We start from the raw sequence: 144,179 nt of genomic DNA, 5'->3' as shown, positions 1-144,179 counted from the left end.
AAATATTCATTTGGAGGCTTACGGGAATGTGAGAGTGGTTCACACCCGTGCTGGTCACACTCTATTTTGGGGCGTGACACTCTGATTTTTTTATAAGACATTTTCAACCGTTTCACACATCTTAAGAAAAGTTAGTTTTTTTTAAATCATAAAAAAATGATTTGTACTCTCATTTTTACCCTTGACTTTGAATAATGATACAATTATATTAAATATCTTCACCTTAATTAAAAAAGATAAAATTAAAAAATGTAGTTTAATTATTACAAAGTACATTATATTTTGAATTAAAAATTTCTTCTAGAATATATCCCATAAATAGGACCCAATAGAGTATTTTTTTTTTAAATAATCAAAAAGTGAAAAAAAATAACTTTAGACATGAATTATATATTTTATATACATTAAAAAACAATAAACTATCTTGAACCTAACCCCAAACCTGACTTTGGAGCACAGGATCATAGGAAAGGCACCCTGAAATATAAATTACAGCAAACCTAAAAATGAACACGTGATATTTTCTCATAGCATTAAACCCTATATATATATATATATATAATTATTAAAAAATACACATCAGCTTTTCTTTTCTTTTTCCCCAGAAAAAATGCACATAAGCCATTAACTGACACATCACCATATAATTAACGATGTTATTGTCTATATTAGCATAATTAACACTGTTAATGCCTACATCAGCACCCCTCTGAAAGTGTTTAAACCTAAAGTATAAACAAAGAAAATTGTAGAAATTTAAGAACACCAAAAATAAAAAGTAAAACCAATAACAAATCACGTGCAAAATATAGGGGTTCCCTTCTTTTTAAAAAAAAAAGTATAATGAGAATATTTTAGTAATTATACATAAAATTTATTAATAAAGAATGAATTTGAAACTTAAAGGTAATTTATTGCATATTTCATGGAACCTCAGTAATTAAAATTCCTGTGAAAGACTTATTTTCCCATTAATATTCAGAATTTGAGATATTTAAAGAGTGTCGATTTTCTGTTGTCAGCAGAAGAGCAATATTTAGAATTTGGAGAAATATTTTTAAAAGAGAATATTAATAAATCTCCGACCAAGAATAATCATTCCACCGGGATAAGGAATGAAAAAGATAGATACATCTGACAGTCAAATTTTAGAGGAGTCCAAGTACCAAAGCTCCTTTTACAATATTAATATCCCTCATTCATAGTCCCTTTATGCCTCTTCATAAATAACAGAAGAGAACAGCATTAAAAAGAAGATTATAAAACATTAAAATTCCCACCTACATATCATTTTCTACATTATTAATATCATGATATATATGATGCCACGTCTGGTAAAAGATGCCTCACAGCTAGACAGTCCTCTGTCACTTCCCTCTAATGTCATCAAAACTTGGGCCATCTCTCACTTCTCTGTGATCATGAAATAAAGAAAAGATGCAACGGTCCACGCGCTATCCTCCTTTCAAAATGCCAACATGCTAACGGACAAAGATGCCCCATTCAAATTACCCAAACCTCTGAACCCACCACAAACACAAACCTCGCGTCCTTTCCTTTCCTTTCCTTTCCTTCTGATATCTCTCAAGTTCTAAACTTTATTAGCTCACAGTTGATAAGTTCACCATATGCCTAATTGAGATATTTTTATATTTAAATGTAAATAAGAGCATATAAAATACACTACAGAGAGATGGGGATGAGAAGAGTCACATGGACATTAAGAATCCAGTTTGGAATCCAACACAGCACAACACAACTTACACAAGAAGCCAATTAAAAAAAGAACTCATCAAAATTGGAGTGTACCCTCCATAACACCTAACTGAGTTTTCATTGGCTCACTCTAGTTCTTGGTGCTTAACCATGCAACCCCCGTCTCTTCATTTTCTTTACTTGTCCCTTCATATGATTAAACCTAATTTACAAGTCTTCATCTGCAGACTGACCCTACCTAATCACCTCTAGCCACTTGCAGAGAAACAATGGCTTCTCGTGTCTCTCCAGTTGGCCACTAACCTTTGCTTCATGGAAGGTTCCCTCTTTTTAACCTTTGGTTGGGACCGTGAGAGGTAAACTTGGCACTGTATAACAGTCTTACCAATCTTGAAACCTGGTACTACTGTGAAAGCCACTTGTGGGTATGATTCCACCGTCTGGTCCGTCTCCGATGAGACGAAAATTTCTTCATTTACACTTTCCATGTACACATCAGAGAACCTGCATCCCTTCCTCAGTTGAAAGATTGAAGCTTGCGGCTCGAAAGAGAAGGCCAGGCAATGTAAGAGCCATACCCTCTTTGCCATCTCAGCAAATGACGAAAAGAAGCTGCTGCTGGGAAACTCTCCTGTATTCAGAAGGTTTCTCTGGTTCAGATCACCGAATATCGATGATTCCATCTTCGGATGAATAAGTCGCAAGTACTTGACCCGACAAAACTTTGCAAATGGAGATTTTGGTTTCTCGGCGAGATATTCTTTTGCTTTAATGGATTTCAGTTCGTTGAATCTCAGGAAGAACACTTGACGTAGATTGTTTCTATCTGGTAAAGACTCGTTCGGAAGGGAAAAATAGGGAACTGAAAAGAGTCAAACATTTCCCTGCAAACAAATGACTCAATTGCATAACACTTGTGATCCTCTTTCAAGTACACTACATTCTTTTCAATAGCATCCACTGCAGCATCAATGTCCCAACCAGCAGATCTCATCTCATCTACAATCAACCGAACAAAGTTCCGAATAGACCTGACCGTCTGGCGAAGGACTGTAATAAAATGGCCAGGATTTAGTCCTGATATATGAAGATTATCAAGCATAGATAACGACCCACTTTGGTTCAATCTCTTCTCCATTGACCTGTTCTGCTTAATAGCTTCCTGCAACTTGTCCTTAAGAAACACAACCTCGGATTCCTTGAGCTGAACCTGAGACTCTAACTTCTTCCCCATGATGCCATAAGTCTTAATAACACTATGAAGCTCCTTCAATTCGGCCTCCAGTATAGCTGTCTCTGGTGAAGAATCAAATTGCTTTTTCAAATAACACTGCTTTAGCTCAGACAAGTTCTTCAACTCAGAGACTAGCAATTGATCTGCGGCTTGAACGCCTTCAGGCTCATAAGGCGACTGAGCATACTGAAGTTGAGCATATGCAGCTTTAACAGATGAAATGCTAGCAAACAGTTTAGCAAGCAGAGCTTCCATGGCTGCTCTTTCCTGAAACTCATCTTTTTCATCAAAAGACTGAGACCAGTTCATAACCTTATCCACATTTCCTTCATCTTGGAGATCTCTATCTGTTTTAACATTCTTCAGTCCATCAACTGGAGCAATTCCAGTCAGAGTTCGAATATGAAGAATTTTGGCGATAGTTCGAGCCAGTTTCTTCTTGCTCGGTATCACAGCCAATGGCTGGACCGACTCCATCAGCAGAAAATTAACCAAGAATGCGAATCAACAAGGCAATTGTGAAATGGGTCTTCTTGTGCCTGAATTTGAAAAGATTGACAAGAGAACAATAATAAAGTTAGAAGATAATGGTGATCTTCATAATGAACATGCCCCAGAAAAGAAAAAAGCAACATGCTTTAATGCTTAGATCGAGGCCACTGATGAAGGACTGGAATTTCCTATTGTTCTTCATCTATTAAAGTTGAGTCTGCCCGCTTTCCACAGGGTATAAAGTCTCTCCGACAGCGGATTTAGAAGACAAGGAAGCTAAAATAACATATAAATGCATCAGAAGTTCAAAAGTTCAATGTTCATTTCAGGGCTATTAATCATCTTTCCCAAAATGACACGTTTTAGCAAAAAATTTAAATCATAAACAAGAATTTAACATCAAGCAAGGTATAGGAAAAGAAGATTCAGCGAATGAATCAAGTTAACAACTGTGATAAAAATGAGATCTTCAAAAAACAAAAAAGGAATAGCTCAAAACAGTGTAAACACAGTAACAAGCACAACGTTACTTTTTCCTGCTTTGACATGTTGGTCAGCTGTTGATGAGTATGCTAAAGTTTCGCTTCAGATAGCATAATCAAAACCCTTTTCTAATATTTTAATTCAATTTAATTGAACTGGAAATTAGTTTTATTTTCTTTGGCATAAATCATTCTGAAAGTAATCATGACTAAAGACAATGATTATCAATAACAATCCTATTTATCTCTCCCCCATAATAACAAGAAGGCAAGCACCACCACCAGATCTATAACTTCAGAAACGGTAAAAATACAGAAAAGAAATATTGAGAGGTCAAAAATCAAACGGTTTCAATTGCAATTATAACAAGTACAGATTACGATAAGAAATCTTATTTAACAAAGAAAACAAGTCTTGTGGGTATGATTTATAACTCTTAGGATTCCCTGACGTCCTGATTCAAGATCTAGAAAGATCTGGCTTTAGCAGCCTGAGTGTACAGGGGGACCTACCAAAGTGAATATCTGACATCAAATAATGCCTTCATAACATTTCATGCTTCATTATCCTATACAATGCCCAAATGTTTCATAGGTTCTAGCATGAGAGATGTGAGTAGTTAGTAACAAGTTGCTTTATTCTTTTGATATCACTTCTAGCTTTGCTTGGGTTAAGAGTGTATAAAATAACTATTCCTGTTCGTACTAGAAAGAAAATTTTGTCCTGTTAGCATAATTATGTTTTTCACGTGACTAAGATCACCACCTCATAAAGCACCCAAGGCTTCTGCAACTGTATACAAACATGTGAGCATCATCTTTTTAACCCGCCTTGACATTTTACTCACAGATTAACATAAACAGCCGTCATAACATATCAAATTAGTTTCATAAATTACTGTAATTTCAGAATCAACAAGGACAGACATCCAAATGACTATGGTTGAGAGTCGAGAGAGAGATGAAAGACCTTAAAAAAGCACACTAATGGAAGATGGAGCCTCAGAAACATGAACCAAATTCAGCTTAAGCCTAGACTAGAAAGTGAAGTAGCTGATTTAGTAAATAACCGATTTTACTAGAAAGGTGCTAAATACTGTGTTCATACTGCAAGAAAGATATTCTACCTAGAAGGCCAGAGATTATAAAAAAATCACAGGAAAAATGAATGATCAACAGAAGATTAGAAGAAAAAAGCCATTGATTTAGAATACCCCGATAAAAACATGCGACCACTTGAGAAATATCCCGAGAAATCGGACAATGAATGTATCAACTTCTTATTATTGTAAAGCGTGACTCTCAAGTAAACAGAGTCAAAACTGCGACCTTTTTTTTAAAAGCAAAATACTGCGACCTTGAAAAACCATGTAATTAAAGACATGCTGTGGTAAGAAAAACACCAAGAACAAGCCCCAGAAAACAGAAAATGATCCCCTTTTCCCCCAAAACGCTAAAAAGCAACACAACAAGACCTTAAAGCCAACGCAATGAGCACTCCAACCAGCTCACGGAAATGAACAAGAACCCCACAAAAAAAAAAAAGTTGAAGCAGATGACTGAGATCGAAGAAGAGCGATATGAAAAGCTCGTCGTTAGAAAGATATCAAAAACACGTACACGATCTTTTCATCTTCGAACTAGAATCCAACACAGCGGCTTCCGATTTCGATCCCCAAAAAAATAGGGGTGCGAAAAAGATGAAAGAAACGAACAATGAGAGGCGAAATGATGACAGAAACTAATGGAAATGGAAATGGGGTTTGCTAACCTCGCTATGAAACTAGTTTCTTTGAGTACCTTGATGCTTCAATTTCTTCAGTGCATCCTCAGACCAATGCTCGGCTTCGTTTTGCTTTTTCTTATTTCCCTGCCGTTCTGAAACGCAAGGTCCCTACTGATTACTGAAGGTACCACAGGCCTATAGTACCCCTTGAGAGAGACAGAGGGACACAGCTGGAAGAGAGAGAGAAGCAGAGCTGAAGGGAAGCAGAGCAGAGAGAGGAAAACAGAGGACCGGACGGGGAGGAGAGAGAAAACATTTGAAAAGACGAAAATGGGCAGAGCATTGGGAATAGGGAATATCACAGACACAATTGGTCTAGTCGCTTTCCCTGACCTATTGATACTATTTCTAGCTAGCCTTCCTCCACCACGTTACGACGGAAAAGACATTAGACAATTTTTTTTCTCCAATAGGTTTTTTTATATATACAGGGGCACATGAATTTTTTTTATATTTTAATTTTTTAAAACATATAAATTTGAAAGAATGACATTTTAGTCCCAAAAGAGTAATTTAATGTCAGTAAAGTCCCAAGAAATTGAAAAATGTTGACAAAATCCCACGGTACATCGATTGAAAATGAAAAGACGAAATCACCCCCTCTCTATATGGCAACAGGTGACGTAATGGTTTCAAAATCATTTCTCCACGCTCATCAATTACCCTCAAAAGTCAAAACTCTATATTGCCCTTTCTCCCTTTCCCAAACAAAATCCAAAATTCTAACATCTGATCTTTAAACAAAATTCTTAAAGAAATAAAAATAAGCAAAATTTATGACAGAAATTTTTATTAATTACAATGATTACATTTTATTAAAAAAAAATATTTCACAGGTTATAACTTATAAGTTTTATTATAATGTAACAAATAAATTACTAATAAATTTGCACCGAAATTTTTATTCAAATTACTAATAAATGTATTATATTAAAATTATTAGGTTAAATTAATAGTATAATATTAACAACTTAAATTTTTTTATTTTAATATATTTTGATTTTATAATTATATTTTTCATTTTTATATAGAAATAATCACTAATACATGTTTTATATTAAAATTCGTAGGTTAAATTACATTTTTTTAAATGACAAATTACTTGCAGCAGTAGCTGGATTTCCATAAAATTTATTTTGATTTGTTATATTATATTAAAATGCTTTCCTTCCATACCACAATATAAGTTATTATTAATTAATTTATATTTTAAAAATTTTAAAATATTAAATTTTTAAAAATTTACATATTTACATTTATACTCTTGAGTGTAACAAATATAACTTTTGAATTGTTCAAAATATTCTCATTAATTATTTAATAAAGTAAAGATGTACACCCTCCATTAAAAGTATAAATTATTTTTAATTGAATCTCACTTTTTAATAAAGTAATTATCTATTTTTAAATTAATATTATGTTTTATATTTACCTTTATTTAATAAAAAATTTTGGCCAAAATTCAATATCATGTTTCACTTTAAAATAAATATAAGTAATTTATTTATTAAGAATATTTTGAAAAATGCACAATAATTACGTTTTGAAATACTTAAAATACCTTATATTTTTTAACATTCAACTATTTAAAAAATATTTTACATTTTTTAATGAAAGAGTAATTAAAATATATATATATATATATATATATAAAACTTCTGCCAATTATGTTATATTTTGGACCAAATTAAACTTTTAGAAAAAGATTTATATTGTACTCCAATATAAGTTATATCTTGTAAAATATTTTTTTAAGAAAGTGTTTGTCATTATAGTTGATAAGAATTTCTGTTCATAAATTTTGTTTATTTTCTATTTTTGAAGAATTTTATTCAGAAATTAGAAGTTAAAATTTTGGATTTTGTTTGGGAACGAGTGAGAGGGAGATAGGGTTTTGAGTATCATCGTTATACAAGGAGAAATGATTTTTCAGAGTCACGTCACCTGCCGCTTTACAGAGAGAGGGGGATGATTTCGTCTTTTCATTTTTGATCAATGTACTTTGGGACTTTATCAACATTTTCCAATTTCTTGAGACTTTACTGATATTAAATTAGTTTTTTGGGTTACAATGTCACTCTGCCTATAAATTTTTTTAAATATATTCAAAAAAAATTTTAAAAATAAATTTTAAAAACAGTTAAAATTAGTAAATTATTCATTATTCAATTCATATATTTACCGCATTCATATCTCTTTTTCACATTTGAGCACACTTTCCAAGAATTTTGTATACTTTGTGCCGTGTATGTTTGTGCACCCATGGGCTCCCCGTTTTTGACCTGAATTAATGCCTTGGATCTAGTCTAATTTTAATTCTAAAACTGAATTAAAAATATATAATAATATTTTCTTGATCAAAAAAATATCTAATATTTGATTTTTTTATTGTTTCACCCGTTATTTATTTGTACAATATTTGCATTAAGCCAGTAATTCATGGTGATTGAGATAAATTTGGACTGAACTAATAATACTTGAATATGTCAAAAATTTAGTATTTAATTAAATCCCACCCTAACACATTAGGTTTACTCGGGCCAATATGAATACCTAAATTATTAAAAAAAATTGGCCAATTTTTAATTTTTTTTGTGATCAATTTCAATGTTTACCTTGAAAAGTTAAGATTTTTCAGACAATAAAACTCTAAAATACATTTTTCTGCTTGCTAATTTAAGATTAAGTATTGAAAGAGTAATCATGAAAGCATATGAATTAATATCTAATGTTTGTTTTTCTTTAATAATTTTTAAAAAATATTTAAAAGTCATTATTGAAAAATTAAAATTTTATTTAGCAGTGAAAACTGTAGGAAATAACTTGAAAGGGGTTTATGAATGCTTTATTTATTACTCTCTTCATTGTAAATTATAAAACACTTTTAAATAAAATTTTACATATTAATAAACTTTATTAAATAGACTAAACTACGTTGTTTTTTTAAATAAAAATATAAAATTTTAAAATATCCTTCAATTAATAGTCTAGAATTTACACTTAATTAGTATTAAATAGAGAGAGAGAGGGTAATATCAGAATAAGTTTATTTAATAAAATCTTAATTTTCTCAAGGTGTCTTATATTTTGAGAAAATAAATCTCTCTCAAAAATATTTTATAATTTGAGATGGAGTGAGTATATTTTATACTCCTTCTATCCTAAATTATAAGGCACTTTTGAAGGAGTTTTTCAGTCTCAAAATATAAGACATTTTAAGTAAATTAAGGTTTCATTAAATACATTAATTTTAATATTACCCTTTCTCTTTTTATGATTAATTTTTTCAATCTCTTCTCTCTTGAATATATTAAATGATAAGTATTTTTAAAAGTTTATATTTTTTTGAAAAGATAAGATTGTTAAGTGTATTTAATAAAATTTATTGATATATAAAATTTTATTTAAAAGTGTCTTATAATTTAAGATAGATGAAGTATTAGTTTTGATTGACAACAAATTTGAGAAAAGGAGACATCAAAAATGGATAATTTTATATCTACCTATGTAAAGGCAAGCACGGATCTATGAATAGGAAATGTTGTGTGAGTATCCACAGAAGCTAAATTATCAATAGGTTCTCCAAATACTTCAGCATTACTGATGAAATCAATTATTGTTCTTTGTTATATTTTAAATATTTCTCTAATCCTGTTTATAGTGTAGAAAGAGAAAAAAAAAATTTACTCTTATTTATAGGGTAGTTGTCAATTATTAATAATTCTCTTTAAATTTATGCCCTTATTAAATGCTTTCAATAAAAATACCAATAATAAAATTTAAGAATATTTATTATGAGTAAAGGTGAAAATTTGTTAAATTTTAAGATAAGGTTAATAAAAGTTGAGTTTTTTCTTCACTTCAATAAAACACACTCCCTCAGTTTAAAATATAAAGTATTTTTTAAAGAGTTAGATGTTTAAAAATATAAGGCATTTTTAATCTCTTGAGGTGTAATTATTGTCTTTTTTTTAAAGTGCCCTTAGTGATAATAATTTTATATTTATTATAGGGTGTTTAATAGGGGTAAATATGAAAAGATAAAGTTAGTTAAAAAATAAAAAACTATTTTTATTGAAGGGTTAAATTTAACTAAAAATATTTTATATTTTTAAATAAAAAATATTAAAATAATTTATAAATAAAATTCGGAAGGATACGTTTAAACATAAAAAGTATTGATATGATCAAATTCCATATAACCTAAATTTTGAATTTGTGTTAAAAGGAGCGTTCATAGTTGACGTCCAACGGTGGATCTATCAAGCTTATCTTGGATAAAATAATACCTGCACAAACAAACAAACAAAAAAAGGACTAACCATCCAAAGAACTAAAACACCGTTTCAAATTTCAAAACTTATAAACAAGGTTTAAAACGCTTATAAAAATTTACATTGATAATAAATGTATAACTTGTTTAATTATAATGTTATTTATTATTTACATATTTCACACAAATTACTTTAAAATTTATTGTCCTGTATATATATTAAAATTTTAAATAATATAATTTATTTCAGAATTTATTATCTTTTGCAATATGTTCTTTAAAATTATTTTAATAACAATTTTTTGTATTTTACAATTGTCAATTGGTTACTTATATATATATATATATATATATAAGCAACAATTTATTACTGAAAATACAAAAGCGACAAATATTTTATTTAAAAAATAGTTAGTATATGTATAGAAAGTTCAAAACAGCAGTAAATTTATTACTTGTCCAATAATTTAGAAATATTTTTAAAGAATTTTTCATACCTAGAAGATCTATACCACTCAAAATTTAGGATTTGCATTTGCTGCCGGCTTCTAGTATTTATTTAGGGTTGCTGGAGTTGAACTTGCCTCTTTATAGAAAAAAAACAATTAAACTGGCAAAAAAGGAATTGCTAAGTAAAATTAATACTACATATCTAATGTTTTAAAAGATAAGCCGGATGTGAGGTCAGAAATGTCAGCCCACCCTGATTTTTATTGTCAACTTGTTAAACTAAAGATAAAATTGACGGTATAAAAATTAAATAAAAATAATATTAACATAATATATATATATATAAGAAATGAATTCACATTCACAATATTTTTAGTTGTTAATAAAATAACGCACATTGACCAGAAATCAATGATATGATAATTTGTAATTTTAAAATTTATTAAATAAAGATAGATTTTGGTTAAGTTAGCTATAAACAAGTTCAAAAAATTTCTATATTTACATCAATATCCTCTTACAAATGGTTCAAACTCATTATATTACATGTGAAGAGTTTAAAATATCAATGGCTCTTACAAGGATGGCATCTCCAAATACAGAGGCGTGATACGGGTGGGTTGTTGGCTTTTATTCAAATATGGTTAGTTTTTCCCTGCAATTATTGAGGTTACTGGTATTTTTCAAGATGTCAACTTATGCTGTCATATGAACATTCAACATAACTTGGTCATGTTTTCACGGACTGTGCCAGGACGATTAATTTGCTTACCAAGAATGATATGAGTCGCCACCCTTTTGGATACATCATTGATTATGCCAAAACTTGTTTGAATCATTCTAGCTTTCTTTCCTTGCATTTTTTTGTACTGTGAGGCAATCCTTTGTGCCAAATTACGTGCGCAGAATGCTTTAGATTTTGTTGGTAGTTTATTTGGTTTTAATCAATCATTACCATTTTGCTAAGAATTGGTGGATGATGAAAAGATTAGATGTCACTTGTAAGTTCACTTAGCTTGTATGCATTTTTTCTTTTTTTGGATCAATAGATGTTTGTGTTATTAAAAAAAAGTTTAAAATAAAGTTAGCTTTTATTATAGTTTAATTTTTGAATTGTTCTGTGTTTGAAAAGAAAACATTAGCCTTTTTTCATGTTGTTGTTGTTATTATTATTATTATTTGTGGCCGGATCCTTTTTTTTTTTCATTTTAGGTGGAGACGTATTCAATTTTCTAAAGATCACTCCAATTTTCTACTTAAATCTGGGTTTTAACTCAACCACGGCCCAACTCCATTACAACCCAATTTAATCTAAAAAATTTTAATTTAAATGAAGTGGTTAATGGGTCCTATCAAAGTGTGATCGTTTGACTGTTTCTTGAAATAATGTTCTGTAGCAGGAAAGTTGACAAGAATGAGATAAGATGGGGACACTTTTATCGGGTGTTACGTTTTAAAAAATAATTTAAATTTTTATTTTATACCCTTTTCTGTAAGAAATTAAAATTAAATTAAAATGTCTCACTATCCTGATAAATTAAATAATATTAAAAAAATTTAAATAATTATAATTATAATTTTAAATTATATAATTATTAAGTTTAAAATTAAAATAATATAAATATATAAATTACAATAATTTAAAGTCAATTATTAAATTAAAATTAATGTACATTTTTGCCCTTTAAGTATTTTTTTAAAAGTGCCCAACATTCAAACATTTTTATTGGAGCAATTTTTTCATCAAAGTTATTAAAACGGAGCATTTTTACCTTTTCAATCAAAATTCCAACATTAACATCAAACATTGACTGTTACAAAAGTTAATCGAAAGGGTAAAACTATTTCGTTTTAATAACTTTAATGGCAAAATTATTCTAACAAAAATGTTAGGATATTAAGTGTTTCTCTGAAAATATTTTAAATATAAAATGCACCTTTACCCATTAAATTATGTAAATCACAACTATAAATATATACCACATTATGATAGTAATTATAATGATATTTAAGTCATAAGAGCAAGAACAACAGAAAAGTTAATCACAATATCAAATTATTATTCTTCTACTTCAATTGAAATGTGTTAAGCTAATTACTTTTTAAAAAATAAAATAAAAAATATAATTTAAAAAATTATTAAATAAATATAAAAATAAATTGTATTAATAAAATTAATATATTAAAAGAAAGATATTATTTTTTTTTACTTGATGTTATTAAAAATTAACATAAAAATATAATTTTAAATAAAAATTGTACCTATTAAAATTATAATTAATATATTTAATATATATTTTTAAAATAAAAAATAATATATATATATATATATATATAATATTTAAGACCGGATGAGATAACTCAATACTCCATACTGTACCTGATCACTTTTCATCCCGTTCCAATCTTTTTCGGCTGGGGATGATAATCGAAATGCGCACAAGCTAAAGACCCTATTTTGTCGTTTGTAGAATGTAAATGCTCACCCTTGAGGCAGGCATCAGCCGTTTAATCAATTGCCACGTGTATTGATATTTCTTATTTATGGGGTCCTCCTCTTAAGATTTTGATGCGACCTGACGTAACTAGCCTTGATGATTTGACCAGTTGTATTTTATTGACTCTATCTTTATTATTTTTTTTGACCTGGATTTGACTCTATCTACTTACTCCATTATTTCAATGACATGCGTACGAGTTAAAAATTTATGACTCTCTTAAGTTAAAAATATAAAATATTTTTAATTAAATTTTATTTTAATAAACTAATTATTTATTTTAAATTAATTATACATTTTTATATTTATTTTATTTAATAAAATATTTATTTTATTTTATAAAATAATTTATTTAACATAGATAGTTTAAAAAAATAATGATTATATTTTAAAAAACTCCCAATATATTTCATTTTTTTAACATTTAAGTCATGAATAAATATCTTAAATTTGTTAACGGATTGAGTACTTAATTAAAATCATATAAAATTACAATAATTTTTTTAGTTTTATTTCAATTAATATCATAATTAATATGGTCAATACAATGCATAATTAATATTTTCTCTGTTTCTAAAATAAGGATAAAATCATATAATTATTAAAAAATATCATAATATAGCTAATATTTAAAGACGAAATAAAATTTTTTGGAACACATTACTTTTGATCTTTATATTTTGCTAAAATTTTGGCATATATCCTTGTACTTTTTTTAGTGTTATAAGTCCTTATATTTTTTTTATCTGTAATGTTGATTTCTATATTTTCATAAGAATATTGATGTGACACAAATAATGTTAATAATGCTGATATATCAATTAACACTATTAATTTTGTGCTTACGTGTTAAATTGACACTAACATGTAGGGCCGTATAAAGGACTAGCCCGACAGGACTTTGACCTAATCTGAAATCCGATCCTTTTCATGAAAAGGATTGAATTAAGCAGCTATGGTTCAGTTCGATCCTAGTATAATCTAAAGCTGAACGAACAAGTTCGGGAGGACTAGGAGACTGATCTTATCCAGTATCTCACTCTGTTTTTTTTTATCTATGAGACGTAACAATTTTTTCAATATAATAAACTCCATTAACATAATAAAATTACTTGTATTCATATAAAATTTATCACAATAATAATTATAAATCCACTGCAATCTCCAATAACAAAAAGTATTTCAATTACAATACAAATGATTCAAATTAAAACAACATTGAATATGTCTAAAGTCCATTATACCAAATTAATAATAAATTTCACCAATAAAAGAAGAAGACTGAGATTGATCAATGGTAAAATTTTGCTCAATATTCATAACTTTACAAGTATAAAGCACAAAAAATACTAATTATTGTTATAAATTAGCTTATTGTAATAGTAATAAATAAATTAATTATAATTATATTAAATAAATTAATAAGACTAGACCGGATTAAGTGGCGTAGATGCTTGATCTTTTGTCCAGTCTCACTCAAAGAAAGAGTCTAATTTTTTTAATTTTTTGGGTCTTGAAAAACTAATTTTTATCTAGAACAAACCGGACTAAAGAATTTTTGTATAGCTTTACTAACACGAATTTCTAATGAGCAAAATTTTTTTTAAAAAAGAACAAGAAGCTTACAATAGATGAAATAAAGATACCAACATAAATTTTTTAATAGGCAAAAATTTTAAAAAAGCCTGTATGCTGACAGAGATTTTAAAAGGTACTGACACAAATTTTTTAATAAGCAAAAATTTTAAAAATCCAAGTCCAACTTTTTATTTTATTTAATGTGGGTTTTTTTTTTTTGCTCATTACAAAAATTCATGTTAGTATCAGTTTGAGATGTAAGTACAAAATTAACAATGTTAATTAACATATCAATATAATTAACACCATTTATGGTACATCAACATCCTTTTAAGAATGAAAGAACTAATGTTGTAAATAGAAAAAATGTAGGAACTTAAAACATAAAAAAAAAGTGTAAAAATCTATAGCCAAAACTTAAACAAATTGCAAGGATTAAAAGCAGTATTTTCTCTAAATTTTTTAAAAATATATCATATATAGAGATGAAGGGACTCACACACTCACCTTATCCCTCTGTTCTTCTTGGGCTCTGTATATTTTTTTAAAGTACTGAATATTTAGTTAACCCAATTGATTAAATTGATAAATAGCTATATGTTGAATGATTTAATGAAATGTTTTTGTTAAAGATTCATCTGGTCATGATTCGGTAATACTTTTGATTATTAATTCTTGAATCAATTTTTGATTAATTCAATTATCGGTTTAATTTTCAGTTCCTTAACTTTTAAAGATCTATCATACTTTCTTTGAACTATAATATAGGATATTAGTAATTGATTTAACAAAAATTAGTTGAAACATTAATTTTTGAAAAAATTAAATCATTATAATTTTATCCTCATTAAAAATTCCATAAATTTTTTTTTGTGTGAAAACCCTATAAAATTACTTTGAAAATGATGATTAAAATTTCAATGTATTGTTTTTAAAAATAATAATAAATAAAGTAAAGGTATAGTTGAAAAAATAATTATAAAAATTACTCAATATCTGCTATTTTGAACCAAGTAAGACTTTTAAAAGATATCTTATATTATAATTTAAAAGGAGCATACTTTTAAGTAACAAAAATATTGAAATTATTATTCACTTAAATTTTTCTTTGTTATCAATTTGAATCTTTAAATTTAATTTTTTATTGATTTAACTAAAGCTGTCAATTAAGATCGAGCCCATTGGGCAAGCCTTTTTAAGCCCAAGGACCGAGCCGTTATTTTGAAAGAAAAAAATAATAATTCAAGCTTAAAAGGGCTGCCTTTTTAAGACCCAGAAATAAAAGGGCCAGTCCTTTAGAGCCTAGTTCGGCCCTTTTAAGCCCTTTTATTATTTTTTAAAAAAATTATACTATAAAAAATTAAATATATAATTTAAAAAAATGAATATATTAAATGCATTCATCCATCCCTCATTTATTTATTAAAATTTAGTTGATAACATTAGTTAAGTCTAATTTTTATTGGTATTAACTTTGATATTGTTATTTGATATTAGACCTAAATGTTTTAGTTTTCTTTATTGTTATGGCGTAAATTAATTTAAATTTATTTTTTAAACTTAATTTTATGTATAATAACTTTTTTTATAATTATAAATATATTTTTTATAGTTTTAAATTGAAAAAATAATTTTAAAAAAAATAGGGCTAAGGCCCTGAGGGCCTGCTCTTTAGCCTTGAGGGGTAGGGCCAGGCCTTATAAAAGAGAACTCTAACATATAATTGGACTTATTAGGACCAATTTATTTAGACCCTGATCCTTTAAGGATTAGTTCTAATTGACAGCTCTAGATTTAACACTGTGATAAAGATTGTAAGGACTATTAATTTACAATGCACCAACTTTCTTGTAAAATTTATACGTGATAATGAATAAATTCATAAATATATATTCATTTATAATTGGTTTTTTATTAATTTATCAGTAATATTTTTTTAAAATTTGCAATTAATTTGTTTGTTTGAATTCAAGATTTTCGCATGCTATTTCAATAATTATTTATTTTGTTTTCATGTCATTTAAATAATTTGACGTATTTCATTATCATTATTGTCTCTAGTTTGACAATTGCTCCTCCTTTAATCCTATTTTCAAGGTAGAGTTAAAAATTTTATTATCCTATTTATAAATTATTTTATTATATTTTTTTACCCTCATGTAAATATTGAAAAAAAGAAAACACATCATTAATATATATATATATATATATATATTAATAAGAATAAAATTAATAATTTATTAAATTTTAAGATAGAGTTAATAATTTTAAATTTTTTTATTCTAGTGAATTATGTTAAATTAATTTATAAATAAGATTAAAAAATTATTTTTTAAATTAAGAATACATTCTTTGACTTTTTTCCCAAATGGTATACTTGTTTTATTTTAGCCTAATTTATTTTAATTCAAGTAGTTTGTGGGAGAAAATCAAATGAACGCAAGTTGACGGTGAAACTTGTGTCCTTTTGTTAGTTTAATAAGTATACTTTTTAAAGACAATCTCATCATCATTAATGATGGGGTAAAAACATGAGAGGAGAGAAAATATGAAGAAAAAAAAATAAGAGATAAAATAATTTTTTTTCTATTTGTATTGAAAAAAAAGTGAAAGTAGAGAAAGTTGGAGAAAAAAATGAGATGTGAGATCAATCATATTTTCTTCTTACATTTTTTCTCTACATATAGAGAAATTTTGAAAGAAAAAAAAATTATTCCATGTTTATCCTCGTCCTTCCTGCTGCTCTGTATTTGCATTATTCGATACAGGAGTCAGCTTTTGCTTCATCATCTTTTACTCTTCAAGCTTTGCCTCAAGCCCCCAATTCTCAAATTGTTCTATTCCAACACTATGCATGTTTTCATCTTTTCTGCATTTAAAAATGTGTGCCTTTCATATTTTTATAATATTATGTATATATAATTTATTTTTTTATATTCTAGAACGATATGTTTGCTACTAAGTTGAACTCATGACTATAGGTGAAAGTAAAATGCTCTCATTAATAGGCCAAGAGTTGAATTGGATTTATTTTTATATTATTATGTTTGATTTTTTAAAAAATATCTACTTTTAATTTTTAAATTAAAAATAACATTTTTACAAAATTATTGAATTTTAAAATATAATAACATGAAAGTATTTTCTACCAACTAATTTCATTTTAAACTATTTTAATGATTTTTTATATAATTTTTACTTTCAATATATTTTTATAAAGATAATTAAATTAAACATATATATTTTGATATAATGATTTTATACTCATTGTGATATTTGTTTATTTTTTTCCTCTCTGTTTTTTTCTGTTTATTCAAATATCAGGAGTGATAATAGTTTTTTTTAGTTTTCTCTTTTCTTCATTTTCTTGTCTTTCAGTTTTTTTTCTCTCAATTTTTCTTTCAAGGCATGCGGAAGGTAAATGTCAAACCAAATCAAATTATCATTTTCAAAAGAGCCCTATTTTGCACTATGATTTTTGTTTTGATCGAGAAACTGATATCCATGATTCTTTGTTTGTCTATTAATGTATTTTATGCTTAATTCATCTATCTTGACAATATTCGAGAATAATTTTGGTTCAATGGCAAGTCTTAATCATAGTACATGTCCCCTTCAGAAAAAACGCACCTAATAAAATATAAATCAAAACCGACCTTTCCATTATGCCAAGTAAATATTCATATTTTGTCTAAAAAAGAGGGCAAATATTCATAAAATATTAACTTTTATTGACCAAAGAAAATGATTAATTTTTTTGTCCCAATTTCCAACTATCAACATCGAATTTAGATTTAAAGTGAAATATTATCTTATTGCCTGATAAAGCAATTCTTAAAACTGAATATAACTGTTTAAAGTTGTTTTGCGCTTTGTGCCAAATCACCGGAATATAAAATCATTATCATATTTGATGTAAGAGATAATTTTTTCTGCATTGAAATTTGCACGAACTGGAACCTCTCATATTAATGAGTTTAAGTGGTCAAACTCATAATTCTTTTTACTAGAACCAACATATATCAATAATAAAAAACTTAAAATTTACTGTAAGTGCACAATTTTATTTTAATTCTTATTCATGGTCTAAACAATTACTAGGTGTGCCAAAAACATAAAGTTTCAAATGCCAACAAATGATCTACAGATTCTCTTACTTCAGTTTACTTGGATGTGAAAATGTAGAGATAATTGTGAAAATACAATTTAATTATTGAAACTAAGTTACAAGTATTGCAAAAATCTAGTTATAACTTGAAAAGCAATTCATAAAAGACAATAAGTTATTCTCAGCTCCTATGTTTATCAACTTGTCCACAATAGGCATTACGTACACATCTTTAAACGTAACCATGTTTAAATTTCAAAAATCCTCATATACTTTTAGCTTCTCATTTTTCTTTATTATTGTCACCACATTAGAAAGTCATTGAGCATACTTGTAGGATCGTATGAATCCGATGCGAAGAAGGCATTTAATTTCCTCTTTCACTTTAAGCTTGACCTTGGTAGACATCCTTTGAGTAGATTATTGATGCAGTTTGAAGTTCAGCTTGATAGGAAGCCGATTCTCAACCAATTATCTTGATAGCCTAGGCATTTGGTTATAGTCCTGCGCAAAGTAAATCTTAAATTCTTCAAACACCTAGATTAATGCTTTTTTTTTATTCAAGCATTAATAATGAGCTACTATAAGTGACTCTCAACCCCTTCAGGGGATTTGAATTTACCTCTTCCGATATGTCATATACCTCTAGTCGATTAGTTGTGTTATCTTTTTAGTCTTATCTTTATACATGACTTTAGCCTTGAATGTCTCAAATCCAAAGTCCTCCACATGCCCTATCAATGTATGCAACCCTAACTTTTGAATGGTTACTACTGCTATGACGTGGCCCTTTCAAGGTCAATCATCCATAAGCTTGATAATAGGCTCCTATCTCTTGGATGGTAGAGGCACAACAGTGTTTTTTTTGTGTCAGATGAAGAGAACTTTTTGGGGGTCCTATGTCAGTTGACTCCATAAAAGCTAAATAGACCCAAATCAGCATCGTAGTAACGTGCATCAATGCATTTAGTTGTGGGTGCAAAAGGCTTATCTTTTGCCCATACTACCTCGACTTCCTCCTCTTTCCACATTACCATCATTTGATGTAGGATAGAAGGGACGCACTTGATAGCTTGTACCTAGTCTCATCTTAGCAAAGCTTGGTATTGGGCCTTTGAGCTGACTAGGAAGAAGGCCGTCTAGGATGTCCTTGACCTAACTAAGTGTGGAACAAAAAGTAGATTTGAATAAAAGGATGGGAGCTTGTGTATCATGAGCTTGTTGCCGCTTTCTTTTCTATCTGGAGCTCTATTTATAACATTGGTCTGAGGCCGTTATGTCCACACAATAAGGAGCTCAGTTGTTTTGTGCTAAAATATCCACTTTTGCTAGGCATGTCCAATTAATGGTCTCACATTCAAATAATGATCTTCCTAGCTTAGTCTCTCCAAGAGTACTCTAAGTCTTAAGAGTCACGTTTCTTTTGCGACTTTGCGCTTACTTAGCCATAAATGTTTATTTTAAAATGAAATGGGCTTTTTTGCTCCAAAAAAAAAATGAAATGGGCTTTGTCTTATTGGATGGCTTATTGTGCCTAACATTTTCTCCCTCTGTTTTTTTTTTTTGAGCTTGTCTCAATTGATGCTTCATTTTAAACCCTAATGATTCTATTATTTTTTTCCAAATTTTTGTGGGATTGAAAATTTTATGTAGTATTTAATATCTAGTGTGATAAGATCAAAATTGCAGGTTTAGCTCTTTCAAATATAATTTTTACACTAAATTCAAGTATTATAATTTTTAGGACACAAATAAGGGTGACTCTCATGAACGTACTTCTGGTACCCACACTAATTTCTTCTTTCATTAAGATCCTAACTGTGATTAATTATGGAAAGTTGTATCATTCACAAGAACTATGAACACTAAAATAAAATAAAATAATCTTATTCAAATTATAAAAATTTAATTGATTGACGCGGGTTTAAAAAATTATTAAGAATAATAGCCAGAACTAATTTATCAAAATATTTTATAAATAAAATTTATAGAAAAGATTGCCTAGTTTTAGAATTATAATAATACAAATTAATTTTTAAAATTTTTAACTTTGCACAAAAGTTGTATTATTATACGACCCTTTTTTTAAAAAAGTACCATGTTTAAAAATATAAACTATTTTTAATATTTTAATATGTAATTAATATGATTTTTTTAACAATACTCTTAGTAAGGATGAATTAATAAAAAATTTTAATTGAAACAAATTATTCAGTAAGGATAAATATAAAAATAATACATAATTTTAAATGTTATTAACTAATTTATTAAAAGATATAAATTAATTAAAAATAAATTATAATATTAAATGAAATGAGTACGTAACAACATTAGTTATGTTTAGCATTAGATACCTTTAGAAAAGATGGCAAAAGAACACCGACTTTTTAATATGATAGAGAGCTCGAATTCTTCTTGATGTAGGCTTTTTGTGCTTTCCCTGTCTGTCCTTTCAAGTTGCTCATAAATCCAGCTATACTTGTTTTTTGCGGCATATAACTATCAAATAATTTTTTAAAAAATTACATTTAAGTCTCACATAAGAGAAATTATTATTAAAAAATTTTGTAAAATTTATAAAATATTCTCAAATTTTAAATCCCACTCATTTATAATATAACAAAGGGCATTTACAATTTAACAACACTTCTCCATTTGCTAAATTGTAATTGTGCAAGATTTGAGGCTTTTGAGTATTTTGTGAATTTGATGAAACTTTTTAATAATAAATTTTTTTATGCGGGACTTAGGTGTAACTGTTCCTTATTAATAATTAATCAGAGAAATATATACTAAAGGTAGTTGATAAATCAATTAATAATATTGATCACAAAACAAATTTTGCTTTTATTTCTTTTTTTATTGTTTGTGAATGTCCTCATATGAAAGGCAATGCTATTCACCACACAATCGAACATTAAATCTAGACACCTCTTTAAATGAGTATCATTTGAACTTTGATTGTAAGGGTTAGTTTCTTTCACTAGATCCAAATCCCTATTGATTTTGCTTTTTATTTCTTAATTCCAATGCATGTCCTCCTCCTTAATTATGTTAGTTATTTTCTTTTCTATATTCGAGATAAAACAAATTTGTCATTGTGAGTGTGAGCTACACTTTAACCATTCGTTTAATTTATTTTATTGTACGATGTATATATTCTCAATAATTGTGTGACATTATAGTGTTGGTCCTTGATGCATTATTACTTTATTAGCACCCAAAGTTTCTTGGAGTGGAATATATATTTAATTAATGTGGGGAGAATGGAATATAAAGTTGTTGAGAGGGTTTAACTTCTTTTATATCATTAAATAATTAAGTGTTGGTGGTTTATTTTTTTCAGCCATCATTAACTATTGTTGGTTGGTTAAACATTTAGAGGCAAGCATGCAAATTGCCTTCGCTAGACCAGTTTGGAAGGTAATAATTAATAAATACTTGGTAATTACTAGTATTAATTATTCATGGTTCGCTATGAGACTTTGTAGAAGATATTCTTTGTGTTTTATCTTTTTCCCTTGTAGGCACAAAAAGAAAACGGTCCCTCCGATTAATTAATAAAAATTATTTCATATTACATGCCATTTTAGATTTCTAAAACAATTGATAACATTTTTTTTTTCTCCATGTCATTCCATTTTCATTGAATGTCCTCGAAAGGACTTAATAACATTTTTTTTTCTCATTTTACACATAGAGCAATATTCTACTAGTCCCTCCATAATTTTAGTGGCATTAAAGCATGAAATAAATTAGTAGCAATTTTTGCAAAATATGTCATGTTTTTATAATTTTAATCTGCATGCAATAACCTTAAAGTAGCATTTGGATTAATGGATTTGAATATAATTTTAGATTTAAAATTTCATATTAAAAATCTATGTATTTAAAATTTCTTGTTTGAATAATGTAAAAAAATTTAAAAATAAAAGATAGATAAGCTAAGATTTAAAACAGAAACACATGATTGTAAATGATGAGTTTGCCTATATTTAATTTTCATTCAGTGAGAGACGAAAATGACAAATGAGACAAGTTACAAGACTAGCAAAGGTACCAATAGTACAAATCTAAAGAAAATGAGAAAGTATATATGGATAGGTAAAATTTCAAATACCTATAGTTTAAAAAGAATTTGAAATTAGTATGCAAATAAGTTATAATAAAACATGAATTTGAATCAGGATCAACTTCAAATGCAAAGACTTTTATATATTTAAATGGAGGATTTGATTTAAATATAAATCCTAATGCAATCAAACGCACCATAAATGAAGTATAGAATAATGAAAGGGAGAGAGTGTTTTAAGGTTAATTAATTTGTTGAATAAATAATGGATCAATTGAATTTTACCTTTTTTTTAATCAAAGGGATGCAAAGTCTTCACCCTCATTCCACAACATCATTATTAAAATTTTGAAGGGGCAAGAATGAAAAACCAATAGGTTTTTATGTAATACCTTATATATATTTGGACAAAGAAAATTTTCTAGAAGGCAGCCTATGTAAAAGATCGGGGGAGTATGTATAAAATCAATGCTCATTACTTCAAGTAAAATTAAAGAGATTAAAGGAAACTAGTTATTAATGAACCAAAAACGAAAATAATTTGTGTCAATGATTGAGGAATTTATGTTGACCTGATTATGAAAATTGTTTTGCAAAATTAGAGAGAGAGAGATGTGAGGCACATGTGGTTGTTTGAAGCTATGAGGTAAAATGAGGAAGAAATTGCATGCAAGTGTCTCACTGACAGGCAACAAGACAATATTGCATGTTCCATGCACTTCAACGCACAGCAATGAGCATGTGCATCGCATAAAGTAAACATCAATATTCATTTAATAAGATCTCAAACTCTAAAATTTGTTGCTGTTAGGAAAAAAAAAAAACTCAAAAACGTGTCCTTTTTTGTTTTCCTAGTTAAAAAAATGTGAAATATGTTTTTTAAAGTTGAGTTATGCTTAAGGCCATCTCCATGCTGCTCCAAAGTCCAATAGCCCAATTGAGAATTTTGCCTCTTCATGACCTGCACCTGCTTACTCTCCTTTTCTTTCGTTTTCCCTTCGTCATTATGTGATCAAAATTGTCAACGGATCTGATTTTTTTTAAAATTAAGGCATAATTTTATTCTTAAATTATTCTTAGACAATTAATGTTACCCTTAAATTATTTATTATAGCAGTGTTGCTCAAAAACTAATTAAATTGGAGCAATGTTACCTTTGCCGTTGAAACGTTTGTTACTGTAGTAGTGAGACCCATTTTTTATGATTTAAAGTGCAATTTTACTCTTAAAGTATTCTCAAAAGAGCAATGTTGCTCTCACAGTTTAAAAATTATAAAATAAAATAAAAATAAAATAATAATAATATTATATAAAAATAATATTACAATAATATTAAATAAAAATAATATTAAATGCATGTATAAAATAAAAAAATAAAAAATATAAACTACAATTTTAAAACTTGTCAAATATAACTAGATCTTAGTTAAATTAGTTATGAGTAGTCAAAAATATTTACATTTACACTTATAACTATTGACATCTTTATAAAAAAAAGTCTCAAATTATATTTTATATATGTGAATTATTCAAAAATAAAGTTGTCTTTTAATAGGATCTAAGTTTTAAATTTTTTATTTTTTAAAAAAATTTAAGTTTTTATTAATATTATATTTAAAACTGTCTAGTTTTTTAAAAACTGCTTCAGTTTTTAATTCAACTTTGATTTTTGACTTAATAGCAGCGTAACTCTTGTCTAATCCAGCTTAATTATGGAAATGATTTTTGTCCAAATTGAGTCATTAATGATGGATCTAGTCGATAGTTATAGGTGCAAATATAAATATTTGACTCTACTTATATATATAATTTAATCAAAATTTACTTATATTTAATAAGTTATAAAGTTATAATTTATTAAGAATTTATAATATTCTTAATTTACAATATTTTATTAACATACTATAAATTTTTTTATATATATATTTAATATTATTTTTATTTAATATTATTATAATTTTTTATTTAATTTTATTATTTTAATAATGAGAGTAACATTGTTCATTTGAGAATAATTTAGGATAAAATATACTTTAACTCATGAAACGTGAATCTTACTAATTACACTAATAGATATTTTAATAGTAGAGGTAATATTACTTGAATTTGATTAAGCTAGGGATAATATTGCTATGATGAACAGTTTAGAGATAATATTAGTTTAATGATAAAATTGCACATTAATCTTTTTTTTTATTTAGACTAATACCAAATCATAATCATTGAGGATTTTGATCCAAGAATGGCGAAGGAAAATTTGAACGAAAAAAAAAAAAAAAAACAGAGAGAATCAGAGAAAAAGCAAGAGATTCTCCCTTCACGTGCTCTAACCCAATCTTACGTGGCAGCTTTTTCTTCATCTTTTTCTCTTCTTTTTATGTTTTTCATTTTTTTGGGGGATATGGGGCCTAATCCTTTCATCAAAAGCTTGAATTTTGACTCATCATGCTGTTAAAAAAAAAAAAGAAAAGCGATAAACTCAAATCCTTTTTAAAAAAACTCTTATATTTATAACCATCACATTTAGTATTTTTATCAATAATTGATGAAATAGACGAGGAGAATTGTTCGAGATCAAAATATATCTTTTTCTTTTTTTGACGACCAAAAATATATCTGCTTTTAGTTTCATGCTTTCATCATACCCATATAAATACTCCAGATCTATACAGAACTACAAAACCACATACCTAATTATTTAAATAAAAAATCACATGCAAAAAGAAATTTAATTACACAAAAGGAAATTTAATTCATCGATAAAGTATTTAAAATATATTAGATTATTCATCATAATTAATTATTATCTTCATCCCAAATTATAAAATAGTTTTGAAAGTATTCATTATCCCAAAATATAAGATCATTTAATAAAAATAAAATTTTATTAACGATATTTTTTAATATTACTATTTAAGAAATGAATTCTTTGTTTGAAGAATTAATTTTATAAAGTGTCATTATTGAGATTTAATAATGTGCTTAATCTTATCTTAAATTGTTTTACAATTTCGGAGGGGTACTTGTTAGCATTAAAAAATTATATATTTGAGATTAAGTTATTATTTCTATACTCAAATCCTGTGTTTTATAAAATTAAATTCACAAAAACTAAAAAATGAAAATATTATGAATATGTGCCCAACAAAATTATCTTGCAAATATAAAATTTTGATTACTCCAATTAAGAGATTGACATGTCACTATAAAAATTATTAAAAAAACAAATATTATTTGAGAGAATGATATAGAGGTCCCCTTCAAATTAGATTCTAAATGGCAAACTCTAGAAATTTATAAGTTTGAATCTTAATTTTATAATTTTATTGTGATCAATTTATAAATTGTATTTTAAATTTTAACAGTAAAAATACATTTATTTCATTATTCAATTATGCGAAAATTTTAAAAATAAGTTTTAAATTCATTACAATAACATTATGAAAAACAAACTTGTAAATTTTTAGGGTGTGATACTTGAAGCCATTAATTAATCCTTTTGGACCATACTATTTTTTTGTCAGTGGCAGGGTCAACGCTCTCTTGTCACATTTTTGTAAATAACTCTCAAATCTTTTTGAAAACTATTAGTATTAGTAATAAACTAATTAATATGCTTGCATGAGACTTGTAAGAATTAAAATTAATTTTTTTCATGGGTCATGGGAATTTTTTGAACCAAGTACTATAATTTTTATACATTATCGGAATCTTTTGTTTTGCTTTCACCAAAATCCATATTCAACAAATTTTTAGAAATCACTATTAGTTTGTCACAATCGCAGCTTTTTTTTTTAATCAACACGACTTTTTGAAATATTTCGAGCCTCCGTACGTTTTTTTAATGGAGCTTTATATTCATTTTTACTAAATTTCAATTAATTACTTCATTTATGGCTTATAATCCTAATTACAAACTACACCATGTGGAGATGAATATAAGTATATAACACAATTTTTTCTGCTGGTAAAGTCCAATGTTGTTATTTTTTTTCCAGCAGATTTTATGAAATCTCTGAAACATATTAATCTATCAACATCATTCTGGCCAAAAAATAATCTATCAACATAATTTTAATTACGATAGAGCATGACAACACAGTTGGATATAGCTTCTTTTATTTTCTTTAAAGAGAGTTATTTTCTTCTTCTTGATAGAGCAATTTTGTAAACATAAATTATAAATAATCAACCATCAACATAATTTCAAATAGAACTAATAATTTGAATTTCATAAATAATAATGTTTAACACATAAAAAAATCATAATGAAAAAACAAATAAAAAAACTACTCTGGGCAAATGTTTGGTAAAAAAAAAAAAACTTCTCAATGCAAATGAACAACTAGCTAGCGCCTAATGCCTAAATTTATTTATTTAAAGGAATAAAAAATTAAAAACATTTTCACTTTCTCCTAGATTACTTTGGCAAATCAAAAGCTGTAATTGAATTTGCTGGAAGTGTAACAAGCATCTCCTTGCTGGGATTATCAAGAGGACTCATTGTTGGCACAATCTGCAGAAACAAATATTTAATTTGCAATGAAATTTAATTTTCACATTAATTTTCTTGAAAGGAAAAAAAGAGAGAAAGAAATCAGGTTTTACCTTTCGAGGCTCATTGAAGCTATTCTCATCCATGACATTAGCCGAAGTAAGTTCTATCTTTGTTGAGCCAGTGAAATCAACATCCCCATCCAAACCATTGATTTTAATATTAAGAGATGTTGAGTTATTATTAAAGTTCACAACCTAAAAAAAAAACATTTTGTGGGTCAAATTAATGAAACAACTAGGTTAATTTGGTAATTAATTATTAATTAATTAACTACTTAAGCATATGGATGACCATCTAAGCATTTACCTTGATTCTCAAATAATCCTTCTTAGTCTCTTCATCTTGCCAGCTAATTGCAGATGCAACAACTGATGATGGAGCTTCAAGCACTGAGTCAAGATATATTGCTCCACTTGACTTGACAAATAAATGTTGCAGCCAATAGCTAGGAATGCCATAATTTCTATAAGAATCGAATACAATTGCATCTGGTAGCCACCTGTACATCCATAAAAATTTACAATAATTTTAATATCTCTCTCACATGCATGCACGTAATAAGATAAAAAAGATATAATAAGAATATATTACCTCTTCTCATTAGCATGGTCATTAGCATTTATGAATAGTGGTGCATAACTAACCATTTCAACTAGATCACTGCATATTAGAGAAAAGAAAAATATTAATAAAAATTTCATCTTTGTATTAATGAAGAACAATAAATTGACAAATAATTCAGAGTTAAAATAATAACAAACCTGTTCTTCTCTAGACCCATTAGGAAAGCAGCTTCACCTAAAGCTGACAAAAGGGTTCCATTGCCAGCATCTTCTTGCCAAACTGCGTATTCACTAACAAAAGCCTTTGGACCAGTACGATTTTGATGATCAAACATGTTATACTTGGAGAAAATATCCTTGGAATTTGTATAAATGTGGAAGTCATAAAAATCAGCTGGCATTTCCAAGGTTTTTTAGTAGCATCACAGTTTGAGATGGTTTTTATATCTGGATAGTGTTGCTTGATGGCCTCATAAAACTTGAGATAATTTCCCAAATAGTTGTATTTGTCACAATCCTCGTTTCCAATAGCCACATAACGTAAATCAAAAGGCTCAGGATGCCCAAGCTTGGCTCTTAACTTGCCCCACTTTGATGAGACAGAACCTCTTGCAAACTCAATTCCATCTAAAGCTTCCTAAAAAATTAATAACAAAATATGTTATTTAACACAATAAGAGATAAAAATATTTGTTAAAAAAGTCATAAAAATTTAGAGTTATATACTTGCACAAAAGGAGCAATGTCAGACGTATTGACTTGATCATGATGACTTATACCATTGTTGAACACCCATATTGGGAGTGCATTAAGATCCTCTGCAAGCTGTTTAAGAGTAATAAAGTATAATATTAATATATATAAGAATATAATAAAATATAAATAAAAAATTAAAAAATACATACTTGCAAAAATTCTAAATAGCCAAAGCCATCATCAGTCCAATAACCCCACATATCATTGAAGTGACCGGGTCTTTTCTCCCATGGTCCAACAGAATCCTTCCACCTAAATGCATTTCTGAAATAATCTCCTTCAACATAACAACCACCTAATGTATTGGAAGAAAAAAGTATAATTTTAATAAAAGATCATAACAATAGATTATTTTGAACAATATCATATTTATATAAAATGCTTTATTTTTGTATACCTGGAAACCTAAGAAATCTAGGTTTCAAATCTGCAATCATTTGATAAAGATCCTTCCGAAAACCATGACCCTATAAAAAAGAGAGAACAAAATGGTCACATAAAAGAAAAATGAAGTGAAAAGAATAAATAATGGTGTAATTTTCACATGGCAATAAAACCAAAAATTTCAAACCTTGTATGTGTCTACAGGCATAGCTGAGACTTGATCTAACCAAAATGTTCCCTGCCTTCTTGTTGTTATCTGAAGACTTGAATTGAAATCTGATGCCTTGGCTTCAAGAACAAACTCTACCTTCCTCCACTTTGGAACATATTTCCTATATATATATATATATATATATATAAGAAAGCAAAAGTAAATGGTTAAATTATATATAATTTATATTTATATTAAATTAATAAGAATGATAAATAAATGTAATTCACCTAATGTTTTGAGAAGCCAGTTCTCTTCCATCTGCTCCCACGAATGCAACATTCAGATCAATTGGTTTTGGTGATCGCACATAGAAAGCCACTTTATATTTTTTCCCCTCCTCAATATTCTAAAGAGATAACATATATAAAAGCAATAAAATGTCAACTTAATGAGTGATATATTATAAGGAGAAAACTGTCTATTTAATTAAATAATTAAAAAATAATAGTCTCACCATGCCCCAAAAACCAGGGTTGGAAATACCAACAGGTACTGAGGTACTATTGAAAACGTCTAATTTCACAGCAATTTTATTGCGAGGAAAAGGAGATGAACGCTCAGTAGCCACGAGAATAGCTGATTCATCTCCAATAACAGACCATGGAAATATGGTTGAAGGAACTTGAGAACCTCCAGCTTCAAAACCTTTATTGATTCATATATGCAAATTAAAATTCATGATGAATTATATTCATGAAAAGAAAGTATTAAAAAAAATAGAGAAACAACTTGGAGAAATTAAAGTTGAATAATTAATTACCTCTATTGTCAACAAGCTCAGCCCATAATCCTCCAGCTCCAGCATGGTTAATTTCCTATATAAGATTAGGAGAAGAATTAGTCGTTTTGTTTAAATAATTCATGACAAAAAATATTAATCATGCAAGATCTGAATTTACCTCAAAAAATATCCCAAAGAAAGTCTCTGGAATTTTTCTTCCAAACTTGGCATTCACGACCAGTGAAGGGGTGGGACTTTGAAAATCATCGCCAGAAGCTTGAAAAGCAATGCAAAACAAAGAGATCAAAAGAGCTGTAAATAGAACTTTAAAAGACGCCATTGCTATGTACTCCTCTTGTCACTTGTGCTTCTTCCTGAATGTTGGTAGGCTGTTATTTATAATAGAGAAGAGTTTGAGTTAGAAAGGCTAAATCTGTACAAAATCTCTAAGTTTTTTTTGATAATAATATGATAACATATTAGATAGATCAGATTATATTGATAAATTGGAGATGGAATAATATACTAAAATATAAGAATTTTTTTATACATAATCTAAAATAATATAAAATCTTTAGAAATAAAAATTTTAAAATGATTCTCGAAAAATTTTGAAAAAGAAAGTCGATTAACATGATCTGCAATATTTTATATTTAAAATACAAAATTTGAAACTAGAAATATTTGTTAGGAAAAGACAAGAAGATTTAAAAGTTGAGACGTAAAAAAGACGAGTTAAGTTATTCATATAAAAGAACACACATGCTACAAATTTTATGATGTGTGATGACTTCAATAGATGGAGAAAAATCAGCCAGATCAGAGGTGGAATATTCTACGAGGATATTATGTTTTTTAAACACAATTAAAAATTAATTAAAAAATATTTTAATTTTTATTCACATAATTAATATATAGGGGATATAAACTTGTATGTGTGTGTATTTCAGTGTTTCAAATTATAAGAAATATTTATATATGATGAGATTTTTGGAAATAAAAAATTTAAAATGAATCAAAACATGAATAAAAAAGTGGATTAAAGTGCTCTGCAATTTAAAAGATATTCAAATGCAAAATTTAAAATTTGAATCTAGAAATATTTGTTAGCCAACATGAAGAAGATTTAGAATGTGAAACCAAAAAAAAAAAAAGGTTAATCAAATTATTAGATACTGTAAAATAAGATCTGATTCAAATAAATTGACATAAAAAAGTTAGGAAAAAAAGGAAGATATGTTCTCCGTACAGGAAAAGAAATCTATTTTACCACTTAATATTGAAATATTGATTATCATCGACGACTCTAATATTTCATAATGTGTGATAACTTTTATATTTTGTTTATGATAACATTATTTCTATATTAGAGTATATATTGGATCAATTTGTAGTTAATATTAAAAAACTGGTAGATAATAAACTTATATATTTAAGGTATATTTTCCCCTTGTTATAATTTGAATGGAATATGGAAATTATGCATAAAATTAAAGTAGGATGAAGATAATAATTCACTGTTCAAACCCTCGTTACAAATTTAAAATACTTTATAAAAAATTTAAAATTTCAAATCACAAGTTTGAGAAAAAAATTGATATTAAGGGGTTTAGCCTTTTACGAAAATCTTTTTATTTTTAAAGTTATCTATCTGCCATCTATATGTATGTATGTACGTATAAAATCAGAGTCAAATTTGCTTTGGCTTCAGCCACATGATATAGGATATCCTTTGGCTGGGCAACGTGCTGCTTCTCATTGAATCATGTCATCTGTGGGTGATATAGTAGTTTTTAATAAATTTACTTTAAGATCAAATGCTTCAGATTTCAAAATCAAAAAATTTTTATTTTAAAATTATTCTGATTAGTTTAATTTCTATATATTATTTCCGTTTCTGGAAAATGAAAATTGATATCATATCTTTCAAATGTTAATTATAAATTTTCAAAACTCCCTCATTATGTCCCTCCTAGCTTCTTCTATATGACTACATCTCCTCTTTCATTTTAATCTTAATTTTCAAATTTTTTAAATATAAATTATCAATAGTAGTAAAAAAAAAAGTCATGATAAGATGTTAAATTTAAGTTTGTTTGGATATATAGAAAATGTTTTTAAGATAGCTACCTCAATTAAGCCCAACAAATATTCAAATATGACACAATCATATGGCTATATAGAAAAAAAAAAAAGTACTTTTCAATAGTAATATATCCATAATTATAAGTCATAGCAATTTTTGCATTTGGGAAAAAAAATGCTAAAGTTAGTGAAAGAGGATAGGATTTTTGTTGGGTCTTTTGTTTTCCTTTCTGCTGTTTTTGGATTCTTTGTTGCTTTTGTTCTTGATTGATTTACAGTTTGAATTTAAAAAAAAATAAAAATAAAATGCTGAAGTAGTTTCCGCACACATTTTGTTCGCGGACAAAAGCTCCTTACGTCCTCGGCACGCTCAATTCCGTGCATGTTTTTATATACGCCCAAAACATAGAACCAGGCCCAAATCTTGGCTTAAGTCCAAGTAGTTAGCCCATTAGGCCCATTCATAGAATCCTTAGAAAAGCCCATCTTATGGCTCAAGGTAGTAAGAGTCTAACAGACCCATTCTTGTTTCCATGTTCCATCATGGCTTGGACTTGGGGTGAAGTCCAAGCTAGCCTTCGTATGAGTCTCCGTGCTTGTTTTGTTTTTTCAAATTTTATATTTTTAATTTCTGCCGTGGTTCGTGTGTTCGAATTCGTGAAGCTCGTCCCTGGTCCGTCGTGGTGGTTCGTCTTCGTGCCGTGCCTTTGTGAGCTCGAGTTCCGTCCGACGTCGGTGGTGTGCGCATCATCTTCAGGTAACTGGCGTATTCTTCCTCTTTCCCTACCTGAAATTTCTTTTATTTCTTAGAATACCGTAAATCTGTATAGAAGGAGGCAAGCAAAGCGCTCATGTGCATTAACCTTTTATGCATATATCTTAATCGGTTAATGTTGGCTCTTATTTGTTTCTGTAAATTAAAAAAAAGCACAATCACTGAAGAACCTAAAATTTCCTTACACAATAGGAAATGCATGATCATAATTTGCTTCCGCTACGAGCCTTACGGATTTATTTTTATTTTTGTATGAAAAAGCTTTGCAGTTTTTTATTTTTTTAAAATTTAAAAATAAATTCAGTGGCTGATTCAATAAATTACGGTTCTATTTCACTCTCAATTTCTCGTCAACAGAAAACCTAAAATTAGAAGTGAGTCTCGGGAAGATGTCGATCTTCGAGTACAATGGAAGTGCCCTAGTGGCTATGGTGGGTAAGAACTGCTTCGCCATCGCCAGCGATCGGAGGCTGGGTGTTCAGCTTCAGACTATCGCCACTGATTTCCAGAGGATATCCAAGATTCACGACAAGCTTTTCATTGGTCTTTCTGGCCTCGCCACTGATGCCCAGACATTGTAGGAATAGTATCTACCCCTCTCAATTTCGCCTCTTGTTCTGGTTTTGTTTATTTATTTTTAATTTCTTATTGCTGTTCGCTCATACTCGAAGGTATCAACGGCTCGTCTTCCGGCACAAATTATACCAGCTTCGGGAAGAGAGGGATATGAAGCCCGAGACATTTGCTAGCTTAGTCTCTGCTATTCTGTACGAGAAAAGGTAGTCAGATTTCATCATATCTTATTGGATCAGAATTTTGCACATTAACTTACTTAATTGCTGCCTTGTCTTTGTGGGAACTTGTGATCTTCACAATGATTCTAAAAATAGGAAGTTCATATCGAAATTCAAATCATGCCAGTTTGAAATGTTAATGCTTCTTTTGCTATCCAGGTTTGGCCCATACTTTTGCCAGCCTGTAATTGCTGGATTAGGAGATGACGATAAGCCCTTTATTTGCACCATGGATTCAATTGGAGCAAAGTAAGTTGACTCTTCTTATAATCCATGTCCATTTTTGAAAGCGAATTTGTAATTAGCTCAAACTTGTAATTGCATGTTGGCTCTTCTTATAAAGTGTATTCATATTTCTTGTTGAAAAATTCTGTGCATGTTAGAGTTGAAATTATTTGTAGAACTACGTCAGAAGCACATTTAAACTCTGAGAAATTAAGATATATGCATGGACAGCAATACTACAAGGAAATGTAGACTGCACTCCCTCCCTTCTTATGCCCAACCATCGGTTCCGATATATATGAATAATGATAAGAATGCATGTTGTTTTCAATTTTCCTTTCCTTCCCACCTATTCCGCCTCTTAGTTGTTAGAATAATACGTAAGTTATATACCTTATTATGAGTATGTTTGTGATAATAATATCTTTGTATTTTTCTTGTATGCAGGGAGCTTGCAAAAGATTTTGTTGTTGCAGGCACTGCATCTGAGTCTCTTTATGGTGCTTGTGAGTCAATGTTTAAGCCTGACATGGTCTGTCGCTAAATTTAACTTGATTTAATTTTTATATGACTAGTTCTCTTCGTGTTTTTGAAAATTGGTGCTGTCATGTATATTTTCTTCCATGTGTCACTACTTGCAAGTAAATGAATGCTGAGTGAGCATCTTTCAACTGAGATGTGCAGTAACTACCAAACCTTAATTTGGATGGATCGTTCCTGACATTAGATTCAGACTATTATCCCTTTTTTTTTGTCATGCAAGATATTTCTTCATATTATTGAAATAGTCTTAAACTCTAGTTGTTTTGGTTTTTTTGGCCTATGATTGTTACACTATTGATGACGGATGAAGGGAAGATTCCACTTAAAGGTCACAGCATAATGACACTAAAGGATCTCAAAAATTAAAATTCCTCTAAAAACAAAGGAATAAGTTACCTCTCATATGCATTAAAACTACAACTTAATCTTCCCAATGATACGAGAGTATTTAATAGCAAGTCCAGAACACTTTTTTTTTTTTTTAGTGTCACTTTTACCCATTTATGGCTCTTGAGGGGGATTTTCCCAAGATGAAATTGTAGGTTTTAAGGTTCTATACAGATTGGCTTGTTCTTTTCCTCTTAATGGAGGTGGACAAGACAAGGTTTTGTGTGTTTGATCAACACAATATTGACGTCTGGAATGCATCTGAGGACGCACTTTTTTGTTGAGGACATGTCATGACTTACTGAATGTCACTATGCAAGTATGCTTCTGATGGACATTTAATTATTGAAGATATTATATCATTGAGTCGAACATCACTTCAAAAATTGATCATATTATCCTCACTCTTCCCTGGGAGAGAAGTGGCATAAACTCACCAATGTCCTTTCTTGTGTTCGTATATTTGATATTAAGAAATTGGTCCTTGCTCATCAATAGAAGTTAGTTTGGTGGATATTCCTCTCCAAAGAGATTAAGCTCATTTCTTTTCCCATGATTTCTCGTGTCTCAGGAACCAGAGGAATTATTTGAGACCATCTCCCAAGCACTGCTTTCATCTGTTGATCGTGACTGTTTAAGTGGCTGGGGTGGACATGTCTATGTTGCGTGAGTTTGTGATTCTTTTTTTTCTCTTAGTAGCTGGCAATATTCCTTTATGTTGCCAAAGTGCTTGTCCTATTGCTTTTATGCTCTTACACATTCTACAGCCAATTGGTTGGATGGTAATTGGTGTGCCCCTTTACATGTTTTAGGGGAAAATATGTTGCCATAGTACCTCGTGACTGTGTAATGATAAATGCTCAATCAGGGTGGAAGTTAAACACTTTTTGCTGCTTGGATCCACCTTGGATAAAATGTCACTGAAACATCGTGATGGAAAATTCCAAGGATAAATAAGGGAAACTTATTTTTGGGAGAATTATAATTAAGGATTATTTTATAATAAAATTTGCAAGAAATGTGCTGTGCACTATTATATTTTATATTGGTGTTAATTAATATATTGAGTTTTTGTCCCCAATTTTATTTTGGGGATTTTTTCCCCAAGAAGAGGAGGCTGGTTGTGCTCAAGTTATATGTTTCGATATTCTTACCTCCGGGTTACATATTTCTGAATTTTTTCCCCCTTCTTCAACTTGAAACTGGGGCTTTTAGATCCTCCTTAAATTTATATCACATTCTAGTTGTGTTTCTGTGCCCTTTCTTGATATATTTATGTGGTAGAGGCTGATTTGTCTATTGATTGACACTTGCAGTACGCCCACAGAAGTAAAGGAAAGGATCTTGAAGGGACGAATGGATTGAATTTCAAGCCACCCAATGACCCATTTCATATCATCATGTTGTCTGCTTAGTTCAGGAGCTGTATGGAGGAGATCATTTACGGCCCCTTTATGTCAATGGGTACCTTTTTATTGTGGCACTTTAAAAGGAGGCTCGGGATCGTTTAGCCTGGTCTCGCATGTTATGAATGAAATTATCAAGTGTTCAGATTTGTTTTAGTGGGTACCCTTTGTCCTTATTAGATGTGTCATCAAAATGATGAGATTGAGACCCTCTAAATTTAGCTTCGATTATTCTGATTTATAAGTGTTTAATCTGTAATTTTTTTTTTTTGTTTACATGATCAATTTGTTTTGTTTGTCAAACGACAGTTATACAATCTTTTTTTTGTTTATTAGATTTTACGTCTATTAAAATGAAGTTATTTAAAAATATGAAAGTTAAATTAAACTAAATACGGACCATCCAAATTCAATCTAAGCAGTTCATATTGATGAAGAGTACCTTTTGATGAGCAAGGAGAGGAACTGGTTCTGATGTACTTATCAACCATGCTCTCGACCAGATTCCACAGGAACTTTAAAATTACTCATCATAGAGGCTTTTAAAGCCCCATGCCCTTCTATGTTATCTCTTCGTTTGTTTAAAGACGTTTTACGATGGAAATTCAAGAAAAATGGCGTTCTCTTTGAAATCTGCCTAATCTTTCCCTTGACAGGTATGCACAGGCTCGTCTTTGGAAGATAAAGATGCGCCAAAGATGCCAGACTTCTCTCTGGTTGGCTTTGCATGATCGCCTCATTACCATCATCGAAGTAAAAAGAGAGGCCTTCGATTAAATTTTTTTAAAGGGTAGGGAAGAATTATCAAGCCGGCAAGAACGAAAACAATGGTGAAACAAAAAGGTAAAATGAAATCTGAAATGTTGAATCTTATTTTCTAGTGGACTCTCAAACCGTATTTACATGACCAGTTGAACAAATGCCTGTCGTAATTGGACACCATCTCCGCTTGTCATTTCGCACATTAGATACCTTTTACCTGAAAGCACAAGTATATCTAATTTCTTAAGCAGCCTAGCATCCAGAACTACTCTATCATGCTGGACTTTTGAGTTTGGTCCATCATTTTGACAACTATTGGATTGTAAACAACTACACACATGGGAGTTCAATCTATCAGTTGCATCAAGAATACGCAAGGAAACCATACACATCTTGTTACGACTAGAAAATAAAGGTACGTTATCCCGCTTTCAGGTTCCAGTGAAACTAGCAACCAAAACAGAAACAGATCTGAAGACTGCAAAACCCTCACAATCATGAAGAGACTTGCATAGAGAATGGTCCTGCCGAAAGGACAGTCTCTTCATCATGATGATTCTCCAAAACTTTCAAACTTTTTTGAAGAATGAAAGAATATTGCCTTGTTTAGGATCCTTCGGGTTTCCTAATTTCTTGTTTCCTCCTTTTCCAGTAGGATTAGGAGTGGCATTTGCTGATGACTTTTTAGCTGCCGGAACCCTGGAATTTCAGACCCAATGAATGAATTCATACATTCTTAATAAGTTGGATCATGGCAGTAAAGCATTACACAAGAAGAGATGTTAATAATATAAGCCAAGAAACCAGTTGAAGCATGAAGGGAGTCTCAAGCTATAGAATTCTCGCTGTAGAAGTTGTCAAAGACGGAGAACTGATAGGTGACATGAGTGGCAAGCTATGTATACACTTAAATTGTTCACATAAGAGGGAAATCATAATTTAAGCGGTTCTTTTTACATTACAAATATGTTTCACTTCTTATATAAAAAAACTTTTAAGTAAATATAGAGTTGTTTTCTCAAGACTAACTGACCTTAAATGGCTGAGTAACTTGGCTTTTCTTGTTTAAAAACTGACAGAAATAATTCACACAGTTTCTGGCAAAATGAATGCATATTTAAATTAAACAAATAGATGACAAACATGGCAAACAAAACATTCCAAAACTCATGGAATCTTCCTCCTAGTTCATCCAGGAGGCAAGGTGCTATTGACTCCAAGAAATCAGTGTCTGTACCAGTTAAATCAATGACAAAGATTTACATTATCTTACAATGAATAAACAAAAAGAACGAACTCTAACCTGTTGACAGTAGTGGTAGATGCATCCTTGTCATCTTTCTTTGTGGTAGCATTATCAGCTTTCTTTGCTTCTGTTTCCTCCCCCTCCCAGACAACTTCCGTTACTGGAGAAAAGATTAGCATGCAAACAAGATACAGATAAGATAATAAAACAGGATCCTTGCTACAATAGGACTGGAATAACACTCGAATTACTGATACTGATAAAATGAAACAGAAATTAATCCCTGGACAGGTGCTTTAACGCCCAAGTTACACCAATATCACAAAAGTGGCAACAAGAATCACTTAAGTACAAGCGCAGAAAAACATACACAACATACCCAACAAACAAAAGAAACAAGTCATTCACTAGCTTTCAAGAGGCCAATTCTCTTTACTTTGTTTACAGAATTCTTCATCACCCTTTCTCAGTACCCTTCAAATACCCTTTCCAGCCACTCCCCAAATGTCAACTCGAAAAGAAAAAAACGAAAGAAAATCATCATTATCTCCCACCTCCTTCCCCTCTCACTCCCATTTATTACCTTCTGTATGTTTGGGTTGCTTGAGTGGGTTGAGTCCATTCAAATATAGTAATAATCAACTTATGGATAATGAAATTCGTTTGGGATTTTAATATGAACAACCCCCAAAGCATGCAAAAAGTGCAGGCATTAAGTCCGCATTAAAAAACTAGAAAATTGTCTTCTAATTTGAAAAGGGAGAAAATACAAGCTACTCTATCACATTCACACATACTTACAGCCCATATTCTGAGGCAATAATGAAGCTGTATTGTTGAAATATTGAATCTATGCATACAAGTACCTTCTCTCCCGCGTTCATCAATCCTTGTTTTCAACACTTTTCTCCTCTTAGGTGAACAAGGAGCAGTATTGTCTAGATTATCCTTCTTATTTACACCAACTTCAGGAGCATACTTTTGAGTTTTATCAGCAGATGACTTCCCAATACTAGTGCACTTGCTGATAACTGAACTATCTTCCCTCGGTGATTGGTTTGTGCTCTCTTCCTTGACCTTACACTTATTGTCAATTTGCAAGTTGTTTGAAGTGCCATTCTCTGATGAACCTTTATCATCATGTTTGTGGTCCTGTGATGTCAGTCCTTTTGGTAATTCAGGTGATGCTAGACTAATAACATCTTCCTCATCTTCATCTGAGAAATCAAGGACAACCCTCCTTTTCCTGGAACGTTCACTAGCGGATGATTTCCTCAAGGTAAAATCTTGACTATCATTATCACTGCTGCCAACATCTCCTCCTTCACGAGCACTGATTTGGGCTTCTGCACTAGCAACTGTAAGGGGGGGGGGACAGAACTTTAGTAATAATGATTATACTGAAGATGCTTTGTATATGTTGCTGTTACTATCACCCAAAAAAATTGATGATCTGGAACAAACCAAAGGGAATAAACTGCAATGAAAACCAACCGATAGAATTTGACACTGCATTACTATTTTCTACAGGCACAGATGAAGGCTTGGATTTTGCAGCTGCACGACCCCATAGATTTGCCAGTGAACCTCCAGAAGCAGAGCTTTTATCAGCTTGCACTTTCTTTTTTACTGTGGGCAAGGGGAAGGACTTTTCTTTATCTTCAGGCTTATTGACATGCTCAGACATTCTTGCATTGACTGTACTGTTGCTTTCACTTTTGACATCTTTCAGCACATTATGTGATTTTGGAGCAACTTTGGGAATGGACTCCGGTACACCCAGGTCTGCTGCAGGTTTTGCCTGTTGAGCAGCAGGAAATGATTGTGGGCTGTCCGCATTCCGTCGAACAAAAGAATTTGAAATCCCACAGAACCTAATAAATATAGAAGTCAGCACCCAGAGAGCCCCAAAATGTCTCCAAGTTGTAAGGGAAAAAATAAGGACATCATATCTAATGCAAGGACTGATATATGACGCATGTGCACAGGAAGAACACTAAGTAATGGGCGGAGAGAGATTTGATAACTAGAGCTTCAATTGGGTGCATTCTACATTGAAATGTAGGGACGTTAAGATCTGAAACTGGAAGTAACCAGTCACTATAACGCGTCCCCAGAAGATTGAGAATTGATATCTTAAAATTGGGACTGATTATTAAATGTTGATCCAAATAATTTTGGATGGCATAAACTAATTTTAATATGTCATAGCAATTCTTCAATTTTAAAGCTGTCTCTTCTAGTTGATCTAAATACAAGGTAAATTTTCAGAAACATTTTCCCAAATTTTTAAAGGAAAAGAATATTTGAATCTCATTGGTCTCATAAGTATTGCACCTATCCCATCAATCAAATTGCTTCTTTGAGAAAAACAATTGTCACAAGACAAGGCACCCACCTGTTATCTCTCAAACAATTGTCTACTGAGGAAGGCTGCTTGAAGAGCTCCTCTGCTTGAACGAATTCTGCATTCCATAGCACAGCTGGATCCTTTGGAATGCTAGCTTGCACACTATAAACCTGAACTGAGCAATTACCATCAAATTCCTTTTGTACTTCTGCATAAACGATAAAGCAAGTAATTCCACATCATTCTTAGTCCTAATTGTCTGCGACCCACTCCATATTAGAAGTAAAATGAATAAGCTTAATTAAGCTGTTCATGTCAAATGACGAGAGTAATAAGAATCTAATCCAGATTTACTAAACTAATCCAGGTTTTGCAGAATCAGTTACCAAGTGACACCATAACCTCAATTGGAAAATGGAAGAGTAATTAATCATTAGTGGAGTTAAAAAAAAAAATATGACGCCATAATATATGAGATGAGTTAATTTTGTGGCGCTTTTAATTAGAGTTTACCAATATAAGCAGAGAATCCATTTCAACCCAAACATTTGTGGAGTTAATTTGAGTAGAATTTCGAAGTATGATTTAGTTCAGGCGTGCATCTTAAAATGTAGGCCAGTATAGGGCTTATTTGTTTAAGATTAACCAAAAAAAAGAAGTGATTTTGATTAAGCTACATGGGGAAGTTGTTGGGATAATTTTAAGCTAAGCATGAGGGGTTGTTGGAAGAAATTTGTTTTCAGCTTATTTTGATAAGATAATTGAAGCTAAAAATAGATTTTCTTCCGACAATTTCTCATGTTTAGCTTAAGGTTCCCTCAAAAACTCCCTCATTTAGCTTACCCAAAATCACTTTTTTTTTTTTGTTAATATTAAACACACAGCCCAATAATCAGGTGGATGTGATATACAGTTATAAACTGGAATCAATCCCACCTGACCAGGATGTATAACGGTATACTCTAATGCCCATAGACACAATCAAAGTGAAACAATCTGAACAACCAGTGTTTTCTGTCATTTTCTCTGTAGTTGTCAAATTAGACTTGCACTCGACCACATTATTGCTAATCTGAAAATATTTTGGAGGTGGAATTGCATCATAATCTAGAACAACCAGTGTTTTTAAGGATTGCAGAATGATCATACCTGCAAGCTTTGGCCCAGCAACAAGCCTTACATGGTAACTTGGAGAATCATTCTTTAACCAGCCAGACAACTTGTATATCACTTCAAATCCAGTTCCATGCTTTTGAACAAACTCCTGAAGTAACCTATACATATATATATATAAAGCTTTCAACTACTTGTAAAATCACACATGGGGAACATGAATGGCAGTTCCGCCAATATATTGTTTTTAAACAAGAAAAAGAAAAGCTTACTTCTTTGCAGCATCAGATGACACCATATAATTGCGACTTAGCCATTTGTAAGATACCTGAAAGATGTCATACAGTAAACTTACCAAATAAATTGTTGCATAAAGAGTGATCATAATAATGGAAAAACCATTGCCTAAACTACTTTTACAGAATACAGATAAGGGAGATAACCAGAAGAAAATCACAAGGGATTGCAAAGTAAGAGAGCAAAACAGAGACATTGGAAATTAGCAGATAGCAGTGGGCAAGTGAAGCATTTTATAGCATAATTTTCAGATAGGCTTAGACATGGACATTCAGCCATCTTAATAAAGACCCAATTCCCTTTATAATGATATAATCTCATATACAAGTTCTCCGACAAGAACGCAAAGCTAAGCAATTGCTTATCCATCAAGTTGCAATCTAGAATTCCATCTCATGTACCTTCATTCCTTTCCATAAAAGGTCTTCCAGAAAGATTTGTTGTTCTTATTCATAAAACGTTTTGCAAAATCTAGGCAGTAATTAATTTGTTTTTCCAAAAAACGCCCTTGAAAAATTGTCTGAACTAAAATGTGAATCCCATGCTTTGCTCAGATAGTGATTGATCATGACTCCATATAGATCTCATATGATACATAATTTCCCAAAAGTACAACTTCCTCAAAGCAATTTCTACAAAGGTTGTTACAATTTCAAATGCACGCCTAAATGTTCCGTTTATCTAGAATTTCAAGTAGTATAGGATGGTTAAGGGGTTGGAGAGTCCATGGTTCATATAAACCCCACGTTAGGATCACAATTCCAAGGTTCGCATACCTTACAATCGGACCATTCGCTCTCAGTATCATATTCCAACACCCAGGAGACTCACATTTCTACTAAATAAGAGAAATTAGACGACAGAGGGAAACCTTAACGAAACCCTCCAAAATGCAAACCCAAGAAAATAATTTAAACCCAAAAGTATTAAGTTGCAAGAAATATCGTGAATGTAAAATTGTTGAAGTAGTTATAGAATCTTAGTAAATCCGCGCAAAACTGGAAGATCAACGGAGGGGGAGATAGGAAGCGTTACCACTTGGAGCTTATCCGAGACGAGGGACTCAATATCTTCGAGTATACCTAGGGTTTCTGTCTGCGCCATTACCGTAAAGCCTATCAAGACGACGACTATGGTACAAACAATCGAAGCGAACAATTCCTCTGCATTCTGATTCTGATACAAAGTTGCATTTTCCGTCCGCAAAGGGCTCTCATTTTCCCGCCAACCCCTGCAATTCCGGGTCGCCTTCTAACTGACCTCGAGGTCCATGACTGGAACTCGCGGGTTCGGTCCCCATACCATAGAGAAAATACCTTTATTTTGCGTGTGGGCTGGACCAAGTCCAAATAACAAACTCACTCCAATTTTTTAAAATGAACTAGATTTTTACGCAGTACGATGCATGGGTGAGAGAGAGATGGTAGAATTTGGTAAACATTATACATTAAGTTTTAATTTTAAAAATTAATGAATATTTATTCAAATTTAATGATGGGTCAAAATTATCTCAATTTTAATTATTTAAAATTTAAAATGTGTTTTTTAAAATTTTAAGATTCAAATCACCCTTAAACCAAAAGTTTAAGGTTCAAATTACATGTTAACCTTGTTAAAAAATTATTTTAATATCCTTAAAATAAAATATATTACTTTTTTATTTATTTTAAATTAATTATAAATATTTTTTATTTTTAAAATATATATAAATTTCTCTTAAAATTAATAGTTAAGAGTTACAAAATACAAATATGTCTTCCATTTTTAAATTTTTATTTTCACCCATTCAATTATTAGTTGATAGTTAAATCATATATATTGAACTAAAATATCATTCTTGATTTATGCTTTTAAATTTTTATTTATAAGTTAAATTTATCGGTCATACAAACTAATCTATTTAGTATTTTTTAAAAAATTAAATATAAAAAAAACTAAATACATACTCCATGTTTTAAAAAATATAAAATATTTTTAATCGAATCTTGCTTCAATAAAGTATATATTTGTCTTTAAAATAACACTATTTTTTCATATTTACTATTTAATTGAGTGTTTCACTCTAAATATAAATATAAAATATAATTAAAGTTTAAGTTTTAAAAATAAAGAGGTCTTTATAACTTTGACAAAACAAAAGGGATGTCAATAGATTTCACTCTATGATTTATTAATTTGTGAAAATTAATAAATTAAAACCCTTTTCTGTATTTCCACAGTCGGCAAATATGAGACTAAAATTTTAATGGGATGATGCCTGTAAGAAACGGCTTTTATTTTACAATGTACTATTCTTATATATGTATATATAACAATAGCATTGTTTTTTTTTATTTCTCACTTCTTGCAATTTGAAATATATTCTCATTTTTGTATATCTAACACATATTATTTTACTAAGAATCTTATATTCACCATTAATTTTTAATATGAATCCTACATAATCTCTCAAAATATAAAAATCTTATTAGCCTGTACAACTTGTTTAAATTTTTAGAATTTATAAGTATAGACCTCACTTATATTTTTTAATGGTAGGTTCCATACACCACTTTTTTAAACCACACTACTCTATTTTTAAAAAAATAAAGTTCACTAAAATCTTACATTCCATCTATTACCTGTAGAGTCTCAAATATCTGAACATATAAAAAAAATTATAACTAAGCCTAACTTTTGACACCTTTAATTTTCAAGTTTCTTCAAGTTGGTTTAACTACCCTAATTTTTAAAAATTATTTTATTTTATTTTTTTCTTTATTGAGTCTTTAAATTGTGTCTTTGAATATATTTTTATATATTTAATTTTAAAAAAGTTACGAGATCAATTCATTTAAATAACAAAAAATTTAAATAAAAATTATTTTAAAAATTTAAATAATTTTTAAACAACATTTATATTTAAATAAGGGTATTTTAATCCAACATACATGATTTAACTTCTTCTTGTTTCTTAAGGTATCTCCACAATTAACAAATATGAGACTAAAATTTTAATAGGATGATACCTGTAAAGAACGGCTTTTATTTTACAATGTACTACTTATATATACAGCATTGTTTTATAAAATTTCTCAGTTCCTACAATTTAAAATACAATAAAACTTATTCTTTTTCAAAATGTGTTACCTCATATATCACCTTAAGGAAAACAAAACATATATTATAATGAATTGTACTACAATTTATGTCATATTATTATTTATAAATCATAATTACAATAGTTGTAACTCAAGCAAATAATATAATTCATGTTATAATATCATTCATCAATTATATGTACAATCATTAAAAGTAACAAAATGATTATTGAGAAAAGATCATGTGTGTAGTGAAAGATAAATTCATTAATATCATATAATTAACTTAAATTCATTAATATCATATAATAACTTATAGCTCATAATTTTGTTAGCTCAGACTTGAGACAGATAACTACATCAATATTTTTCATAGGTGTTCAAATCATAATCAACTTTTGTATATAAATAATAAAATAATATATTTTTATACCTTACACAGGAGGTTGCCACAAGTTTTGGGACTACGGCCAAAACTTTTATATCCAAAAAATATGGATCAAATTTTTAAAACTTTGAGAGTATGACTTGTTAACATTGATATACAAGAAGTTTATTATTAATATATAATAAGTTTATCATTTAAAATTTAAAATTTACAAGAAATTTATCATTTATATATAATGGTATGTCATTGACAAATATAATAAACTGGCTATAATGCAAAATATAACAAATATTAGGCTATTTGTTTAGTTTAATCCTATAATATTAGTTATAGCTACAAAAACTCTACAATAATAAATATATAGAATTTTTTTTTTTGTATATCTAATGACTATCATGTTAATAAAAATCTTATGTTTACTATAGATTTTTACTATGAATCCTACATAATCTTTTAAAATATAAAAATCTTGTCATTTTAAAATTTTGACTATGAATCCCACCATATTTTTTAATGGTAGATCCCACACACCACTTTTTTAAACTACACTACTCCAAATTTTTAAAAAATTAAGTTTATTAAAATCGTTCATTCACTTCATTACCCTTAAAATCTCAATTCATACCAAATTTAAAATATTTAAATATATAAAAAATTTATAGTTAAGCTTGACTCTTGAGACATTTAACTTTTAAGTTTTTTTCAGGTTGGTTTGACTATTTCAAATTATTAAAAATTATTTTACTTTATTTTTCCCTTCATTAAGTCCATAAACTGTGTCGTTGAATATTTTTTTAACTAATTTATATATTTAATTTTTTAAAAAAGTTACAAGATAAATATATTTAAATAATAAAAATTTAAATAATAAAAAAATTATTTTTTAGTCATTTAAATAATTTTTAGACAATATTTATATTTAAATGAGGGTATTTTAGATGAACATACATGACTTAACATTCAACTAATGGCTGGGTGGATGAAAATAAAATCTTAAAAATAAAAGGGAGGCTTGCATTTTATAACTATTTATACTAAAAAATGTTCATATAGATTTTAAAAAAATAGAAGAGAGATATCATTAATTAAGATAAAAATAGACAAAATATTTTACTCATTTTCAACTATAAATTTCATATTAAAAATTTATTTTTGTAAGTCCCACATGTCCCTCTTTTACCACAGGGGCCATGCTATTCGTAACTTTTTTATTATATCATGTTAAAAAAATTAAAAATGAAAAAGCAAAAAAAAAAAAAAGCAACGCTGCATATCAAACAATTAAAAAGTAAAAAAAATATAAAAAGCCAGATGGGTATTGCAGATCTACAATACCCATCGACGGCATTTACAACAGATTATAGATTTAGTAGTAGATTGGATTGTTAAGGATTTTTTAAAAGAATTGTGTCCTTCTAATTGGGTTGTTAGACTCCCTACTTACTCTATAATGCTTGTTAGAAAATGGTCACCTTAAACCAACAGGTGCTTGTCTTAATAGTTAGGGACTTGGACGGCTTAATTTGAGATTTCAAGTTTGAATTTCAGGATATGTAGTAGCGCATTTGAACATATAAAGCATGTCTTGTCAATGATACCCACAAAATCCTCTAAAAGAGGGCCCCACCTAAGCGGGGATTAAGATTAGTCTAAAATGAATTGGGCAGACAATGAACCCAGTATATCCAAGTACTTTAGGATGTCAGGTGCGAAAGCAAAAAAAAACAAAAAGATCACCCTGAAATTCTAGATTCTAGATAGGTTTTTAGTCATTTGTTCCTTTGTCTTTTAGACTTTTTTTGTGTTGGTCATATTTGAACTCGTTTGGATGATTTCATGAAATCTCGTTTTTATTCATAAAAAAATTATTCAATTAGGTTTGAAAACATTTGAATTTGATCTCAGATAGTTCTATACAAAAATACTCAATCTTTTTTGGCCTAAATTTAAAACTACACAACCTCATTAAAAATACTTTGAATTTGAATTTTTTTCTTCAACTATCCTCATTCAATAAAGATCATTACTTTTTCAGGCCAACAAAAAAATAATGATCATTACTTTAATGTACATTTATTTTCTTTATATATAAGGAGAATTTTAGGTAAAAATTATTAATGATTTATAAATTTTTTAAAGCGTATCAAAAAGACCCCATAGACGGCGATTCTAATATTTCACTTAAGAAATTTCTCTTAAAAAATAAAAAAAAACTTTAAAACTTAAAATGAGGTCAACCACATTATCTATATTTGACAAAAATTTTAACATTAGATAATATAGCATGAAGTACTTGAATTCATTTGCAAGTCTCGATCCAGGTACTGACTCACCGTGGCCACTGACTTCAATATTCAACTCTCTCCCAAAGACTAAAGGTTTAAATCTAGATCCATGGAGTTGAATAGCAACTAGAAGCTACCATGGCTGCCCTTCATCATAACTCCATGAGTTCGGTGCCTTGATTGATTTACAGAAAACCAGATCAGGTGTAACTTTAAGAGAGGTACTACTCTTAGAATTCCTCTCAAAAATATTATACATCATTTGTAAAATAATTCGCATGGTTGATCATTTGTGAATATTCCAGCTTGTGGTTTATCAATGTATTCTTAATTTCTTAGTAAAACAATCCCCTTGCAATAATGGGGTCGACAAATTAATAAAAAAAAGTGTAGTATAGAATATAAACATTCATAAGAAAATGTTTATTTATTTAGTTTTTATATCATAAATATTTCAAATTGTGATTATTAATAAATATTAATGGTGAAAATCTTAAAATAATATAATGTCTTTAGAAACCAAAAAAATCAAAACAATAACAAATTTTAAGAAATAAGAACACAGTGCACAGCATTACCCATATTCTATCCAATAAAAAATATGAGAAAAGACAATAAATTAAGTAAGCATTCTATTCCAAAATAAAGTAATTAAAGATAATGAAACATGATATTTCATTTGATTAAGCTAGTAAACTTTTTTGGATAGAACATTGATGACGTGATACATTAGATTCATATAAAAATTTCTCTAACAATTAATGCAGAAATTAACCAGTGGTTTATTAAGATTTGCCATCATTAAAACAGGTGAATTCAAACATACGCACACATTGAAAGTGCACTATTAGAATGCACAAACCTAACACTTCCTTCCTCATTTACAAGATACATTTAAATAGCCTAGATAAATAAAAAAGTTTGTTAAAATCAGTTCATCGTTTAAAAGATATCTCATTTTTTCTACAAAAATCTAGACCTTCATGTCCTTTCATTTTAATCCTACACGTTTTATATATTTTAACTTAAAAAAAAATTCAACATAACTCCTAACTACTGTTCTATCTGATAAGTCCTTATAGCTCTAGTCGTATTATTTAGCAAAGGGGGTTCATATTTAGTTTAACAAACAATCATCAAAGTCCTTCTTAATTCGCTTTCTTAAATATAATAGGTATATTTTGGCCTTTTTTAGTAGTGTTAATCATCACTCTTAATTTCTAATTTTGCTAGAATCACTCAACAAAAGTTTCATATATTCTACAAAAAATGATTTATAAATATAGTAGCATAAAAAAGCTAATACAGAAGATTACTTAAGACTAGAAATGTAGATAATACAATGAAATCTGGCGATGAAAATGACTGATCTAAGGATGATTAGCAGTGTATACCATTTTGGGAACAGTGGAAGGGAGGAAGAAGACGAAGGGAATATTGGGAGAGAGAGAGAGGAATACGCATAAAATGACGACATTTGCAGTGTACTTCTCTGAATATTCTTCCTGCCCTCCTTCTCCAAGCATGTTTCCCTCATCAGTCCCTGTTTTCTCATCCCAGTTATATTTTTTAAGCGCTCGTTTTCTTTGAAAATTATTATATCAAATCCCTAATACATGGTTATGTTTTTGTTTCGTTCTAGCGATGTACGTCACACACACACACACAAGACAGTGACCTGTAGTACGATTGTTTCTTCTTCTGTATCGCAAAATATTGTAACCTTTTCTTTTTTGGAAAATTGCCAAAAAATATATTTCAATGTGTTTTAAATTATCGAGGCATTGAAAATGACACAATCACTTAATTAATTAAGATATTGATTCAAGGATTAATAAAACCGTTGTGAAATAGTAGTGATTAGGGACAACTCTAACTAGAAGCTAATGAATGGGGGCCAAATTGAAAATAAAACATGGAATGGGGGCCAAAATTTACTTTAAAAACTTTTGCGAACGAAACTTCTAAATGTTTGCCGTAAGAGCATTTAAGAGTGTTGGGGGAAGCGGGAAGCACCCTTTGTCCCCTTTGAATTCATCTCTGATCATGATATTAGTTATGAATAGAATATTATTTATTGAACCAGTCAAGATTAGATATTCTTCATTGAGATTTCTATGAAAACAGAGAACAAGTTAGGAGTTTTTACAGCTTTACGTTATTTAAACGTGTAAGCTAAAACTTAAACAAATTTTCTTACCGTTAGCTAGTATAAGGGAAAGGGCATGTATACGAAGAAGCATCTTGTACGTGCGTGGATTTTCTATTTGTGTGTGTGTGTGTGTGTGTGTTTTTTTTTTTTTCCCAGATTAGCTTTTGCCAATTTGAATGGACTCACAACACACACACACACACACACACACACTACTTGTTTGGTTTGAAAAGGAATCGGATGCTTCTAGCTTTAGCTGTTTCGGAAAGGGAATCAAAACTGCGTCTCTCGCCTTTTGTGGCAACTTTTAGACCTTTCAGTCAAAAGCTTCAATGGCACTGGAAATAGCTTATCATCAAAAATCCAAATACATGTTGATTTCTTTTTACTCTTTGCAAAGCCAGATGTATATATATAATAAATTACAAGTTCACGATCAAAAATCATATTTAAGAGAACGAGAAATTAGGTCAAGTACGTTAGTATCGCAAAGGCTGTGCATATAGTTCGATATTGATATGTAACAATAAGCTGCGAGTATATATGGTTAAGATATATAATATTATTATCTACCAAAGTTCTTAAACAAACACAGCGACTCTTTATACAAGTAACTCATTCCTTAAACAAAACATACAGTATTTCACATACTGGTGGTAGGGTGTATATGAATTATATCTGTGGGGCTTCTAATATTAAATAGATAGCTCATGATTTGGTTGGACCACATCGTTTGGAAATCAAAAGTTGTGTAGCGCCCACATGCACCCACACACGGAAAGAGCCAAAGCCAAAAGTGAATTAAGATGAGATCACTCGCATTATATCTATTAACCTGAGACACAACGCGAGCACGTGATTTTATCTTAAAAGGAGAGTGTGGCCATATTTCCTCCATATTCACCTTCCTCCTCTATTTCCCTTCAACTTCATGATGAGCACACAAAAGCCTGCATAGAACATATATATATATATATATATCAGAATTTAAAAAAAAAAGTAATACGGTGATTTGATCGATCTATAAATAAAAAATTAAACTTATTTCAAAATATTAAAATTATTACTTTACTGATGAGATTTTTTAAAATTGCCGCCTATATATATAAATTGAATCAAATTTATACCCTCACTCACATGGTGATGCAATATAATCTCAAAAAACGATCACTAACAAGTCGAATACTACAAGTTGACCAAAAAAAAAAAAAGTCGATTGCTACAAGATTGCTTAAGAAATCAACTGTTGCATAGAGTCTTATCATATATGGAAAGAGGTAAGGGCCTACGTTCTTTCGAATTGATCTCTGAATTATTAAAATATATTTTTAGATTCTGTGAGTAAAATCAAGTGTACTTGATCAGTTGATTGATTTAATCTGTTCAAATCCGGCATAAACCACTTGGTAGGTCAGAAACTGTTTTACCTAAAGAATGTATTAAGTGAGTTGATAATATATAACGGCGATGAAGAAGGAGATGAAGGTGAAGATCGATGAAGACAAATTCTAAAAGAGCAACGAAAAGAAGGAAAGAAGAATACACGTACACAGTAATGTCAAAGCAAACTAGGCGTCTCTTCTTCCAAACACTCTTGGCTTTCTTGACTTTTCTGAAGAGTTGGTCGTCGGAGTAGATGATGTTGCCGGCTGGCGAGGCCAAGTACACACTTCGTCGGACGGGAGGGGACCACAACCCACTCTTCTCGTATTCGAAATCGAACTGAGACGCATCGAAGAACTTCCCCAGAAGCCTTTCCGACACCGATTTTGACACCATCTGAGTTCTTCGGTGGCTTGCTGTTGCTGTGCATATGAGCGTCGGCGTCATGTTGGTTTCTTCGGGCGGCGGCCGCTGTGGCGATGATATTGAAGGAGAAGAATGAGAAGAGGAGGGTTCCAACAGAGACATTGATGCGAAGGGAATTGTTAGGACCCCAGAGAGACAATAATAATGATAACTGATATGATGTTTTGGTCTGATATAGCAACACGTCAGGAATTTGATGCTGTTTACGATGTTTGGTATCAAAAAGAGTAGTAATAAAGTTCTTATTATAAGAAAAAATAAAAAGGATACAAAGAAGTTGGTGTGCACTTAATTACTTTTCTAAATAAAAGGCCATGAAAAAAAACTAGTCACAAACTATATTATGTTTTTAGTTGTGTTGGATTTGAGGGGAGGAGGGCATCGAGGGGATGCATGGGAGGAGGAGAGAGTTTTAATATTAATTTATTTAATTTTGTTGGAGGAGAGGAGAAGGGGTGATTTTTAATAATTTTTTATTTGATTTAATAGGGGAGGTATTAACTAATTTACAATTATATTTTTATATCTAAGTTTTATATTTTTTAATTATTCCTTATGTAAATTAATCGTGTACCTTAACCCAAATTGCAAAGTTTATATGATTTTACATTTTAAAACTTTGTCAATAATGATGTCAAATCTACACAAGTTTTTTTAAAAAAATTAGAACTGAATTATTTTATTTGTTAATTCTCAAATTAATTTTAATATTTCTTAAAATATAAGGGGAAAGTTGTAACACACCAAAATTTTTTTAAAATAATTTAACTTAATCATAGTTGGGTTACAGCCACCCACACATTTTTATATCAATAATTTGAATATAAAATATTTTATAATTGGCTTCAACTCACATAATATAACATTTCAGATAAATTTTTACCTCCCACATGCCATTAGGTTAAATCACATTTGTCCATCCTTATACTCCCAACAAGTAAACTAAATCACGTTTGTTCATCCTTATACTCTCAACAAGTAAAATAAGCAATTTAGTCAATTTTCAACACAAACCAGTTATTTGTCTTTATAATCATGCCATTTTAACCAATACAAAGTAAACCAAATATTAAAATTACAGTCATCCAAATTGTACCAAAAATAGAAATAGTTTAAAAGACATGATTAAATTTATATATTCATATAATTGATAATAAATAAAAAGCCCTAATATTGATAATATAACACATTTTAAATTATAAATCAAATACCCAAAAGAGACAGTGGATCTATGCCACTAAGCCTCTGGGACTCCTCCACGTGTCACTCGTGGCTCTTCTCCTAAAAATTTTTTAACCACATAATGAGACTCAAAAGTCCCAGTAACCAAAGCCAATTTATGATAGTGTATACAAATAGTTAAGTGTGTGCTTATTAAGTGAAAATTAAAAATAATATAATTTCAACAATTATAAAAAATATTACAATACATACAAACAACCATCCTTATATCCCTCCATTAACCTCGAGCCATAGCTCTCACTCGGTGCTAAATTACTCGGCCAAAAGTAAATTAGCCCAAGCCCTTACAAGCCACCTATTAAGCTCCAATAAGGGTGTACCACGTGGCACAAAAATATAACAACAATAGCAAGTCTCCCAACACCTCCCACAATAATCAAATAAATTCATAATAATATTGCATAATTATACAATATTACAAAATTCATAATTTTCTCAATAATCACCCAATTAACATGAAGTAACACTAATCACAAATTAAAAGCATGGTTACCTTGTGGCTTTTTCAATAAATTATTCCTTACAATTTCTCTCCCACTACAATCTTCACCAATAATACAATCTACAAATAACATATTATTTATAAATATTAGTTTCAATTTTTGAAACTAATAAAATAATTCTAATAATAGAATTAAAAATATAACATAATTTCTAATCTCAATCTTAATACAAATCTAGAGTTAATACTATTAAGTAAAATTTTTAACTCCTCTTTTACTCATCAATAAACATTAATAATCTAAAAATCAAATTTTAAACTAATTTCTATTATCAAAATTTTCTTTTTATTTTATAAATTCACACCTAAAATACCCAAAAATTTAAAATTAAGTCTCTAGCTTAGAATCATAATCCTATAGCCATAGTAATTCATTTTTCATCCCAAATAATCATCTAAACGTCAATAAATCAATATATATTTCCAGATCTAGTCTAGAATTTGATCCATAAGCCACAAATTCAAAGATCATCAACAAATTTATACTCTAGAATATTTATTATACTACTAACAACCTCATAAACCATATTTATTCAATATAAATTCATCCCTTTTCCAGATCCTAAATTTTCTACCACCACAAAATTAAAAATTAAAGAGAAAGGATTACTAAAAAAAATTTTAGAACACATACTTAGTTTTGAAAAGCTTGAAATCACACCCTAAATATCCTATCAAAAACTCTTACCTTAAAAATTCAGATCTTTTGCACCGGCGACCTGACTCACAGACGCTCTCTCTGATCGCACACGAAAGAAAAGAGAATGAAGGAAAAATGAGAAGAGAACGGTGGTTTTAAAAAAAAATGAATGTGGGTCCCACAAATTTTTTTTATTATTTTCCTCTTTCCTCTCTCTTCTTTCTTTTTTATTATTATTATTATTATTATTATTATATAAATATAATGATTACACCCGCATGCCGAAAGTTTTCTTGTTCTTCTCGTTTTGTTTGTTTTTTTTTTACCTTTTTTCTTTTTTTTATAATAATAATAATAATTTAATAATTTTTTTTAATTTTAATTTATAATTATATCTTAAGTTAGATTTACTAAACATCTCCTACTAATTTGCTTACCTCTAAATATTTTTTAAAATTTTTATTAACCCAAATTGACTATTAAAATTTAAATTGAGATGTTACAAAAGTGATTCATTTAGATATTCACACATGTCACTGTGCCAGTCTCTCCCCTTCAGGCCTTCACCGTCAAACGCAAGAAAGAGGGGGCTTTGGATGATCTCTGGCTCTATGCATCGACCCTGTGCGTAGGAAAGTGAGGTCCATGGACCATGATGATGATGCCGATCGTAAGACTGATAGCTTGGGTGAGTCAACCTGTAAGAAGAAGGATGTCGCTAGCTTGGGTGACTCAATCTGGAGGAAGAAGGCTCTCACAAGTGCAGGACCAATTTTGGTACTTGGACATTCTTGAAATATCAATAATAAATTAAGGGTGGATTAATCATAAATTTTGACTCCCCTCCAAAAAACTTAATTTGGAGGGAGCCAAAATAAGGGGGAGGGGAAATTTTAGCTCCCCTCACCTCCACTATGTTTTTCTTAAAGATTTGAGATTTGAGCAAGATAAATATTAACAAAAAAATTGTGCTAAAATGAGTGTGAGTGTTTTTGGAGAGTTTTAACAAACTTTTATTTTAGTGAATTCGTCATTCCAACAAATATTGAGATCTTTAAAAATATTCATAAGTTTCATATATAGCAATATCAGAATGATAATCAAGGTAGACATTTAATTTGGAGAAATCTTTTTTTAATATATCCAATTATCTTTGGGAGAGGATCCTCTCCTTTTCCTTTCCATCCTCTCTCCTCCTCCTCCTCCTAATTTTTAATTATTTGATTTTAATTTGAATGGTTTAGATTTAATCTCTTATAATATATTTCATTTTATTTTTTTACTGTATTTTTTTATTATTTATATTCAATTTTACTAGTTTGATTTTTATTATTTATACTTTTTTATAATATAATATTTTAATAATAATTTTATAAGAGATCAAATTTGAACCATTCAAACCTTGATCTAATGCTTGTAAGGTAAAAGAAGGTAAGAGAATGCGAAGGGAAAAAGGAGAGAATCCTCTCCCATTATCTTTGGTATAATGAGTGGAAAGTTTGGTACCATCTACCAATAATTTTTTTTTTATAACATACTACAACAAGTTTAGAAAGTTATACTAAACTCTAATTAATTGAATTAAGTCAAGTACAAATCAAATGAGTGGAAAGGTTTTTTAGCAGTACATGAAGCCTAAATGATGCATTTATATGTATTCTTATAATTTGCTCTTCATTGTTGGCGCCGATCTTATCTCCAAGCACAACATAATCACAAGCATATGGTGGTGGGGACTGAGATCGACTGTCGCTGGAAATGGAACTTTATGATACAGCCGACGTTTCTGTCGCTGTTTGGTGCTTGTGGCTGCCATCTAAATAATTAATGTCTCAGGAAGATGCCTTTTATATTCTTTATTATTATTATTATTACTATTTCATTCCTTTTATATTCTAACAAGGAAAAGGAAAAACAAGTGGTTGTAGAACTTACTAAAATAGAATCATTTATTATTGATATTCTCCCTTTAAACAGTTTAATAATACCTTAAAGCTCAACAATAGTGTTGGTATGTCACGTAGCCTAGGCCTTTTGTTTTAGAAAGCCCTTAATATTCAAATTTCATGATCATCCTATAAAAGGTGATCTCTAATTGAAGTATCAATCTAAAGGATTCGGAGCCCATTTGGGGTGGATATTCATTTGGTTAACGTTCATCTCAACTCGTAGCTTGACGTTATGATTACTTACTTTCTGAGCGCAAATGAAGGCAATATTTTCATTCAAGTATATTTAAATGATAATGAATCTTTTAATTTTTCAACTTGTCTTGATCATCAATTTGTTTCCTCAAATTTACATTTTATTGATTTGGTTTCTTAAATTTGTTTTAGTTATTAATTTAATTTCTTAAATTTATCTCACTTATTGATTCTGTGCTTGTTATTTACAGATAAGGGAACACTGTTAAAATTTGTTGCTGACAAAGGTAACAAAATTTTGATTGAAACCATGTAAATTAATGAAAAAGAAATACAATTATTTTGGTAAAAAAATAAACTTTGGAATTTTAAAAAACAAAAGAAACAAAATGAAGTGTAAGGGACTAGGTTGATAAAATTAAAATTAAACTGTTTGCACCTATCTACATGTATATGTAACTCATCAACATATTAATTTGAGAGTTAGTCTATGTTTTAAAATTTGAAAGACTAGTATAATAATTTAAAAAAATTTAAGGGATTACATAAAAATAAATTTTAAAAAAATCAAATTAATAACTGAAACAAGTTTAAATAACTAAAATTTATATATAATTTATCTACAACAGTACAGCTAACTTTTCATACATACTAACAAACATGTGCAAGTAGGCTTTTTCATAGTGTTCTACCATTCACACTTCCAATACTTGGTGCTTAGCATTTCATATAAACTCAATCTTGCAAGAGTGAAGAAAAGAAGCTATTGAATTTAGAATTTCTAACCAATTTTAACCAAATTTCTCTATTCTAGCTAGTACATCCGCAAGGAATGCAAACAGATATATTTATAGAGTCGTAACCAAAGAGAAATCATTTTGGTCAACACCAATTCACATTTGTTTCTATTAATATTAACTTGCTGGTGGTTCCAAACTATTTTTAAAAGAAAACATTTAATTACATCATATTCAAGTCACTTTCCCATAGTTGCCTAATAAACCAAAGAGATAGTCGTAGCATTGATATTTCATATCTTCTCTAATTTAAGGAGTAAGGACTAACGACCTAAAGTTTCAAGTAGGATTAAAATTGAGACATTTCACTTATTAAAGAATTTATATGTTACTGAGTTATGAGGCTGTTGGCAATATTTCATGTTTAATTTAACCTCTTGATGACTTTGTAGGCATAATTTTGATTGAAAATTTCTCATCTTTTTGGACTAGAATATGATTTTTGAACCAAGCCCAAATCAACCTTCTAAAAGAAGTTTAAATAATTTAGGTTAAAATATAGTTTTTAACCCAAGTTTACTTCAAACTCAGCTTCTAGAAGGGAGAAAGTTGAGAGAGAAGGACTAGGGTTGAAAGCGGAGAAACTTTGAAAATAATTACAGCTAATAATCTTAAAACTTTGAATGTGGAGTTATAAGAAAACTGTCACTTTTTACCTATAAGAGAAAGTAATCAAGTCATAACACATAAAGCTCTCCCTAATTCCAATCAACTCAACAAATCAATCAGCATCTAGACTTAGTACAGGTCCTTTCGTTTGTAGCAAATTTAGACATAACTCCCTTACATTAGCACATATCCATGACAGAGCAGTAAGTTCCCTGCACCTAGTAGAGTGACAGCACTCGAAGAAACAACACAATCAATCCGGCAATCTCCTATTTTTTTTGTATTACAATTTCTGTAATTTATTTCAAAACAGCAATAGTGATATTTGCTTTCGTTCTACCATACTTGCACGTACTTTACTTCATCTCATCTTCTTTACTTTCAATCGCTTGCGATTATGACAATGGATCTTGGAACGCATCGTTTGATTGGGAATTCAAGTATATCGCACTAGCTGAGGACATCCTTCTGGCAAGCCCGCCCGACAAAAGAAAACTAAGCCCCCTCCAATATTGCCTGCTTGCGCCCAAAACATAGAAAGGGGACAAATTCAATTAATATGTCCTACTATGACCTGTGTGTGACTAGTTGACTCCCAAATTAGCCAAACAGCACAACCTGGGCATATGGTCAACACCAGCACGGTAAATTTAAAAGATACACTCCTATATACTTCCTTTATTAAAAAATGAAAGGTAATTTTTAATAAATTGAATGTTAAAAAATATAAAGTATTTTAAATTTTTAAAGTATAATTATTATTTTTTTTTCAAAAGTGCCTCTATTAATGAATGACTTTATATTTATTGTAGGTTGTTTAATCGAAGTAAATATGAAAAGATAGAATTAGTTTAAGAGTAGATAACTGCTTTATTGATGATAAAATTTAATTAAAAATATTTTATATTTTTTAACGGAAGAAGTATTTTTACACATACATACACGTTTTACATGTGCATGTATACATTGAATGCATCAATATAATGATGCACAAATATTTGTTGAGTTCTAGTAGATCATAATAAATACTTATTTTTATTCTAAATATAAGAGTTGGATAATTAATTTATAGAGATTAAAGAAATTAATAAGTTGGTTATTTTTAAAGAAGATGTGCGTTGATTTTCTTTTTTTTAAAAAAAGAATTCTATTTTAATATCTGAAATCAATTTGAAGATAATTTTAAAAATATATAATTTTCAGAGACAAAATAGATTAAAATTTTACATTTAAGTTAAAAATAAGCCTAGCTCTTAAGAGAGAGCCCTTGATCATCTTCATTATTCAATGACAAACTCTGTGCAACACACACACGCACACATTAAAAAAAGCTGTTTCAATGATTTGCTAAAGTAGGATACTTCTCCTTTACAGTTGAGGAGTAATGAAATATTTTTCACATATAAATACTATGAGTTGTTATAAATTTGATATTTTATATTTATATATAATGATATTGATAATGATGTTGTAATAATTGATGACGGGATGAAATCGATGAAGGCAACGTTGCTGATTATTATTATATTTACTAAAAAAGGTTGCAGATCATGTATTGCCTAATAATCAAATACGAGTGAGGATCAGGGTAAATAAGATAGAGATCACCGTTGAGAAGCAGAGTTTCATCTTTCACACGAGTTCTGGCGCTTTTTTAAACGTTTTCACGCTTCCGGCTTCACACACTACACCGAACCACAGCCACTGTCTGCAAATCTCCTTCCTCGCTTTTCTTCCTTCTCTCTCGCTTGAAGAGAAGAAGAGAACTAAACAACTGCATAACAATGGCTGGCTATAGAGCGGAGGACGACTACGATTACCTCTTTAAGGTAGTCCTGATCGGCGATTCGGGAGTGGGCAAGTCCAATCTTCTCTCCAGGTTCACCAAGAACGAGTTCAACCTCGAGTCCAAGTCCACTATTGGGGTTGAGTTCGCTACTCGCTCCTTGAATGTTGATGGTAAAGTCATCAAAGCTCAGATCTGGGACACTGCTGGCCAAGAGAGGTTTTATTTCTTATTCAACTGTGCCTTCTCGTTCCTCTTTTTCCTCATCTGGTGTCTCTCTTACTTCTTTATTTGATTTGAGCTAGCAAGGATGTTGTATGGGCGTGTTTGAGGTTTTGAAGTCATTTGCTAAACTTGGTCATAGTTGCTTGCTCTACTTGCTGGAATGATATTGATATATGGCTCTTGAAGTTTGAACTGATTAAAAGGTTGATGAATTTGGTCCTAGGTTTTGCTTCAAATTGAAATTACAGTGGCTATAACGAAAAGACGTGTTCTAGAAGTTTAATTTGATCTCAGGATCTATTTTTCTTTGTTCTCAAGCTACTGATAGTTACGCGGATTTGCATCTCTTATTTGTCTTTTTCTTTTTGAAGTTTAATGGGAAAGATCTTGATATTGTGACTCTTTGTCTGTTTTTGTCTCGTTCTCATTTTCTTTAATTTTCATCATAAATATCTAGTTGAATAATTGGGTTTTAGGTTTATAAAGATCCTTGTATCTATCAAGTTCAAACTAACAGTGTTGAAATTATCAAAATGGTTCCTCATATCCATGACGGCATATAATCGTAGTTAACATCACCTGCAATTAACTTGTTAAATTGCCAACGGGATTGGGCCAATTATAAGGCTGTCAAACATTCTAGATTAGTCTCATAAAAATAATCTGTTTCATGAAGGTATTTCATTTTCTAGTCATGTGTAACTTGAGGTTTTGGCTATGGTTTCACATAGAATTTCACACAACACTCAGAAGTCATAGTTGCAACTGATGATTGGAAAATCATTAGTTTTGGTAGTACTGTGAATGCATCAAATAGGTAGGCACCAAACTTAATCATGGATGTGTTAAAAAGTGAAACCTTGTTCAGTTGAATTCAGTAGATCTCTAACTTTTAGTTATACTTGAATTTAATTTTAGAGAATTATGTATTTATTTTCACCTGTGCTCCCTCTTTCTTATTATTTTTTCTTCTTTAGAACAAGCTATACTGTTCAGTAAATGTGATAAATTTAATATGTATTGACTTTATAACTGTGTTATAGAAATGGTAATTGTCATAGGGCATATTTATTAATTATTTATTTCTCTTTATGAATATTTTTTTATTACCTTAGATATATAGCATGAAACTATGAATCACTTGGTTCTTGAGCTCAATCCCAAGTATAAGCCTAATGTTGAACTGTTTCTTTTTCAAATCTATGCCAAAGATTTGGAGGGATTTTGTTGAGTTCAGTGGTAGGCTTAATCCCCTGATAATTGGGCTGATGGATGGCCTGATTTTATAAGCAAAACAGAAAACAAAGGCATGAGGACCTGATTTTTGGGAAATTATAGTTACCGATTCAACAAGTTTGAACTAACCATTCCATGCCTTGAGCATTTAGCTGTGGAAGCATATTATTATCCTCTTGATGAAGGAGTGGGGGATTCTGGTAAAATGGGGAAATGTTCATTTTGCCAGAAGGTTGAAGGGATTGTTTTCTTTCTCCGATCATTAACTTGTAGAGAAGTTGTGACCTCATACTCCTTTAATAAATTTTTGAGTTGCAATTGATTATTTTCCTTGGGGCTTGGGATTTTCTTTTTAATTCTGTATTCAGCGTAGTTTGTGTAGGCTCTCTGTGCTTCTTATAAACAAGTGGAATAAGTTTCGGCTCTGGAAATTGTTATGTAGAAAATGTGTTCAGCAAGTGTGATTTGTTTGTTAAAATATTGTTAGAGATGTACTGGAAAATTAGTACTCTGGCTGAATCTGGCCCTCTTGGAAAAATTGATATTGGTAATAGAAAGACCGAGATCACACAACTATAGTGGATCTGTAGTTGTAGTCTTCCAGACTAGGATGGTGGTTGAAAGTTGAAACCAGGTTCTCTAGCGACTTCATTGAGTACCATATTTATTGAGCATCATATTTATTTCAATAGAACCAGATATTAATGCAAACCTTCTAGGATGTGTTAATGAAGTCCTGTAATTTGCTAATTAAGCACGGGCAGAGCAGAATGGTTCCTGGATTAGGAACAGGGCAGATGATGAAATATATTTGGAAAGCATCAAATCTTTGCAACTTTAGCATAATGTGATTCTCTACTGTTTTTTTTTTTTTTAATCAAGGCGGTTGTTTGTCCCCCCACCCTAATGGCGATGTATTCAACAGATTATGATTTATGGCTAGAAGATCTAGATTAGTTGGAGAAAGAGAAAATTGTTTGAGCTTAAGTAATAATGAAAAGTGCAATATCATCACAGCAGAAATCTTGAAATCTTATATACACAAATCTAATCTCACTGCCATGCCCCAATGACTTCATATTGCCTCAAATATTATTTTCAAATATATAACTGCGGAATGTGGAATTGTTGTCCCATTCATGATATGTGGCCAAACTGCTTGATTTGATCTTGATTTTGATCATCCTCTCTCGTGACAGCAGTACTCTTGCCAATTCATCTTTGTAGTAGGTTATTTTTCTATGACTAATACTGGCAAGTAGCTCAAGTATATATTTTACTCGCTCACCACATATATTTGTGTTATACAAATTGATGGTTTTGTTCCTTGCAGGTACCGTGCCATCACCAGCGCATACTATCGGGGGGCCGTAGGTGCACTTCTTGTGTATGACGTCACACGCCATGCAACATTCGAGAATGTCGACAGATGGCTTAAAGAACTGCGAAACCACACAGATTCCAACATTGTTGTGATGCTTGTTGGGAACAAATCTGATCTTCGTCACCTGTAGCTGTTTTCAACTGAAGATGGGAAATCTTATGCTGAGAAGGAATCATTGTACTTCATAGAAACCTCAGCTCTTGAGTCCACGAATGTGGAGAATGCATTTGCTGAAGTTCTGACTCAAATCTACCGAATTGTTAGCAGGAAGGCGGTTGAGACTGCAGAAAATGGAACCACTACTGTGCCACCCAAGGGAGAAAAAGTAGATCTTAAAAATGATGTGTCTGCCTTGAAGAAAGTTGGTTGTTGCTCTAGCTAGCCAGCCTGGGAAGACAGAATTCTGTTTTCTTGGTTGTTGTTGGTTCCCTTGTACGTTTAGTATTATAGTATAAAGACAATGTTTCATGTTCAATACGTGCTAGGGAAGCAAGTTTGATTGTCATTGTTTTTTTTTAAATTAGTTATTAGTTATTAATTTATTAATATTATCATTGTTTCTGAGATGTTAACACTAGCTAAATTTCAAGCTTGGAATGAATTGAATATAGAGTTGGCAAAAGACAAAAATATCTACAAAATTGTCTCTGACAGTACCCAACAACATAAAATGGAAAAAGGGATAAAAATACTTTTGACGTTATTTTAGCAAGTATAATAATAATCAATTCTTCAAATTCTTATGTCTATTATTTTGTGGTGTTAAATGCTTGATTGATTTGCCACTTGTTAGACTTACCTATGTTCAACTTATACCATGCATACACCATAGCACTGCCGACACACGTCTATTGCAAAGTAACCCCCCACCACACCAAAGATGGCACTGCCATCACCATTGGAAGCGGGACCTATCGACCCACCCTCTGAGGGCTCATATCCCTCACCAAGGGCTACCACAGTGAACGTGAAGAATTTGTAACACAGCTTCAAGCAATGCTGTGGTAAGGCGGAGAAGCCCTTAACACCTTGAATCACCATGTTTTTGTACATGAGAGCATATAGTGCTTTGTATTCTCTGCTAAAATTTCCCACATCGAAGACCTTGCAAAACAGGAAGAAACATAGAGGAGCCACCACACACTTGATCAATGTGCCTATGGCTTGTGTTAGGAGCATTGATCGAGGACACGTGAAGGTAAGGTGTCCAGTTTTGAAGTTGTGCATTAGATCTAATGATATGGAGACCATTGATTGATGAGGTAGCACTTGATGAGTCTAGTGACAATAGTGTCATTTTTGCTAGACATGGTGGCGAGGATGAAGAGATCCACCTTGCCATAGTTGTAGGTCATGTTGATGTCGGTTAAGCCAGCATCGTAAGAGTTGTAGAAGCCGAGGGCATGGGCGAGGATGTGGGCGACAATGAAGAATATGTATGTTGTGCAGGCCATGGTGGAGATAACAACGAAGAATATGTATGTTGACTAGTCTTATAAGAGGGATGATTTTCTTTTTTTTCTTTTACTTTTTGGCCAACGATTGGACGATGTTCTAAATGCAAGAGAAGTAATTTGAGAGAGCTGAGCGGGGCGATCATGATTTTTAATACTTTTGTAGTCAAAGTAAGTTTAGACAATCACCAAACACAGCCATAGGATGATTTGAATGAAATGTTCTGTTCTTAAGAGAAAGCATTCCAATATGGGTGGCCTGCACAACATACATATTCTTCGTTGTTATCTCCACCATCGCTGTCCCTCCCACGTTCCCTTAATAGGTGGCAAACTAACTAAACATTTAACACCACAAATTAATAGATGTTTCATGGATTTAACAGATCAGTTACTGTTTTGTTAGAGGTATTTTTGCTATTTTGCTCACTTTAAGTCATTGAGTGTTTTTTGTAGATGATTTTGTAAGTATTTTTATCCTTTTATCCTATAAAATTCATCAAAGTAGTTCCTCACTGTCGTGGTGGACGTGGTTGAGCTGGGCTAGACAATTAGCGTGTTCATAACCATGCTTGGATGCTCAAAATGCCGTTTACTCAAAAATCACTTGAAAGGCTCTTCTGCCTTAAAAAAAAAAACAGAGACTGAAAGACCAGCTACCACTTTTCCAAACACACCAACCTAATATTTGGAATAAAAATAAATCTATTATATTTTTTGAAGTGCATTTTTTCATTTTTTAGAAGATATTTTTTCGGGTAACAAACAGGCATTAAATGTTGTATTTTTTAAACCGTGGCATCCCAAATATTCTCATCTTGTAGATCTCCTTTTAGCCATTCCTTTTTTTTTTTTAATGGGACTAATCTAATCGTGAAAACGATTTGACTATAGAATCCATATTTTTTTTTTGATAAGACTATAGAATCCATAATTACTTCCCTCAATTTCTTCTGGTCATCCACTTGACCATTCCCCGTTTTAGAAGATGGAAGTATACTTTAAAAACTAGGCATATTTCTCCATGTATTTCATAAATTTTAATACATAAGTTGAACTATTTATGTTGGTAAAAAAAAAAGTTGAACTATTTATAACTTGTAAAACTTATAAAAAGTTTATGCTCCCTCTGTTGAAAAAATAAATCATTTTTTAAAAAGTTAAATATTAAAAAATATAAGATATTTTTAATTTTTTAATGTGTAATCATTATTTTTTTAAAAAAAATAGTCATGTTGAATCAATCATTTTATAGGGTAAAACACCATATTAAATAATGATAAACGTGAAAAGATATAGTTATTTTGAAGATAAGTAACTATTTTATTGTGGGATTAGATTTAATTAAAAATACCTTATATTTTTGAACGGAAGGAATAATTTGTAAGTAATGTGATTTGCTATAAATTTTATTTTTATATGTATATATGTTTTAATATTGATATGTTAGCGTTAAAGACATTACTAAATATTTTTTAGATTAATTTAATCCTCAGCGGATTTTTTCGACGTTGTGTCCGGTAAAAAGATTTCATGCATATATTTATAACAAATTTGGTGGGTTCATTAAAAATAAAAAGAAATTTGGTGCGTTAATTTTAACGCGTACCAAACCTTATATTGGGAATTTATTTTTTTTAAATAACTCAAAGTAAAAAAAAATTAGAAATTAGTAATCACATGAATAAATATTAGAGTAGAAACATTTAATTATTTTATTCTATAAAATATATTGATTGGTTTAAATGATAAAATATAAAGTTGTCTTGAAATTGAAAAATAAAAATTACTCTTTCCGTTAAAAAATGTGAGATATTTTTAACCAAATCTTACCTCTAATAAAATATTTATCTATTTTAAACTAACTCTATCTTTTTATATTTATTCTTATTAAACATCATATAATAAATATAAAATTATTATAAATAAAATATTTTAAAAAACAATAATTATATTTTAAAAAATTAAAAATATTTTTAATATTTAATTTTTTAAAAAATGTTTTTTTTTTTGACGGAGGAATAACACATATTATTAATTATTAATTATTATTATAATATCCTGATGAAACTGTGTCAAAGTATGACACGAGTCCGACAGAAGCAACCAAAAAGAAAAGCAACTTCCGTTGCCGGGAATCGAACCCGGGTCTCTCGGGTGAGAGCCGAGTATCCTAACCAACTAGACTACAACGGAGTGTTACAAGAAGATGCTCACTAATAATTATTTCCACTCAGGAGACAAAGGAGAAAACCTCCCGCCTGTATTTCAATTTCCTCCCTCCCATGACGCTCAGCTCAATCCCATTTCACTCACTTGAACTCAGAAGGTGGCAGAAAACCCTAATCGGAGATGAGAGAGGAAGAAATTGAGAAACTTCGAGGTGTTGTGAGGGACTGCGTAAGCAAGCACCTCTACTCTTCCGCCATCTTCTTTGCAGATAAGGTCGCCGCCTTTACCAATGATCCCGCCGATATCTACATGCAGGCTCAGGCCCTCTTCCTCGGCCGCCATTACCGTCGCGCTTTTCACCTCCTCAATGCCTCTAAGATAGTTCTCCGTGATCTCCGCTTCCGCTACCTCGCTGCCAAGTGTCTAGTAAGTTCCTCTACTCCACATGCTGGTATCAATTCAGTTGTATTTGTGTGAGTAGCCTTGTGATAATCTTTTTCCATGTGTTTCCTATGGTCGACATTGATTACGACTGCTTCTTTGTATTTTCAAATATTCTGAAGTGAGGTGCAAACATTTTTGAACAGTTCCTTGTCATAAACCGATGAAACAAGGTTGGAACTAGAGGGGAGCTTACTAGGCTATGAAGCATGGACAGGGGCATGGCGATACATCAAACACAACGGGCATTGTATGATAGTTCTAAATTAAAACTGTCTGTTAATGATGCTTCTGGATAAAAATACAACTGACATTATTCTAATTATCTTATACTAAGACTACCTCTGTTCTTATTTTAAAGACTATTTAGCAACTTCTTGGGTATTAAGAAACTAAGCTAAAGTTTATTACCAAAAAAAAAAGAAATTAAGTTCAAGTTAGTTAATGTTGTTAAGTTCATCCAAAATTTTAAAAGTTTCCAATCTAGTGGGATAAGGCTTTTTCTTCCTGTTGTTTAAAAAGTTTCCAATCTAAGAAGTACCGATATAGGTATGTGTATCGGTTGTGATACACTATAATATGATGGATACAACAATTTTCAAAATTTTAGGATATGGGTACGATAATATATATATGATATATTTCAACATTTTATGATAATAGGTATAAATATATTGATTTTTAAACAAGTATTTTTAAACTAATATAAGAATATTTGTAATAATCAACCAAAATATTAGAATATGTGATGTGTATCATGAAGTGTCATACGTGTTTCATGTAAATGTCTACTTTTAAGTGTTTTATATTGAGCAGAATAGTAGACCTTGAATCGCTCGCAAATAAGTTTCCTGATTATGATAGTCCAATAACTAATAGTCATTTTTCATGGTTGTTTGATGTTTTAATGATTGTTTTATGATTTATTATATCATAAGTTAATGCAATTTTGATCAGTTGGGATGGCTTGAGATTTCCTTATTTGGATAAATCCTCTTCGGAATTGGGACTAGTCAGTTGTAGTCATTACTTCTTGATTGTTGAGTATTGAATTTTGAGAATTTTTTCTTTGCTTATCGCTTTTGTTTCCTTTTCATCCTACATTAACTAGCTCCAATTTATTTCTTCATGTGATGGATTGCTGGTGCTTCATTTGCAGGAGGAAAATTTCAGATAAATTAGGACAGAAATGTGTGGCATGTGGAAATTTTTTTGGTACATAGCTGAGTAGCTTTGCCATTTGGGAAATTGATTACAGTCTATGTTATTTGTATATGATATATTACTCTTTAAAACCCTTTAAACTTTGATGAGACTGTAGCTATGTTTTGTAGTTGTAGTATTTTACATCTTTATAGCTTTTTAACATATATTACAAATTGCGTATACCATATTAACTTGCTTTCTTAAACAGGAGGAGCTCAAGGAATGGGATCAATGCTTATTAATGCTGGGTGAGGCTAAAGTGGATGAACAAGGCAATGTTTCAGACACAAAGGATTCTAATGTCATGTACTTGGATAAAGATGGTGAAGATCGTGAGATCAATGTGACGTCCTCCCTCTGGGTTACTTTTACCTTGTAAATTGTAATGTTTGGCTATAATCTTTTGCCTTTATGCGTTGTCAAGGATCTTGTGACAATTCTAGTCAATGATGGGAAATTAAATTTTTTTTTTTTTCATTAATCAAATGCCAAGGGAAATTAGTATAAACCAGGAAGCAATAAGAAACTGTAACTTTGTAATTAGGGGACTACAATACCATAATATCAATACTATATTCCTGTACTGCCAGTATCTGATACTGATATTATAAGTGGAAAAAGGCACCAAGTGAAAATTAACATTCTAGTGCAACAGGACTATTATTGAGCCTTGTTTCAAGAACTTGCTGGGATACTTCTAAGACTGAATTTTATGGTTTGCCTTTAGGGTTGGAGACCATGAATCCATCTGATGTAGAATCAGCAGGGTATAGGGGAAAATAGCAGGAGAACAGGAGGGGGAAAGATAAAACAGTGATATTATGGTATGAAAATAATAAAAGTCTATGTTATTTAGGTAGTTATTGGTGGTTGAGGATAGTTAAGTCTTCGTGCCTATATTCTAATGTTGTTTTTCTTAACAAGTTCTGAACCTATAAATATCAGGATTACGCCCTCAATTGTAGCTAGCCTATTGACATAACGAAAGTGTACTATTCAGATTAATCTCTCTCTCTCTCCTCTGAATTCTCTTCCTTCTTTCTCAATTCTATTCTATTCTATTTCTCTATTCTACTATCTTTTCTATTTTTCCATATCATATTATGTCAATTCTCAAAACTGAAGGAAAATTCTGACATGTTTTGTAGTCCTTGTGGGTAGCATTCTTTTAGTCTTCAAAACATTTACTATTGTCCTGTTTTGGAACCCTTCAAACTTAATTATATGTTTATTTTTCCTCAAACATACAATGAGATACCTTACTGTTGAATATTTGGTTTGCTTTGGAAGTTTTGAACCAAAATGACACTTACTAATGGGTTGTTAAGTTATTTGAATGATTTGTATGTTAAAGTTATAAGTTTTAAATTTGCTATAACAGCCATGCTGTGGTAAAGTCTTCTAACTTTATATATAGAAATTTGTATTTCTGCAAACTTTGTGCTTTGCCTAATCTATTTCCATTCTTGCATGCTGGATGATTAGAAATATTGATTAGTTATTGAGGCAACACATCTTATCTGTATGATTAAATCAATAGATAAACTTTTTTTGCATATTTGGTGTGCAAACATTTATCAAGAAAGGGCTTGAGAACAATACTGTGTTCTTTCCTTCATGCTTCCCACTTACTGGTTAGAAATTCTGTATATTTTCTAATATTTGATATGGTAGCACAATGTAGCTGAGGTTAAATATTGACAATATCTTTATTCATCATGTTTGACTCTGGCTTTTTCTTAGTTTTGCTAGTTTGCTTAGCTCAATGCATTTTTCTGTGCTGTAACAGATATCTTCTGCAATATGTTTCTTAAGAGGCAAAGCACATGAAGCTCTGGAAAACCGTGCCCAGGCTCGATTGTGGTGAGTTCCTTTTGCGACTTATGGTTAACTAACTTGGCCCCTTTTTTTAACCATACAAGCATTTTTTTTAAAAAAAAATATTTTTTTTTTTGCTTGCATGAGCAATAGTTGAATTATGATGTGTTTGGATTTAATTAACAGAATTAACATGAAAAGTTCCCTTGTTATTCTCTGTTTTCTTTGGTTGAAGGTACAAAGCTGCTATAAAAGCTGACCCTTTATGCTATGAGGTATGTCTCAATCTTTCCCTTGCTTTTCTATAGTTGATAAGAGTGTATACTGTGTAGTAAATCTACCTTGACTCAACTATTATTACAGCAAAAAATTCATATTTCTGTAATCTGAAGTCGGAAGTGTTGGTAAATTAATAAATCCAATACTTTGTCCTTTCAGCAGAGTTTTTGACTGCTTGAATTTTTTCCTCTTCATGCAATTTTAAAAGCTTCATATTTACCATGTCTCCCTGCTCTCAAGTATCTCAACATATGCATTAGTATCCTAATTTCTTCTGGCTGTTTGGTTATTATGTCAGGCTCTGGAATGTCTTATTGAAAATCACATGCTCACATGTGAGGAGGGTAAAAGCTCTTAACTAATGCATCAGAATCTTCATTCATTGCAAGAAATGTGTAACTTATCTAGTTACAAATTGATTCTTACACTTCTCCCCCTTCCTTTTTCTCTATGCTGAATATCAGAAGCAAATTTGATTTCATCATTGCAATTTGGTAGTGAAGATGGATGGCTTTCTTCATTCTATTCATGCTTGATAAAGAAGGTAACATCTAGGCCATTTTGGATTCAGTGATATTTGAATGTTTTGTATTGTATGTCAATGGATATGAAGGGGGAAAATTATTTTACTTGCCTTTTCTACATTACAATGCATTGTGATGGTTGATTATGATGGTGACTTTGTGAGTGCATGCATACCGATCAAGGCTTCTCTTTTCTTTGTTATGCAGTATGAGAAGGAAAATGTTGTGGAAGCAAAGTTTCGAGACCTTGAGAACACAAGCTGTAAAATTGACCAATCTAATCCTTCTTTCTTGCGTACACTGAAAACCAACACTGACCTATTAGCCTGCAAAGCTGAATACTACCATCAGTGTGGTGAATATCAGAAATGTTTTGAGTTAACATCTGTGTAAGTTGGGGAACTGATTTGGAGACTGGAGACTGAAGTGCAATACAGTTGTGGTTTTTTTTTTTTTTTCTTAATAGCTGCTGCTTCTCTTGTCTTTCCACTGCCTCTCTTTCCTAACTGAGTTTCAGCACTGTTACAGTCTGCTTGAGAAGGATCCTTTCCATAACAAGACTACCTTAGTACATCTGGCAGCTGCTATGGAGCTTGGACATTCAAATGAGCTCTATCTGATGGCATGCAATCTGGTGAAGGATTATCCTCAAAAGTAAGTTTTCTTATAGTACTCATTATTTGTTGTCTGCTGTTTCATTTGCTACAAGGACCAGTTATGATTTTTTGTGTTTCAGATTGCTTTTTAATTTACATGAACTCTACTGCAGTTGAGGGAGATATTTCATATTGAATTTCAATGCAGTTTTGATAATTTTGGACGACAACTAGAAGGCTCAGGCATTTTAACAAAAAATGTTACCTAATTGCAGAAGATATCTTTGCTAGATGATGGATCCAAACAGAATATCTAGATCCTTGATAATCTTGAATATTTGGTTGAATTATTTACTTTATTGTGATGGTTAATTGATGTTATTTTAGGGCTTTATCTTGGTTTGCGGTTGGTTGCTATTACTATTGTATCAAGAAGTATGACCAGTCCCGTCGATATTTCAGGTACACATAGCTTGTTATCACAGTAGATATAGCCCATCCTGAAACATCTAATGCTAGCTTTCTTGTTATCTGTTATCATTTTTTGGCTTTTGAATTATTTCACTAATAAGAATAATTGGCTTCTTTTGTAACTAAAAACATGATAGTTGGAATATAGTTACTTTGAGTATTTCCCTGAAATTCAATGCAATTATCATTTTGCTTGATACTTTGTTGAGTGTTATGCCTTGGTAGTGGAGTGGTCATGCTTAATTTCTTTGCTGTTGTATCTTTGCTGTGAAATATGATACGCTAGATTATACATTATTATTAACCCAAGTGTACATAAATGCATCTATAATAGGTCTTTCACTCAAAACTTTAGTCTTGGATCAATTATATATCTCTGAGCATGACTCAGATTTTTTTTTTTAATGTACAGTTAATTTTCTTCATATATCCAATTGCTTGACATCATTAATAAACTTACTGTTTCATTTCCATCCTTACCATACAGCAAGGCAACGAGTCTAGATGGAACGTTTGCACCAGCATGGATAGGCTATGGGAATGCTTATGCTGCTAAAGAAGAGGGTGATCAAGCAATGTCGGCTTACCGCACTGCAGCTCGTTTATTTCCCGGGTAACATATCAACTTTTGCATTAGAATATTTTGATTCAGATATGGTTGAGTTGTTTCTTCTGCCCATATCTGCAAAACTAATTTCTCAGTGTGAACATAAATTGTATCCTAGTGTATATGTAGCAATATATATATATATATATATATCGTACAGATTTTGGACTCTGTAGTACCATAGCTGTGTAGATCAGTGATATCATTGCCTGCTTCCTCAAATTCTCTTTCCTTTCATCCCTTGCTTGATGAGGTGTTTTGTAGTTGTTAAGTGAAAAAATGAAGACTTGTTTGTTGCTCTTCCTGGGGTAATTACAAAGGAAATGAAACTGAATGTGCTAACAACCACTAATGATTTGTAAACATTTTGTAAAACAGTTTCTAGAGAAAATGATGGTTATCAAAGGACTCAAATATTGTTTTCTCTTACGTTTATTGATTCAAAAACCTGCTGATAATGTTTCTTCCTTTATGTTTTCTTCTTCTTCTTTATGTTCCTAAACATTTTCCTTCATTTGTGAACTACTTTTTAAAAATGCCATTTTTTATGACATATTTATATCAAATTATATGGGTTCCCGTGACTTATTTTGTGGATTGAAGCTACAATATCAAGGGAGTTCTTTACATGTTTGTGGAACCTTACTTAGGAGAGCACGTCAAACCTTGTGCTAGGTTTCTCATTTTCCCCCCTTTGATACATGGAAAAATCTTTATCCAAATTCTTCTGTGGTTAATAACTCTAAAGAAGGACCTTTAGGTAGACAGTATAGAGACCTATAATCAAAGCCATCAGTGACATGCACTAATTTCTTGTCATCCTGCATGACTGTCATGTGCTGTGAAGTCATGACTGGGTGCATCAATTTGGGGAAAAATTGAATAGGTCAAGAGGTAAGCCAAGAAGATAAATGTAAAGAAAATGTAACCTGTAGCTGTATCATGCAATCAATCAAGCTTCATTTAACTGGCACTGGCTTTCATTTAAGAGGGCCCTCAGCCCTTGTGACCTGTGGAAGGGCAAGAGCTCCCAGATTGTGGGGTTGAATCTTGAAATTAGAAAAATGTGAAGTTTGACTCTTCATTTGTAAAAGAAGAGGCCTGAGATTGATTATTTTGGGGGGGGGGTTCTTTTATTTAGCCTTGAGTCCTTTGCATGAATCTTACATTTTTACCTCTGTTGTTTTAAAAGACTTTTTCAAGATGGGACTTATAATTTGATTAAATTACTCTGAACTTTGCCTCGTTTGAGTCATTGCCTCCACCAAATAACAAAAAACTACATTTTTTATTTCCTAACTTACGATTATGATTAATATATGAGATGCACTCTTGCATGTGTTGTGTCCATGAGTGTTTCATTTTCTAAGTAAGTATGAAATCTTCTTATTATGCATGAATTGTTCTTTTACAGGTTAAATCTTGATATTCTCTTATTCCAGGTGCCATTTGCCAACTCTTTACATTGGAATGGAATGCATGCGAACCCACAGCTATAAGCTTGCTGAGCAGGTGCCTATTACTAAACATATTGTCAAGTATAGTTGGGTCTAGATCTGGGTTAAGAAGATGAGGGAGTTTCGGAAGCTGCTAGGGAGATTCTGGGGAAGTGGTGGGGAGCTAATAGAGAAAGGGAAATAAATAAATGTTTCTTAGTATAGAAGCCATAACCTGAAACTTTTAGTCTAAAATGCCTCTTGGAGATTCTCCCATCATAGATCTGAATAATACTTCACATACATTTATTAGATTGGTTTATATGTAGATAACTTAGTAACAGACAGTATGTTTCATCCCCTCTGGATGATGGAGAACTCATCACAATTAGATAAACTAACTCATAGACATGTAAGTTACTGTCTCTTATCAAACTACTTGTTGATAGAATCATTGTCGAGCTTCTGTCATTTCTTCCTCCTACTGGATGTGAGAATAGGAATTGCGTGTACAGCAGGACTCCTACCATAGTCCCTATAAGGAGAAACCCGAAAAATGTGTACTTATCATTCATAAATCATTGTATGATCATATCAATGTTCGTGTTGCTTGCAGAAATAACAAAATAAGCAATGTATAAGCGGGATCTTTTTTCTTTTTTACTTTTCAAGTCCATTACGCTGTTTGGAAATTAAATGTTAATCATGCTGTTTTTTGTTGGATTTGAGATAACTGATTGCCTCATTATACAGCACCCCTTTTTAACAAAGAATAGCACTCTCCTTTAGTGAACTATGCAAATTATGCATTATTCATTTGTTTTTCATATATTTGCGCTTATACTCATTAGCATATGTTTCTTCAGTTTTTTTGCAGGCTAAGGCGATTTGCCCCTCTGATCCACTTGTATTTAATGAACTTGGAGTTGTTGCCTACCATATGCAAGAGTAAGAATATTTGTCAGCCTTATAATCACGTCACCAAAATTAAATCTATTTTCCTTCAATAAACCATATTATAAGTTTACATTCTCCCCTTTGAACCCATCCTCCCTTGAGGTGTTATGCAATTCATGTGATCCATAGATAGTTGGATGTTATGACAGTAACCAAAATGGGGATGTGATAAACCGAGTTAGCATAGAAACTTTGACCAAGTTTTAAACAGCATACTATTTGCTTAAACTGAACTTCTGCAATATACAAGTGCTGAGTATGCAAACTTTTTGGTTAAACAGATGGATATTGGGGTGGAAGTGCTAGTGCCAATTCATTTGTATTTTGAGGACCTGTGTATTTTTTTCGTAGTTTGAAATATAACTGTAGTTCATAAACCTAATGAGTTAAAGCTTGGGAACGTTTGGCAGCTGAGATCTGGATGTAAAAATTCTTGATACCCTTGATTTTTGTTATATATGGATCTTGGCACTCATAATTTCTTCACACATGACTCCGATGTTCCAATTATATATGCTGATACAGGGTTGCCCAGTACTAGTAAAGTCAGCATTTCTTTTTAAGTTTCATGCAACATTTGAATGATTCTGACATGCATATTTGTTATCCATCATTCAGGTATAACAAAGCAGTGTGGTGGTTTGAGAAAACATTAGCCCTCATCCCATCCTCATTAAGTGAAATGTCGGAACCAACCGTAGTTAACCTTGCCCATGCCTACAGGAAGTTGAAGTAAGTGTATAAATTTATCTCTGTGGTCATTTTACTTCAACTTTTCTTGTCTTGTTCACAAGTTTCTGGATGTTTGATAGTTTTTAGCTTACAATGGTATTTTGCGAACTACAAATCTTGTCATTCTTATGTTCTTCACTATTAGGATTAACTCAGGTGACTATCGTGGTGGCAATCAACCCTGCTCATTTCAAGATTTTTCTTGTGTCCATAATTTTTCAGTATCTCATAAGGCATTTTTTTTTGTTTATAATGTTGTCCTCAATTTCAGTAGGTCTGGATTTCCTTGGTCATGCCAGGCATTTTAATTTGATGGGAAGTTGTATATCTCCTCATTAGATATTATCAACTGTGTTGATCAGCTTTTTTATTTATAATTATGCCACTTAATTATTGATTATCACTATTCACTGGTGGAGTTCAGCATATCCGATCCTGATTGCTTGAATCACTGTCACAGGATGTATGATGAAGCAATTTCATACTACGAGAAAGCACTTGCATTATCAACAAGAAGTCTGAGCACGTATGCTGGTCTAGCATATGCATACCACTTGCAGGTATCTAAAACTCTTCCCCATTTTTTCTTTTCATTCTTTTCTTTTTCTACTATAATATAGTGTCAGTGGAGTAAAAAAAAAGCTTTGTAACATGAACCAATTATTTTGTTGCTTTGCAGCAGAGTGCCTGTCTCACTTAGAAAATTTCATTAGCAAGTTCATTACGCGTAAGAGTCAGTGCTGGCAAGGGGGTTACTCTTGACTTGATGAATTTTTTGAAATTATTGTTGATCAAAACATGAATTGAGTGAAAATTCTGATAGGGGGTTTTTCCTATATGAAGTTAATGAGATAATGAACTATTAACATTCTTAATGCAATGAACATTAGAAGTTATTAGTTATTAGATATTTCATGTACGCTTAGGAGGAGTTGATGACTCGGTGATCACTATGTTTATGGAAAATGTGTGTAAAAAGCTAGAACCTTTGTTGTTTAGAGTCAAGGTATTGGCAGTAAGCTTTGGCTTTATTGTCACGTCCTAAGCACTTCAATTTTCTTTATTCTCAAAATATGTTTTTCACCCTTCTCTTTCCAAATTTTTTCTCCTAATGTTCTGTTAATTTGAGGTTTGTCGTTGTAATCATTGCAGGATGACTTCACTACGGCTATTACTTATTATCACAAAGTAAGTGTCTTTCTCTCTCTGTCTCTCTCTCTTCATATTAAATATATGTTCGGTTTTCTGTATAACGTGATATATTATAAAGCATTTTTATGTGGTAAATTTTATTCTCAATATAGTGCTGGTAATTTACTAGAAGCATATGAACTGTTCTTAACATGGTTGGCTGATCTGGCAATTGATTACTTCTTATCTTCATGGCATGATCATTTGTTTGATTGCTCAACTGCCTTACGAATTATCATTTTCTTGGTTTGAAAAATCAGGCTTTGTGGCTTAAACCAGATGACCCATTCTGCACAGAAATGTTAAGTTGGGCTTTAATTGACGAAAGCCGGTGTGGGATGCCATCGATTCCTTAGTTGATCGAATTTAGGTGAACTCTGATTTTGAGTTTGAGGGGGTAACTATATTCACCTCTTTACATGCGCGCGCGCGCGCGCCTCAACCATGCATTAATGTCGAGTTAATGCATTGCAATTCTTATATCTTCTATTTTAAGTTATAGTTGAGGTAATTTTTTTTTTTTTGGGGATAAAAATAGTAGAGGTAATATTTATCATGTGGATATTTTGCAATATAGCCTGTTTGTAATTGATGGTTTTGCTCTTATAATGGTCTTAATCTGAGCTGTAAGTAACTTGGTTTTTTTCCTCCAGACTGTTACCCTGTTGCCCTTCCCTTGTGTAATTTTTTTTTTTTTACTAATTTTTTAAAATTTTCCTCATTGCATTATTTCCTATTTTAATGAAGCCTTGTGGATATTTTTGGACGTTTCCTTGGGGACTTATCGGGGAAATCGAATCTAACACTATTTACGTTTACTTCTACCAAGTGCATAGCATCCTATAAACCCTGCAAAATATGCAGTTTGATCACAGAAACGAGGACCAAATAATAAACAATAAACCCTATTTCACAATAATTACTGAAGAGATTTCAAACAAGTGTGTGAAATGTAAATCTCTAAAGTTTCTGGGTGCTCGGTGAGCCGCTCTAGTGTTTGGCTTGGAGGATTAGTCCCAAGGGTCTGGAAGTATGTGATCGAGACACTTTTAAAGGCATTATTCATCAAGGGCAATTCATCACATTCAAAATACATGCCTTTTTAAAAATAATACTGAGAGTAACATTTTTTTAAATTATAAATGTGCAGTAATTGCACACTATTTTAATATTATATTTAAGGTTATGAAAGATTGAAATCATAAAAAGACGTGAAATCAACTTAATTACTTGTGATGTCTGAAGAAAAATCTTACACAATTAATTACTATTTATATAAGAAAATATTTGGAAAGTTACTTCTAACTTCCAAGTCTCCCTGACACAATTAATCATCAGTCTCTTGAACTTTTGAAAATACGTTGTAGTCATATAATCCTTAATTGTAAAATTTTGACGTACGTATGCAAAAATTTTGAATCTACGTTCATAAATACGCTCTTGGAGTTGACAACTTCATTATGAGAAAGTAATAACTGCTCTTAAGAAATCTACAATTTGGTTTAAATGTGTAGCTGTCGAAGCTTATTTCATATACATATACATATACAAATATATATATATATATATATATAATGTGTGTGTAAGATATAAAACCAGGAGGTTCGAAACCCCAATGTTCAATTCTCACCACAAGTCACTTTGAAATATTGACGTTGTCGGGGCTCTGGCCTCTGACTAGGATCGTCTGCAGTACCAGTTCCGATGCCGACTACATAGCAAACTATCTACCTTGCATAGCAAATAAGGTTAGTATTGTCTGAAATTCTAAGTTTTCTGAAGTGAATTCAGTTTATTGAAATTAGCCATTAAAAGACTAAACCAATCCTAAATTGACAAAAATCTTAAGCAAACATTTTTTTCAGACTCATGCTTAAATGCCTATTTAATTTATCGTCATAGTACCAATTGTATACGAAAATCTTCCATAACTCAGTCCTTCTTTCCCCTGCGAATATCAACAAGATATCTATTCAAACGTTGGCCAAATGTCTTTGTTGAAAATGACTCAAGGACATGCCTCCTAGCTTCCCTGCCCATTTTCTCAGCATCCTGGGGATCTCGAATGAGTTGGAACATTGCTTGAGAAAACTCTCGTGGAGTAGGATCACAAAGGAACCCTGTCACACCACTCTTGATTGACTCAACAGGTCCACCACTATTGCAAGCAATAACTGGTTTATAAGCTGCCATTGCCTCCAATGGAACGATGCCAAAGTGCTCATCCTGCATTAAAGAGCTACATGTAAAACTTTGTTCAGCTAATTCCAACTGGTATTTGGAAAAAATAGAAGGTTTCGCGCACCTTTGGAGTGTAAAGGACACACAGGCATTCTGAAAGAAGAGCATTCCTTTCAGCTGTTGAGCAAGATGTGATGAACCTTATCCGATTTGATACACCTTCCCTTTCTGCCAAGTTTTTTAGCTCTTCCAAGTACTCTACATTCTCCTTCAATCGTTTGTCAAAGCCTCCTGGAACAAGAAACGACAACAGATTTCACACTTGTGCATATACACGTGTGCATGCACAGACACACGCAGAGAAGAGAAAAATCAGAGACAAAAAGAAATTTGAATGGTTTACATTCAACACTCATTTATACTGTCAAGAAATGTTATAGTTATCCCTTGAATAGGTCAAATCTTCCCTCTAACTCTATACATAAAAAAATAAAATAAAAAAAAGGTTAGTAGCACATAACTTTCTTGGTCGCCAATATTTCTTTTTTGAGTAAAAATGGGACCTAAATTTCAATCAAGAAAAGTCTAATACAAACAAGAGCTCAAAGCTAACCTAAAACCTTTCAGCATGCAATGCCTGTAAATTAGAGGTAGTGGATGATCAGTGCTAAAATTCCTACTGCTATTGTAGCCTAAAGTAACAAGATTAGACAAATGAGGGTTAGGATCATAATGATCAAACATGAGGCAAAAATTACAGTAACTGAACGACAGAAGTTTGGTTGCTTCAATGATGTCATGGTAGGGCTGTTCTTCATTGTTATCCCTAGTTAAAAGATTATAGCGGCCAGCACTTTTCGTTAGCACATTGACAGTATTCAGTCCCTTCTCTCACCAATATTTCCATGCCCACCAATCTTCCCTTTTACTATTCAAACTAGAGCGCTGGAAACTTCGTATCTCATAGAGTATGGTATTAATACAGTAGCATAGCAATTGCTTTATTATTTTTCTGAGGGCAGTGTACTTTCTATGTCAATTATCAAGAAGTCCAACTTGAAACCTTCTCCGATATTACCCCAGAATCCAGATCACAGAGTTGATTGTGAAATCATTACACCTCCATGTCACAAAAGACAGTTCCAGACACCACCATTGTGCACGCTACACAACATCATAGTAGAAGATAACAGCAACACAGTAGTTAAGTTGTGAAACAAAACAATGCATCTAACATCACTAAAATGTAGATCAATTTATCCTTGTGAATACGAAGACAAAAGTAGAAGATGCTCACCAACAACAGTCAAGGAAGCATTAGATGCATCCCGACTCTGAAGGACATCTCCTTCAAAGGTTTGGAGCATAGAAAAAGCTGATATTGCTAATTCTATGTTCTTCTTCCTTTCAAAGCGATTAATGGAAAGAAAATTGAACCTACATCAGAAGAAAAATACAAACATCAGCCCACAGAACTTGGTATGGAGTCATATAATTGGTTTCATGCAGAATTTTAAGAAGCTTGCTACAATGAGGGGTAGCTAAACAGCTACAAACGTGTTTTTTACTTAAAGGAATTGGGTTCTTTGAACTGATCCACATTGACTGCTGGGTATAAAACAGCTGGCTGAATTCCTCGACCATCCAGATGCTTGAAAGTATTTGCAAAAGTAGATGCAGTAAATTTGCTGTTAACAAGTATCAAATCAGCCATCCCTACAAGTTGGCAAAACTAGATCAAATGAGTGATTCACTTTATATGATGGGAAAAATTTCAAAGAAACAGAACAGAGACACAATAAAGTCCAACCAGTTGTTATTTCTTCTATATAGTCTATTGGCTTCCTATACATCCTCCTGAGGAAGGTTGTATGTTGAGCCAGCAACAAGTCTGGAAAATGACAATAGAATACCACCTATCGAGAAAATTCAACAAATGAAGCCATTCTCGTGATGTTCAAACATAATTTTAAATATATCAGATTGTAACTACCTTTGCAGACTTTTTAAGTTTCAAGATTGGAATAACTACAGAGACCTGATCTGCCAGTATAACATCAAATGATGGCCACAAGAGAAGAACACAAAGAGCAACAAAGAGACACCTGAGGTACGCGCATAATGCATGAAGCCGGTAGAAAATATGCCGAGGAATAAAAGATCCGTACACAGTAACTGGAAAGGTACCTGGACATTTATGTATCAAACTAATTGTTAAAACACTATTAGGGGTTTCAACTAATCAATCCGGATCAAAAAATAAGGAGGGCGATTACAAATGAAATATAAAGAATAGAAGTACTACACAAGCACAAAGGCTGAGAGAGATTTACCAGCAGTTGTCTCCTCAAAGCATCTATTTTTATCATGATGAGCAGTAAAAATATAAACATTATGGCCATGGGAAGCGAGCTCAACAGCAGCATCCACTATTAATCTTTCAGCTCCACCTACAAAGCATGACAAGATATCCGTAACAACATTAAAAGGAGGTAGTCCTCACAACATCTAGTTTAAAGCAGAAAGTAATGAATTATTAAGGATGAAATGGTAACAATAAATCTAAAAGCAAGGAAACAGTATAATGCCAACAATCTTGTGCGAAATGTGTTTAAAAGGAACCAGGCCTAAAAATTAATAGAGCATTTAGTAGAGATGTGTACTTCGGTGTAGAAGACCAAGAACCATTAATTCTATTGTTAAAACATTCTGCTTTTAAAGAGAGCTCACACACTTCAGAGGGAGAAAGAAAAAGGATGACCTAAAAGAGTTTAACATAAAACATGTTAGGCTAAATCAAATAAGTTGGCATTTCAGTTAGCACCCTCGTCATCATATTATCAGTCTGACAATCACACAATCGACTTTGCAGCCACTACGAATGGTGGTCAACAGTGCCTTATCGCTCATTACCAAAACAAATCTCAACCTCCAATCTGAGAACGTTGTAACATAGAAATTAGCATATATATGATTACCTATGCCGAGATCTGGGTGGATTACAGCGATGTTCATCTTCGAGCTTTTTTCTCTTGCCATCACAGGGACAAGCCAACAAATTTATAGCAAACACATTCGTTGGAGATGACGCATAGTCTATTCTGCAGCAAATGAATATCAAAAAGAAAAGAAGAACAGAGAGAGAGGCAAATGAATAAGACAGAGAGACGGGGGAAAGATATGGACGTCGTGGATAAGCGAGGATGATAGAACTACCAAAAAAATAAAAAACCAGGCAAATATTGCCGGGTCGCGACGGTGCCCTCGTAGGCGATTAGTCAACGATGACCCGACTGCGTTAAGTCAGCAAGAGGAGAAGAGAAAAGACGGTGACACGAAGGCGATGGAGACCGATTTTTCTGAGATGATCAGAATTCTGATACCTGGAGAGGGGAAAACGGCGTCGTCTTTGCCCACCCAACGGCAAATATACCATGAGCGTCACTCGGAGGGGAATGCTTTCGACGGGCAGAGCCACTGCATGCTTCTTTCGAAGAGGCTGGGCCAACAAAATATGGGCCGGATTTTTCAGCCCAGCCCAAAAAAAATGACTGCAGAGAATTACAATATTTGATCCATTTAGACAGAGACTGCTGAGTGGCAAGAGTCCAGACTCCCCAGAACGCCACCAAACAATTAAACTAACCAAAACGAAGCTCATTCCTGAACAACTAGAAAATAACAATGAATGCAATTGATTTCACGATAACAAAGAGGAAGAATAAAGAGGAACAGAGATGGAAGAGCATCCAAAATGGGGAGCAATAGCGAAAAACCTTACCAGGAGAAATTGAAGAATGAGAGAACTAAAATGGCGCGGCAACTAACAGACCGCGAAAGAAGGAAAGACTGACTCAACAGGGGACGGTGGAGAGGAGTCACAGTTCGTCGGACATGTTCGTGCGGTGGCAGCAGTTGGATCTAGAGAACTCGTGTCGCGTGAGAAGACGCTCACGTTGGGGAGATTGTTCCGTCGAGGCTTGAGGGATTTCACGAATTTTGTAACTGCCCAAACCTTCATGGTTAATGGTTAGAGAATCAGGCATGAACCAAATTCAAACGCGAAAATGATATCTAAGTTCCCATACAGTCATTTAATGCGGATAAAGTCTCAAGAGATTCTCAAATGCCAACAAAATCCCATTCTCCCATGGATTCTGAAATGATTAAAAAACCAAAAACGCAATTATTTCAAAACAGACAAAAAAATTTACATAACTAAATTTGACCTTACTATCTCCGGCTAGTTCAGATAAAGCTGAAAATAAAAATCAGGCTTAGAGGTCATGTTTAAATAAAATTCAAGCTTTAAAAATAATTTTTTTAAAATAATCGAGTTTGAGGGCTTAGTCCTGATAAGCTCTGTAAAAAGGCTCAGGTTCAACCGCTCTTCAAACCCTATTATATTATTATTATTATTATTTTTGATGGAACACGTGTTGAAACCAATAACCTACTCACCTGATCCTATATGCATTATATTATTGTTAATTTTAATTTATTCTAAAATTAATTTAATATAATTTAATAAATATCAGTGTATAGTATAAAATTTTAATATTTTTTATTTTTCTATAATATTACATTTGTACATTTATAAAAAATGAACTATTTTTTAATCAAGATTTAAATTTTATTATTAGATTTCTAAATGTGTATTGTTTAATTTCTAAAAAAAATATGAGGATTTTATTTTTTTTAATTTCAAAATATTTTAATTAGTTTATAATATTTAATTTTTTTATTTTTAAAAAAGGACTCATGGGCCTGACTCTAAACCCTTCATATAAAGACTGAGCTTGAAAAATAGGGCTCAAAATGAAAACTTGATTTTAGAACTCAGGCCCTTAAGAGACGAGCTCATAAGGGTTGGGCCCTTAAAAGTCGGGCCTGCCGGCATTCCCAACTCTAAGTTTGAATACTCAAGTTATTAGATATTTTTTAATTTATTTTTTAGATAATTTTAACTTCTATTTTTAAAAAATTAATATTTAAATTTTTATCTTATTTTATTTTATTAATAATAATAATAATAATTTGAATATTATAGCAAAGCTTGAATTTTTTTGAGTTTATTTTAGCAGACTGAATAAACTCGTAATAAAGAAAATTTTCAAAATTTTTAAACTCAACTCTAAGATTTTTCAAATATATTTGAATTGACACGTCTAATTTGGCTTAAATTAACACATCTAAGTGAGTGTTTGTATATATAAGTCTGAATATTAGTAGGGTTAAGAGCAAAATGAACCCTAAAATATTGCACGAAAAATGTTATGAACCTTAAATTCTTAAAATATATAAAACGAATTCTAAACTTTTAAATTCATAATAAAATGAACCATGATCATTAATTTTTCTAACGCCGTAACTGTTCATTTTATTAATAAAGGTCACAGATCTTAAATTATTACTCAAATAGTGTCCTTGATTATAAACTTTGAAATTTCAAGCAAATTATCCTCAACGTTTACACATAGAATATCGACTATCATGTAAACTAAATTAGTTTTAGCATGGCACGTTATGATGAATGACCCATAATTTTTAAAATGATCGCTATTGCCCTCCTTTGTTGCAATTTTTTTCTAAACGATTGGTATCTCATGCTTTTGTATGTTCTATAATTCTAATTTATTCTTATTTTAAATAATATTTATTTATTTAATGGCGAAAATTTAAAATCTTATTTTTTAACAAATAAGAAATTTAATATGTAAAGTTATGATTTACTGTTTTATTATTGTAAATATAAAAAAATTATGAATATTTAAACAAAACTTGTGAATTATTTATCAATAAGGACAATTTAATAATTTATATAAATTCATTAATGATAACAAATTTTTAAAAAATTTATGAGAATTATGATATTTTGAGAGATTAAATTATTATTTATATATTTTAGAGAAATTTTATTATCATTTTTGTTTAAAAATTTTAATTTTATTTTTTTCATAAATAATTACATTATTATTACTTTTTATCAATTCCCGTAGTTGTTACTGGCCCAGAAAAAAAAAAAAAAACAATTGCCGTAGTTGTTAATTGAATATGTGGCTAATAAAAGACTCTAACATTGTTTTATATCTTCAAATAATTAGAACTAAATTGATAATTAAAATAAATATAAAATATTAAATTAATAAAATTAAATTTAAAAGATTAAATTATTAACTAAAACAGATTTAAGAGAATGCAATAGTATTAATTATGTTCGAGGAAAAATTGTAAACAAACGCGCATGCGATCTCATTGAATTTTCTCTTTTGTTGACAATGATCTCATTGATTTGTTTCCTCGCCAGGCTGTCATTTTATCATTACCGCACCACACCGTTTGGGTTTGTATGATTCAATCTCAAATCTCAACCCCAATGAATTGAGTTATTTCTAACTTCTATTCTCCTTTTCCCAGTTGTAACTTTCTCTGTGTAAATCCCACCTCTCCCCCTCTTTCTCTCTCTGTCTCTCTCTCATGAGAGTTCGGAGCCCTAAGCTATGTCTCTGAGAAGCCTTTTTAGCTCTCGGAAATTCTGTAGATCCTTCAAGGAGGTTAGGGCGATCGAGGAAGATGAGCGGAAGGGGCGGCTTGCCGGTGATTCCGACTACCGCGGTGACTCCACGGACTCTCCGCCCTACGGCGATTCGTGGGCCACTATGCTGCCGGAGCTTCTCGGGGAGATCCTTTCTCGTGTTGAGGCCTCCGAGGATCAGTGGCCCAACCGCCGAAACGTCGTTGCTTGCGCCTGCGTGTGCAAGCGGTGGAGGGATATCACTAAGGAGATCGTGCGCTTCCCTTCGCGCAACGGCGGCAGAATTACCTTTCCTTCTTGCCTTAAGCAGGTAATTCTTGGAATTTGATTCCTTTTCCCCCCCCCTCTTTTCTTAGTTATTGGTTTATTTGAAGGGCGTATATGATCCCGTGGAACTTGCTCTGGTTTTCTGTGAGTGTGATCCGTGGGACTGGAGAAATGATTGATACTTGGTCGAGCTTGGGTGGTGCCCTGCATTTCATTTCAATTGTCAAGTGATTTGAATATTCTTTGATTTTTTGCTGCATCCTTAATTTATCTCTTAATTCACATTATCCAATTGAAATGTTAGCTTGGGGGTCTCTATTTTGAATAATATTTTTCTGTGAGGATCAGCATTGATTCTCGAGCCGCGGGAAATCTAGCAATATCGTCTGGATAGTTCGATAAAGGAAATCGAATTGTGAGTCCATTGATTAACATTTCTGGGTACTATGGAACTAACTTTAGTTTGTGAGATGTTTTCTTAGATGTGACGTGTCATCTTTACACATAAGTGGTTGGGTTTCATGTAAGTTTAACCGGAAGAAATATTTGCCGAATTCATTTTTCCTGATTTGCGTTACTTTGTTATCATTTCGTATCCCTTGTTGGAATCAGTCATTTCATTTATGCTTTTGGCTAATGATGCTTTATTTGTCTAAGGACAGTAATACATTTGATATTTGTTTACTTCAAACGATACAGCGTTTCACTATTGTTTGTGAGCATTTTGTTTGTTTGGTAACTTTCTTCTTGCACTGAACTCATATTAAATTAAGGCATGGAGTCAACAATTCTGTAACATTTCTTTGACTTGCAGCCTGGACCATGTGACTCACCCCACCAATGTATTATAAAGAGGAACAAGAAGACTTCGACATTTTACCTATATCTTGCCCTTATTCCTCCATGTAAGTAAGTATTGGTAGAAGGCTTTTTTCCCCCTTCCATATAAATATTCAATAATGACTTCTTCATTGGTCTGCTTCACCCTTTCTCCAGGGCAGCATGTTGACTGAGTAATGTCTTCTGTATGTGTGAAAGCTAGAAGTGGGCGGTATCTAATTTGTGAATTGTATGACTGTAGCCATCCTAATTTGACTCAATATGATTTAACTTTGACACAAGTGAAGAATATTTTTCAAATGACATGACACTGCTTTCAATTGACCGGATTCAGTATTGGATGACCGACTATGGTCAACAATAATGGTATGCGACGTGCAAAAGTTGTAGATTCTACTTCATGTTTTTTGCCTTGAATTTCATTTGTTTGAGCATACTTATTTTGATATTAGAAGAAGAAATATTATTTATTTTGGTATACTTATTATGTTTGAGTATACTTGTTCTACAATTTGAATGCTTATTTGTTTGAATTATTCATGATATGTGTTTTCATTCTTTCTGATTCCTGTGTTCCTTCCTCTAATACAGTTAATTAGAAATTATCTTTTTACTTTGTTTTTAATGAAGTTTGCTTCTTACTTCCCCAAAAAAAAAAATAATAATTAGAAATGTCTGCTCATTTTATTGTCTCCTTTCCTCTCTCTTGTCAGCATTCACAGATACGGGTAAGTTTCTCTTGGCAGCTAAGAGATATAGACGTGGTTCTGGTATCGAATATATACTTTCACTTGATGCTGATGACATATCGCAAGGAAGTAATGCCTATGTTGGAAAGTTAAGGTAAACATTCTTTTGGTGTAAACAAAACACTCCCTTGTAATAAAGACATTAAGATACGGGAAAATAAGTTTGAGTAAGATGCGATGTGACATCTTTATTGTCTATACCTCCAACATGGACGGTATATGTTCTCAAAATGATTGTCAGAGCTATGTGTGTTGTTAGATGCTTGATGTTAGTATGTGGTCAGTGTTCAATCAATCTTTTGCTGCATGTATTAATCTCATTAGTGAAATCTCTTGACAGCTCAGATTTTCTTGGCACGAACTTCACAATCTATGATAGCCAGCCGCCCCATTGTGGCGCAAGGCCATCAAATGGCAGGGCCAGCCGTCGAATTGCATGCAAACAAATAAGCCCTCAAGTTCCTGCTGGTAACTTTGAGGTGGGGCAGGTATCGTACAAGTTCAACCTTTTGAAGTCAAGAGGGCCAAGGAGGATGATTTGCTCACTGAAGTTCCCAAACCAATCATCAGGAGAAAGTTCAGATAGCAGATCTCTGGATGTTCACAAGACGAAAAATGCAGAATATGCTGACTCTGAATACTCAATCTTGAAAAACAAAGCTCCGAGGTGGCACGACCATTTGCAATGCTGGTGCTTAAATTTCCATGGCCGGGTGACTATAGCATCGGTGAAGAACTTTCAGCTGGTTGCTACAGTGGACCGAAGCCAACCAGGAGGGAAAGGAGTTGAGGAAACAGTTCTTCAATTCGGGAAAGTAGGGGATGATACTTTCACTATGGATTACAGGAAGCCACTCTCTGCATTTCAGGCCTTTGCCATTTGCCTAACTAGCTTTGGCACTAAACTGGCTTGTGAGTGAATATATATTTTTGGTCGGCATTATGCCTGTTTATTTTATGCATGTCATGAACGAATAGTTATATTAAATATTTTTTTCCCGCATAGTTTACTATTTGATTCAGGGAAGTTGATGTAAATGCTGTTCATTTATCCCTAGGGTAATGACATCTTCCATAATCAAATGGATCTTAAATTGTCCTGGGCAAATGCTTTCGGTTTCTTGCATTGGCTAATCATGACTTTTTCTTTTTCTTTTTCGTATTGGAAATGTTCTGGGGAATCGTTGTTCTTTCTTCTTCTTCTTCTGCTTTTTTGATAAAGGCTGAAGGTTAAAACCAAATAGCGTGATCGATACGCACGACAGAATCATGTGCTTTTACTGTATTCCATTCGAATTCGTTTGATCAACCCATCTTGCTTCATTCAATTTTTTTTTTTTTTGTTTTAAAATTGAGATTTTGCTTCTTTTTTTTTTTTCGGTGGTGGTTAGTAATTTCCAGCTAACCATACGGGTTAATATAATGACAGGTAAAACACAAGTTATGCAGAACAGCAAATCTTGCTCTGTCCTGCCCACAGTTTTTCTTCCTGCTTTGAGAGAAATAAGCCTTTGGATTTGTACTCTTTTTCCCTTGGGTCCTACACAGATGTCCAGGTGTTACAAAGCCTTTCTTTTTCCTGTTTTGGTTTTCTGAAGTACAAAAGTGAGGTATATTGATGATTAAGAAATTATAGCTTCAAAGATTAAACAATTATTTTTTGAAAAATTTAATTGCATGACAAAAAAACAGAATCAAAATTTTGGCAAACACTTCTTTTTTAATTTGGCATTTTCTATTTGCATGACATACAGAAAAGGAAAAGATCATATACTCGAAGTTATAAATAATTATACAATATGAACTTGTCTAGTCTTGGTGAAGATAAAATATGAATTTTTAACGTTTCTGAATTTCCGTTCAAAAAGGATCTATGTAAGCTAATGCCTTTATAATGCTGAAATGGTACAGACGTTTTTGCTTGTGTCTGTACAGTGTCATGTTAATATGATTTCAAGCTGCAAGAAAGACTTCTTACAGTAAGTTTTGCTGCTCTTGCACTTTAATTCAAGCTAACAAAAAACCAAAAAACACTCTAGATAAGCATGCTAGCCTCCGTTTCCAAAACCCATCTTCCTAGAAGCAACTTTTCCCCAGTTGCAAAATCCAGTTTCGCTTCGTATTCCTTTCAACAAAAATCAGTTCATGACCCAATCAAACATATATCAAAACTATGCTTTGTAAAAATCGGTTTGGACCAAATAAATGATAGCCAAACATCCTTGTACTTGGAAAGTATTTATTTGTGTTTGACAAGTCAAGTCTATTTGGGGCTACAGTTATCATTGACATTTTTTTCCCCAAGAGACACCGAAAATGCTTTAGTCCTTTTTCAGACAGCAAAACTGCTTAGGTCCAAAGTCACCACTTAAGTTGTCATTCAACACAGAACACTGGCCCAGAACATGCACAAGCGTGTTTGAAAAGCCACGCAAGTTCGTTTGAACTTTGAAGTGTCTGAAAAGGCCACAATAAGCCGACTATATGTCTCTCAACCAATCCATTCCTCCCTTGGCCCAAAGGGGGAAAAATCAATCCTTTCCTCTCACATGGTTTGTAATCAATAAAGAATGAAGTTGGACAAATCTTGAGTACCATTTTCAGGGACAAGTGTTCACTACTTGATTCTGTTATAAAAACTGGCAAGCGAATAATTGTTTGACCTCATATCGTCATTTTTGGATATTTTCTTTTGCAAAATCTTCAATTGTGTATAGTTATTAGAAGAATTTAATGATAGCAAAAACTAATAAAACATTAGATTGGTCCGATTCAAATATAGAACAATGAAACAACCATGTTTCGGGATCACTTAAGCAGACATGTTTCAAGGAAATAAACTTAAGCAAACATAACCTTATTTTAGGCCTTAGATAACAAAACACACCAGCATGACATAACACATGATGCACAGAAGTCATGACAACAGGAGAAAGTTCATATACAACGCCAGTTGAAAGACTTGGACACAGCTGACATTCAATGCCATTCTATCCTTTATACTACTTCATTTCTTTCCACGCAGTTTTGCACCAAGAGCTCTCTCCAGTTTACCTAATATTTGTTGATTTGGAATGGCTTTACCTGATTCATACTCCTGAATAATTTGAGGCTTCTCATTTATCATCTACCCAGGAAAAAGGTGAGTCAGTACCATGGAAGCTAAAGCAAAAGAAGAACCTGAAGGAGAAAATACATCTACGAGAAATGAAATGCATGAGTTTTATGGAAGCAAAAAGTAAAACCAAGGCCATAACATTTTTTTGAAATTACAAGGGTAAGCAAAGCTTGAGGAGAAAAAAATAAAAAAACCATAACAATTCCAGTTCGTTTGAAAACCAAACCATGTGCTTCATTGCAGTTCAAAGTTGTGCTATAATGATACTTAGCCCTTAGTTTTAGTTTAAGCTCTCTCTTTTTTTTTATGAGGGGGAGGGGGGGACTGACAAAAAGTTTCAGAGAAAAGGACCTGAGCTAGTTGAGCCTGGGTAAGCTTTTTGTCCATCCGAGCCTGCATGATGGCTTTCTTTAATTCAGTTGGTACCCGTTCATCTGCAAATCGAATCAGACATACAAAAGACTTTGAAATATATAGATTTCCAAAAAATAAAAGCTACCAATCATAGCGAAATGACTTAAAGTGGAAAACTATTGGGAGCAGCAAAGAAAATAGCACAAATAGATCCAACAAGTTTCTGCCTGAATCATCCAATACACTGCATGTACATACTCTTGAATTATTCATCGGAAGAACATGCATAATCCCAGACAAATATCAAGATCCATTTTGATTGAGTAAAAAAAAAAAAAATTAAGGGCCTAAATAGAGATACTATGACTGCAGTATATAAGAGGAGAACGCCAGACAGAATTTGCAGTAAGTAAAAACATGAAAATTATACCTTTTGCAACTTACATGTCATTGCCCCAATAAAAAAATTCAGAGATCTAACTATTATTAATTCAACCTTTTGCAACTTAAATGTCATTGCCCCAATAACTTGATATGTAAAGAATAAAGATTAAATAGTTTTAGTTAGTTAGGGAGTTAGTTGTTAGGATTTTCTGTCAAGGGTCTATATAATATCCCATATAAGTCAAAGAATGGATATATTGAAAAACCCACAAATATTGTTCAGTTTTTCCACCTCTCTCTTTGATCTTTCGTCTCTTATCTCTCTCTATTTTCTGTTTCTCTTTCTCTCTCGTCTCTCCTCTTCCAATTTCTTCTATATTCTACTCTGTTTCTCTCTCTTCATCTCCTTATATCATAATAGTGGTATCAGAGCCATTCCTTCCTCCCTTGTATGCCCGTCACCAGCTCCCAGGCAAGTATGGCTGGCCATACAAACACAAGACTCAATATTGTTGAAAATCAAATCAAACCCCTCGCTGCCCAAATTGCAGAACTTGATTGCACGGTGGAGGAGTCTTGTACTCATCATGAGATAGATTCTAATGAAGCAAAAGAACACCATAGATGAATTGGAGGAGAAGGGCACCATCGACAACGGCAAGAAAGGGAGTACCAACCTCCTACTAGATTTACCAAGATGGAATTCCCAAAATTTCAGAGAGGGGATGTTCTTGAATGGCTTTTGAAGTGCGACCAGTATTTCCAAATTGATAACACCCCTGATGCATGGAAGGTGATGGCGGCTAATACTCATCTTGATGAGAAGGCCTTCCAACAACATCAAACCCTAATGCATGCAAGAAGAAGATGTGTGATAGGGTGGGAAGAATATTCAGAAGCAATACATAAGAGATTTGGACCTACCTATGAAGCGCCTATGGTAGAGCTCATGCGATTGACAAACAGGGAATCTCAAATATTATAATGACGCTTTTGATGCAATCATGTGTAAGACTGACCTAATGGAGGATCATATGGTGCAAATTTATCTTGAAGGTTTACAAGAACGAGTTGTTGGACCTGCTCGTTTACTTAAACCAACTACCCTCTAGGATGCTTAACTCCTTGCACGATTGTAGGAGATCCATTTGACGAAGGCTTTTGATGGGTACAAGGGTGTTGATAAGACTAGAAGAGATGGATCATCTTGGGCAGGTCTATTGCGTCCTCCTTTACGCATCTCACAATTCTCTAAAAGGTGGAAGGATACAAAAGTGGCAGCTAGAGAAAATGGGTCCAATTTCACAAAGGGCAAAAATGTCATTTCGCAAGAGGCCCACTCTAATTCTTCAAAACGAGGGTCCATTTCCTCTGCTCCTTCGTCTCCAGCGCCTCTTTCTTCAACAACTCATGTGAAAGTCACAAAGATGTTGAACACAAAAGACGATGATCTTCGGTCAAAGAACCTCTGTTTTTATTGTCATAAGCCATTCTTTAGAGGCCATAGATGTTCACCAACTCAGCAGATGCAAATACAACAGATTGAGCTTCAACCTGATGCAGCAGAAGACACCGTAGATACTGGAAAAGGGACAGCAGAATAGCAATTTCTCTGTGTGGGGATGTGTCTTCATTGCTGGTTCTAGAGTTCTAGTTCTATTTGTTGTTTTTGTCTTTGGGTTCAGATTGTCGACCCCTGGGATCAAGGGTTTTGAAGGGGGGAGCATTGATATGTAAAGAATACAGATTAAATAGTTTTAGTTAGTTAGGGAGTTAGTTGTTAGGATTTTCTGCAACGGTCTATATAAGATCCCGTGTAAGTCAGATAATGGATATATTGAAAAACCCAGAAATATTGTTCAGTTTCTCCACCTCTCTCGTCTCTTATCTCTCTCTATTTTCTGTTTCTCTTTCTCTCTCGTCTCTCCTCTTCCACTTTCTTATCTATTCTACTTTGTTTCTCTCTCTTCATCTCCTTAAACCATAACATAACTTTCCCTGTTTGAAGGTTTAAAATTTGAGAGAAAAAGAATAGGTGGGGAACACTTCCCCCTTTTCAATCCCTAAGAACCCCGTATTATAATTCCTTTTTAATACTCTAATTCTTTTCAAAGATAGAGAAGAAAATGAAAATTCTTTCATTTTTTTAATACTCTAATTCTAATTTACTATTTTCCCCCCAACTGCATTAGTCAAAGAAGCATAAAAGAATTATAACAAAATTTTAACTACTTCTCGTTTTCACAGGAGTCCAATCCATCCCTTATGATTCAGTGAATAATTTTCAATATCACTTATAATGGTTACTAAAACACAGACGGTTAAGCATTCCCATTGATAAAATCCCACTCATAAACACTTCCTCCAAGTAAATCTTCAGGAAAGACATTGGGTAGATGAGTAACTAACATACGGTAGATTTATGAGGAGTTATTATGGTAAGTGTTGAATACTTCTGCATTAAACAAGTCTTTCTACATCTAAAAATTCAGAGAAACCAAACCATCTAGGTTGTATCTACTCAAAAAGTAGTATTAGGCCTGTTCTATCACAGCTAAAGATGCAGCAAGAAGAGAAAAAAGCATAAAAAAAAACATCTACTTACGATGAAGATTCTCAGTTTCTTCATCAAGCTTCCTTGTGTTCAAAGAAGTGCTGCTGGAGGCAGCTTTATTTGTCGCAGCATTAACTGCAGATTGTACAAAATATAAGGTTATAAAATACTGAAGGAAGTCAAGGTCAGGATGTCTTTTCACGCTTCGATTCTTGTACCAGTTGTAAATCATTTCAATATAAATTCTTAAACTTCATAATTCAAACAAGACGACTATATACCCTCGGATGTGTAACTTTTTGTGATTAAAGACATCTACAAGATCGAATACAAAGCCTGATTTTCACTTTACCTTCACAACTTAAGTTTCAACTATCTCTTTCCTGCCCAAACAATTCCACGGACAAATAACGAAATACTAAATACGAGTAAAACTTGGATTATATGAGGTAATAAAATACAGGCATGTCAAACTTGAACATACAGGCAACGACTCAGATATACAGAGTAGTTACTGAACTACCAAATCAAAAATTTATGAGCAAAAAAGCAGATACACATCAGGGAGCAACGAGGGAACAAAGTAAAAACAATATTCTGTCAACCTAAATGCCAACGCAACAACCTATACACACAAGAAAACCCTGAACAAGGGCACCTTCTGCTTGGCCATCAGATAAAAAGACACCAGTTTCAAAACAATTGTGAATCTTCTATAACCCCCACTCTTCGTGTGTCAGATTGAAATTATCTAAGCTTCAAGCCGACAAATTCAATTTGAATTAATTAAAATATTGAATTAATTTTATCTCTTCTCCAAGGTCCCGATTTAATTCTTCAGAAAGTATTGCAACAATAAAAAGAGATCTAAAAAATCGTAGTTGTTCATGAACCAAACAAAACCCAGCCGAGGGACGAATCAAAAATACATTTTTTTACGGTTTCAATATCGGCGCCGGATCGACGAGCGGCGTTGACAGCTTTCTCATCCTTCTTCGCCGCCGCTGTAGGTGCCTTCTTCCGGATCACCACGGGCTCCCAATCCTGTGAAAGTGGTCCAATCCCTGCCATTCTCTTCCCTGACTGTGGCTCTCTTTTCTGCGTACCTAATAAGGATGAGGAAGAATCCTCCCCTTCCTCTTCCTTTCTTATATGCCCTTGGTTTGGGCCAGTCCGTCGTATGGGCTCTTTGATATTCTCAATGAACGAAAACGGCCCTCTGTTTTATGTAAACTCCAAAGTCCAGATCCAATTATCTTTCAACTGGACGAAAACGCCGCCCTCGCTGGAGGGAGAACCAGTTTCTCCGCTCGTGCTAGATGTTAAAACCCTAACGCACAGAAAAACCCTAAAGCACTTAATGAAGCTGGTAAAACAAAAATTGAAAAGAAACTACTAAATAAAAACTAGTTTTTACCCATTACAAACAAATTTTTAAATACAATTGAGGTTAGATCTGGTAGAAGAGGTTAACACGTGAATCCATGTTTGATAGAACAGTCATACAATGCTGTGTCATAATCACTTCCAATAATAACAAGCTTGAGTGTACTGAAAAGATAAGTTTTTAAAAATATGGTTAAAACATAAAAAAAAAACATTTATCTATGTTAACAAATCATAAATGATATGGCTCAGGTTAAGCGGATATGAAGAGAATGAAAGGAAACACTCAAATTCTATAAAGCAGTATACCAATTTTATGGACAAAGAAATCCTCTATTTCCCTGTCACCATTTTCCCTTCACTTTTTTAATTATTACCGCTGACATCGCTGCATTAAATTGAGTGAGTCTATTTTAACAATAGATTCAATTAAATGAAGAGATTCCTCATCCCAATTTTAACTGATGCTAGTGTTCCTACATGTCAACAATATTTTAATTTGTTAGTGATATTGTGGAGGAGCCAGGGGTTGAATTGCTACTATTATAAATTATAAGAATTAAGTTGTATCACTTTAAAAAATTGAAAAATTAATATTTCAATCCTCATACTTTATCTGAATTTGCAAATCGGTCCTTGGCATTTAAATGTGAGTAAATCCATCCCTATATTTGGCTTTGTCAAACACGTCAAATCCCCATAAGTGCAGCAAACTCTTATATTTGTGCTGATGTGGGTGTTAAGTAGTTTCATACTTTCATTTGACAATACTTGAGCCGTATACAAGCAATGATGCGGCAAGATATCTCCAACCAAAAAGAGAAAAAACAGAGAAAACAGAAAAAAACAAAAGGCAAAATGCAAGGAAGGCGTGGAACTTCATTATAAATCTTTAGGGAAAAGCAAGAATGCAGAAAATGCTTTTTTTGGATTGTTTTTTCAGTGAAACATGACTTCACAAAATTAATGCTCCATCTAATAATATTGATTCATCTTTCCTTACCTCAGATTTTGCTTCTTTTTAATGAAACACATAACTGACAAGATTAATTCTCTCATAATTTTAAGTGTTGACGCTCTTCTTTTTACAGTCAACATTTTCTTTCTTCTTTGTTTGTGTTCTCCCTATTTCTCTCTCTTTGGAGTCCCACTCTCCATTCCTGAAATTCACACTAAATTCAGACATTTACCAACAATGATAGAAGAGAGAAGACAATGAAAAAGCATAGGAAAAGAGGTTGAAATTGATAGGAATGAATAGGAGGAGGTGGATAAAAGGAAAACTAATGGCAACTACAAGAGAGAGAAAATAAGAGACTAGATTAGAAATTTACAACCCAAATAGTCAGATAGGAGCTACTTTATGAAAATGAAACAAATCAAGCATAAAAGAAAAAAATTAGAGAGCAAAAGAGAAACAAGTTGAAAGCTAAGAAAAGGAAAATCATATTTGAGGATGGAACAATGAACCTCCCCAAAAAAAGGATCGTAGCACTAATCACAATGGAGAAGAGATGGAGTCTATGTTTTCTATGTTCCTTGTGTTCATGAGAAGAGATGGAACTTCATTTTGGATTTATTGTTTTTTTAGTGAACCATAAGCCATTTCCATCATAAAGTCAAGGGTTTGGTTGATTATCACAAATCTCTTTTGTTTGAACAGTAAGGACAACTTTATGTTTGATTGTGTTTGAGTAGAACTAAAGGAGAGTGAATAATGTGTATTATTATATCTATGGTAAGTAGTATTTCACAAAATCGATGATCCATTTAATACTATCACTTCACAAAATTGATGATCCATCTAATAATATCGATTCATCTTTTCTTCCTCTAAATTTTCCTTCTTTCAATGAAACATAGCATTGACAAGACTAATTCCTTTGTAATGTTAGGTTTTGACACTCTTTTCTCTCTACAACCAGCGTTCTCTTCTTTCTTTGTTTGTGTTCTTGTTTCTCTCTCTCCTTGGTGTCACTTTCTCCCTTCCTGAAGCTCGCACCAAATATTTACCAACGATGATAGAAGAGATAAGACAACAAAAAAGCAAAGGGGCGAAGGTTGAAATTGACAGGGAAGAACAAGGGGAGATAGAGAAAAGGGAAACCAATAGCAACTACTAGAGAGAGAGAAAAGTAGATTTAATTATAAACTTATAACCCAAACAGTGAGACTGGAGTTACTTTTTGAAAAAGAAACAAATCGAAGTAGCCGAAAAAGAAAAAATCAGAGATAAAAAAAGAAACAAGTCAAAGGGTAAGAAAAGATAAATTATGTTTGAGGACAGAGCAATAAACCTTGCCAAAGAGAGGGATCGTAATACTAATTACAACAGAGAAGAGATGGAGTTTGTGTTTTCCATGTTCCTTGTGTTCATGTCTTTCTATTTTTTTTAGAAAAACTTTAAAAATTTTAATCTAAGCCAAATGTTAATTAAAATTTCACTGGATACATCATCTTAATTTTAACACTGTTATGCTATGTTGGAGAATATTTAAAATATAAGGAGTGTCAACTATGCCATTACAAACTGATGTAATTGAAAGGAGTGAATTAAAAAAATTAAAATTATAAGAATTAAATTGATAATCAATGAAACTATAAAGATAAAAGTTTTTTCTTCCCTTGAACTAAGTTGACATTATCAATTAATTAATTATAAAAATTGAAGTTAAAAAATTATTATTCATTACACAAATACAGAAGCACCCCTGCTCTGTCCTCTTTCACTCGTTGATCTTTCTCCGTCGCTGAACAGGTTACCCACCGCCACACCATTCACCAGAGTCACTGCCGTGAACACCACTCAGTGGCAATCGGACCATTGAGGTACTACCGGTTGTCGCTCTCCCGTCGTTGGAGTATTCGAACAAAACCGGCTCACGCCTCCGTCGTCGGTGATTGTAACAGGACCAACTCGCAACCCTCGTTGTCGTACTTACCATCACAAACGCGTCTTCATAATACAGGGGCCCCTCTCGCCATCTCCGTAACATAACCAAATCGGACGAAAAATAGTCTGGGTTTTCTGGAACCTCTCCGAAAGTGAACATGTAAGAAAATCTATTCTGTTATATGAGAAGAATAACTTCGAAGTTAAATTGTTGTTTATAGTTCTTCTCTACGTTAGGTTGTTTCTTGTAATTGACGTAATTCGTGTCTTTTGTTGATAGCGAGTGATTTGGGACGCAATGTCCAAATCTTGCAAGGGGTTAGCTATGGAACTCGTCAAGTGTCTCAGCGAATCCGATTGTGTTAAGGTTCGTCTGGACTATTGTATTTATGAACTGATTACTTTCGAGATGAATGTTTGTCTGTAATTCTAAGAGTTTGGATGTTGTAAGAACGGCTTTGTGTATGGATTGAAAAATTAGGTTGAGAATCGAACCTATAGGGAATGTGCCGGAGAGAAGGCTCCGTCAATACCTAGTGAGTGTGTTGGACTTAGGGAAACTTATTTCAATTGCAAGAGAGGCCAGGTAAGCGGCTATCTTCTTCCTTGATTAATCATCTTTCCTTGTTCTGTGATTTCACATGCATACCCATACCCATACTCTTTCTTTATTTAGGTGTATTAACTTTAGACTAAGTAAGCAATTTTATCGCTAATTATATTCCAGTGTACAAACTGATGTCGTGGTTCAAATTTGAGCCCCTATGTCCTGAACAAAGAAGAATAACTTCTTTTCTAGTCAATACGTAACCAATTGACTGCCTCTCTAAGCACTTAAAATACCTCAATTTCAGTCAAAATTTGATGTGATTTAGAAATGGGAGGATTAACATGTAGGGCCTGTTTGGTTCAGGGGAGGGGAGGGGAGGGGAGGGAAGGAAGGAGAGGGAAAAAAAATATATATATATATATAGACAACTTTACCCTTAAATAAGTAAAATTGTTTTTTTCCTAATAAAATATGTTATGAATATTTTTAATATATAATTATAAGTATATAATTATCCATAGTTCATATATATATATTGCCAATAATATATTCAATAATAATTTATTCAAAGTTTATAAACCAAAGGTCTGAGCAAGCAGTAAGTTTATTAACATAAAATGAAAGAATAACAAAACATGACAAAAAAAAAAAGAAAAGAAAATAGAGGAATAGCAAAAATAAAATAAAAGGAGGGGAACAAAAATGATGGTGCAAGTTAGGAGGAGGAATAGAACTTGAACAGAAGGGCACATCACAGTAAAGAGAGACTTTTTTAGATTAACATATTATAGAAGGGGTATATTATACCCCTACCCTCCTCATCCCCCATTTTGGATTTCCCTCCCCTCCCCTCCATTTTTACAAACCAAGCAAGGGGAGGGGGGCAAAATCCCTCCCCTCCCCCCCAAACCAAACATGCCCGTAGCATGTCATTGAAGATGGGGGAGCAATTCTTGCCTTCAAAGATATTTGGAAGCCAAGCCTTTTGGAACCTATTTGAAGGACTTGATTATATTATTAGTCTTAATTTTTTTTTTTGGCAATGCTGTGCTAATAAATAACACTTCAAGCTTGAAATGGGCCAGAAGTTGACAATTACAAGTGTTAAGCATTCATGACTGACTACTTTGATTTCTGTGTTTCATTGTCTCTTATGGGATTACACTGACCATTTAGAAAATCCCTGCATTTATTGAATCCCATGGCATGATATATTTTGAGGTGAATTTTGGCAAACCATCTGATATTTCTATAGCTTGGAACTTGGGATAATGCGAACTATTGGGTAACTTTTATTTACTCAAAAAAGGGTTATTTTTTAAATATTTGTGAATGCTATTAGATTCTGTGTATGAATTTGAAGTGATGGAGATGGATGATGATCTCTTGAGGACCATTTTAAAAATTATTCAAAGTGGTGGGGACAAGAAAGAGTCGTGAATGACTTTTTATATTATTGAATATTTGCAGTTCCTTTGTGCTTTTACTTTTGTAGATGCTGGTAGATAATGGTTGGATTAATGTGAACCATCTATTCTGTTTGGTGGACTAAGATATTGGCTGAAATCTTCTTTGGAACTTAGTACTTTTATTCTGTAGGATAGATCTGAGCATCTAGGCTAGGGTGGTTTTGCATGTTGTTGTAATTTTAATGTTACAGTTTCTTTAAGTAAGAAATTTTGAGCGAAAAGTGACCTTAAATTCATTACTTTGGAAGATCCAGCTGATTTAGTTTGTGCCATTTTGGTCATACAACTCATCTGTTGTCTGCAAGGAAATATTGGCCTGTTCAAAACATTTTGATTGTGATTGTACCTGAGTTTGGAAACAGATCAATCTCTCTTTTGCTTACAAACTTATAGGTTAATTCTTTCTGTCTGGACATAACTTAGGTATAATTTTTTTGGCATTTGTTATTCAAAGGATAAATGATGTGCTGCTGGTTAGAGAATTTAAAGTTGGTTTGGACTTGAATCATCATCATCATTATTGTTTGTTTTTTTTTTTTGGAGGTTTTGTGTTGATTCTTGAACAACTCGATCTGGTTGTTTTGTGTATTTACTAGTTGGAATGCCTTCATGCAAATTTTAGTTTCTGTCCATTTAACATAAGGGCAAGACTTATGTATTTAGTCTTATATACTTAATGTACTTTTATTCAATCAAATCCTGACAAGTGAATTTTAATGCATTAATAATATTAATACTAAGAGTTTGTTATGGAATAAATAATCCATAGAACATCCACATGTCTTAATTTAATTGGAAACAAGTGCCTTAAGTGTATAAGTTTTTCCTTAACATTAAGGCCTTGATATCGTAGTTAAAGTTAGATCACAGGAACAGCTTATTTAAATGTGTTAGTGCTCCCTTGCGGTACATCTGAAGATTTGAGAACAGTAATAAACTATGGACGCACGAATAAATGGTCCTTCACCGGATGTAGCATGTAGCTTCTACTCCAAGGAAGATACTTGATATTTACACCGCTCTAGTAGGAAACAGGGGATCTATTTAGAAGTTAATATATCGATACATAATATAGAACACATAGGAAGCTGCCTTAACCTATAAAATGCGAACAGTTTGACAATTTGACGTCCCAAACTCCCTGTGGGCATAGGGCTCACAATTCAGTTTTGGTATAAAGTTCAAAAATGTAACAAAACAGTTCTCTGAGCTCTGGTGTAAATTGAAAACATTTGATCTTAATTAAAAATAACTCTTAGGAGCCATGTGATTCCCGTGTCATATGGCCTCTTTACCTGTTAATCCTTGCCGGAGCCTCATCCATGAAGATTGAAATGAGGAAGTAGTCTCTTGCAATCAATGTTAATTGGCATTTGATATATCATTTTAATCCAAATTTCAAGAGTTTTTGTTTTTTCCTCTTTCTTCCCTTCCCCTTACTGCTAAAGTTTGCCTCGATATTGTAATAAGGTCCTATTTTTGGGAGGTAAAATGCAGTCCTCCTGTGAAACTATAATGTATGTTTTTCGTGTTAGAAAAGATTAAAATGAATGTGTGTCTATATTACGACACAGCTGATCTTTCTTTTTTCATTGTCTCCTCTATCAGGTGGACATGAGAGCTAGGATTCGTGGTAACAAGGGCTACTAAGAGCTGCAGATCTTGATGCTCGGAAGCCTGAACCTTGAAAGATAGTTTTTCAAGCTTCTGAGAAAATAATTTTGGACACTGAACTAACCAAGATATTATTGAAGCTAATAATTGCATATTTTGACGATATTGTTGGTTACATGAAAGTGATAGTGTTTATCGCCGGAGTTTACGCCTTCTTAATGCATTTCTCTATGAGCTTCACTTTTATGAGTTACTAGAGACAATGAGCAAGAATGGTGGCATAAGCTCATGCTATGCTACAAGAGAAACCAACAGGTATAGATAGGGTGATCTTGGTGCTATTGTACGAGGCGGAAAGAATTATGTTGATTTTTGCTTGTGAATTGTACTTTTTTTTTTTTTTTAAACAACTCCTACAGATATAACTATATAAGGGTCAAGTTTAATTTAAACATTTTGAATGATTCAAAGATTCAAGGGCTTGGGAAGTAACATTTTGTTTTTGTCCTTCCTTCCAACGGTCAAACGTTCTTGAATGATAATATCGGAGATAATTGATTTAATCTTCAAATTTAATTTTTATTCCTTTAATTTCTTATATCTTCTTCAATTATTATGTGTACTTTAAGTTTTACTGTTTTAAAACACAAATAGACTCTGAAAATAATTTAATGTGTAAAATATATTGATAATTTGATATGTATATGTAACTAAATCAGAACAAATTAACATTTTAATTAACATTTATATTATAATCTTTTACAATATATTTTATTATGTTTTTTTCCCAAAAAAATTAGCGTCTGTTTTTATCCCATCTAAATATACTTTTTGATCATAAATATATATCACTGCAATTAATATTATGTTATCTTTGTTAACAAATTTTAATAATATTACTTCTTTTTTAAATAACAGACTAAATTGATAGTCAAAATGAATTTAAGAGACTAAATTGATAAAAATTAAATTTAAAAGATCAAATAACTGAAATAATTGAGGGATTAAAAGTAATATTATATCATGTCAACATAGATACTAGAGTAACAGTAAAATTTGAGAAATTGGAGCATCTGAGTTGAAAAAAAAGCTATCAACTTTTTTAAAAAGTCAATTAATTGTCTTGAGTATCAATTTGTAAATTTTAGATTATAATTACATAACGTGTTTCGTGTACATCAATGTGAAACCCCTCAACAATAAAACCATAATTCACGAAATTGTCGCTTCTAATATGTTAGCTTAGTCGAGATATTCACATTCCACGCATGAAAGTTCTTGCTGGAAGAGCTACGAACACAAGCAAGAGACCAAAGTACTAACTACCCAACTAATGGCATCAGACAGGGGAATGTACAAAATTATCCCTTGGTAAGTTGGAAATAAGGGAATTCCCTATCTTCTATATAAACATCAGCTTCCTATTTGAATTCTCAATGCAAATCAGAACTCGCGCGATGAACATCACGATCCTCCTTACAATTCTAATCAGAAGCTCTATTCACTTGAGCATCAGCAGACTTATCAGGCTTACCCTGTAAAAACCATGTTAAGCCTCGTTAACAATTTAGCATTCCCAAGGCAACTATATGATCTCAAGACATAACCATACAGGGCATACAAATACCCATAACTGCCACGAAGTCATAAAGATGCCATCTTCTTAATAAGGTACAAAGACTTTTGGGAAAGCACAGAATTCTCTTAAAAGCCTTCGGTGGGTGCTGGTACAAGTAACCTGGTCGGATTTTACTATAATGCTGACTATGTACTTGTGTTCATAGTTGTGAGTGTGAAATGGATTATATATTGAAATCAAGTACTTCAGCGTTTCATATTTGTATGGCACATCAATTGACATTGGTCTAAGCTCTGCATGCAAGGGCTCAGAACATTTTTGTGCATATACTAAGTACTTGGGAGGTTTAACTATTTCTCTACTAATTTACTAATGTCTCGAAGACAGGAGACATTGTGTTTTGCATTAATTACCAATAAAATATAGTCATCGGTTCACACTCTTAAAAAAAAGAGAGAGCATTGAAAGCAACGTATCAGCAAGCATCAAAGAAACTCCAAGAACTGAGAAGGAATCCAACATGGAAAAGAGTAAGGTATGAATCAGTAAGAAGATTTCTCCCCAAATGTTCCTCACTTTGTCTGACCTGGCAATTGACGTCTGTGGTATTCTCAACAAGATTCCCAACATTTTTATTGAAATTATCTTTCTTTTAAGAACTTTGCAGATACAAAAGAATTTAATGGAATTCAAACAGTTCCAAAATACTTGAACTATATATTATAGATTCACTGTGGCTCCAAGACACCTCATCGCAATAGTTGGTTGGTTGCTGCCACAACCCATCAAACCATGACTTGAACATTTTAATGACAAGTTTCTAATATTTTGTTTGCCTTGCTTCCCCACTCCTAATTATTTATAACATAAATGGTTACCTCACTAACTTGTTTAACAGTCTCATGAACAACTTTAACGTCCTGCCTAACTGGTTCACCAAGCTGCTCCGTGGATACTTTATCGTCTTGTTTATCAGAAGAAGAACCATCTTTTCCATCACCAGCATTCTCATTTGTCTTTCCCTGAAATGTTATTTTTAGTTCCATCAACGTACTTGGATCACAAAAACCAGCAACAAACAAGTTAAACTACCGAACAATTTGGTCTCAAAGTTATCCACCATTAAGCTTCAATTAATCTCCAAAAACTTAGTAAACACAAATGTTTATCAATAAAATTAACTAATTCAGTTGCATATATGTGACTAAGGATACCTAATGGATTCACTTTATACCAGAGCTTGTTGTTTTTTAGTTTACCTGGCAAAATTCAAGATTAAACCTACATGAGCATCAGTTTTTCTGGCTAATTATATAAACACCAGTTTACTTGCAATAAGTATGCATACATTGAACTCCAGAAGGTTAACTACCTCTGCCTCAGCTGGCTTCACCTTGTCCTTGATCACAATGGTTGGAAGCCTATTGATATCCCAACCCAGAACATTACACACAGCATTTCCAAAAACTCTATGAGCTCTTTTATTCTTCGTCCTCGAAATCAACATTGAATGCTGCACAAGACCAACACAATCACGGAATCTCTTTCCAGCATTCTTGTTATCGGCAACACCACAAACCAAACAACGAAATTCTCCACTTTCCCAGCATTTCTTGTAATAATTCCTCAGTTCATTATTTTCTCCAAATAGTTTTTTAAAGAACTCCCCTATCTCCTCCGCCTCATCATCATCATCCATATCATCCTCATCACCATCAATATTGTTGTTATCACCATCATCGCTGTCATCAGAACCAAACAAAAAGTCTCGACAAGCTTGACGTGCCTTATACTGCACTTGCAACGTCGCAAGTATATCCTTTTCTTCCGCTGACAATGGACGTGCCACCTGAGTTGGGCAAAGCTCCAATGGCGGCCATTCTGAGACCACTGGAGCAGAAGCTTGTGTAGGCACTAACAACTATCAACAACCATGATGGTCAACAACTATCAGAATCTTGTTCAAGCCATATCTATTGATGGTGAGGGTTGCCACCACATACCATCAATAATTATGACTTGAACATTTTAATGACAAGTTTCCAACATTTTGTTGATCTTGCATTTTTCACCCACTATTTATAAATTCATAAATGGTTACCTCATTAACTCTTTTAATAGCCTCATGAACAACTCCAACGTCCTGTTTAACTGGTTCACCAAGCTGCTCCACGGATACTTCACTGTCTAATATATGAGAAGATAAAGAACCATCTTTTCCATCAGCAGCATTCTCATTTGTCTTGTCCTGCAATGTTATTTTAGTTCAACACACTTACATGATCACAAAAGGTCAAAAACCAGGAATAAACAAATCAAACTACCACACTATTTATCCTCAGAGTTATCCGATCATTTAGCTTTAACTTAACCTCCAAAAAGTTAATAAATTCAAAAGTTTATACTTAAAAATAACAAACTCAGTTGCATATTAGCGACTCAGGAATACCTAATGGATTAACTTGTATCAAAGCTTATTATTTTATGTTTATCCAATAAAGTTCAAGACTATGAACGTCTGTTTTTTGCTAATTATATAAACACCACTGTACTTGCAATAAGCATGCATAAATTGAACTCCAGAAGGTTAAGTACCTCTGCCTCAGCCGGCTTCACCTCATTCTTGATGATGATGGTTGGAAGCCTGTTAATATCCCAACCCAGAACATTACACACAGTATTTCCAAAAGTTCTATGAGCCCTTTTATTCTTCGTCCTCGAAATTGACATTGAATGCTGCACAAGACCAACACAATCATGGAATCTCTTTCCAGCATTCTTGTTATCGGCCACACCGCAAACCAGACAACGAAATTCCCCACTTTCCCAGCATTTCTCGTAATAACTCCTTAACTCATTATTTTCTCCGAATAGTGTCGAAAAGAATTCCTTTATCTCCTTGGCCTCATCATCATCGTCCATATCCTCCTCCTCATCTTCAGCGTCATCACTGTCATCAGAACCGAACAAAAACTCTCGGCAAGCTTGACGCGCCTTATACTGCACCTGCAATGCCTCCAGTCTCTCCCTTTCTTCCGTTGACAATGGACGGGCCGCTTGAGTCGGACGGGGCTCCAATGGCGGCCATCCCGAGATCACCGGAGCAGAATCTTGAGTCGGCATTGACCACTTGGGATCCAACTTTAAATGTGGGTCGGGTTGAGTCCGTTTCTTGCTGTCCCTCTTATGTATGGGCTTCTTCTTCTTGTTCTTGTTCTTGAAAGTGCTTGAGTTTACGGGTGGGAGAGGTCTAGGTTGATTAGGAACAAAAGGGTGAGGGGGTCTAGGGTTAAGGTTAACTTTGTATTGATGAATCGAAGAATGGGTTGGAGGATTACACGGAATGTGAAAAGGACGAGGGTTTGGAGGCGTTGGAGGACCTTGATGCCAGAGACTGTGAAGGTAAATGACTTCGTTTCTCAACCTCTCTTCATCGTAGGGATCCATCAGAGGTTTTGAAGACGAAAGGCATTAATTCAGGCATTGAACGGACCTCGAGCGACTTCTGATAATAATATACTACAGCTTCATTTCTTCTGTTTCGCAACTCGCACATTCATCAACCCTTGCCCCTTAAAGCGAACAGCGCATGTCCGGATCAACCCGCACAAGATTTGTCGGGTCAAAATTAACGCCTGACTCGACCCATTTGAATATTGGGCCATTGGGCTGAGTTTGGAAGGCCATGATAGTATGTCATGTATGTTCTTATATAGGCCCATCTTTTTTAGCACATTTAGGTATACCTTTCATTTTAAAAATATAAAATATTTTTCTAAGGTTTGATAGTAAAAATATTAGGAATTTTTAATTTTTTAATTTGTAATCAACCTACTCCCTCTGTTTTCAATTATAAGAGAAACTAACATGTGTCACTTTATTTTTTTTATAAATAAAACTATAAATTTTAAAAAGTATTTAGGGAAAATATAACTTTAGATTTCTATACTTTACTTTCATTTGTTATAGGTCTTATTATTTTTTTTGGTGCCCTAAGTCCATATACTTTGTTCATTTAGAGACCTAAAACATCAAAACACAAAAGTGAAAGGATTTAGAACACCAAAAAAAAGTACAAAGATTCATAACAAAACATAAGTAAAGTACAGAGACCTAAAGTTATATTTTTTCAAGTATTTATCAATTTTTTCTCAAATTATCTAAATTTATTTTGTTAACTACAGGGATAATTTAGTACAAATTTTTTAATTTTAAACACAATTATTATATTTAACCAAACATTTTAAAATTGTGTTCGTTGATTATTTTCTCTTATACTTGAAAATAGAGGGGGTATTAAATGAGGACAAATATAAAAAAACGATATTAGTTTAAAGATAATTAACTAACTAATTAGAAGTGTAATTCAATTAAAAATATCTCATAGAGTACTTCCTTCGTCTTTATGTATAAGATATTTTTAATTAGATCATGCAAACTAATAAAAATTATTATATACTTAAAAAAACACAACAATATTTCAATTTCGTCATTAATTATAAAAAATAAATATTTTTTTCAAAATAAAGTTATGAGTACTTATCCTCTTCACTTTCCAATGTAATAAGGATACAATAATTTATTTATTAAAATATATGCTAACAATACCTTATATTTAGGGACAAAAAAATTTTAAAAAACTTTTTATATAGGAGGACAAAGGGAGAATTTATTTTAATGAAGGGATTATTAATTAAGAGTTGAAAATTGGAGAGTTTTTGTGCATTGAATGTGTTGCATTAAATAATAGTAATTGAAATTTACAGGTTTAATAAATTCTACTCCCTCCGTCTTAAATTGTAAGACACTTTTAGACAAAATATCACATACCAATGAACCTCATTAAATACGCTTAACAACATTATATTTTTAAAATAAAAATATAAACTTTTAAAAATACCAATCATTTAATATATTAAAAAGAGAAGAGATAAAAATTAATTATAAATAGAAGAAGGGTAATATTGGACTTGACACATTTAATGAAACCTTAATATACTCAAAGCGTCTTATATTTTGGAATGAAAAAACTTCTTTAAAAGTGTCTTACAATTTGAAACGTATGTAGTAGTAGTTTTGAGAGAGAATTATGATATTTAATATAAGGGTGAGATTTATTACATTTTTTTAATATTACTCACTAATTATTAGAGAGAATGTAAAGAAAATTTAAAAAAAATAAAATGCGAGAATTGGAAAATTTTATTCTTTTTTAGACAAAATTAATGAAATTACCTTTCCTTAATTTCAGAAAGGTGGTTAGACGTAGCTCATAATTATAGAAGCATGAGGGAAAATAATAAATATATAACCCTTCTAAAACTTTTATAAATAAAGGTCGGCACTCTTACATCATATTAAACCCCAACACTGTCTAATGATATGTTATACTTCCCGATGTTTATGAATATAAAAGAAAATAACCAACTCATCATACAATTTAAAAAATTAATTAATTACAATAATTATATTTTAAAATAAAAAATTAAACTAAAATACCCTTGTACTTGACAAATAATTTGACAATAATATTGTCTTGTGAATAAAAACTAGTCATATGATTTCATGAGAGGTAATGTAAAAAATTTGTAATAAATGCTTATGAAAAAGTGTAATTTTGCTTATAAAAAAATTATCATGTATATTCTAATTCTAATTTTTCAAATTTATTTTACCTTCTTTTTATAATTAACAAATTTAAATAAGAGTAATATTAAAAAATATAACTTTTTTAAAAATTAGAGGGACATGCACTAGCGGTTTGAGAATATAAGGGGATTGAACCTGTAACTTTCCATTTATTGGGAGCATGCATATCACTAAACTACAAGGTCATTGGCTTGAAAAACCATAATTAATACCTATTAAATACTTTATATCAATGACCAAAGAACCTTATACAAGGAACTTGTCATTAATAGTAATCGGGTGAGAGTGCATTTAAGTAAACTCGTGATAGGAATGTATACTCGTATCGCAAACTTGGATTGTAAACTCGTAAGAGTTCACCTCTATTAACAAATAGCTATTAAAATATGATTATAAATTAATTTAAATATATTAAAAATATAAATTATTGAAACTAAACCCACTTACATTGATAAATTATCATACACAAGACATAAAAAAATTAAAATAGGGAAACTTATTTTTTATATTTTTGTTTTCTTTTTTATTAATATTAGTTTTGGCATTTCAAGTTTTTTTCTTTGAACCAGATCCTATAACTTTTATGAACTGAATTCTTTATAGTATATGCTTAACTCGATCAACTCAAAAAAGAAAATTAATGAATTTAACAAGTTTAACCAAGCTTGCATTTAGTTTGAATTTATGAATTAGTTGATACAATTTTATAAGTTAAAAATGTAAAAATGATAAATTCGAAGGTAAACTCACGAGTTTAGCAGATTTTGTATCAAGTCCGAGTTTATGAGTGTGTTGATACGATTTTATAAGTTAAAAATATAAAAGCGTTAAACTTATAAAGTCAATTCGAGAATTTATATACACACATATATAATAACATAAGCAAAACCCAAGCTTACAGTGCCCCAATGTCCATGGCAATGGAACTAAATCAAAACCTTTACCTCTCTGTATTGTGGTGTCTCATTTTCACCCTCATTGCGTTTAAGCTCATAAGAACAAGAACCAACAAGTCCAATCTGCCTCCATCTCCTCCTAAATTACCCATCATTGGCAATCTTCATCGGTTAGGAAAACTCCCTCACCGTTCTTTCCAATCTCTCTCAAAGAAATTTGGCCCTCTCATGTTGCTGCATTTAGGTCAAACTCCAACTCTGGTGGTTTCTTCTGCAGATCTCGCCAGAGAAATGGCCAAAACCAATAACGACATCGTTTTCTCTGACCGTCCCTCAAATACAGCTTCCAGAATCCTCTTCTATGGACACAACAAGGACTTGAGTTTCGCACCATATGGCCAAGAGTGGAGACAGAGAAGAAAAATCTCAGTCCTCGAACTTCTCAGCACGAAACGGGTTCGATCCTATCACTCCATTAGAGAAGAGGAAGTTTCAGAACTGGTTCGAAAGATTCAAGAAGCACGTAAGTCATGCGTATCAGTAAATCTGACTTTATTTCTGGTTGAATCTTCGAACAATGTAGTGTCCAGATGTATTTTTGGCCATAAGGACGAAGCTGATGATCTGGATGGTAAAAGCAGCACCAAAAGCTTTGGAGAGATTGTGAAGAAAGTTACGCATCACTTTGGAGAGTTTAGTTTTGGGGATTTTTTCCCTTCGTTGTGGTGGATGGATTTTATTACAGGTTTGGTTCCAAGAATGAAGAGCACTTTTAAAGAATTAGACGCTTTCATGAATCAGGTGGTTGCAGAACACAAGTACGGGACAAGAAATAATGAGAACAAGGACATTGTTGATATTCTTCTTCAACTTCAACACGATGCTCGTGATGACGACGACTTGGGTCTCTCCCTAGACAGCATCAAGGCGATTCTACTGGTATCTCCATATTAAATGTGATCTGATTATGATTTATGATTTCTAATTGATTATAATTTTTTACTGTATTTATTACGTTGACTGATCATATTTGATTTAGTTAATTGTTGTGAATTGATCCAGTATTTATAAGAATATCTCATTTTGTTTTACAACTCTCATATACTATCTAGAGTTAGATTTGGTAACTGTACTTAATATAAGTAATGAATGCCTGTATCATTGACCAACAGTTTAGATAAATTTATTCATTTATTAATTTCAAATGAAATATAAATTCAGAACCTTTATCTATGCAATGTTAAATGTGCTGCCATGAGTATGATTGACTTTATGATTTTCCATTGATTATAATTTTCTATGTTTAGGTTGACCAACCATATTTATTGTAATTGTTATAAATTGATTTGATATTTATTAGGATATATTAATAGAAAAAAGATTATTTAAACTGGCCTATTTAGGACAGTTGTTATAGAACCTGTTTAAAAAATATGTATGCCAATCTAAAAAGTCATACTTTCTGATTTTTTTAGACTGGTTATACATATATACAACTGGTATAAAAAAATATGGGATTTTCTAAATAGCTTAAAAAGTTATGAAGAATGACAAATGAAGATTTCATAAGAACATTAATATGTCAAATTAATATATGATTTCTTTACAATTAAAGTTTCTAAATTCAAAACTCCTTCTTCCATGTTTTAATACTAAATAAACTTTAAATTTTTTTTTGATTTGACATTAATCTTCTCATGAGTCTTTACATGTTATTCTCTCAAAAGTTATTTTTACTAGATTTAAAAAAAAACCCTTTTGTTCTAGTGACATCTCATTTTATTTTACATAACCCCTCTTTCTTTCTCTCTTTTTTGTGCCTTTAATTTCTATAGTTTGCTTTTCGAGTGTGCTTATTTCTTCCTTTCATCTTCTAAAATTGCAGGATTTGTTTGCAGGAGGAAGTGAGACTACTTCAACTACATTAGAATGGGCAATGGCAGAGCTAATGAGGCATCCAGAGAAGATGAAGAAAGCACAAGAAGAGGTACGAACAGTTGTGGAGAAGAAGAAGAAGAACAAATCAAGAATAGATGAAGATGATGTGAGTCAAATGAGCTACTTGAAATGTGTGGTCAAGGAAACTTTAAGGCTGCACAATCCACCAGCTCTTATTACAAGAGAAACTAACAGTACTGTGAAGCTAGGAGGGTACGATATTCCACCCCAAACAATGGTGACTGTGAATGCATGGGCAATTCAGAGAGATCATGATCAGTGGGAGAGACCTGAAGAGTTTGTTCCAGAGAGATTTGAGAACAGCAAGGTTGATTTTAAAGGCCAGAATTTTCAGTTTATACCATTTGGTTTTGGAAGAAGAGGATGTCCTGGACTCTTATTTGGGGTTGCTTCAATTGAATATACACTTTCTAATCTCTTGTATTGGTTTGACTGGAAGCTACCTGAAGAGGACATAGACATGAGTGAGACAATTGGTCTCACTGTGAACAAGAAGCTACCACTTCATCTTCAACCAGTTCCATACTATTTCTGCCCTAAAATTTGACCTTATTTTGTAATAATCGTTTTCATTCCAGTCACCAAGTGTGGCTTATGCATGCTAATAAACTATCGTAATTCCTACTCTATCATGTCTGCAGTTTGCCAATAAAGCCCAGACATGTCCTGTTCTATTGAACCCTTATTGTTTGGGAGAATCACAGTAAAGTCAAATAAAAGAATTAATGACAATTAACTTTTGGATAAAATTTTTTGAAAAAATGAGTTGCAATTGTAACTCTTGAATTTATATTTATTTAAATTAATATTTATACCTTACTTTTTATAAATTTTTATCCAAAACCTAACTATTGTTAATTTTCTTAATTGAAATTTAACTATCATCCTCCCTTATTGGTTCATTTAATCAGGTGTGTGTGAGATTTTATTATGTATATATTTTTTATTTTGTATTTGCAATTTTAATTGCAATAAAATTGTATTTAAATAATAAATATTTCATCAAAATTAATTTAAAATGATAATTAATACTCTATTCATCCCAAACTATATGGCACTTTTAAAAGAGTTTATCCATCATAAAATATAAGACACTTTAGTTAAATTAAGGTTTTATTAAATGTACCAATTTTAATAATATTCTTTCTCTCTCTATAATTAATTTTAGTCCCTTTTCTTTTCAATATATTAAATAATAAAAATTTTTAAAATTTTATATTTTTATTTTGAAAAGATAAGATTGTTAAATGTATTTAATAAAATTTATTAATATATAAAATTTTGTCTAAAAGTGTCTTATAATTTGAGAGTAAAGGAGTATTATTTTTGAATTCTAGACGTCTAGGTCCGCACACCGCCCTGTCCTAAAAATAGCATTTCAAACACAAGATCAGACAGAAAAACACAAGATCGACCATTTATTATCGTTTAGTTTCTGTGAGTAGATTAAGGGGTTTGCCATTTGCATAGTGGAAAGTTAATTTTTTTTTTGAAAGATGGTGTTTTTTTAAATACTTATTGGTGTGTTTTTTTATTGAAGATAATTTTATTTGAAACATAATTGAATACTGAATGTAAACACCTCTCCTAAGAAGAATTTTCACATTGGTTCACCATATTGTTAAGATTAATTCATTCTGCTGGACCAAACTCCTATTAATAACAATAATACATTTAATAACTGAAAAGTGAGAATATTTTTTCTAGACAATATCAATTTTATTACATGTCCTTGGGGTCCTGCTAAAATAGTTAAAAATAACTGATTTCATCCATTTTTAAATATAAGATAAAATAATCAACTCATATAGTTTAAGAAAGTTAAATAAAAAGAATTAGACTAAAATATCCTTGCACTTAATCAAATAAGTTTTCATTAATGTTTTGTCTTGTGAATGAAAACTATAATTTTATAAGAGCTAATTTAAAAAATTTGTGATAAATATTTATTAAAATGTGTAATTTTACTTATGAAAAATAAAATACCATGTGACCTTTCTCCGATATTCAGAAACAGAGCAGTGTATTACATACCAGGGGATGAGTGCACAGGGGACACAAGTGAAGACAAAAGCGTGCACACAGATCCTGGAAAACACTTGTCCACATGCATGTAATCTCTGGTCCACTGTGTTCTGACGATCCATCCTTCTCCTTTCCAATGCGCATTTTATTTAAAACACTTGTCAATCATGCATGCATGTGATCTTATGGAAATGAATGACCACTTTTCTTATCGATTATTTAAAACTTCATTCATTATGTTATGAAAAACTAGCCGGCCACTTCCACCATACTCGACCGTTTTATTGGGATAGTATGACACTTGGATTGCTGAAAATGGATTTGGTTATTCTAGAAAGCGATGGTGGTATATGTGTGTATCATAATATGTCATAAAATAATAATAACATTATTTCATGTTTTTTAACTATTTATTGAAATATATGTAACCTTGAGAAATTCTTGTACAAACAATGCCACGTCATCCATGTTTCACTAGTCAACCCAATGAAATTTCACCAATTCAATATAATAAAATCTTATGTCAATATTATTTTTAATGACTTTATATTTAGAATAAAATATTTATTTAATTTGTTGATTTTTCTATCTTTACTGTATCGTTAATGGCAGGATAAATCTATATTTACAACAATATGAATTATATGTTTTTATTGAATGGAGTATGAAAGACACGGTGCATCGGACCGATCCAAAAGAATTTCATGTAAATCATAAATAATATAAAATTTATGGAGAAATAAATTTATATATATATATATATATATAAACCATAAATTATATGTATGACTAAACACTTGTCAAACATGCATGTAATCTTCTACATTTTTCCTCATCTTATGTGAACATACATGCATGCAAAAATATTCATTAACGAAGCAAAACCTCAAGGGAGGGGACAAATTTCTTTTTTAAAAAAATCAGTTATCATCAATTTTTCCTTTACGTTACACCAGCGCATTTGAACTCATGCAAGATGTGTTGGTAAAAAAATTATGTCATTACCAAATCTCGAAGGGTTCTCTACTGGCTTTTGTGATCAAATTTTCTCATAATTTTTATGATTTACGGTTATATAAAAATAGATTTTTCAGTATTACCCCTTTTTAAAAGCTATTAATTATTAGAGGTAATGTAATGCAAACATAAAATTTTTTCATTAAATATGAACAATATCAAAAAATTATTTATTTTCAAACAAAATTAATTATTTAATCACATTTTCTTAAATTCGATGAGATAGTTAGAAATCTTTAATTTATAACAGAAATCAGAATAGTATATATGTAACAAATTATATATGTTATTCAAAAGCAGGCACACGAAATAATCTTCTTGAAAGCAGATTGTAATATGTAGCAAGTAGTGAAAGAAAGCTTGAAAATGCACATTAACTAGACCGAAAAAGAAACGATTCCTCAAAGATAGTTGACTGTACTGTTTTGTCTGTTGATGGTTGATACATTGGGGATTGATCATATGGGTTCAAAAAGCAAGGAATGAACACGATCCTTGAACGTAGAATCCTGAAGAGTGTAGGTATCATCTCCATAATAGTAAAAGAACGTTGCAGTTCTAGAAAGCTCCCAAGCGGTAACGTTGAAATCACGAGACAATGACGATGTGGCAACTTGTTCATTCATCTTCTTCCATGTTTCATGCACCAAACACTTTATGTGTTCTATGGCTTCTTCTTCTGAAACTCCACTATCATTCATGTAGCACTGAATTGAGGACGGTACGTCACCTGTCTTTTGCTCACGCTAATAACATCAATTCAAATCAAGTTAGACACACACACACACACACACACACACACACACACTGAAATAAATTAAAAAGACTTTGTTTTATACTCCTTCATGTCCTAATTACAAAGTAAAAATAAACTGAGTCTTAAAAAATGATAGTTAATATCCTTAAACTTGAGTTTATATAAAAAAAATACCGTTAAGATATCCTTAAACTTGTGAAAAATGCTTGACTTTTCAATTCTTCCTTTTACTAAAATCACTCCCTCCAACAATCCCATATTAATTTATAAAGTAGGGAGAGAATGGTTTTTTAGTCATATGTATAATCACCTCATTACATTTTTATCACTATTTCTCTATTTACTCCTATTAAATGTTGATAAGAGAAATTAAATTATTGAAGTAAGTATATTTAATAGAGATATAGTTAAAAATTTATTATAAATTCTTAGACATATATAGTTTAATAAGTTTTAAAGTTTTTTTTTCGTCCTAGTGAAATATATTGAAAACGACTTATAATAATTTGGTGCAATTAAAAATGGGTGATATAAAAAAGTTAACTAATATATCTTTGCCGTATATTTAGGAGTAAATAGGATTTTAAAACTTTGTTTGCCCTGTAATTAGGACTTGAAGGAGTATATATAGGATATACCTTAAATGTTCCAAGGTCATTAAGAAGGCGGAAATTAAGTCCTGATACGTGAAGTAGATTTGAATGTTGGTCGTGTAAGGAAATTAAGTCCAAGTCGAGGTCTCTTATGGGATTATTTGGCATCAAAACATAAGCATGGAGATGTAAAAGAGGTCCTCCAATTGAAACCCATCCATTTTCCAAATATTCTTTCAGGCTCGGCGTTTTCCCACCGTGGTACCATCTTGCCTCAACCATGAATGCCTTACAGAAATCTTGCCACTGAAACATTTAGTTTAAAATTAAACTTTAAAGTAATGCAATCATTAATTGGAGAAATGATGTTTAAGGACCCTCTCTAAAAATCTTACTTAAGACCAAGGCCTATAGATTTTGGGAATTATAAAAAAAAAAATCCGAGATTCTTGGTTGAAATTAATATTATTGTGGAGTTAATTTTTCAACACTCTCTTCTTTCGTCTTTTTAATACTCATATTTAATATTTTTTAGCAATTATCATTTAAATTACTTTTGTATTACGATACTCAGATTTAATTTGAATATTTAAAATTAAATATTTTCATATTTAATATTTTTTAGTATTAGTCACATGAAAAAATGAGTAATACAAAACTAGTACTAAAAATTTAAAAAACAGAGTATTGAAAATAATAAAAATGGGTACTCTAAAAATATCAAAGTTAAGAACTTAAAACATAAAAAATGAGTTAGCGCAAAGACATTCTATTGTCAACTAAGAACTTAAATTCTAATTATCATTGCTTTAAAATTTTAAACATTTGTGATCTGTAAGTATAATTGATGCATTTTTTTAGAGGGTCGAGTCTTTAAATATTATTCCATCATGGATTATATATACAAATATATCATAATATAATAATTAACTTGCTACTTGATGAAGTAACCATGTACTTAGGTATAACATATAGTTAATAATTAAATTAATATGTCATACCCCTTTTTTAAGATATGAATGGACGTTATGGCCTTTCTCTTTCTGAATGTCAGAAGTAAGTTCATCCACAAAGTTATAAATTGCAAAAAATGCCACTTTCATGTAATCTGCGAGGCCATCTAAGTCATTTGCATCCCACCTAATAAATTAAAATCACAATCAATTTCTAATTAAGGCAGAGACATTCGAAAGGGAAAATATATTTTGATAAAATCATATTTAAGAATTTAATATAATTAATTAACCAGATCTTTGCATATTGAAAATATATGCCAGCTTTTCAATGTAATTTTCAATATATTTTATAATATTTATGGTGAAAATATTGAACATAATACTCCTTTTGTTAGAAAATGTAAGACATATTTAACTAAATCTCACCTTCTAATAAAGTAGTTATTTATTTTTAAACTAATCCTATCTTTTTATATTTACCCCTATTAAACACCCTATAATCAATATAAAATCATTTATCAATAGGGGCATTTTTGAAAAAAAAAAGTAATGATTATATCTTGAAAGACTAAAAATACCTTACATTTTTTAATATTCAACTCCTCAAAAAATGCCTTATATTTTTGAATGAAGGAAGTAATTATTTTAAAAATGAAGACTTCTATCAAATTTTGAGAGACTGCAAATCTTAAGAAACAGCAAATTTCTTTCACGAAAAATATGATTATAATTATATTATAATTTAAAACACGTAATAATAGTCTTGTAAACATTGATAAACAGTGTTCAAGTGATTGTTAAAACAAGTAAGATGTTTAATATCATTTAATTAATAATTACGAATGATAACAAAAATTCAAACCTGGCAATAGTTTCTGTGAAGATCTCTAACTCTTCCAAAGTACCATGAACATCATACATATCGTCTGTTAAGGTTATTATGGCACAAAGATTCCCAATGACTCTTCTTAACTTTTCAAAATCTGGTCCATCCTTCATTCCTAAGCCCCAAACATAGTTGTCCACCACTCTGCACCTAAAGAAATTGATCTTGTTTTCCAGGTCAGTTCTTTGCCACCATCTTCAAATCAAACAAAAAATTTATCATTAGGATATAAGTAATTTAATTAGCACTTTGACCATATACTCAATTATCATATTTTACTAAAAATTTCTGTTATCTTGTTTTTTTTTGGGGGCCAAAAAGCAGACAGTATTCAATGGCATATAGTTAGGATTATTTGAGGCAAAAAATTTCGTGTGGAATAATCTGGAAAAAAAATTCATTTTGGTATGAAAAATTATTTCTTAAACAGTTAAACTAGCTTAATTTCCACCAAAAAAAAAAAAAAACAGAGTGAAAGCTGTTCCTATAAATTTTTCAGTTTTTTCTTGCAGAATTTTTCACGAGAAAGTTACTAGTATGTTGGAGTGTATTATTACACTATTTTAACTCGAATATGCACCTGAAAATTTAATTGTAAACAAATAAAATGATTCGTCACACACGTCACAAAACAGCTTGCAGCAAATTTTTCATTTTTTTACAGAGTATTCTATCCTAAATTTTCTATTTTATTCATACAACCAAAATAATAAGAAATTTCAACAGATTTGTGACGACATTTGAGACATATTTGCGACGGATTCGAGCCTCGGTGATGAGCCTACAGACACCTTTTCCTTCACAAATCAATCGCAACTCCATAGCAAAATTTTTTTGATGGATTTGCAATAGATTTTTATCTGTCACAAATTTCTTATTTTTCAATGATATGTTATAGTACACACTTGAATGGTTTAAATTTTTATTGATATGTAAATTGCACCTTATATTAGACTTCACTTCCTCCTGATACATGGCTTGAGCCATGTTATAATCCAATTTGGCAAGCTGAAGTATGGTTGGATTCATATTAGGCATTCTTTCATATTCACCAATGAACCAACGAGCCTCCCATCTTGGAAGCCTCCAATGTAATGGAAGCTCCAAAGCATGTTTCACTTGGCATGTCAGTTCATGTTCTGTGTTGTTTCTCACAAAATCTTTCAGAGATTTTGAGGTGAAATTTGTAGCCTTTTCCAGAATCGTTTCATTTTCCATTAAATGAAACGAGGCTTCATATAATGAAAGCATTCCCTTGATATCCTTTGAGAGAGACCTTTGAAAATCATGACCCGTTTTAACTTTGAAGCTTCCAAACACATCTACGCCAACAAATGGTACTAGTGTAAATATACGAAAGTATAAAAGTAAGTCTCTATATTTTAATTACATACTCCCTCTGTTTAAGAATAGAAGATATTTTTAATCAAATCTTATCCCCTAATAAAGTAGTTACCTACTTTTCAACTAACCCTATTTTTTCATATTTATTCCTATTAAACACCCTACAATAAATATAAAGTCATTATCAATAGAGACACTTTTGGAAAAAAAAGGCAACAATTACACTTCGAAAGATTAAAAATGTCTTACATTTTTTAACATCTAATTCCTCAAAATATGCCTTATATTTTTGAATGGAGGAGTGTGTTTTTAGTCCCTATATATACCTTTATTTCATTATCTCTAATTTCTTTAGTTTTATCTGTCTACAACATTAATTTCTATAATTTTAAAAATGCATATAAAAACCATGAGCTAACACTAACGAAATTAGCTTCATTATGACTTTACTAATCCCTTTGCTAACATGGTAAAAGTATGCTGGTATGGAAATAAATTGAACAGGCATGATTTAAAATGAAGAGTAATGCAAAAAAAAAAAAAGAGCTTTCTTATATATTTGGATTAAATAAAATGTAAGGCAAAATTAATTACACTTCTGGGTCACTCAAGGGTTCCTAATGCCAAAAAAAAAATTGTATATTTGGATTAAATAGAATGTAAGGCAAAAGTAAGAACACCTCTGGATTACTCAATGGTTCTAAGAGGATACATATAAGTGAGTATGACACATCATGATCCATAACTTTAAAACACTAAGTTTTTGGGCTTTTCAACTTATATAATTCTTCTCTAACCCAACTCTATTTGATGTGAGATTTTTTTCCTATACCAAGTGAAGTCAAGTCACACTTGACATTCCAACAATAAGAACTAATGTTGTAGACAGATCAAACTAAAGGAACAAGGAACAATGAAATAAAACTATTGTGATTAAAAACAAAATGTAATCAAGGTACAAGGATATCTATTGGTATTATTGTATTTTTCCTTTCAATTAATATAAAGTTCAAGTACGTATATACCTGTGGATACATCATAGCCATGTTGTCTTAAGAGTCGAAACTCAAGTGCTGTGGCATGCAGATTCAGCTTGTTCTTGAACTTGTCCACATTATAAGTATTTTCCAGTATCTTTTTTATCTCACCCTTAAAATGATAACCTAGTCCAAGCCTTTGTAAAGTATCTATAAGCACAAGTTGATCCACACGACTCATCGTTTCTGAAAGCAGTATCCTTACTTCTTCCCCAAGCATTCTGCTATCTTCTTTGTATGCTTGTTCCTGCATGCATGTTGCATATTGACATCTAACAATTATTCGCTGGAAATTAAAACAATTATATATATTACTATAAGAATGGAATTATATATATAAGAATGGAATTAGCTAGCCTAGCCAGACCGCATAATTATTATTCAGTGACTGAATATAATCGTAGCGCCAAACGTCAGGCTGGAAGTCTCCAGATCGACGAGAAACTTGTTGAGTCTGATCAGAAACCCTAACTGATGATGAGGCTTTGCATTCGACTGTGAGGGAAGGAGGATTGAAGCTTTTGGATATGGATGCAACACAAGAGGGTCTTATATTCAGAGGAAGCATGTTAGTGAGAGAAGCAGCTTGGGGAAGATGAAGAAGGGCCATATTACAGCAAGTTTCAAACCAAAGTTGAAGGTCATCAATGCTTACTCTCAAGGCTTCAGTATCTATATATATAGAGGGACGACGGAATAGCAGCTCCAAATTATTTTGATTCTGTGTTTAATTACTGTAAGGGGAAATCAAAAAACATATAACTAATGTCAGTCATTAATGCATAATTATATAAAATATGTTTAAAGTATAATATGAAAAAGAGAGCTTAAAACATGAAATCATGCATGAAAATATACAATTTGTGAAATCGAAAATTCTTCCCAAATATTTATTTGTGTAACAAAATCAATGAATAGAGTGACAGAGAACTATTGGAGGAAAGAAATAAAAGGTGATGGAGGAGATGACATGGATTTTGACAAGCTACGTGGCCGAAGACAAGTAATGAGAATTGAGAATGATGGAGATGAATTACCAATCTATATATAATTAATCTCGATATCATTTTCAATGTTAATATCTATCAATCACAATGCATCAACATAATTTTAATATAAATAAAATTTGTAATAAGACGTATGGTACGTTCGGGTCTTAAAATAGTATATTGATTTTTCAAACTCGTTGAGGGAAAAAAATATTCTTTGTTTGAATGTAACTTAGAAAAAATATCTCTATGATATTAATGATGGAAAAAAAGAATAAAATGAGAGTTTAATTTGGGCTGGAGTCAGGATTATAGGCTGTCGGATTTACAGATTTGGAGCATCCAAGTTTAACCACAGACCTCAACTATTAGGCTTAAAGTTTTTTTTGCATATACGCGCTATGCATTATGATGGGCGCAAATCATTTGATAGTGTTTGAATTTGATGTATTTGAATTTAAATTTTAAATTTAAAATCTATATATTTAAAATGTTTTATTTGGATAGTGTTAAAATTTTTAAAGGCATACACAAGTTGAGATTTGAAGAAAAATGAAAAATTAAAAGTAATGAAATTATCTCTATTTGTTAATCTTGGTTTGGGATCAGAACCTACAAGAAATAAAGGAAGAGGTGGGAATAATAAAGAAAAATGTGGGAAAAAAAAAACAAGAGAGTTGGCGTAGCTGAAATGTCAAATTAAATCATGAGAATTTATAAGAAATTTTAAATTAAGAAAATTATAATAAAACATGAATTTATTTCTCTCATGCATCAAAGAGAAAGCATTGAGGCTGAAAAAAAAGATAAAAAAAAGATTAAAAAAAAAAAACAGAGAGCAGCACGCTTCTCTTTCATTCTTTATTATGGGATTAATTGTACGTAGAGGACACGAGTGAAGACAAAAAGCATGCATGCAGATCCTGTAAACACTTGTCGACATGCATGCAATCTCTAGCCCATCTTTGAATGCTAGAGTAGTACAGTAGTAGACCGTATAGACACTGGTCAACTATATTTTTGTCACAACATGCATGTAATCAGTGACCCATCCTACCCCTTCCCAATGCGCATTTAGAGCCTGTTTGGTTTTTATTTTAATTATTTATTTTTAAAAATTATTTTGTAATACATTTTTTAAATTTATTTTTAAAACAAAAAAAATAAAAATTTGTTTGGTTATATCAATTAAAAAACAGTTTTAAAATTAAAAAATAAATTAATAGTGATGGTTATAAGCAGTTAATGTTGGTGATTAATAATAAAAATTGATCAAAACAAAATAAAAATTTGTTTGGTTATATCAATTAAAAAATAATTTTAAAATTAAAAAATGAATTAATAGTAATAGTTATAAGCAGTTAATGTTAGTGATTAATAATAAAAATTGATAAAGCTAATTATAATTTTCAATAATTAAATGTAGTGTGTTTTAAAAATAAAAAATAAAAAAAATAACTTAAAGTTGTTTCTATTTTTTGTTTTTTAAAAAAATGAAAAACACATATTCAAACAAATTTTTAAATTTTTCTGTTTTTAAAAGCAAAAAACAATTTTTAAAAATAAAAAACAAACAAGTCCTTAAGCTCTTTCTTTAAACACTTGCCAATCATGCGTGCATGCATGTAATCTTATGAATTAAATTACACGGACTGTCATTTTCTTTCTATAAACAGAGAAAACACGTACTGTCATTTTCTTTCATTAACTATGTGAGTAATGTTGGATTGTTGGGAACGGATTCGGTTATTCTAAAGAAACTCCAAGCATTGTTAAGGAATGATCGAAATGGCAAAAGCGTGTGTGACAGAGACTCGGTGCACAAGATTTCTCCTCAAATTTTCCTTGCTTTTATTTGGCCTATGTAACTTCCCAAGTTTTAATCAAAGGGTTAGATTCATTAATTGAGAGATTTAATCAGTTATGTTTAGGAGAAGTTAATTATAGAGTTTGGGTGGCCTTTTGAGCTTATTGGGCCCTATAAGGGGTTTAAAATAAGACTTAGGGAGCCATTGGATTGTTTAGAGCTTAAAATATTGGGCTTAAGTTAGGGTTTCCAACATGCACCATTCGATGATGTTTTGAGGCTAGTTATGGTTAATCATGTTTAAAAGGTTATTAAGTGTTAATTGTAATTAAAGGTTAGTTAATGATGATGATTAGTCATTGTTGTTATTTTTTGGCCATTGTTTGTAGAGCATAGTTTTCAAGAGCTCACGTTGTGGAAGCTCCCTCAAAAATCCAAATTACACACTTAAGGTGGTAAACCTAAGAATTGAGGTAATTGAAAATTTAATTTTAATATATGATTATGTTTGTTAGCTGTGACTTTATTATGTTGATGATGGCATGGCCTGAGCAATGAAAGCATGATGATGAGTATGTTGCCTTTAAAGTTGTTAATTGAGATATGAAGTATGTCTCTTGTTGTGTTTATATATGGTTGACACTTGACTATGGAATAATAAATGGTTGGGCTTGTATTAGCCATGTATTGGTTATGTGAACACGAAGTTATAAGTTGTTTAGGATATGTTGATGTGTGTGTTGAGAAAAGCATGCAAGTTCTTGAATTTATGAAAGTGTTGAATTAATGGGCATGTGAGAATGTATTTGCATATGCTTAATGAACTTGCATGATAGATGGGAGTTCACCATAGAGTAGTTGAGGGTATTATTGAAAAAATTCCCTTCAATGAGTTTGCGCATAGTGGTTAGGCAAATTTATTTTACATATATACTTAGTATTGCCATTAACCTTTGCGAATAGCATGGGTCGAGCATGATGCTTAATATCACCGGTCTTTATGGAGTTGATGTGGGTTCAGCAATTATGACACTCTGAAATTTAAGTAGGGAGAATTCATAATCTAAATGTGAGTGTGGAAACCATTGGTCAGAAAATCCCTCACAATTTAGAGAGCGGGGTTGCCTAGTCACATAAGTTAGACCTATTTAAATTAATAGCTCATGGATTCAGTTAAATAATATATAAAAAATGATATAAAGTAATTGCATTGATCATGCAAATTGTGAATTGATGATGCATTGTGCTAAGTGTAGTTTTACCTTGTTTACAATTGAGCTTGCTTACATTGTTGTCGCACTTTTATGAGGCACCAAGTTAGAGAGAGAAAGAGAGGGGTAAATGTTTGGGAGAATGACGATTAAGTCCTAAGAGGACCAATTATTTTAAGTTAAGTCCCATCTAATTTTAGAATGCTAATGAAGGTTCTTGATCTTTCAGTAGTAATAATTATAATAGAAATTTACAAAGATTTGCAAATTTAGCTCCTAATTTTGTAATTTTATTATAATGCATTTGCAATTTATTTTTTAAATTTTAGTAAGGAACGTAAATTTTCATCTTCAATGTTAAAAAGTATTAAGTCTAATAGTTCTAAGAATTTGCAAATTCAACTCCATATTATGCAACTTTAATTTGTTGGGATACATTTGCAACTTTTTTTTTCTTAATTTTAGTATTAATAGGGAGTGCAAATGTTCATCTTTAATATTGAAAAGTGTTAAGTCTAACAACTCCAAGGATTTGCTCAAGACATTGATTAAACATCATCATCACCTAAATGGGAATGGGCTTAAAAAGCAATGAACGAAGACGATCCTTGAATTGAGAATCCTAATGAGTGAAGGGATCATCTCCATAATGGTAATGGAAAGTTGCAGACCTTGTAAGTCCCCAAGCAGTGACATTGAAATCTCGAGGGAAGGAGGATGATGACGTGGTAACTTCTTGATTCATCTTCTGCCATGTTTTATATATCAAGGACTTTACGTGTTCGATTGCTTCTTCTTCTGAAGCTCCAGTGTCATTCATATGGCACTGGATTGACGACGATACATCACCTATCTCCTGCTCACGCTGTTACAATTAATTAAACATTATTAGAACAAAATGACAGGAATTAATAGGCTGTATGTAGAATAGGGATGTTCTCATAAAACTACACACAACATGATGATGAGTGTCACCTTATAAGATCCGAGGTCATTAAGGAGGCGAAAATTAAGTCCTGAGAAGTACTAAGGGAGATTTGAAAGTCATTGATCTAAGGAATCCAAGTCTTAGTTCTTGATGGAATTATTTGGCACCGTAAGATAAGCATGAAGAAGGAAATTATGTCCTCCAATTGAAACCTATGCATTTTCCAAATATTCTTTCAGGCTTGGCGTTTTTCCACCATGGTACCATCTCGCCTCTGCCATAAATGCCTTGCATATATCTTACCACTGTAATATATGTTTAATTTAAATTAATTAATCATCAATGTAATAAACAAGTTTATGAAGAGATAATATTATAGCTATAAATTAAAGCCAGTAATTAATGTGACATGCATACCCCTTTCTTGAGGTATGTATCCACGTTAAGCCCCTTTTCTCTCTGAATGTCAGAAGCAAGTTCATCCACAAAGTCATAGATTGTGAAAAATGCCACTTTCATGTACTCTGGGAGGCTACCTAAGTCATTTGTGTCCCACCTAATAATCAAATTACAATAGTTACTTTAAGGGAGAGGCACTTGAAGGAGAATATATATATATATATATATAGATGAAAAACTGTATATGCAGATATCTTTATATGAACTTATTTTGTGTTCTGTATCATGTTGAATAGTGAATGTTTTATGTGTTTTGCATCATTCAATTTGTTGTGTTGCTAGTGTATATATGAGCTCCCCTATTGCTATATAATCTATTTTTATATGTGTGTTTTGTAATTCCATGTTGTTCAGTTTATTTGAACTCAAGCTCAATATTTGCTTTTATATGTATTTAGCACTTTATTCATTTGATCCTTGTTGGCTTTCATTATATCAAGTTGTGATTTAACAATCTCATATAGAGCACATTTTTATTGTGGTCAAATTGCATGCCCGCTAATGTTCAAATATTGCTATTTCTTGTTCTTTTTTATTTGCTAATGTTAGATATAGACACAATTGCATAATTGCATGGCAAAATGTGCAAAATAAGTAATGCTTTTCTTATTTGGAATATTAATTTTTAGAAAAGCGTTGCTAAGTGGTGAGAATAATGACATTCACATTCATCATGTACCACCATTCTTTATATTTTTATTTTTGGGATTTTCCTTTGCCCAAGCATCATTATTCAAATACTAAATTACTGGTGAATAAACTATATATTAACTTAAATTTTCAGTGACAAACAACCCTAATTCTAAAATTGTAATGCCAATGAATTAATGCAATAAACAATATATAGGAAAAATCACATCTAGCTCCCTCCTAAGGAAATTAATCACATATAAGGACCAATGCAAAATGAATTGTTGTTAAAATGAAAACATGATTTGTTTTTTCTTGAATGGGACTTATTGTTTGGTCCTTATTTGTAATTAATTTCCTTGGGAGGGGGTTGGATGTAATTTTTTCCAATATATATCCCTTCTCATACTAGTTAAGTAACACTTAGGGAAAAGTAACATCTAATGTTAGAAAAATACCAAAAATTTTATTTATAAGATAAACTAGCTAGAGATTAGACAAGTTAGAAATTTGATCTAAGTTTGTTTTAATTTCAAGTTTATTAGTTGTATATAACTTCTAATGTTTAATTATATTGTTGCTAGATTGATTTTTTTTTTTTATATTGGTATGGTATAGTTGTCATTTGTAATGAGTTACAAAAGACGCTTAAAAGGATAATTAAATTTTTTAAAAAAAAAACATATAGGAGCGCTCTTAATAAAAGCACTCCCAAAGGCCTAGGATACAGGAGTGCTCTCAAAAAAGTGTTCCCATATCCAACCAATAGGAACACTCTTTTTTTAGAGCATTCCTGTAGGTTGCCACTTACGAGAGCACTCTAACAACAAAGTGTTCTCGTAGCATACATACAGGAGTGCTTTTATGAAGAGCGCTCCCTTATGTTTGTGGTGTTTTTTTTTAATTTTCTAAAATTTATGAGAGTGCTTTTATAAATAATGCTCCCATAAGAAAAATCTATTGGAGTGCTTTAAATAAAAGCGCTCCTGTAAGATCTCCCTTACTAATTCACAATTAACTTCATAATTGAGGTAATTACGAGACTAACTTAAGTAAATTATCAAGTTTGTAAAATTTACATAAATGGGATCCTAAGTTTTCAAAACTTAAAATGCTATAAAATCATTTAAAATCATTTTTTAAAAAATAAAATTAGAGCAAAACATGTATACGGAAGCATGAACATTTTATAAGATAAGATAACATCAAATTGGGGTCAACATAGGAAAAAAATGAATTCTAAAATAATTATGTTGCAGCATAAAATTTTATGCTGCAATATAAACTGCAAAATCCATGACAGCAACAAAAGCTGTCATGGTAGATTTCCTACCCGGACTTTCGATGTGCACCAAATCTTCGTCTGACATTCGATTGAGGTGATCTAGGTGTCTACAAAAAGCTTTCTCTAAGCTTTAGTTAATGGCACTGCTTTCACAGTCAGATAATTTCTCAATCAAAAGTTGAACATCAAATTACAAACTTACCCATTTATGCTTTCAACACATAACTGTCATACCTCGATACTGAGGGTATGAATGGCATGAAATATGAAGAGAATTCATATTTCATAAGCCTTAATAACCATAAATTACACTAAAATAATGATATATGTAAGTTATATATAATAATAAAGTTCATAAAGTTCTAAGTATTTTGTAGAAATTTTGGCAGAGTCTCTCCTATAGCTCGGACCACCCGAAACTTCTACAAACAACAATAGAACCTGTCAATCCAACCAGTAAGGAGACTAGCTCCATTCCAACAATTTACATAATAATAAAATAAGACTAGGTCCTAACCATGGTATATGTGAAGCACTAAGTTATAATCACAAAATACAACACTTAGTTTTATCGAAAGAATAGTTGCAATATAATTCCTCTTTTTTCAAAAACAAAAAACCAAAAGGCTCTCAACGATTTGCTGGAGGCATAGGGTTAGCTACGGTATCTGAGACTAAAGAAATTTTTAGTGAGTAGAGTTCCAAGTAAAATTATACATAAAAATTATGCATATAGAACTAGTAGACTTATTCTAAAATAATATCATTAAATACTAAAGCATATACTTGAGCTAAAAATAAAGAACAAATCTCTTTTTTTTTCAATAATACAATTCTAAAGTTGAGCAATATTAATAAAACAGTATACATTTGTCAAAATTTGTACAACTCATAGAATGTAATCATCTCAAGTACAGGTACAAATAGATATAATCTTTTCAAAGAACAAATACAAAAATAATAACTTTTAATTTAAATCTAGGAGGGCTTTATCAAAATGAATAACAAGCATGGATACATAGTCTACAAGGGTAAATAACCAATCAAGCGTGGCTGAAAGCTATGAAACAAGCGTAGCAAAAGCCACAAAACAAGTGTGAGTATCGTGCTCACGAATACCATCCCTCCAATCCACGTGCATTGGCCTTCGCACGGGACTAACACCTCCTATTAACACCCTACTAGCTAGGTGAACTATGGAGCGCTAAGGGCTAACGGAACTGCCATTAGCATCTAGCGTTCTGAACTCAGTCCCTCTCAATAAAATTAAGCATGTATGAAGTAAGAAAACACTTTTAAATTTTTTTTTCAAACATTGTTCAATTATTCTTTTTTGTCATCACTTGTCAATTATATAAACTATCAGTAAAATCATCACATTTTTACTCATAAATTAATTATTAGAAAAATAAGATAAATAAAAATATTTGTACAATTTACAAAATATTATTAGTAAAATTTTAAATAAGGAGATTTTAAAAACATTTTAGTAAAAATTTATGTAGAACGCTATCCACTTACTTGAGAGTTTTCAAAAATTTCATAGTCAAACTTCCTCAATTTTTTGCTTACTTTAGTAATACCCCAAATTAATCTGGCATTTAAACTAACAAGTCTAATGTCATTATGATTTTCCCTCTTAATATAAACAAACAAAATTAACATTCAACCTCAATTATTAACACAACTCTCATTCCAATTTTAATGAGATTTTAAGTATCATTTGATCTAATAACTTCCTTTAGGTGCTGTACCATTTCAATAGGTATTGTAGCATTATATATATATATATATATATATATTTATTTATTTATTTATTTATTTCTTTTAGCCTCTAATATGAAAATTTGAACAATCTCATCCCCCAACTGCTTCTTTCAACATTCATGCAAATACCTTGAGTACATTCAAGAATTTACTCAACTTTCAACAATAACTCTGCTATCAACATACCACTCAATCCAAACTTCTTCCAGTTTGTTCCATCTCCCTAAATTCTCTGATATGGATAAATAAATAATTCAGCTCCCTAAGTTCCATTTTCTTCTTTGAATAAATCAATTTCAGCTTAAGAAAATTCAGATTCTCATGTCCCACATTTCACACGGCAGCAGGCTGAGGAAAGAAACAAACCACAATCTACACTAATTAAACACACACACGCGATGCCAATAACCCAGGACGAAGAATAAATTAACACTGAACACACAACATGCACTACCATCGTCACTAAGGGAAAACAAGGAACAACAACTAAGGGAGACAAAGTTCGACAGCTTTACCACCTCCAGCCGTGAACTCCTAACAACAAAGCGAGAGGACGATGACGAAGCTAAAAGATCTAAAATTATTTACTTTCCTTAGACACAGAGCAAGGGACGATGGCAAAGAAGGATATTCGGTGACTCAACTTCTCTACTGTAAATAACGTGACTATAAAAAAGAGAAGCAGGAATTTCATATCAGAAAATAAAGAAGATACTGAGCTTACTCTACACGCACACACCGACGTCCAGCTGTTGAGGAGAAGAAAAGAAAAGAGACGAACACACATGCACCCTGTCAACACAGCAGCAACGAAGAAACAGAGCAGAGATTCAGCGGCATCACATTGACAGCAACGCACGATCAGCTGACAGAACTGAACAGAAACAGCCGGCGACGAGAAGACAAGTCGAAGATGATAAGGAAACACTCGATTGGGATGAGAGAAAGGAAGCCTAAAGTCGGTGAAGAGAAGGGGGGAGAATGCTCTGTTTTCTTGGCTAAAGAGAAATAGTTTCTGAAGGAAAGAGGGACTAGGAGAAATTTAAAAAAAAGGGCACGAGAAAATCACAAGAAAGGACATGAGAAAATTACAAGAAAGGACACAAAATTTTCCTACAACTTTTAAAACTAAACTTTTGTTTCGAAAAATTTGATCTTTGAATCCTCAAGAAAATTTCTAGCGCGAGTTCTTTTAAACTAACAATTTCTATTTATTATAAAATTTATTTAAATAAAATATCTATTGAGAGAATTTTTTGTCCAATTTAAAATTTAGGGTCATTACAATAATTAGAGTGTCTAAAATTACAAACAAATACCTTAAGCTCATAACTATTCTTAGACTACACTGAATATACTCTATAGGACTCATGCAATACACCACACGCAACCAAAAATATATATATCACAAATTTATCACTCAACCCCATAACACATAAAACACAAGGGGGAGGAATTTTTTGCACAAAACAATCATTTTCATTCCAACCCAGTAAAAATATATATATTCCTATTTACACAAGTATTTTGGTCCTATACTAAGGTTTACAATTAAAACTTACTAACCTAGGGCACAAAATACACAAGTGTGATATAATAATAATGCAAGTAATACTAAAAATATCCATGTGATTCCTAATTGGCAAGTTAACAATCTTAATACACATAAAACAACATAAAGAGGCATACAAAGGATTGCTTTACAATCCTATACCTCGACTCATTTTCCCTGGTCTTAACTTGATGAGCTAAACCCTGAAAATATTGAGAATTGAGGGGTGAGTACAATCACTCAGTAACCAAATTTCACCTAATTTATACAGTTATGTATCAATCAAAAACAGATGCAATTGGCAATAAACATAAACATGTAAGATAACATATAGTCTCGGCCACCATAATAACAACTATATGACCGGGCTTTAAACAAAAAATCATATATATATATATATATATATATCAATAATGCACAATTTGGAGTCATAATAATACCAACCATGCGCCCCTAAACCATACTAGACCATAATACTAACAACTATGTAGTCAGGAATAAATGTATGATCATATGCCAACCTTAAACCTTCCTGATTACCTTCGACATGAAACTGGTGGTTATTCGGTAGCTGCGCCCTTCGCGAACTAACCCAGCCTTCTACTTGTGAGGAGCTATCAGGCCAAGGTTAACTCACTTACTTGTGTAATTCAATTTCTCCCAATGCTAACAACCATGAGATGTTATACCCCTAATCTAGCCTCTTCATAAACCGGTGGAGACTAGTTAGGTTTAAGTCCCTTATAGAACAAGTAGGACAGTCTTGAATAAACTATAGGACAAGGGTTACCTCCCAATTCTAACGGTCGGTGCCAAGGCAAGTTTTCGATTCCAACGATCATTGCTAATACCACGTGGGTTTAGTCAACTACTCCTCTCCCTAGGCAAACTCTTGCCAATGATCATGCTATGCACGTATATCACATATGTATATGCATTATAATCAACCGTTCATATTATGAGTTTACATATCTATACTCAAACCCAACTCACTCCACACACTAACTAGTACATAATCACAATTTCTCATTCATGATCACTATTAGCATATATATAAACATACATATAATTTGTAACAATAATACAACACCAACCATCCTAAATTTGCATCATGAGTTTCATTTATGAAACATGTTTCAAATCAACTATTTCAACAAACAATCAATTAATATTCAACTATACAACTAAGTTTTTTCCAATTACTTCAAACCTTTAAGAGGTTAAAGGTTTACCCCTCAATAAAAGTTTTTCACAGGCTATACCAAAGCTTGAATAGTACACAAGATTATTGATCTACAATTAATTATACCAATCATCATTAAAATCATCATAAACACTCTTCCAACTTTAATAAATCAACACTTTAATTATCCAAAATTTTAATCTCTTACACTTAAGCATAACCATTAAGTTTATTAATTTTTATTAACTCCATTTAGCTTCCATTAACTTATATAATCACTAATATAATACCCAACCATCCAAAATCACACTTTGAAGGTTTAGAGTTTGTCTAAAATAGATGACCCAAGCTTATAACCTTGTAAAAACTTCTAAACTATATGTAGAATACTTAAACAACTCCCATTAATCCCATTTAGACCAACGAGTTCGAACTCATAGCCTTAAATATGAAAATCATCATTTCCCAACTTTGAATCTCACTTCCAAAACATGTAGAGGGAAGAAGAAGAGATAAAGAAGGCATACTTAGATGAAATCAAGCTTTAAACACTTTCAAAATGCCCAAAAATTGAAGCCCTAGCAAAGAAAACACTCTCTTAGTCGCCCCCTCTTTGTTTTAGATCTTACACTCTGTTTTTCAAACTAATTTTCACGTTTTAAAAACTAATTCAGAAAATTATGTTGCGGCATAATTTTTTATGCGGCAACATAACGCACTGTGAGCTAAAATTCAATTTCTCTTTATAATTTAAGCCTATATGACCCAATTTACTTTCGAATCCAATTCAAAAGTTAAAGCTAAACCCAATAGACGTCTCTAACTATCCTCAAACCCAATTATACTTAAATTTCCATAATTACTTTTCATTAGATTAATAAATTATGAAAATTTTTTTTGGAATGTTACATCTTTCGCATACATTACTTACATGAACACTTTTCAACTACTCCCGTAATAAGCCTTTCATATATACAAGAGCGCTAGATAATGGAAGCCCTTTTGAAGCATTTCCATTGGGCAAAAATGAGTGCTCTTATAAGCTATTTTTGCAGTAATGCTTGGTCTCAAGGCTTCAATATATATGTGTGTATGCGCGCGTGCGTGTAGAGGGAAGGAATAGATGCTCCGGCTCTTTTTGCCCCTGTATTTAAAATTAAGGAAGAAAAATAAACACGAGATTGGATTAATAATAGGTAGATATTCAAAGCAATTTTTGTTAAAAAAACAAAAATACGATTCCTTTATATATTTATCTAATTGGATTAGATTTTAGCATCGTCAGACTGATTGGGGTAGCTCTCTTATAGGCATTTTCTCCATTTATATGGACTTGAATTCAAGATTTCATGTTTAAATAATTATAATCCTTTCTACTCGGACCAACATCTGTTGGTAACAAGAATACACCTTTTTTAAATAGTGAAAATTTCCATATTTATTTATGAGTTATTAATGGATAAGCATGAATATAAAATAAATATAAAATAACATTTAAAATGATAAGAATAAATCTTTTCTTTTTGTAAAATATAAACTTTGTTATTGTTTATTCCATAGTAAAAACAATAGTAATATTGAAGTGTTATCATTTGATTGGTGACTGTTATTTTTTGTTAAATGTCTTTTATACTTTTTTAAATTTTATAAATGTTTTAAATTTAAAAATAAAAAATAACTTATCGTTATGAAATTTATTTTAATTGTCAGGCTGTACTTTTCAATTTTATATTGCATTGATTATTGCGCATATATTCTATTGTTAATTTTTTTTTTCAATTTCATCTACTCTTTAAAAATTTTTGAAAAAAAAATGTTCACTTCTTTTTTAATATACAATCTCTCTCCAATTAAAATTCCCTCCATATTTTTCAAATCTTCTTCTAGATAATATTATTTCAATTAAAACATCTTTGTCATGATAAATAATATTAAAATTATTTTCACAGTTAACCACAAAAATTAGCATAAATGTTTGAAAAAAAAATAGCACCAATAGGAACATGATCTAGTCTAAGATAAAGTTTAAAAGGAAGAAGAAGTCAAAGTTAATTATGAAATCAAATGAAATACAAATGTGTAAAACTGGAAATTTCAATATTTTATTTATCTAACAAATGGATGGAAATGGAGTGACGCAGATCTATTGGGGAAAAGAACAACAGGGCGTATGGTAGAAATCCAAGATTCCTTTTTGATGCAGAGGAAAACAAGCTAAAGAAAGTCAAGAGGATGAAAACGAGTGGGTAAGTTACAGTCCACGTTATTTGTTTTGTCATTAAATATTGACATGACATTACATGCGTACGTAAGACATTATGATCCCCGATGAAAGGGAGCAGCAGAAATAATCCGAGGATGGATGGATACTGATAGAGAGTAAGGACAAGTTAAGAAGATATGGACGTCGACGTTTGAGGCTGAGGGATGATCAGGCCTTGAGGAAGTGGTTGCTGCTTGTTCCACTCCCTAAGTTTTCAAACACGTGGAAAGGGCTGACAGATGACATATAGCGCGATGTATTTTTCAATAACGATAAAAAAATTACCACTAATTAATCATCAGTAGATTCAACGTTCAATCTTTTTTTTTTAAATTAATTTTAAGCTGCGATAAAAAACAGTTACTGCTAATTAATAAATTATAGCAAAAATGATAGTAAAATCTCTTCGAATTATATATTTAAAAATCCCTCAAAATGTTATAATTTTAATGAAGTTCTTAACACCTCTATGCAAAAATTTTAAAATAAAAATATCATTTTACCCTTGTTGAAAATAAGAAACCTTAACCACAACTTTTATTTTGTAAATAATAAGAGTTGAATAAAAAATATTACAACACACAACTAAGATATAAAGTTATATATATTTCTTTTTTTTTTCATATAAGTACAATGACTTGAAATTAACAGTCTCAAGACTTTGATTAAACATCATCATCACCTAAATGGGAATGGGCTCAAAAAGCAATGAACGAAGACGCTCCTTGAATTGAGAATCCTGATAAGTGAAGGGATCATCTCCATAATGGTAATGGAAAGTTGCAGACCTCGCAAGTCCCCAAGCAGTGACATTGAAATCTCGAGGGAAGGAGGATGATGACGTGGCAACTTCTTGATTCGTCTTCTGCCATGTTTTATATATCAGAGACTTTACGTGTTCGATCGCTTCTTCTTCTGAAGCTCCAGTGTCATTCATATGGCACTGGATTGCCGACGATACATCACCTGTCTCCTGCTCACGCTGTTACAATTAATTAAACATTATCAGAACAAAATGATAGGAATTACAAGGCTGCATGTAGAATAGGGATGTTCTCATAAAATTGCACACGACATGATGAGTGTCACCTTAAAAGATCCGATGTCATTAAGAAGGCGGAAATTAAGTCCTGCAAGGTAAGGGAGATTTGAAAGTCGTTGATCTAAGAAATCCAAGTCTTGCTTCTTGATGGAATTATTTGGCATAGTAAGATAAGTATGAAGAAAGTAATTATGTCCTCCAATTGAAACCCATGCATTTTCCAAATATTCTTTCAGGCTTGGCGTTTTTCCACCATGGTACCATCTCGCCTCTACCATAAATGCCTTGCACATATCTTGCCACTGTAATATATGTTTAATTTAAATTAATTAATCATCAATGTAATAAACAAGTTTATGAAGAGATAATATTATAGCTATAAATTAAAGCCAGTAATTAATATGACATGCATACCCCTTTCTTGAGGTATGTATCCACGTTAAGCCCTTTTTCTCTCTGAATGTCAGAAGCAAGTTCATCCACAAAGTCATAGATTGCAAAAAATGCCACTTTCATGTACTCTGGGAGGCTACCTAAGTCATTTGTGTCCCACCTAATAATCAAATTACAATATTTATGCCTCTTGAAGGAGAACACATGTATATATAGGAAAAACTACATATGCACATATATTTATAAGAACATATATAGATGTTTACAAATTGAAGTAATTAAAAGATCTTCATAATAATAATTAGTTTAATAATCATTGTTTTTTTAAATAAACATAATATATCAACATTTAAGAATGTTTTGTTGATATTATTAATTATTAGGGGTTAGGGTTTAGGATAAAATTAATAGCATTAGGGTCAAATAATTGAAAAGATATATACCTTATAAAATTAATTAAGAGACTAAATAAAACATTGTATAAAGTTAAATAATTAAATGTGCTCTTCAATTTTTTTTTAAAAAACTAGTATGGTACCCGTGCAATGCACGGTGTATTTTTTAACCTAAAATAAAATTATTTTAAAATATTAATTAATAAAAATGAAAAAAGTTTACATAAAATAAATTGCAATATTAACTAATAAAATGAGTGCAGAATTATAAAAATGAAGACTAAAGAATTCATCATGAATTCTCAAATGCCCAAAACTATGGTGGCCTCCCTCTTCATACCTTTTGCCTCCTTTCTTTGACCCATCCACCAATCTTCTTCGCTTTGTTTTGTTTTCACTCTCAAAGGGAAGCTACTATAGTTGATCAGGTCCATCCCACAATTGTTGATATATCTTCTTTTTAAACCATAATATAATTTATTACTTTTATTATGCTGATATTGCAATTTTGTATTTTTTTTCTTTATCATTTGTAAGTCTATCTAATAATTACATAGTTTGTAATGTTTTTCTCACGTATAATCCATGAAAAATTAATATTATAAGGTAAATATAAAAATTATATGGCTCTATCTTTTTTATTAAATCATGTGAGGGTAGATAAATTTTTGAAGTATTATAATTTTTATGATTTATAAATATCAACAGATAAACATATTAATATATCTTAAAAACTTAATTTTCAACTCAAAAATCAATACTTTCAAATCTTGTAGTTTAGATATTATAATATCAAATATCATCAAGGTCAAAACACAAATTTGATGGTTGAGTCATTATCTTCAAATACAAATTATATATATATATATATATTAAAAGTTTTAAATTCAGTTAATTCACTTGACATTTATAATTCCAATAAAAATTAAAATTAAACATAAATCATTAAAATATTATTCAAAATCAAGAAATTTGGATCATTATGAGTAAATTATTATGAGCATGTTTTTCAAAAAAAAAAATTATAAGGAGATGCCCAAGAGCCAAGATATATATATGAGGAGTGGAAGAAAAATTGCTTTAATTTGATTTGAAGAACCTTGATAATGTATATCTTCCCCTTCATTCCATTTCAATATGCCTGAAGAGTTGGGAAATATTTAACAAATTATTATACAATTTACTATAAATATTTCAAAAACTAACATATTAAATTCTATGAAACCATAACTTCACTAAAATAGAACATAGTAAGTTTTTTCAGTTCTATGACTTACGAAAGAGAGATTTAGAAAAATGGAGGAAGATTCACTAAAAAAATTACAAAATGTATGATTATGTGCAATTACCTGGTATCTACCATAAATATGAGATTTATTATAAATTGAATTACTCTTTCAATTTTCAACAAACACAAAATCATTACACCATTGGCTTGGAATGAAAAATCATCATAAAAGATGACACAAGAGGTGAGAAGGCATCGGACAAAGGGAGGAGTCAAAGAGAATGAGAGTTTTGTGATTTTGCTTGTCTTAATGAGGGAATGGAGCGATTGAATGATATTAGGATTGAAAAAAAATTTCATGTGCTTTATAATTGCTCAATGTGATCGCATGTTTGTGTACTTAGAATTTAAAAACTAAAAATAAGAAAAAGATTATGGAAAGTTATGATAATAGGAGAGTGGGAGAGATAATGGGAGAGAAGTAAGGGAAAATAGGAATTAAAATAACTCATTTTAATTTTAAATATAATAATTTTTTAATATTTAAAAAGATTTAATAAAAAATCTAATGTGCATGCTAAAATTGTATATTTTGGATGATGGAGATGGGGAGTTATGATAATGAATAAGTTCGTGCGAGAGAAAATGTAAAGATAACAGGAAGTCGTTTTTACAATTTAAAGATAATATTGTTATTATCTATAATTTTTTTGGGTATTCTGTAAAAGAATTATTTTGGAAATTAATGTTCACATGGATAACTTATAATCACAACATTTTAAAAAATGCATATATGTTGAATCTAGAAGGAGGCCTGCTATTCTATTTTTGCGTATAGATATATAGATTTACTCCATTTAAAATATTATTATATTATTCATCATAATAAATAATATATCATTTCTCATTCTTATTTTTATCTTGCCATCATCTATTGGTTTTTAAAATTAAATGTTTAGAATAGGAATAGGATTATGGGGAGTTACAATGCAAAGAGAGTGGGAGAGAGGAATGAGGAAAAAGTTAGTTAAAATAAATAATTTTTTAAAATAGAAAATTGAAATTACAAAAATAAGTTAATAGAATTAAATGAAGTTGAGTGGCAGTTTGCATTTGCAGCATTTTTAGGGGGAAAAAAGGACACGTGTCGAGCTTGGAAGGTAGCTTGTGGTTCTACTTTTATATATATATATATATACACACACACTTATTTCTGTAAAACTCAGCGATAACTTTGATTTTTGAAAGTCATTAACCTAAAATTTTTAATATGTAATTTTTACAATGCAGCTTTTCCAAACATTTAGGATTGTGGAAGAACTCATGTTAATAAATTTACGATAAAAATATTAAAAATCAAAATTTGAAAAAACTACTTTCAAATTTTAGAAGATTCCTTTTTAAGAACGAAATTAAACTTACTATATTACAATTTCAAAAACTTAATAATAATATAATCTCATGAAATTTATAATAGTTGAATTGATTATATTCTGAAAAATTCAAACCTGGAAATGGCTTGTGTGAAGAGCTCTAATTCTTCCAAAGTGCCATGAACATCATAGAGATCATCTGTTAGTGTAATTGTGGCACAAAGCTTCCCAATGACTCTTCTTAAATTGCCAGCATGTGGCTCATCCCTTATCCCTAGGCTCCATACATAGCTGCCCACCACCCTACACCTGAAGAAGTTTACCTTCTTCTCCAGCCCTGTTCTCTCCCACCATCTTCAAATCAAACACACAATTTAATTAACATTAATATATATATATATATATATATAAACCTAGCTTGTCCATATCAACTCGACTATCAGTTATTTCAATAGATTAATTTTTTCACATTCACAAATTACCCATTATGTGATCGTATGTTTTCAAAAAAAAAAAAAAATGGCTATATTTAATACTCCCTCCATCCCGTTTTATAAGATATTTTTTTAGATGATTTGATGTACAAGAAATTTTGACAAAAATAAGATTTCATTAATATAATGATAATTATTTCAATATTACCCCTCATTATTTCATTCCTTAAATGATTTTTCTTCTCTCTCTTATTAATAAAGGGAATTTTTGGAAGTTTATAAAAAACTAATGTTGTAAACTATATTTTTTTATCAACAATATTTTAACTATATTTAATAAACTTCATTATTATATGTAATTTTATGAAAAAATATTTTATAAAGGGCAAGACTTACTTAACCTTCTATACTTAACGTCATTTTATCCAGTCAAATGAAAATTGGTGGATTTTAATATGTTAATAATATTGATAAGAAAAATATATTATAGGATAAATAATATATAAATGATCCACATGTTTCAATTAATTTAATTAAAAACAAATATTTTAAGTATAAGGCATCCCTACAAGACCATCATTTTCGTACTTCGTTTTTTTTACTACATGTTGAATGCATCATTTATATTCATTTTGTGAATGAAGACTATATTTGGACCAAATATTTTAATTAATGTGTATATATCGCACCTGAAATTGGACTTCACTTCTTCCTGGTACATGGCTTGAACCATGTTATAATCCAATTTTGCAAGTTGAAGTATAGTTGGATTCATATTAGGCATTCTTTCATATTCACCAATGAACCAACGAGCCTCCCATCTTGGAAGCCTCCAATGTAATGGAAGCTCCAAAGCATGTTTCACTTGGCTTGTCAGTTCATGTTCGGTGTTGTTGCTCACAAAATCTTTCAGAGATTTTGAGGTGAAATTTGTAGCCTTTTCTAGAATAGTTTCATCTTCCATTAAATGAAACGAGGCTTCGTATAAAGAAAGCATTCCCTTGATATCCTGAGATAAAGTTGTTTGAAAATCACCCTCTTCATTGTTGAAGCTACCAAACACGTCTGCAACAACAAATAGGTAGTTTAAGTCGTTTAGCGAAATTTTGTCAACTAATTCATCAGTGGCAACTTTTTTCCATACCTGGGGATACATCATAGCCATGCTGTCTCAAGAGTCGAAACTCGAGTGCTGTGGCATGTAGATTCAGCTTGTTATTGAACCTGCTCACATTATAAATATTTTCCAGTATCTTGTTTATTTCACTTTTAAATTGATAACCTAGTCCAAGCCTTTGTAAGGTATCTATAAGCTCAAGTTGGTCCACACGATTCACTGTTTCTGAAAGCAGTATCCTAACTTCTGCCATAAGTTTTCTGCTTTCTTCTTTATATGCTTGTTCCTGCATGTTGCATTGATAATATCTAACAATTATTTGCTGGAAATAAAAACAACTATATATGACGACAATAAGAATGGAATTATAACTACAAAGTGTTGAAGTATTGGTACTAAGCGGTTGAACGCAAAATGCATATATATGAAAATTAATGGCTAATTATATATAAGAATGGAATTAGCTTGGCAGACCGTATAATTATTATTCAGTGACTGAATATAATCATAGCGCCAAACATCAGGCTGGAAGTCTCCAGATCTACGAGAAACTTGCTGAGTCTGATCAGAAACCCTAGCTGATGATGAGGCCTTGCACTGGACTGTAAAAGAAGGAGCATTGAAGTTTTTGGATATTATGGCTGCAACTGAAGAGGGTGTTTTATTCAGAGGAAGCATGTTAGTGAGAAAAGCTACTTGAGGAAGATGAATAAGAGCCATAATATTACAGCAAATTTGTAACCCAAGTTCAAAGTAATGCTTGGTCTCAAGGCTTCAGTATATGTGTGTGTATGAGAGAGAGAGTATATATAGAGGGAAGGAATAGATGCTCCAGCTCTTTTTGCCCCTGTATTTAATTAAGAAAAAAAAAATAAACACATGATAGGATTAATAATAGTTAGATATTCAAAGCAATTTTTATCTTAAAAAAGATATAATACACTTCTTTTTATCGAGCTGGATTAGATTTGAATATTGTCAAACCTAATTGGGATAGCTCTTTTATAGGCATTTTCTCTATTTATATGGACTTGAACTTGAGACTTCGTTTTTAAATAATCATAATTCTTTCTACGCGGACCAACATTTGTTGGTAGCAAAAATACACTTTTTTTTATAGTGGAAATTTCCATATTTATTTCTGAGCTATTAATGGATAAGCATGAATATAAAATGAATATAAAATAAACATTTAAAATGATAAGAAAAACAATAGTAACGTTGAAGTGTTATCATCTGATTGGTGACTGTTATTTTTTGTTAAATGTCTTTTATACTTTTTTAAAAATTTTATACGTGTTTTAAATTTAAAAATCTAAAAATAAGTAATCATTATAAAATTTATTTTAATTATCAGGCTGTATTTTTCAATTTTATATTGCATTGATTATTGTGCTTATATTTTATTGTTAAATTTTTTTAATTTCATCTACTCTTTAAAAGATTTTGGAAAAAAAATATGTTCACTTCTTTTTTAGTATACAATCTCCCTCCAATTCAAATTCCCTCCATATTTTTCAAATCTTCTTCTAGATAATATTATTTCAATTAAAAGATCTTTGCCATGATAAATAATATTGAAATTATTTTCAGTTAACTACAAAAATTAGCTTAAATGTTTGAGAAAAAAAAATAGCAGCAATAACCTGTACTTATGCATCGTACAGGGGTATAATCTAGTTTAGCATAAAGTTTAAAAAGAAGAGGAAGTCAAAATTAATTAAATACGCTTTTTTAAATAATTATAACCCATTCTACTCGTACCAACAATTGAACGAATAGAAATGGAGTGACGTAGATGTATTGGGGAAAGAGCAAGAGGGTGTGTGGTAGAGATCCAAGAGTACTTTTTCGTTTTGTTTTGTTTTGATTAAAGGTGGGAGTCAGGGTGGATCCGATGCTTATAAGTCTAGCTCGTAAGAGCTCAAGTTCTAAAATTCAGTTACTTAAAATTTGATCTAATTTTAAGGCCCGACTTTTATTTATAAGGCTTAGAGCCGGGCCCTTAAGTCTTTTTTTTTTTAAAAAATTTAACATTTTAATTTAAATAGAATATTTTAAAATTCAACATATAAAATTTGAAAAAGATTTAAAATTTTAAAATTAAAATAAAGATTAAAATCTTTATCAATGTAAATTAAATTCTCATCATTATCTAAAAATAAAATATGAGATCCCTTAGATGTAGGAATATCTTCAAATCCAATATAAAACAAATTAAAGTTTCACATAAAACTCAACATAAAATTTGCCAAAGATTTAAAATTTTAAATTTATGATGAAGATTAAAATCTTCATCAATGTAAATCTAAATTATCATTATCATCATCTAAAAATAAAATATTAGATCCCTTAGATGCATGTCCACTTGTTAAATATGGAGGTGGAGATTTAATGTCAATTATTTTTACAACTTCTTCTTCATCATCTACAATAAATATTAATCAAATTGTGTCATTATCAGTCAAATATATGTATGTATGTGTGTGTATATAAGATAACCTGACTTATTAGCACTTGAATGGCCACTCAAACTCGAGCTCTTTTTCACAAGCTTATCAGGGCCAGGCTCTCAAGTTCGGTTACTTTAAAAAAAATTAATTTTTAAAGTTTAAACTCTTATCTAAACAGAATTTTTAAGCCTAACCTTTTAAATCAGATTCTTATTCCTGACTCTAGTTGTGATACCGAGCAAAACAAACTAAAGAAGGAAGAGAAAAAGTCTGTCAAGAGGATGAAAACCAGTGGGTAACTTACAGTCCACATTATTTGTATTGTCATTAAATATTGACATGACATTGCATGCGATTGTAAAATATCATCCAACATTATGAACCCAGATGAAAGGGGCGGCAGAAAGAATCTGAGGATGGATAGATACTGATAGATATTAAGAACAAGTTAAGAAGACGTGGACGTGGACGTTTAAGGCTGAGGGATGGATCAGGCCTTGAGGAGGTGGTTGCCCCTTGTCCACCTTATTTGTTTGCACTGAGTTTCTCTTTATTGTAATTATTGCAATTTTTAGTGTTTCTACTTTCTATCGTAAAATTTCTTTCGTTCATTTAATTTAATAAGGATAATTTCCAATGCCACACTCATTGAGTGGACGTTTGAGGCAGAGGGATGGATGAGGCTGCAACACCCCTTGTATAATGACAAAATTGTTACACCTCAGATAATTTAATAATTTTGTTGCCACATCATGAAGATGATAATGACAGAATTGTTCAGAAAGCTAAGCATCCCACATACAAGCACGGGAAAGTATAAGAGAAAAGTAGTTATAAAAATGGTAAATTTACCACTGATAAATTGAGAATTTTTTTTTTCAGATAATATTAATAATTTAACTATCTCTTTTAATTTGGATAGATAGAAATTAGTCTCTGGCCAGTTCTGTACTATTCATAGTTTATATGTAGGGTTAGGAATACGGACTAAGCTCATCAGGCAATCCATTCAAGTCATTTTTTTTTTTAGCTTAGACTTTGCAAATTGGGTTATTTTTATATAAGAGGGCTTTTGAGCCTCATCCTTTTATGTCTTGAAAAAATAGGCTCGCTCTCGAGATGCCCATTTAAACCCATATTTATTTTAACTCTACAAATTATGGTTTTTTTATATATTTTGATTAAATTTAAATTTTAAAATCTGTATTTGTATTACTTATTTTGGATGTTAGAACATTTTAATCCATATTTTGTAACAAATGTATGAACTAATAATGACAAATTTAATATAAAAAATAAATTAAAAAAATAAAAAGCTTTCAGGCCAATCCTAAACGCGGTATATAAGGGATGACCTTGAAAAAATAATCAATTTTGAGATAACAAAATTTCTAAGCTTGAGCCCATTTAAGATTGGCCAAAATGAGTTGAGCCTACTAGTAGATCCTTCCCCTACTTCATTCATATGCGATTTGTCATACGAGGCCTAGGTTTGATGAAATATGAATAGGAGGTGTTAGTTTTCATAAATCCATTTTTTTTGGCATATTTTTCTTTGGTCTTGAGAATAACTTGATTAAATTACATAAGTAACTAAATAACTCTCTTAAATTGATCATCATAGTTATATAGTGTTTAAATCAATTTATATTGTTGGAATATTGAAAGGTTAGTCATTGATCAATAAGTTGGCTACACCCTAAACCTATGTAAAGATTTAAGGGTTAGGTATTCAGAAAGGAGATTGCATCGTCACCACATGTGTTACCCCTTAGATGGTTTTTGGGTTAATTGTATCATTCATCAAGGAAGATTTTTTTTTTTCATTGTAAATTTTCATGCATAAATGAAATTTTCTCATTTTCTTTCCCTTATTCAATTTTAACCACACGTTACACAAGGTGGCAAATGACATGATAACACGTGGAATGAATTGACAGGTGACAGGTGGCTTTTGTATAAAGAGGGACTCAGTCTAGGTTGATCCTTCTTTGCCTTAGTCGTTTTGGTTAGTGGAGTATAGTATTGGATAATGACGGAAATCATT

The 144,179-nt window shown here is 31.3% G+C and overlaps 12 protein-coding genes, 1 non-coding gene and 4 pseudogenes across 15 annotated transcripts; 6 read left to right on the top strand and 11 right to left on the bottom strand.

The window, feature by feature from the left end:
* Positions 1–1,700: 1,700 nt before the first annotated feature.
* On the bottom strand, positions 1,701–5,979 carry LOC129312583 (protein GRAVITROPIC IN THE LIGHT 1-like; annotated as a pseudogene).
* Positions 5,980–27,103: 21,124 nt separating this feature from the next.
* Positions 27,104–30,225, bottom strand: LOC129313841 (alpha-L-arabinofuranosidase 1-like; annotated as a pseudogene).
* A 2,346-nt stretch (positions 30,226–32,571) lies between these two features.
* On the top strand, positions 32,572–36,337 carry LOC129313172 (proteasome subunit beta type-3-A). Its single transcript, XM_054956125.1, has 7 exons — positions 32,572–32,727; positions 33,103–33,322; positions 33,417–33,524; positions 33,699–33,788; positions 34,212–34,296; positions 35,266–35,360; positions 36,011–36,337. The coding sequence occupies exons 2-7, from the start codon at positions 33,135–33,137 to the stop codon at positions 36,057–36,059; spliced, it is 615 nt and encodes a 204-aa protein (XP_054812100.1). The 5' UTR covers positions 32,572–32,727; positions 33,103–33,134; the 3' UTR covers positions 36,060–36,337.
* A 607-nt stretch (positions 36,338–36,944) lies between these two features.
* LOC129313171 (uncharacterized) lies at positions 36,945–43,177 on the bottom strand. Of its 2 annotated transcripts, none has more exons than XM_054956124.1 (8): positions 42,904–43,177; positions 41,844–41,899; positions 41,608–41,732; positions 40,507–40,666; positions 39,627–39,982; positions 38,975–39,466; positions 38,166–38,268; positions 36,945–37,561 (listed from the first exon to the last, which is right to left on the bottom strand). In XM_054956124.1, exons 1-8 carry the CDS (start codon positions 42,970–42,972, stop codon positions 37,432–37,434), a joined length of 1,491 nt encoding a protein of 496 aa, XP_054812099.1. In that variant the 5' UTR covers positions 42,973–43,177; the 3' UTR covers positions 36,945–37,431. The 2 variants fall into 2 exon arrangements, with proteins under 2 accessions (XP_054812099.1, XP_054812098.1); XM_054956123.1 differs by having other exon boundaries at positions 39,603–39,982; positions 42,904–43,176.
* Positions 43,178–50,374: 7,197 nt separating this feature from the next.
* LOC129312585 (uncharacterized) lies at positions 50,375–51,707 on the bottom strand. The gene is made up of 2 exons (XM_054955247.1): positions 51,323–51,707; positions 50,375–50,723 (listed from the first exon to the last, which is right to left on the bottom strand). The coding sequence occupies exons 1-2, from the start codon at positions 51,682–51,684 to the stop codon at positions 50,687–50,689; spliced, it is 399 nt and encodes a 132-aa protein (XP_054811222.1). The 5' UTR covers positions 51,685–51,707; the 3' UTR covers positions 50,375–50,686.
* Positions 51,708–59,159: 7,452 nt separating this feature from the next.
* Positions 59,160–62,719, top strand: LOC129313801 (ras-related protein RABA1b-like; annotated as a pseudogene).
* A 61-nt stretch (positions 62,720–62,780) lies between these two features.
* Positions 62,781–63,601, bottom strand: LOC129313840 (metal-nicotianamine transporter YSL3-like; annotated as a pseudogene).
* A 2,123-nt stretch (positions 63,602–65,724) lies between these two features.
* TRNAE-CUC (transfer RNA glutamic acid (anticodon CUC)) lies at positions 65,725–65,797 on the bottom strand. Its single transcript has one exon. It is a non-coding gene; the product is annotated as a tRNA-Glu (tRNA).
* A 62-nt stretch (positions 65,798–65,859) lies between these two features.
* On the top strand, positions 65,860–76,683 carry LOC129312936 (anaphase-promoting complex subunit 6-like). Its single transcript, XM_054955737.1, has 16 exons — positions 65,860–66,199; positions 67,629–67,763; positions 69,210–69,283; positions 69,474–69,513; positions 69,816–69,861; positions 69,982–70,061; positions 70,249–70,430; positions 70,570–70,695; positions 71,025–71,099; positions 71,596–71,721; positions 73,158–73,258; positions 74,018–74,099; positions 74,727–74,840; positions 75,301–75,400; positions 75,993–76,028; positions 76,292–76,683. The coding sequence occupies exons 1-16, from the start codon at positions 65,954–65,956 to the stop codon at positions 76,385–76,387; spliced, it is 1,659 nt and encodes a 552-aa protein (XP_054811712.1). The 5' UTR covers positions 65,860–65,953; the 3' UTR covers positions 76,388–76,683.
* Positions 76,684–77,619: 936 nt separating this feature from the next.
* Positions 77,620–81,674, bottom strand: LOC129313205 (uncharacterized). The gene is made up of 9 exons (XM_054956171.1): positions 81,429–81,674; positions 81,191–81,313; positions 80,546–80,662; positions 80,206–80,399; positions 80,023–80,128; positions 79,781–79,928; positions 79,510–79,649; positions 78,337–78,503; positions 77,620–78,257 (listed from the first exon to the last, which is right to left on the bottom strand). The coding sequence occupies exons 2-9, from the start codon at positions 81,249–81,251 to the stop codon at positions 77,964–77,966; spliced, it is 1,227 nt and encodes a 408-aa protein (XP_054812146.1). The 5' UTR covers positions 81,252–81,313; positions 81,429–81,674; the 3' UTR covers positions 77,620–77,963.
* A 2,894-nt stretch (positions 81,675–84,568) lies between these two features.
* LOC129313206 (tubby-like F-box protein 7) lies at positions 84,569–87,722 on the top strand. The gene is made up of 4 exons (XM_054956172.1): positions 84,569–85,057; positions 85,829–85,919; positions 86,568–86,697; positions 86,944–87,722. The coding sequence occupies exons 1-4, from the start codon at positions 84,713–84,715 to the stop codon at positions 87,521–87,523; spliced, it is 1,146 nt and encodes a 381-aa protein (XP_054812147.1). The 5' UTR covers positions 84,569–84,712; the 3' UTR covers positions 87,524–87,722.
* A 1,628-nt stretch (positions 87,723–89,350) lies between these two features.
* LOC129313452 (multiprotein-bridging factor 1a) lies at positions 89,351–94,271 on the bottom strand. Its single transcript, XM_054956571.1, has 4 exons — positions 93,943–94,271; positions 93,065–93,148; positions 90,073–90,155; positions 89,351–89,730 (listed from the first exon to the last, which is right to left on the bottom strand). The coding sequence occupies exons 1-4, from the start codon at positions 94,082–94,084 to the stop codon at positions 89,611–89,613; spliced, it is 429 nt and encodes a 142-aa protein (XP_054812546.1). The 5' UTR covers positions 94,085–94,271; the 3' UTR covers positions 89,351–89,610.
* A 2,841-nt stretch (positions 94,272–97,112) lies between these two features.
* Positions 97,113–101,335, top strand: LOC129312970 (uncharacterized). The gene is made up of 4 exons (XM_054955775.1): positions 97,113–97,452; positions 97,573–97,659; positions 97,774–97,878; positions 100,920–101,335. The coding sequence occupies exons 2-4, from the start codon at positions 97,591–97,593 to the stop codon at positions 100,959–100,961; spliced, it is 216 nt and encodes a 71-aa protein (XP_054811750.1). The 5' UTR covers positions 97,113–97,452; positions 97,573–97,590; the 3' UTR covers positions 100,962–101,335.
* An 801-nt stretch (positions 101,336–102,136) lies between these two features.
* LOC129314545 (uncharacterized) lies at positions 102,137–106,052 on the bottom strand. Of its 2 annotated transcripts, none has more exons than XM_054958020.1 (5): positions 105,100–106,052; positions 104,606–104,752; positions 103,853–104,425; positions 103,383–103,526; positions 102,137–102,460 (listed from the first exon to the last, which is right to left on the bottom strand). In XM_054958020.1, exons 1-5 carry the CDS (start codon positions 105,949–105,951, stop codon positions 102,410–102,412), a joined length of 1,767 nt encoding a protein of 588 aa, XP_054813995.1. In that variant the 5' UTR covers positions 105,952–106,052; the 3' UTR covers positions 102,137–102,409. The 2 variants fall into 2 exon arrangements, with proteins under 2 accessions (XP_054813995.1, XP_054813996.1); XM_054958021.1 differs by having other exon boundaries at positions 103,877–104,425.
* Positions 106,053–109,067: 3,015 nt separating this feature from the next.
* On the top strand, positions 109,068–111,555 carry LOC129313838 (cytochrome P450 71A1-like). Its single transcript, XM_054957246.1, has 2 exons — positions 109,068–109,988; positions 110,935–111,555. Exons 1-2 carry the CDS (start codon positions 109,068–109,070, stop codon positions 111,553–111,555), a joined length of 1,542 nt encoding a protein of 513 aa, XP_054813221.1.
* Positions 111,556–114,508: 2,953 nt separating this feature from the next.
* Positions 114,509–120,233, bottom strand: LOC129313837 (terpene synthase 10-like). The gene is made up of 7 exons (XM_054957245.1): positions 119,991–120,233; positions 119,612–119,870; positions 118,186–118,564; positions 117,219–117,437; positions 116,402–116,540; positions 115,446–115,706; positions 114,509–114,796 (listed from the first exon to the last, which is right to left on the bottom strand). Exons 1-7 carry the CDS (start codon positions 120,231–120,233, stop codon positions 114,509–114,511), a joined length of 1,788 nt encoding a protein of 595 aa, XP_054813220.1.
* Positions 120,234–134,227: 13,994 nt separating this feature from the next.
* LOC129313114 ((+)-epi-alpha-bisabolol synthase-like) lies at positions 134,228–140,469 on the bottom strand. Its single transcript, XM_054956015.1, has 7 exons — positions 140,154–140,469; positions 139,707–139,965; positions 139,252–139,627; positions 138,264–138,482; positions 135,154–135,292; positions 134,787–135,041; positions 134,228–134,679 (listed from the first exon to the last, which is right to left on the bottom strand). Exons 1-7 carry the CDS (start codon positions 140,397–140,399, stop codon positions 134,380–134,382), a joined length of 1,794 nt encoding a protein of 597 aa, XP_054811990.1. The 5' UTR covers positions 140,400–140,469; the 3' UTR covers positions 134,228–134,379.
* Positions 140,470–144,179: the final 3,710 nt, after the last annotated feature.

The sequence above is a fragment of the Prosopis cineraria genome, unplaced genomic scaffold, assembly GCF_029017545.1.
Source record: "Prosopis cineraria cultivar Desert tree isolate PC_DT_omini unplaced genomic scaffold, ASM2901754v1 PC6, whole genome shotgun sequence".
NCBI classification, from domain to species: domain Eukaryota; kingdom Viridiplantae; phylum Streptophyta; class Magnoliopsida; order Fabales; family Fabaceae; genus Prosopis; species Prosopis cineraria.
This window is presented reverse-complemented; position numbering and strand designations above follow the sequence as displayed.

Excerpts from the sequence above, each read along its gene's own strand:
- LOC129313837 (XM_054957245.1), bottom strand. The coding sequence starts at position 120,233 with ATGGCCCTTCTTCATCTTCCCCAAGCTGCTTCTCTCACTAACATGCTT. Across the intron at positions 117,438-118,185 it reads GAAGTGAAGTCTAATATAAG|ATGGTGGCAAAGAACTGACC; the intron begins GTGCAATTTACA and ends TTTGATTTGAAG. Across the intron at positions 114,797-115,445 it reads ATGACCTTGGAACATTTAAG|CGTGAGCAAAAGACAGGTGA; the intron begins GTATATCCTATA and ends TGATGTTATTAG.
- LOC129313452 (XM_054956571.1), bottom strand. The coding sequence starts at position 94,084 with ATGGCAGGGATTGGACCACTTTCACAGGATTGGGAGCCCGTGGTGATC. Across the intron at positions 93,149-93,942 it reads TATTGAAACCGTAAAAAAAT|TTAATGCTGCGACAAATAAA; the intron begins GTATTTTTGATT and ends TACAATCTGCAG. Across the intron at positions 89,731-90,072 it reads CCCAGGCTCAACTAGCTCAG|ATGATAAATGAGAAGCCTCA; the intron begins GTCCTTTTCTCT and ends TTTCCTGGGTAG.
- LOC129313114 (XM_054956015.1), bottom strand. The coding sequence starts at position 140,399 with ATGGCTCTTATTCATCTTCCTCAAGTAGCTTTTCTCACTAACATGCTT. Across the intron at positions 139,628-139,706 it reads TGGCTATGATGTATCCCCAG|ACGTGTTTGGTAGCTTCAAC; the intron begins GTATGGAAAAAA and ends TTGTTGTTGCAG. Across the intron at positions 135,042-135,153 it reads ATACATACCTCAAGAAAGGG|TGGCAAGATATGTGCAAGGC; the intron begins GTATGCATGTCA and ends CATATATTACAG.
- LOC129313838 (XM_054957246.1), top strand. The coding sequence starts at position 109,068 with ATGGCAATGGAACTAAATCAAAACCTTTACCTCTCTGTATTGTGGTGT. Across the intron at positions 109,989-110,934 it reads GCATCAAGGCGATTCTACTG|GATTTGTTTGCAGGAGGAAG; the intron begins GTATCTCCATAT and ends CTAAAATTGCAG.
- LOC129312936 (XM_054955737.1), top strand. The coding sequence starts at position 65,954 with ATGAGAGAGGAAGAAATTGAGAAACTTCGAGGTGTTGTGAGGGACTGC. Across the intron at positions 67,764-69,209 it reads GTGAAGATCGTGAGATCAAT|ATATCTTCTGCAATATGTTT; the intron begins GTGACGTCCTCC and ends GTGCTGTAACAG. Across the intron at positions 74,841-75,300 it reads CATGCCTACAGGAAGTTGAA|GATGTATGATGAAGCAATTT; the intron begins GTAAGTGTATAA and ends TCACTGTCACAG.
- LOC129313172 (XM_054956125.1), top strand. The coding sequence starts at position 33,135 with ATGTCGATCTTCGAGTACAATGGAAGTGCCCTAGTGGCTATGGTGGGT. Across the intron at positions 33,323-33,416 it reads GCCACTGATGCCCAGACATT|GTATCAACGGCTCGTCTTCC; the intron begins GTAGGAATAGTA and ends TCATACTCGAAG. Across the intron at positions 34,297-35,265 it reads CAATGTTTAAGCCTGACATG|GAACCAGAGGAATTATTTGA; the intron begins GTCTGTCGCTAA and ends CTCGTGTCTCAG.
- LOC129312585 (XM_054955247.1), bottom strand. The coding sequence starts at position 51,684 with ATGTCTCTGTTGGAACCCTCCTCTTCTCATTCTTCTCCTTCAATATCA. Across the intron at positions 50,724-51,322 it reads GTTTGCTTTGACATTACTGT|GCTTTTGTGTGCTCATCATG; the intron begins GTACGTGTATTC and ends TGTTCTATGCAG.
- LOC129313205 (XM_054956171.1), bottom strand. The coding sequence starts at position 81,251 with ATGGCAAGAGAAAAAAGCTCGAAGATGAACATCGCTGTAATCCACCCA. Across the intron at positions 80,400-80,545 it reads CTTTGAGGAGACAACTGCTG|GTACCTTTCCAGTTACTGTG; the intron begins GTAAATCTCTCT and ends ATAAATGTCCAG. Across the intron at positions 79,650-79,780 it reads AAAGAACCCAATTCCTTTAA|GTTCAATTTTCTTTCCATTA; the intron begins GTAAAAAACACG and ends CTTCTGATGTAG.
- LOC129312970 (XM_054955775.1), top strand. The coding sequence starts at position 97,591 with ATGTCCAAATCTTGCAAGGGGTTAGCTATGGAACTCGTCAAGTGTCTC. Across the intron at positions 97,660-97,773 it reads GCGAATCCGATTGTGTTAAG|GTTGAGAATCGAACCTATAG; the intron begins GTTCGTCTGGAC and ends TTGAAAAATTAG. Across the intron at positions 97,879-100,919 it reads TCAATTGCAAGAGAGGCCAG|GTGGACATGAGAGCTAGGAT; the intron begins GTAAGCGGCTAT and ends CTCCTCTATCAG.
- LOC129313171 (XM_054956123.1), bottom strand. The coding sequence starts at position 42,972 with ATGGCGCAGACAGAAACCCTAGGTATACTCGAAGATATTGAGTCCCTC. Across the intron at positions 39,467-39,602 it reads TGCAGTGTCAAATTCTATCG|TTGCTAGTGCAGAAGCCCAA; the intron begins GTTGGTTTTCAT and ends CCCCCCTTACAG. Across the intron at positions 38,269-38,974 it reads TGATGAACGCGGGAGAGAAG|TAACGGAAGTTGTCTGGGAG; the intron begins GTACTTGTATGC and ends TCTTTTCTCCAG.
- LOC129313206 (XM_054956172.1), top strand. The coding sequence starts at position 84,713 with ATGTCTCTGAGAAGCCTTTTTAGCTCTCGGAAATTCTGTAGATCCTTC. Across the intron at positions 85,058-85,828 it reads TTCCTTCTTGCCTTAAGCAG|CCTGGACCATGTGACTCACC; the intron begins GTAATTCTTGGA and ends TTTGACTTGCAG. Across the intron at positions 86,698-86,943 it reads GCCTATGTTGGAAAGTTAAG|CTCAGATTTTCTTGGCACGA; the intron begins GTAAACATTCTT and ends ATCTCTTGACAG.
- LOC129314545 (XM_054958020.1), bottom strand. The coding sequence starts at position 105,951 with ATGGATCCCTACGATGAAGAGAGGTTGAGAAACGAAGTCATTTACCTT. Across the intron at positions 104,426-104,605 it reads CTATTAAAAGAGTTAATGAG|TTGTTAGTGCCTACACAAGC; the intron begins GTAACCATTTAT and ends GGTTGTTGATAG. Across the intron at positions 102,461-103,382 it reads CTGTTAAACAAGTTAGTGAG|GGTAAGCCTGATAAGTCTGC; the intron begins GTAACCATTTAT and ends TGGTTTTTACAG.